Here is a 144,179-nt window from a genome sequence, read left to right on the forward strand (position 1 = left end):
AACCATTGTTTGATAAAGCTGTGTTTGTGAGAGTAACTTGATCATTATCTCCCTGAAAATGTGGTCATTCCTTCCATTTGCAGAGAGCAGGAAGCAGGGCCATATGGGTAGGCAAGTGTAGGCTGAGCAGCATTGTTGGAAAAAGCTAGTCACTCTTGTTGTGACATGGGGTTTGTGATTTCAGCTCTCTTGACATAATATGCTGGAGACAGTTCTCTAGTAACACTTCTTTATTAAAGTAAACAAGACTGAGGGCAGGAAGGCTACATTTATAAGGACAGGGAACTAGCTAGAAGGGGATACATTTTGGAGGGAACAATATCAGGCAATCACAGTGCTGCCTTTTGGAGGAAACCAATAAGACAGAGGATCCAAATACAGCAGCTTAAATGAACCAATAGTAGCTGTACCCTCTGGAACCAAAAGGCAGTTACTTTATCCTAATGCAAATACAGACAATAATAATACAGATATAAAATCCTTTGACTCAATACACAACAACTCTTTTATTTTATGTTTTAGTTATGTTGGTTATATTGCATTTTGTGAATGGAGCATTGAGGAGGGTAGAAAACAGTGGTAGGATGGTGAGAGCAGATGACAGGAAGTGGCAGATAGAAATAAGAAACAGGTCTAGCCTAAAGATGGATGAATCTGTCAACTTCAGTTTCTTATTTTTTCAGTCTTAAGTTGACTTTGCCACATTCCCGCATCAGTTGGCAATATTATTATTATTTTTACGTTCTTATGAAAATTCACCAGCACTTTTAAGTATGTGATATTACTTAATGTGCACCTTTCCCCCCAAGCAGTTTCCCAGTTTTTACACTAATATATGTGCACTCTCAGTGTGGCGGGAGCCTTCAGAATCCTGTCTCTGCACAACAGCAGCCTGGTTTGCACCTAAACATTTTATGGATCAGCAAATAGAGAGGAGAAATAAATGCCCCAAAGAGCTCCTTAGACACACTGCATATCACACGTTGCCAAAAGCATACAGATCACTCTGTGCATGCAGCCACTTCAAAAAGTGGCTGGAGAATCTGAACGCTGACACTGAATTGCCAATGGACTCCGAAGATTTGTTTACCCAGTTTGAGAGCTATCCAGAACTATTAACTGAAATGAGATGAGATTACGCCCACAGTCTCTGTGAACCCAAGTAAGGTGCTTGTTTATCACAACACTTGACTGGCCAGCCAAGTCAGGCTGTGGGGTTACAGCTTTTCTCTCTTCCCCCACCCTTCCCATGTTCTTAGTAGATTGGCATATGTTTGATTGATAACTGCATGCAGCTTTATAGTTATTTTTGGTGCATATACCCAGAAGGCCATCGCTGGCACAGTTCTGCAAAGCGATGAGGGTAAATATTCCAGTGAGATGCAGTTCAGTTGTGTGATCTAAATTAGTTTCATTGTGCTTATCTACAGATGAGGTTGCCCTTTAGCTGATACAAATCCAAGAAACTGCAGTACAGCTCCAGTCCATGGATTTAGTTTATGAAAGAAGAAAGAACTATTCATGTCATTGGAAGGCTTTTGTATTAAATCTCAAAGTTTTCCAAATAATGCTTGATCCTGATTTCCCCCATCCCTTGTGGGCCACATTTGACAGATGGCCAAGGCAGCTCAGCTAGCAAAGACCAGGAAAAAAATAGGTCTAATTTTCCTTGAATATTTGTAAAAAGTCAAAATATTGCAAATAGAGCTAGATTCTGAGTAGTTCTCATGGCATAAATTGCCCACCTTACAATATTTTCCCCACTGTCTAGTGTGGGGTCTGTAGGTCACTAACCCTGGCATTTTCACTGCATCATCACCACACCAAGAGGCAGTAGCACACAGAGCTATGGACATAAACTCCTTTCATATTTAACTAGGAGGGAAACCACAGCAGTCCTTGAGTTTGCAAAACAACAGCATTAACATAGCAAAGTGGGATGATTAGAAAACATTAAGAAGATAAAAAGGGTACTGCTAGATTAGAACACATGTCCACCACCTGGTCCAACTTGTATCTGATGAGTTCCCAGCCATTTCCCCCTGAAGGCAAACCCCTTACCCTGTTTTTCATCTTCAGTATCTGCTTTCAGAGTCATCTTGCCTCTGAGCACAGAGGTCCAATTTCACTGTCATCGGTAATTCCTACTGATAAACCTTTCCCCCCACAAATATGTCGAAATCCATTTTTCAGTAAAAGCGCATCCAGGTAGGTATATTCCTTTTTATTAAAAAAAAACAATTAAACATCATAGCATTTTTGTAGAGCAAACTGAATGAGGCATTTCTTAAGCAAAAGCAGCCAAATGTTTAGCTGAAACAATTAATGAGCACATTTCACATGTCAAAAAGCTGTGCTGTGTGAACAATCTCCTGTGCATTAACACCTTTTTGCGACAGATGAAAAACACACCAAGTGAAAGTAGTCAGTGATGCAAGCACTAATTCCACTACTTTCTTGGTTATTTGCTGGTTATCTTATCCCTGCTCCCTTAACTTAAATAGGGATTCTGCTCTGTGGTTGTTGTTTTAATTGGCTTCAGTGCAATTAGAAAGCGTAGCAGTTTCTATACCTGTAGTTTGGACTCGTTTTTTCCAAAGGACCAAGTCCAAGAAAGAAAATCTGATTCTGAAAAGCTGGAAGAACAGAACAGAAGAAAGTAATTATTTATAGAGTGACCCGGGGTTTTCTCATTACTGACTCTTTCTTAAGAGAGAAAGAAGCAACAATGGCCTTGAACTCTTCCTAGTCTTTATTTATGGGGGAGAAGAATAGGACAGAAATGTCTAGACATACTATCCACCTTGCTAGTGCAGAAAATCTACCATGTAATGCTTCATTTTTGGTTGATCCAATCTCTTCTAGTGTAGGCAGATATGTTTCCGTTGTCCACAGAAGAAGATATCTTTCAAAGCATATATTTTTTGAAGTGCCAGCGACAGAGCTCACATCTTTTATTTTACTCACTCAGCCACATGGCTTTTTATATATAATCCAATAGTCATTACTTTTCCCTGCTATAAAATGGTGGCTACTAGAGTAGTGAAGTATACTTTCTCAAGGATGCTGGGAAATGGAGCTCTGTGAGGGACAAACTGCAGTTTCCAAAATTATTTTGTGGTGGGGTTGCTTTAAATGTATGCTGCACATGTAGCACAAAAATGTAGTTTTTCTCAGTCTTGAATCGTTTGTGGTCACCTCAACATGCTGCTTTCAGTCTAGATGCCGATTGGTATGATTAGCTGAAATCCTTTCTTTGATTAGGTTATCCACATCTTTCCCTCCCTGCACACGCCCCAAATAAATGAAGAAGGAAGTGTTGATTGCAGTAAGGATTTTGGAAGCCATATGGGATTGGTTATTCCAATCAATTTCCTCATTTCTACAACTGGGACAAATATGGAAAACGCTACAGGGAAAGTAGGGGAGAATGTTGAAATTTGTTGTGTATTGTGACATTTCTGGGATATCAAGTTTCTGTTTCCTAAACTGTTTTTACTTCTCTACAGGTATATTTGTTAGATAAAAATCGCCTGGAAGGCAATCATGGATTTCCTGAACTTTACTGAACAGAATTATACATTGGAACAAAATGACACATCACAAAAACTACTTAAGAAAGTAACACCCAAGGTTCTGGTTTCTCTTACACTTTCTGTGCTAGCAGTGATGACAACCATCATCAACTCTCTAGTGATGACTGCCATAATTGTGACCCGAAAGCTCCACCACCCTGCCAATTATTTAATTTGCTCCTTGGCAGTCACCGATTTTCTGGTTGCCATCCTAGTCATGCCCTTCAGCATTGTCTACATTGTCAAAGAGACCTGGATCATGGGCCAGGTGATGTGCGACATTTGGCTCAGCGTTGACATTACCTGCTGCACCTGTTCCATCTTGCATCTCTCGGCCATCGCTTTGGATCGCTACCGAGCAATCACAGATGCTGTGGAGTATGCCAGGAAGCGAACCCCTAAGCGGGCAGGCATCATGATTGCCGTCATGTGGGTCATTTCCGTCTTCATCTCAATGCCGCCATTGTTTTGGCGGCACCAGGCTGCCAGCAGGGATGACGAGTGCATCATTAAGCACGACCATATCGTTTTTACCATCTACTCCACATTTGGAGCCTTTTATATCCCACTGGCGTTGATTCTGATCCTTTACTACAAAATATACAAGGCAGCTAAGACTTTTCACAGGAGGAGCGTGAGTCGCGTTCTCAAAGAGGAGGCGAATGGACAGGGTCTCCTGGAAGGATCTGAGAAAAGCTGCCAGCCAGCTTCCTCAGCATCATGCGCAAAAGGGAAAGCATCTAACCGTTCAGGAGATTCGGACAGAATGCATATCTCCCTGCGAAGCCCCAATTCTGAGTCGAAGAATGAAAAGGGATGGAAGAGACAACGGATTTCTACCACGAGAGAGAGAAAGGCAGCAACTACCCTTGGCTTAATTTTGGGTGCCTTTGTGATCTGCTGGCTCCCCTTCTTTGTGAAGGAGGTGGTTGTTAATACCTGTGAAAGATGTCAGATTTCAGAAGAAATGAATAATTTTCTGACATGGTTGGGATATATCAATTCTCTTGTTAACCCCCTGATTTACACAATCTTTAATGAAGATTTCAAGAAGGCATTCCAGAAACTTATCCAATGCAAGACCTCTCTGTGAAAAGAAAAAGTACTCTGTGGCTGACTGGTTTTTGGGGGGAGTGGGAATGGATTCACAGTTCTGCTCATGGTAGAAGTGTGCCACCCTGTGCTGGAGATTTCATTAGAATCTAGAGGGTTCTGGTGGGCACCCAGAAAATTTCAGGGATATGGTAGGCTGCAAACACAGCTCCAGCACCGATAGGTGCCATGACCACAGCAGTCCTAGAAGTCTAAGCCCAGCCCTGCAGTCTCTCATGTCTTCTCAGTATGAGAGAACCAAGCTGGATCTGGCAGATGTTAGGTGGAAATCTGTACACACACAGAGAGAGAGAAAGCTAGGTCCACCAAACTTTTTCTGGAGTAGATCTCTAATATTTACATATACATGATTTCTAATAACACTAGCTCTGTTCAAGGAAAGCATTGAAACACCTACATATTGACTATCTCTGTTTTGTATCATTACCATCTCACAGTGAATGTTGTCCACACACTAAGATGTAACCTTTGGTCATATTTATTGGAAAGAAACTAACTACATGCATAGGCCTATTCAGATGGGTGGGAACACTTAACTTTTAAGTGAATTGATCATTACATTGTATACTTGGAGCTCATGTGCTCCTGATTGCATGCTGTAACATGCAGCTGGGAGTACAGGAAGCATCCCAAGGAAAGGTGAGCGTCACTTGAAACTAAGATGATGCACAAGTCTTTTCCAATGCAGTTACGTACTCACTAATCTAGTGACTCCTTTGGATATTAAAAACTGAAACTGTTTTACAAAACAAATTCATTTTTCATCTATTAAAAATGGAAGGATTTAGCTTATAAAATACACAACGAAAATGGAAAACAGACTTTTAAATTCAGGGTTTGACCATTCAACTTCCAGCAATTGAAGTGAAGCTTCTCTCATTAAGGAAGTGTGTTCTTTGAGGTATGTAAGATACGATTCAGCCTGGATTATCTCAAATGGAAGTGATGTATTGAACCCAACTCGTAACACGATTTCTTCCCTCTAAGGTACCACTGAACTTCCAAGACTTGTGCTGGTTGTTCCCCTTACCTCAAGGACTCCAGGAACGTGGTCATTTAACATGTTCTCCCTCTCCCAGGGTTGAGTCTCATAATGAAGCACAAGCAGTGACATGTTTCTTGGGGATTTGGTGGGCTTTCAGTGTGTACCAAATAGATCAAATCAGTGCTGCACTACTCAGCTTGTCATGGTCTAACTGAAATATGACCTTGTGGTGCCAGAGTATTACCATTATTCTTTAAATAATTACACTCTCCATTGCTTAACTGAGTCTGCCATCCTGCATATTTATTTAAAATATCAACCAGACATTCCAGAAAGAAGCAAAACAGCAGATAAAGCAAAGGTACAGTGATAAAGTCTCAAAACTGTTAGCTAAAATTCAACAGAAAAGGAACCAACAAAATAATGATACAATGGACAGAGAGGGACTTGCCTCAAAGTAAAGAAAATAGGATAGCATAGGATTCAACCACAAAAATCCGAAAATATTAACAAAATACAACACAGTAATGGCACTCCCTAAGTCAGGCATTGAATTAAATAAAACCATTAAGAATTCTGTTGGAATAAAAAGCTTCAAAAGGCATATAAAGGTCAGACTGTAACAAGTTTCTTCAAGGAAAAAACTTCATAAGCATTTACTGCAACTTTGACTAGAAGTTCACCACAACCACCTAGAAACTACATCAACTCACATATGCATACAAAACGATCTAGCCCACAGAATTAATTGCCTAAAGCAGCTTTGAAAGATGGCAAGACTGTCTTCAGATAGAACCATTTGAATTATTTCCCCAAGACATAAAATGCTTTGCAGAGTCTGTTTTCACAAACTAGAAGCAAAGGCCATTTGAGAACCTTCTAGTAAGAGCCAAAGTTGAGTACTCTGCTCAATGAGAAGTGTGTTTTTTCCCTCGAACAGAGCCTGCCACGAACAGAGCCTGCACTTTTGAGGAGGACTGCAGTCACAGGTATCATTCACAGGACCCAGTGCACAAGCCCACAACACAAATCTCCATAAATGCATGGAGTGCTCTGGATAAATGCAATTGGCAGGTAGCTGAGGTCCCGCCGGTCCTACATTTTGCAGCACACCCAGGACCCTATAAGTAAAGGGGATGAGTTAGAGAGTATTAGGGCAGGAGGTCTGGAAGTTTACATAGAAGATCTGGGGTTCAACCCCATTGTCCAACCCATAAAAACACTCCTGATCACAAGGTACTACAGTCTTGTGCATCAGTTCTAACTGCTGCATTATTTTTGAGAAACGACCAGGAAGGACTCTGCATTTTTTTTAATAAAAAAAAACTCCACAATAAGCCTACTGAGCTGTTTTAAATTCCTCATGAGATGGGGGAATAACTTTTGCAGTGGGATCCTGCTGGATACATGTAGGCTACTGTATGATTTAGAACCCTGGAAAATCAGGAAGAGCAACGGGGACAAGATTACACATTAGTTCTTGCTCTTCATCATCATGTGGGAGATTTAGGAATACCTGAATAGGCATTCTAGGTGCATGCCAACCTGGAAAGTATGGATATCCCACACACCATTTCTCTCTTCTGCACACATCCATCTATGCTGCTTCATTCCTTGACACTGAGTCTACCGAGGTCTGGAGCCTTGTCCATGCTTATGTACCTTTTGCCCTGCGCTTTTCAGGCACAACTCTATGATTTAAAGCTCTATGTCTGAGCACTCTTTTTGCACCCCAGTGCTTTCCCTGTGCCACTCTTTAAAACTGAAGACCAACCAATGTCTGTTCAGGTTTTCAATGGATTGCCACTTGCTCCGATTTGGTGGCAAAGAGCATGTTTCCTCGGGGAAAGGTCCAGGGCAATAAAAGAGTGGTTGCACACATAACTTTAAAGTGTGGGTCTGTACTTGGAAAGCATAAGTGTAGATAAGTCCTGGGACTTGCAATGGCACTCCTTTACCAATCCTTTAGGATGATCACCACCGCCAACACACACTTAAAGCACAGCAAGTGTTTTGCAAATACAGCATTGCAACCTGGGTCATGCTCTGACTTTGCAAGTTAAGCCATCTCCCTTTTTAAAAAAAGATGCTCTGTCTTTAGCTGCCTGTCATTATGCAGTTCTGCATCTTACAACCAGTGGCATTGGGACCTGTTGAAGCAATGCCTACAAAGGACATAATTTAATGTGCCAGCTATAAGATCGGATGGATGACACCAACATGCCACACTACATTGATGTGACATTACTGTGGCCTGCTTGGCACTTCTCATGCGCGGAATATTCAGAGAAAGAAACCAAATACTGCAACCAAAGAAAAAACACTTCAAATTACACTCCCTGAATGGCTTCATTTAGATCTTTGTAAAATAATCACTCTCGGGGACATTCAGCATAATAGTCAGATTCTGCAAAAGCAACTCTTGAGTTTAAGGCCTTGTTTTTGTATAACTCATTAGAGTCTACCACCTGGAAAAAAATATGTGATTCACTCATTGAGGCTTGAGGTCATACTGGAGAGTAACACAACCAGGTAGAATGGGTCATTTTCATGGCCATCTTAGTTATCTACTCTCTTTTTCATGAAGCGTATTTCTGGGATCCATATATCATTTGATTTTGATTGTCCAGAGCAAAGCTACATTCAAACCATATTAGGGGAAAGCACTGCAATTTTGTTGTATGTAAATATTTGTCCAGTGCAAAGTTAAGTCCGAACACTTTGCTAGAACTGCAGCAACTGCCTCTTCTGATGCAGCAGTTGCCGCCCTAGTTCCAATCTATTAAGGTACAAGTCAGGCGGGAGCGGGTGGGATGGAATCGGCTGGCACTTCGCTTATTCCATAGTCCAAATAGTGTCATAAATCTGCTTTTGCAAAAGGACAATAGCCAAAGAAAAGGAACTCGGCGTAAACTGTCAACCGAAGGACGGCACTATCCTTAAGCCACTTTGTCCAAATTGGATGTTCTGATGTGGGACTTGGAGCTGGGAGCTTCTTAACTTGCGAGTCACAGTGCTGACAATTGATTTATATGGTCCATTTCATAGTGGATGCCGAGTGCAGAAGAATTATATTGCCATTATTTGTAAGACCTCGCAGAGCAGAACAAAGGCAGGGGGGAAGGCGTCGCTGTTAGGGAAGAAGTTATTGAAGCTATCACGTTTGCCTGCAATGTCTCCGGTTCAGGAAATGGATCAATATGTAGATAATAAAGAAGAAAATACCTGTTACATTGTGCAGTCAGTGCTTACATGTAATACTTGCCAAATACAGCAGTTGCTGCTGCAGCGAGGAGTCAAAGGTGGGCTCTTTCTACCCTTTAGGCTGGTTCCAACTGGAGCATTCAAAGATACCAACAATTGCAGGATGTAGCTAAGTAGCTTTTTCCAAATATCACCACTTGTAGGCATAGCTGCCAAGTTTTCCCTTTTCTCGCGAGGAAGCCTATTCAGCATAAGGGAAAATCCCTTTAAAAAAGGGATAACTTGGCAGCTATGCTTGTAGGTCAGTATTTACTTGCCAATAATCTCATGCCACATGAGACTCTTTTACCACTTCCAATAACTGTATTGGGTCACGATATGCCATTATGGCTATAAAAAAAAAGGCAGAAGCCTAGGCAATGGAGATATGGTGTCTAAAGTCCTCCATCCTGGCTCAACCAGGGTTCAGCCAGCTGAGCTGAGGCCAGGATAAGTCCTGGAAAAATGAATGTTCTGTGGGGAGAGACTTATCCCTATTCCAGTCCCTATTCAGCTTGTTTTCCCTCTGCCAAGCTCAGGACAGCTCAGCTGGTAGCCCCACTTCTGAATGGAATTTGGAATAGGGGTGGGTTACATTGGTGTAATGTGCCCCAGTATAAATGACACTGGCTTCCTGGATTGCTCTGTAAGTCTACATATCTGCCAAAAGATTTTGCTATCATATCAATTCTAAGCATCAATTTCAAGTGTCCATTCCCGCCCCCGCCCCTTAGGAATGTTTCAACTGGTGGAGATGAAGTAACTTAACCCCCCCCCCAATGTGCCCCTTTGAGTCCTAATTGGTATTGTGGTCCTAACATGGCCAGTTGGGACTGGTTTGGCTACATTCACTCATCATCCTAAGTCTTCTCTTGAATGGGAATCATCCCACAAATACCCCCAAGGAAAATATATCAGATTTACATTTCCAAGATCCAGGACTGGAACCAAAGGAAAGATTAATTTACACTCGAAATAGGGGCATGTTTCCTTGGGGGAAATACTCTCTATATAAGAATTCCCCAGGGAAGATGGGAAGAGGGATTCTTCATCCCTAGATGATGACCATTTCCAGATTGGATATGTATTACTCAATAACCAAAGGTTATAGCCTCGATTCCTATCACTTTGCTCAATAGAATAGGGCATCGGAAAATCTCAAAGTGTATGAAAAGAAACTGTCCTGAACTTTCTTACTTTTTATATATAACCATTTATGATCTCTTAACTCCAGAGCACCTAGACAATGTCAGTGTTGCTACCCTGTCTGCTTTGAAGATGCTCTTTCATTAGCCTTCATTGCCCAACAATCAATTGTACTTCTTTTTAGCTTTTTTTGCATTTAGAAGTCTGAAAAGCTTTTGTTCACCTTTTAGCATTAGTATGAAATACCTACAAAGAGCACATATATAAAGGTCAGAACTTTGGTGAAAGGAAGCAATTTAAAACAGAATCATCTTCTGCTATTCTTTCTTCTGCCCTTTCTTACCCACAGGGTATCTTCTAATTATGCTTAGCCTCACAAAACCTCATGCCCTCTTCAACAAAGTTTATTTCACTAGAGCCTAGTGTACAACAAGTGCTTCCTGCAGTCTCCATTTTGGGTCTAAGTCTTCATTTGTAAATATAGAAAGCCTCTATATGAGCATCCCCTTCTGCTACCCCAAATCACAGCATTAAATTCTTTTTTTTAAAAAAAATGCCCCCGGGTGGGCATGCAGACACCCCAAGAGAGGACATGTGTGAATGTGTGGCTTCTAGTGGAAACAAGCCCTAGTGGAAACTTCAATATTCATACCCAAACACAACTTTAATTTGCCCCAGCAGGTATGAAGGATGTGTATAAATAGACTATGTTATATGTCTCTTTGAAAATAAAAAATGAGTTAGAAACTGAAAGTACAAGTGGGATTGACCTCAGTGTCAGAACAGTTTGGATTTATCAGGATGTTGTGACTGTCTAAAGAAGCAGATGTTAAGAGCCTGTGCTGCAACAAGACTGGGAAACGGAGGGTGGAGGGCAGATTTCCAGCCCTGCTGTTCAGGCTGCTTCCAGCTAATGACAGAGTTCCACACATCATCTGAGACCCAGGGAAAGCAAGCACAACATCCATCTTGCCTCAGATGCATAGATTCTGCATCAGCCACACGGGCAAAACGGTCCACTTCACCAGGAAAGCAGTGACATCACATTCAGGTCTTATTTATATTTCTACAGGGCTGGAGTCCATAACGTGTGACCTGCAAACATGATTCCTGATGATTCATAAAAGATACATTGGTCGACTCTCCCTGGGATACAACAGAACCTGCTGAAAATTACTTATTAACAATCTCGGTTGGAACTGTGTCGTGTTGTTTTTCTAGGCGGAATGCATATGCAGTGTTTGCCCAATTCCTGCTAGCAACATGGTCCACGTCTGTTAATCTATGCCCTGCAATTAATGGGGATAAATTAGTGTCGCAAAAGGCATCTATAAAACCCTAGCACTAAAACCTTTTACATTAGCAAGTATAGCGTAATGCAGGGCTTCCTAAACTGTGGTCTTCTTCATTCAGGTAGTCCACAGTATGTCCGGAAGACAGGAGAGGGTACATCTATCACATTAAATAGTCAAATTGATTTTTACTTATATTTGTATTGCTTCTTTTCTTTTATTGTATTGTATTTTATTAAATGACCTATGGTGTCCCTATGGGATTTATATTGTAATGCAATCAAATACAATATATAAGAAATAAAAAAAATAAAAAAAATGCAATGATGCAGCAGCTAGCACAGCACATTACAATTGCCACCACAGTCAGAAAAATAATTAGGTGGTCTGCCAAGGCCCATAATGTAAGAACACAAGAAGAGCCTGCTGGATCAGGCCAGTGGCCCATCTAGTCCAGCATCCTGTTCTCACAGTGGCCAAGCAGACTCATCAGCCACAGGTCTTGGTTTACGTCTGTCATTCGGCTCTGAATCTATAACTTCTGACTAATGCTGCCTCCATGATTTGAGGGCTATTGGGCAATACATCTTTCGTGGTTCTCACTACCAGACTTCCTCTGGGCCCAATCCACACATTTGCTCAGAAGGAGAGGTGAGCAGAGGCTGCTGCTCCTTGTCACTCACTTACTAAGGAAGGGCAATGACAGCAAGGGGAGGAGCAACAGGGCCATGGGGCTTCCAGGGTTGGCAGTGGACCCCCTTGCCTGGGCCTTGGCTGGTGCCTGACAGTACCAACCCTGACAGCAGACATGCAGACGACCCCCTTTCCCCAGGAATGGCATCCTCAACTGCTAACCCCTTCCTTAATTCCCAGATTCTGCCTTGCTTCAGCTCTCTGTTCTCATTCCATATCCCAAGACATCTCTGGAGGCTATCTTGACATTAGGAAGCATGATGAGACAGAAGCTGTGTGAAATGTTTCTTGACCAAGCCAGAAAGAGCCATTAGGCAATCTGAAGAGAACCGGAGCAGGCAATGTCTTCTTGACTCTTACTATAGTGATCAATCATCCACCTTCTTTTGACAAATATTGAGACACAGCTCCTTACTATTCAACTTGGTTTCTGTAATTATACCAAGTGTTGACCATTCAAGGCTGGAAAGGAGGGGAGTAACTGGCCTCTTTGATGCAGCTTTTTCGACCTCACTTATCATCTTTTAAACCAAGCCAATTAAAATGAAATTTTAACAACTTGGGGTCATAGTAATGAATAGGCTCGCTTTGCGTTGGCACATCTCAGAGCTTTTGGGCTCTCCACAATTTGAACTTGACAGTGGAACCCACAGCAAGCAGGCACCACTTTAGATACAATCATTTCATAGAACAATAGAATCGTAGAGCTGGAAGGGACTCTGAGGGTCATCTGGGATACTGTACAATTTGCACATAAGAGCAAAACAGCTCAAACTTGGAACAATTGCTAGACAATAACATTGTCTCCAAGGTGCAAATACTCAGCTATCCAAGGGTGTCTTATGAAAGCAAGAAGGATCTCTCTCTCTCTCTCTCTCTCTCTCTCTCTCTCACACACACACACACACACACACACACACACTTCTAATTCCCCCACCATATAGTCAAGATGCAATTGTAAGACTATTGAACTGTAACAGCAAGGGAGGGGTTTTGTATTAGTTTCTCATTTGCAATTGAGCTCATCTTGACAGCTGACTTTTGAATTAGACGGATGAGCAAAACAATCCAATTTCAGAACATAAAAAGAGTCACAGACAGGTTGGAACCACAATATAAAGAAACAAGGATTTTTTTTTTCATGAAGTCATTTGGGGTTCCATCCCGTAGATTTTCAAAAGTTTAATGATCACACTAAACTGAGTATCCTAGGAGCGAGGGTGGATTATGACTAGCACGGTCCCATTCAAAGTAGTGTGTGTGTGTGTGTGTGTGTGTGTGTGTGTTTAACTGCACTAAGTAGAAATTAATTACATCAGCAAGCTAGATCCAAGGAAAATGACTAACCAAGTGTATCATCCACGGAGTATGTACAGCAGGCTTTCCCAACCCAGTGCCCTCCATATGTGCCCATCATAAGAAAATAAGAAGAGCCTGCTAGATCAGACCAATGGCCCTCCAGCCAGTTTCCTGCTCTCACAATGGCCAACCGGATGCCTATTAGAAACCTGTAAGCAGGATCTGAGCACAATAGCACTCTCCATATGTCAAGAATGCTTTGGTGGTGTTTCCTGCTTGGCAGGGGGTTGGACTGGATGGCCCTTGTGGTCTCTTCCAACTCTATGATTCTATGATTCTCCCCTCCTGTAGTTTCCAGTAACTAGTATTCAGAGGCATACTGCTTCTGACTGAGGAGGCAGAGCTTAGCCATTGTAGCAAGTAGTCCCTGATAGTCTGATCCTCCGTGAATCAGTCTGATCCTCTTTAATGCCCTCCATGTTGGTGGTCATCATCTCCTCCTTTGAGAGTGAATTCCACAATAGAACTATGTGTTGTGCAAAGAGATGCTGTTTTTTGTCTGTCCTGAGACTCAGCCAGTGTGGCCAGAGGCCAGAGAAATATAAATTGTGGTCCAAAACTTAGAGAAGGTGCCTGCTTGTGGAAAGCTGATGAACACAGTGTGCTGCTCATTTAAACTGGGGATCATCCTGAAAGATTCGAGGTTCCTTCTTCATTCTAAATGTCCTGGAAACATGTTCATTCTTAAAAATTGGTCTACAACTGAGGAGGTATAAATTGCAAGCCCCATGTCCCTTTTCTCCTTCAGCATTTCTGATACAAGCCAGTACTGAGATAAAGTGTGGCTGTAGCTGCCAGTGAATAAAGGGAATGAAGATTTGCTGCCAACTTCAGGAAACGTCAGTGTTTGTTTCCATTGATCCATATCCAAAAGATTGAGGGAAACTTCTCCAGTCGCTCGATCAATGCAACAATAATAGTCAAATCGAACTGTGAGATGAGCAGCCTCAAGAAAAATTGCAGAATGTCCATCATAATTGGTCCAAATTCATCCAATTCTTCCCCTCATTATCCAACCATCTCAAGCTACAAGATCACTGTCCCATCTGAAACGTGGGTCTCCAACAGCTTGCTATTTTTTTAAGGGAATATCTAAAATATATTCTTTATTAGAATCATAAGTTTAGATTTTGGCGAATATCCTTAAAAATAGCTCAAAAACTTCAAATTTTTGGAGATTTTTTTAAAAAAAACAACCCAATATCTTTTTCCAGCTCAGATGCCATTAGTGAATATGTGAGTATTGCTTTTAAAAAAAAATTGCTCCAACTCACATAACTTTACACAAATGTATATTAAGCTGCATTTGCCATTCTGTTGCCTTTTCAGCCAGTCTGGTGATCTCCTTCTGGATGGAGCGCTTCAAAATCCCTTCTGGGAGTTAGCACCGTAAATCATAGAATCACAGAATTGGAAGGGATCCTATCATCTTGTCCAATCTGCTGCAATGCAGAAATATGCAGCTACCCTATATGCAGAAATATGCAGCTACCTGCAATCTTGGCATTATCAGCACCATGCTCCAGCCAACTGGTACCATCTACATCTCACATCTCTCCATTGTGAGAACTGTCCAGTTTATTCCTGCTTTTTGCTTTCTACTCCTACTCCTGCTTTCTACCAGTCCAGAAAAGGGCATATCCTCATCCTCCGACTGCTGCGGGCCTAAGAATGGCCTTGGAGCCCTGTAGTTCAGGTACCAGCCCCAATTCAGCAGCAAACTCTGAAGTATTTCATGGTGTGTTCTGATCCCTGCACTGAGTCTCGCTGCAGGTCTTTCCACCCTTAGCATCTATTCCAATGCTACCTTTCCTCTTGGCCACTGTGTTAAGGCACTATGGCTAGCAGCAGCAACAAAAGCTATGCCTCATTCTAAGTTACAGCTGCTCACTTTTCTTTACTGGAGATAAAGTTGCTGAAATCCACTCCCCCACCCCACAAATATTGCATATGAAAGGAATAAAATACAACCCCCCCTTTTTTTGCACTTCACTGCATATAAATAGAGAAACACTTCCCTGAACCCTCCCTTCCATTTACTCAGCTCCTTGCTCTTGCTGTTTCCACCCACTGCAAAGATACACACAATAGATGAAGCAGGAAAAGTGGTTAAAATAGAAACAGGCGTCATTTATTCCGTATAATCAGCCAGAAGAAAACCGACAGGGATGGGGGAGGTGAGCATAGGACTGTAGAGGCCACGAGAATATGGTATAAGATACAGCCCCAGAATTGTAGATGATCCAGCCTAAAAGATGGAGGGGGGGATCAAATTAAGGACTATTTGTCCTTAAATTACTTGTAGTAAAACAAAAAGAAAGAAAGCAAACTGAACTGTAACTAGAGTAGCTCAGATGGGAGAAACATACTAGTCACTTGCCCTTGCTGATGTTAGTTAGGACTACGTAAAGGTTCAAACATCTGTTCTTATGTTGCAAGTCTCATTTGTTTCTAATAAGATAAGATAAGATTCTAATAAGATGCTGCATGCATCCTATTTTTTCCACTCCGTTAATCAGGGGTGTTGTAACGGACTTCCAGGGATATTCTCTGTGGCTTCCAGCAAAAAAATGGGCACTAGGGTGATGACTTTTTTTACAACCTCATTTCCCTGTATCATAATTTGATGAACTTTCATTAAAGATTAGATAAAATCTTACTTTCAAAGCACAAAAAGATTTTAAAAAATTTATTTATCAGTTTTTTGACCATTTTTGAAGTCACTGTAAGCAGATATAAAATTGAACCCATCTTCTTATGATAGGAATCCAAATGAAGACACTGAATCCCAGAGCCTCAGCTTACATTAACTCCAGTACCATCTCAACCACCAAAAGGGGCTTTCTTCTTATTTTTCTTCCCACACTGCCCTAGTATATAAATGGTCCCTCCTCCAAATATTAACTCTCATTTCACCAGAGTACTGTTTCCATATTCTTAACCACAACAAAGAGGATTGAAGCAGGAGTTCCCAACCATTCTTGGTTCATGGGCATCTTTTGTGGGCACCATGAAATACCCATTTCACGGAAGAAAAACCTGGTGATGCTCTCTCTCTCTCTCTCTCTCTCTCAAACACACACACACACACACACACACACACACACATACACACACCCTCAGTAATAAACAGAACACTGACACAGACCTCAAAACAAATAAAACACAGACAAAAACCTCCCTCAACCAGAACAAAGATCCATCATTTAAAAAAAAGACTTTAGAATTGGGATGGCCAGGGCTCAGTGTGTGTTAAAGGAGGTGTTTATGGGCACTGTGATGCTTACAGACACCCCATTGGGAACCCCAGGACTCAAGACTCAAGATTCACACGCTGATCACTGGACAAATAGGGCACGGTGTGCAGAAATTACTTTACAAGAGGTCACAAGGTTCAGGTCAAAGCCTATGTGCATTGCCAGTTCTTGGCAAGGTATCATAAAGTATATCTGAACATATTTGCATCACTGTTCTCTCCTCACAGAACATCATACAATCAGCGCAAGAAGCCAATATGTAGGATGGACATTTCTCCAATGCTTTTTTTTTTAATGATACTTTATTGAAAAAAAATCCAAATATAAAGCAGTAAAGTGATACAAAAGAAGAAAAGGGGGAAATAACAAAAACACAACTGTGTAAAGGGGAGGGGGACATTATATGAATATATACAAATATACCCTAACCCATACATTCTTTTATGAATTTGATATTATTATCCTAATACTAACAGAAATATTATTAGTCTACTACATTTTGTATAAAATCCATCCAAATATTGTCGTATTTATCCAAGCAGAGTCTACGTCTGTAAGCAGTCTGTTCGTAGGTTGCAAGTGTTATCATATTATCCATCCACTGATTAAAGGAGATCATATCTTTACTCTTCCAGTTCATCAATATCAGCCTCTTGGCTACCATTAGAGTGCATGAAATCCATTTTGTTGTCCAGTTGTTAACTTCTATACAGGGTGACTCTTCTCTCAGGCCAGAGCAGTGACCCCAAAGGATAGCAGTGGTCAGTAAGTGCATCAACCAATCTCTTTGGTTGTCCAGAATAGAGCTACAAGCCTTCAGACAGCTCTGTGAACACGTTACCAATTTAAAACACAGCTAGGTTGTTCTTCTTCCCATTTTGGATCCAAGCCAGTTTGGTGAAAGATGCATCAAAAATGCAGTATTTTATAGGAAGCTCTGGGTTAGATACAGATTGTGTCTCACATTGTGTGTACACTGCTTCCCAAACTGGAGAGCAGTGGATGCGGAGTAAACAGAGTGTGTACACAGCCAGATATAGCAGCAGCAAAGGTTAGAGCCAGACTGAGCTCTCCTGTATTGGAGAAGGCTTTGCAGATCCAGGTAGACACAACGTTTCCCCAATATGGAGTGTCTCTTTAAAGGGTCCACACATGTCTTCTGGGTGGGCTCTCAGTTACATCAGGCAAGTGAGCATGAACCCTGGGGCAGGACTCAGATCTTAATCTCTGGTTGACAGTTCAGTGGGTGGATGATGCCTCTAGGGTTCATGTGTGGAGAGACCACTTCCTCTCCCAGCCTGTTCCTCCAGAGACTAGGCTCTTTAGGTCCTTTGTGACCAACCCGTCCTAGTCCTGCTGTGGGTGATACATTTGTTAGTTTTCAAATAATGAAGACCTTTATCCTGAAGTATGGCTCCGTCGTTTTATGGAATATTAATTGTAAAACTGTAAGAATGGTTTTGTTGTTTTTAAAGCCTATTTTTTGTGTTTTACATATTACTACTATACACTGCTTTAAGAGCTTCTGGCCGTGAAGTGCTTTATACCTCCATAAAACAAACAAGTAAATAAGCAGAATCAAATCCTTTCGGTGCTGAGCGTTTTGGTACCCTGCTGAAATATTATGAAGGTGGTGCTGTTTTAAGCACAGAGAATCACCTATATATTAGAAGAGTTGCTGTATTGCTCTGTAGCAGTAGCAGCATAAAAACTACAGGGACACTTTAGGATTGAAAAGCGGCAAAAATAGGCAGGTGGAATAAGGCTACTAATCATCCCCCCAATGCTCAGATGATGTGCAGTATTCATACTCTAGCAACCCATAGATATTTGGGGGTTTCTGTTGTCTAATTCAGCCTTTGTTAGCATGCTTCCTAATTCGATACACGTTCACTCAGAGTGAATTGCCATTGTGTTCAGTTGGCTTTAGGTAAGTATTCATGAGACTGCAGCCTTTGTTTATCCTCGTGTGTATATTTGCATCGTAAGTCACTGTTGGAGGGTAGGCTGTTGTCACCGAACACTTGCCAAAAACTGAGGCAGACTCTCCCCGCCTCTCCATTAGCAGCCTCGTGTGTGCAATCTACACCTCCATTGTTCCCTGGTTCCCTGCTAACAAAGACTCTGGCCAGAAATCCAATGGTAACTGCCAGCTGAAGCAACGGGCAGGCACCTATGGCTGGTAATGCTGCGTTATGCGCTTAGAGCATCCCAGAGGTTAGTCAGTCTCTACAGGTCTTAAGCTTGCTGACAGAGCAGCCTGGTCTCGTTCCCAGGCCAGCAGTTCCCCCTAGTGGCTAATCAGAACATGCATTCCTTCTTGAACCAAAATAATCACAACTGACAGACCTTTGCTCGCCAAGAAGCTAAAGTACTTTTTCAGTTTGTTAAGGGTTTCTGGGAGTTGTCACTTTTTGAGGAGAAAACTGCAGTGCTCAGAATCCTTTTCAGGAAAGAATGTGTTTCAAACACACTTTCAAGGTAAAAGGTAAAGGTAAAGGACCCCTGGACAGTTAAGTCCAGTCAAAGGCGACTATGGGGTTTCGCCGCTCATCTCGCTTTCAAGCCGAGGGAGCCGGCGTTTGTCTACAGACAGCTTTCCGGGTCATGTGGCCAGCATGACTAAACCGCTTCTGGTGCAATGGAACACCGTGACAAAAGCCAGAGTGCACAGAAACACCGTTTACCTTCCCGCCACAGCAGTACCTATTTATCTACTTGCATTGGTGTGCTTTCAAACTGCTAGGTTGGCAGGAGCTGGGACAGAGCAACAGGAGCTCACCCCATCTCACGGATTTGAAACGTCGACCTTTCAATCAGCAAGTCCAAGAGGTTCAGTGGTTTAGACCACAGCACCAGCTGTAAAATTAGAAGCAATTATATTTTATGATCTGAAAGCCTCATGAATTACTTCTTCCTTTTCTTGCAGTTTGTCTTACTTGGACTTGCCTCTTATCATCACTGAAATGAATTTGTTTGCTCATCTTTTGGAGATTGTCTAGATATGCAGTATTGTTTTGGGATAATCAGCCACTTTAAACAAACCAATAAAAGTAACGGAACCAAACTGAAATCCTGGAGAGCTGCTGGGCTAAATGGACCAATGGTTTGACTTATTTTAAGCAGTTTCCAAAGCTGGTGTGAAATAACTAAAGAACAGCAACCGGATGATTTAACAGAAGGGCAATATGCAATGGCAGGAAGTCTTCTGTGTGACTGTTAACTAAACACTAGTTTCTTTATAGAGCAGTGAGAGTGATCTCTGAATTGATTCGCTTTACCCTTTGTATTGGGGAGCTTATTTTAACTGCTCTGATTCATTGTTCCCGAGATATTTTTAAAGCAGCGTACATTTGTTATATCCTGAAAAGGGGGTGTTCGGCCTTTGTGAAAACAAAATGAGAGGCCAAGGGCTCAATAAAGCCAATGTAGCACAGCTGTGTTTAATAACGTAGATTTCACCACAGGGATGACTAAACACAAGAAACGTTATTTGTCTTCAGCCAAAAACACTCAATACGAACAGTCCAGTTTTCAGAAACTGCTTCCGCCTTCCTTAGATTTTAGTTTTATTAATTCACCATTTGCTTTGTCAGGTTGGCTGATTTAGGAAAGGGCCTTATGCCTAATATTGTTCAGTTGGGATGATTAATGTATACAAAAATGATTTTATTGGATTTATTATCTTTATGTCCTTCTAGAAAGTGAAAACTTGGGGGAAATTTCACACATAAATCTAGAAAACCAGGACATTCCATTCATAAACCACATTATCTAGGGAAGTAATAGTACCACTGTATTCTGCTCTGGTCAGACCTCACCCGGAGTACTGTGTCCAGTTCTGGGCACCACAGTTCAAGAAGGATACTGACAAACTGGAACGTGTCCAGAGGAGGGCAACCAAAATGGCCAAAGGCCTGGAAACAATGCTTTATGAGGAACTGCTTAGGGAGCTGGGTATGTTTAGCCTGGAGAAGAGAAGGTTAAGGGGTGATATGATAGCCATGTTCAAATATATGAAAGGATGTCATATGGAGGAGGGAGAAAGATTGTTTTCTGCTGCTCCAGAGAAGCGGACACGGAGCAATGGATTCAAACTTCAAGAAAGAAGATTCCACCTAAACCAGGCATCCCCAAACTGCGGCCCTCCAGATTTTTGGCCTACAACTCCCATGATCCCTAGCTAACAGGACCAGTGGTCAGGGAAGATGGGAATTGTAGTCCAAAACATCTGGAGGGCCGAAGTTTGGGGATGCCTGACCTAAACATTAGGAAGAACTTCCTGACAGTAAGAGCTGTTCGGCAGTGGAATTTGCTACCAAGGAGTCTCCTTCTTTGGCGTCTCCTTCTTTGGAGGTCTTTAAGCGGAGGCTTGACAGCCATATGTCAAGAATGCTTTGGTGGTGTTTCCTGCTTGGCAGGGGGTTGGACTGGATGGCCCTTGTGGTCTCTTCCAACTCTATGATTCTATGATGATGATGATGATCATCATCATCATCATCAATTCTATACTGCCCTTCATCCAAGGATCACAGGGTGGTTTATATTATAAAAATATGAAAATGCATAACATAACAACAAGCAAAACATACCCCACAGCACAGTTTAAAAGGCCATAGATTGTTTACATAGGCAAAGGGAGAAGAGGAATGTTTTAGCCTGGTGCCTAAAGATATGTTACAAAGGTGCCAGGGTAGCATTCCTGAGGAACACAAGCTGGGAACCACCACAGAAAAGACCCATGCTTGTGTTGCCACCCTCCAGACCTTTCATGGAGGGAGCACACGAAGAAGGGCCTCAGGTGATGACTGCAGGGTGTGGGTGGGTTCATATGGGGAGAGGTGCTCCTTGAGGTACTGCCAACTTGAGCTGTATAAGGCTTTATAGGTTGAAAGCAGAACTTTGAATTGGGCCCAGAGGCTAATTGGCAGCCATGGCAGTCAGGCCAGCATTTGTGTCATATGTTCGAATCATCTTGCCCTGGTGAGCAAAGGGCCCGCTGCATTCTGCGCCAGCTGAAGTTTGTGGACCGTCTTAAGAAGCAGCCCCACGTATAATGTGTTGCAGTCATGCAGCCTAGAGCATAGCTGCCAAGTTTTCCCTTTTCTCGCGAGGAAGCCTATTCAGCATAAGGGAATTTCCTTTAAAAAAAGGGAGAACTTGGCAGCTATGGCCTAGACGAGGCAGCAGCGTAGCTAGCCACTCAGGTGCCCGGTGCGGCAGCAGGGGGCAGGGCAAGCCGCCCATGGGGCAGGGCAAGCCAAGGCAGGGCTCAGCTGTAGGGTGGCTGAGGCAGTGGGCAGACGCAGGGCCCGCACTGCTCGAAAAAGCAGTGTGGAGCTTGCAGGCAGTTCGCCTGCCCCTCAGGAGGGACGCGTGGCTCAGGCACACTGCAGGCCCCGCGGTATAGCACCCAGTGCCCCCCCCGCCTCACCTAGCTACCAGTGGCATAGGAAGGGGGTGTGGTGGGTGTGGGAGTTATTTTTCACACAAAAAGTGTTGTGAGCCCAATTTTTATTTATTATATAAACACATATTTTTGCCATTTTGTCACCCCCCCTCAGTGATGACACCCGGTACAGACCGCACCCACCGCATCCCCTTCCTATGCCACTGCGTAGAGGCTACCACAACACAGACCGCAGAAGTCAGGCTATCCCTGTCCAGAAAGGGGCAGAGCTGAGCCACCAGCCAAAGCTGTTCGTTCCATGTGAACTGGGCCACGATATTTTCTGCCAAACATAACACTCGGGGGGGGGGGGTCGGCAGTGGATATGAGCAATCTGTTTGTGCTACAAACCTTTACTCTGGAAATATCACAAGATACTTGCAGAAGTATAGTAAGTTCAAGACCTAGTCTACCCACCTGGTTTACCTACCCAATGGCAAATAGACTATGTAGCACTGTATTCCACCAACATTTCTCCACCTACCAAATCTATTCTAAAGAAATTCTATTACCGGGCTCAAACCACAAGGATGAGTTGCTGATGATAGAATCTTAATTTTATATAGGCAACTCGCAATATTCATGCAATTAGCTTGCACGTTTAATGTGCTTGGCAAAAACAACATTTTTTTAAAGGTAGCAAAAAGGGGATGGGTGGGGGGCTTTGGAAATCCTACCTGCCATTGCACCCAATATGCTTTGACTATATGCAGTTTTGGCTTTATGTGCTATCCCCATAATGTAACCACCGCATAAATTCAGTGTTCCCTGAATTACCATAAAACAATAACAACTATTGGTGTCTTTGAATGCAGCATGGATTGTTACTGCAGCACCAGCCAATGGCTGGCACCTGTGATGTACAGTTAATTATGGATTCATAATTATAGAAAATGATTCTTATTTATAAATATGTGTCATGTGTGTCATCTATATACATGTACACACACTGACCACCTTTTTAATACTTCCTTGAGTCAATGATCAATGAAACTGAACTCTATGCAATTACTTCTAAAACCAAGTTAATATGTAAGATGCACAAACATTAGTCATTCAGTGCTGTGCACAAGCTTTTTTATCAATCAGATAAAACAACCATGGGGATAAGTGAGGAAGCTGGGAGGCAGGGAAGTATTTGTTCTGCCATGGAAAATTTAAGACTAAGTTGTGTTTTTTTAATCAGTATATAAAGTGAGCCAGGCTGCATGCTTCACTACCTTTGAGACATTTTAGCCCCAAAGGTAAATTGCTGAGAAAGTTTATTAGCAGCTAAAAAGAGAGCTGCAGTATGAAAGGGCTATTTCAAACTATTGCATTGATTGCTGCAGTAATAGTGTAATATACTACGGCATAGCTACAATAAGCTAGAAAGACTGTGTCTGCAATAATAATTTGGATTTACTTCCCTGAAATGACCCCAGCATAACTCTTTTTCTTTGTTTTGTGTTAAAGGATGGTGGATGGACTTGTTAGCGTTATAAGCAAGTGAGTTGCATCAGCAGGAGCTGGCTGAGGAACTTACACATAGAGTCATACCAAGGCTTAAACAAATGCTTGGTTTAATGGAGAAAGTAAAAATGACAACAATTAAACTAGTCTTACACAAAACACCCACCCAACCAAACCACCCACCAAGAGCACACTGGGAAATCGCCCAGCACAGAGGCAACACTCAACACCCCTGATATACCCTGCATCATCAGCTTCACAGCAACACCTGTCGAGCTGCTCCACAGCTGCAGAGCCCCAGTCACTAGATCTTTCCTGACTCTTAAAGGTACAGTGGAACAATAATGACACTTTTACACAATCATTCAACAGGACTTGGGTTGAAGAAAATGGTTTCAAACTGTTTTTTGACATTCTGTTTAACAATGAACCAATCTATGCAAGAAATACATTTTTTGGACACTACTATAAAAATACAGGATGGACATATAGACACCACCTTATACAGAAAACCAACTGACCGACAAACATATCTACATGATTCTAGCCATAGCTGCCAAGTTATCCCTTTTTTACAGGGATTTTCCCTTATGCTGAATAGGCTTCCTCGCGAGAAAAGGGGAAACTTGGCAGCTATGATTCTAGCTACCATCCCAAACATACCAAACAATCCATCGTATACAGCCAGGCCCTACGTTACAACCGCATCTGTTCCAACTCTACAGACAGAGAATCTCACCTAAGAGATCTACAGCAAACCTTTTTAGAACTAAAATATCCACCTGATGAAGTTAAACAACAGATCAACAGAGCCAGACTGATACCTAGAGAGAACCTGCTGCAAGACAGACCCAAAAAAGAAAATAACAGAACACCACTAGTCATCACATACAGCTCCCAAGTTAAAACAGTACAACACATCATCAGAGATCTACAGCCTCTCCTGGACAATGACAGCTCCCTTTCTCAAGCTCTGGGAGGAAGACCTTTCATTGCCTACAGACAGCCACCCAATCTTAAACAACTCCTCACCCACAATAATACAACCACCAGACTTAACATGGACACTGGTATCAGAGCCTGCAATAAACCCAGATGCCAACTTTGCTGCCACATACACCTGGACAACATCATTACTGGCCCCAACAACATCCAACATACCATCTCAGGACTATTTAATTGCTCATCTTCTAACATTGTGTATGCCATCAAATGCCAACAGTGCCCTTCAGCTCTCTATATTGGACAAACAGGCCAAACCCTACGCCAAAGGATAAATGGACATAAATCTGATATCAGGAACCAGAAGACAGAAAAACCAGTAGGAGAACATTTCAATCTCCCAGGACATTCTATACAAGATCTCAAAGTAGCTGTCTTACTACAAAAGAATTTCAGAAATAGACTGGAAAGAGAAGTTGCTGAATTACAACTTATCACCAAGCTCAAAACCATGGAGGGACCTGGTTTGAACAGAGATATCGGGTTCTTATCTCATTATACATGATAAGCGATCTTCAGCCATCTCAACCCTTGCTTTTTCATGCAAAACCATTTGCAGTCGTTTTCGGTCATCAACAGCTATCAGTCAGTCAATCACCCACTTCCACCACCCTTCTGAGTGATCCCCCCTCCCCTCCCCACCCCCACCCCCTCCCCACCCCTTCTCTATATAAGTGCCTGGGGGCTCCTATTTCACTGTATCTGAAGAAGTGTGCATGCACATGAAAGCTCATACCAAAATAAAAACTTAGTTGGTCTTTAAGGTGCTACTGAAGGAATTTTTTTATTTTGTTTTAATTGTTGTAACCTGCCTTGGGGCCTTGGGGTGAAGGGCTGTCAAATAATGATGATAATGGCACCTGATGAAATGTGCAGGCAACAGGTGCAAAAGGAAGTAGCAGGGCACCTCCAGAAAAAGCACTTTTCTTTTCACATGGTCATATGGAACATTCTTTACCTATTTAGATTGGCATTCAGCTAATGCCAACTGCAAAATACATTTTAAAAACTCAGGCAATCAAAATCAGGGCACATTAATCAACAGAACCAAGGCCATATAACTTCAAAATAATGAGGTGGCCTGAGGGTGTCAGATGCTCTGTATTCCAGGACAAGATCTCTGTGTGGCATAAGTACGCAGTATATATATCTCCTTAGTGATTTGGCAACTCTTAATGGGTTCATTTGAATGTCACTGTTTGCTACATCGTTGTTGGTTATTTAAACGAAGATCTCAAATAAATATCTCATATTTTAAACGTATATTAGAGAATGTGATTGTGATGGCTTTCCAGCACTGCTAGACGAACGAGGTCTCTAGTCCTTATTACCGCTGAATGTCATGTCACATTTAAACGTGGAAGGAAGCCATCAGCCTGTCTCTCCAAATGTCAAGAGTCTCTCAGTTGCCCAAATGGCGACCTTCCCCTGCCCTGCTTCCTTCATTAAAAGATGACCCAAGTATGTTCTCTCCATCTGTTTCAACTTCCAAGCCAACAAGACAGCTATTACTTGCCTAAAAATAGCCACCAGTTAAAATAATAAAGCTTATGCATAGCATTTCATATTGAAGGAAATTTGATATAGAAATAACTAATAAGAAATACAGTATGGACATGGCTAGGGAATAGAAATGGAAAAAGTATGAAGAAGCTCATTCAAGTTCTATGTATAAATAACCATTATTGATCAAGCATCCCTAACTAGCAAAATGAATTTCAATAGGGACACATGTAAGGTTGTACATGTAGTCAGGGACAACCAGCAGCACCAATATAAGGTGGGGGGCACCTAGCTTGCCAGTAGTGAGTGTGAAAATGATTTAGGGGACTTAGTAGACCACATGAGTCAACAGTGTGATGCAGCAGCAGCAGCAAAAAAAAAAAAAAAAAGCTATTCTGCCTTGGTGAGACAACACCTGGAATATTGTGTCCAGTTCTGGGCAGCACAGTTTAAGAAGGATGTTGACAAGCTGGAATGTGTGCAAAGGAGGGTGACCAAGATTATCCAAGGTCTGGAAACCAAGCCTTTTGAGGGACAGTTGAGGGAGTTGGATATGTTTAACCTGGGAAAGAGGAGAGTGAAAGAAGGTATGATAGCCGTCTTCAGATATCTAAAGGGCAGCATAGCCATAGTCAGGGGTGGTGAGAATTGTGGTCCAAAACATCTTGAAGGCACCCCTGTTCTGGACCATCTTTCCAAATCCCTTGCACCCTTCCCTTTGGAAACCCGTTGGGTTCAAGATGCTAAAAAAACAGAAGAATAGGGCAAATGATGCTTCACTCCCTTGTTCATTTAGTTTCTGTTTATATATATATACTGTTTATATATACACACACACTCATATATATATATATATATATATATATATATATATATATATATTCTATTTTAAAATCGCTTTTGAGATGGGATGACTAAAGTATGATACTTTGAAAATGGCTAACGATTTAAAAATGCACTTTGAGACTTGTATTTTGTTTTATTTTCAGCTCATTTCTTGAACTGAATTTGCCTTTTTAGCTGGCTGATACATTCAGCTTTTTTTTCCTCTGGGTAGTCATTGTCAAGTTAGAAGCCACCAGCATATATGTAAATCTAGCACGCACACACACGCACGCACACACGCACACACACCCCATCCAGTTTTGTTCCAGTGTGGCTCACGTACACTAAAGCTGCAACTCGCTTATTAAGGCTGCATTCCTAAACATACGTATCTGGGAGCAACTTCCATGGAATTCAATGGAACTGATGCGTCATCTACCGGTACTTTGGAGAGCATTTCCCAAAGTTTTGCAGAGACTACCTGAAATTTTATCCACCTGAATAGTTTTGTTTGGAAAGGGATGAATTCCCCTGAGCTCTGGAAGAGAACAGGATAAAAATGTAATCAATAAATGTAATAATAGCAACCTAGCTCTTTAAGTTGTACAAGAGCTTCTAGACACTGAAGATAATTTTGTTCACTCTGCATTTTTAAGCATTTTAATTCATACATCCCAGACTAAGGCTGTGTATACACTCCTGTTTATTCTGCATCTTATGTTCCCCCACTACTGGTTTGGAAAGTGGTGGAAACATGACAGTTAACCACAATCCATATATATCCTGTATCCTGTCTTTTAAAAAAAAAATGAAATACTACATGCTGCTGCATTTTCTCCCAAACCAGTTTTGATATGAATGGAAAAAAGAACAACCTAGCTGCATTTAAGCCAATATTGTCTACAGCCTAATACACAAATCTTTTTATACCGGTACTTTACAAATATAATCTTTTTATGTTTTGTACATCTCTGAATTTTAAGAAGAAGAAGAAGAAGAAGAAGAAGAAGAAGAAGAAGAAGAAGAAGAAGAAGAAGAAGAAGAAGAAGAAGAAGAAGAAGAAGAAATTTTAATTTATACCCCGCCCTCCCCAGTCAAAACTGGGCTCAGGGCAGCTAACACCAATAAAATTACAATAAAACATAAAAAGCAATTAATTAAAATACAGAGTAAAATACAATATTAAAATTTAAAATGCAGCCTCGTTTTAAGTAGTCCATAAATCCAAGCCATGAGGGAGGAAAACACAGTGGTCAGACTAAGTCCAGCCCAAAGGCCAGGCGGAACAGCTCTGTCTAGCAGGCCCTGCGGAAAGATGACAAATTCTGCAGGGCCCTGGTCTCCTGTGAGTGTTCCACCAAGTTGGGGCCAATACTGAAAAGGCCCTGGCCCTAGTAGAGGCCAATCTAGCCACCTTATGACTCGGGATCTCCAGAGTATTGTTGTTTGTGGACCTTAAGGTCCTCCATGGGGCATACCAGGAGAGGCGGTTCCGTAGGTACGAGGGTCCCAAGCCGCATAGTTTTACAGTAGTTCTTGGCTCACTAAATGTACCAAGATGTATAAAATATGTATAAAATAAGTATTTTAGGATAAAATCTTTTCAGAAATGCATGTGTTGATATAAGATGCATATTTAAGTACTATTTTTAAAAATAGTATTTATTTTTAAAAAATTGCAGGTTGATGCAAAAGTAAAATGGCATGAACAGATGCAAAACTTACACAAACTGGAAATAGATTGATCTGCCCATGTTTAACAGGAATGGTCACAGAAAGAAAACCCAGGAACTAAATTTCATATATATTCTGGCGTATATTCTGGCGTATAAGACGACTGGGTGTATAAGACTACCCCCAACTTTTCCAGTTAAAATATGGAGTTTGGGATATACTCGCCGTATAAGAAATACGACCCGGCGTATAAGACGACCCCCGACTATTGAGAAGATTTCCCTGGGTTAAAAAGTAGTCTTATACACAGGAATATACTGTACATATTAAACGGAAGCAAGCTAATAAATTTCAGCACTTTTCAGAGCAGTTTGCAGGAGCTCATGACAGATGGAAAGTTTCAAAATAGGCATGTGCAATTTTGAACAAATACTTTAAAGAAGGGGTCTGTGGTTGACAGAGAAATACTAAAGATACTAAATACTAAACATCAAAACCTATCTTCAGTTACATTGCTATGGAGAATCTTTCTTGTTAAAATAAGGTTCTTCGACATCATACAGGCACTTAATTCTCCAGCAGAAGTTGGAATGCTTTTTATTTTCACTACATAGGGTTATTGGCTCGTTTCACAGGAGTCCCCGCTGTTTGCTATTGCAAAGCCAAAATAGAAGGAACCAGGCAGAGATACAGAGATATAGATGGGAAATTATTTGTGCTGTGCCACTGACATACTGAGGCATTGACAACAAGTTCTAGAACTGCTTCCTATCAAAGGAGGATGGAGCCAATACTGTAGTCATTTGCGTGACGAGGATGCCCAAAATCCCCCCAAATAACTCACACCAGGACACTTAATTTTGGTTTGGGTTTTTGACATTATTTTGGCCACAACTTTATTTAATTACAATTATTTAGTTGAGTGTTGGCTTAGGCTTTTGGTTAAACCATCTGACCCCCGCTTTGGGACAGGACCAATTTCCATCTGCCCGTAGGAGCAGGACCATTTCCATCTGACCACTTGGGTCAGGACCATCACCATCTGTCCAATTTGGACAGGACCAGCTCCGACTTCCCCACGTGTAAAGGGAAGTCAAGTAAACACCCAATGGGAGAGGAGGTAGCTGTGCCCAGACATTCCCCCCTCTTGTCCAGGAGTGTTCCCCGAGGCTCAGTCTCTGTAAAGAGGCCCCCCAGCCCCGCCATTTGGCGGGGATGTAAGGACGAGAGACAAAGCCCCAGGATTCCTTTAACAGAATACTTCTATATGGAGCAATGTTAAGAATAGGGTCGGCATGTAGATGCCACAGCCCTCCTCCAACAAATTAATTAGCCAAAAGCCTAACCGCCAACCTAACAAGTTGTGACGATTTGCTTAGCAGTAGGCAAAAACCAAATGGCAAGGCCAATCAGCCAGATGGCAAAATTCCTACTGGGCCCCTGAATACAGGCAACCCCTAGAAAGGCAAAGCAATGTCAGGCTAACACCTTAAAACAAGCGGCGGGTGGGAGGGAGATTCAAAACCAGCATGAGTGACCAAATTCAAAAGATGCCAGGAATAAATAGGGGGCCCATTAGCCAATCAGAATTACGCATTCATTCATGCACGCCCCCTAAGCACACTGTCTTGCAGATCCCCAGCATCCACCCAAACCAGGAGGATTTCTACATCCCTTCCGCAACCCGCATTATCTTTGAATAGATCAGCGTTTCTCAACCACCGTTCCGCGGCACACTAGTGTGCCGCGAGACACTGGCTGGTGTGCCGCGACGTGCGGCGACGAGAAGGGCAATTTGCATTGTCACGTGCCTGGCGGCCGCCAATACACATGACTGACCCGCCGGACGGCTTGTGAAGCCTTATTACAGGAGATTGCAACCAACACAGCAATTGGCAAGTGTTTCTTACAGTCATAATTATAGTCAATATAGGGCGGCACAGAGTTAATTTTTTTAACTTTTTTAATGGTGGTGTGCCTCGTGATTTTTTTCACGGAACAAGTGTGCCGTGGCCCAAAAAAGGTTGAGAAACACTGGATTAGATAATGCGCTTTGTCGTTATAGAATGAAATATTGTCTCCAATTATTATGGGTTGGAACTAAGACTCCAGCCTTAAGCTTCTTGTGCTTTTTTACATTTTCTTATGTTGTGTGTCAGCCTGTTCAGCAATAAATAGTGTCTTGTTTTGGGCATACAAAGTGAGTAACCTTGCTTTATACTAAAAGAAGAAGAAGGTAACAGTGGCAACAAGAATGGATATCTGCATTTATATGGACAGGCATACCAGAAGTACCACAGCAGTCACCAAAGAGGAAGATTACCCCAGAAGCAGAGCTTATGAGAATCTCTGAAAATTCTGAACTTGAACATTTGGGGGCATTCAGAAAAACTGCTGAGACCCCAGTAATGGACAGAAACCCCAGAAGCTAGAGAGGCCTACACCCAATGCATTTTTCTGGGGGGACGCAGGGGGACACAAACCCCTAAACATTTTGTGAATCTAAGTTTGGCCTCATTGGGGAACAGTATTTCAATTGAGTAGGAAAATGAGAGTAACCCCTACACATTTATTTATTTAGAAAAAACCACTGCCTACACCTGAGGAGAAGTGTTATTCGTTATTTGTCCTTTAAAGGACTTCATGTGAGTTGTGATTTAAGTGGGGATGGAATGTAGTAATTAGGAATTATAGTTAAATAGTGGGAGGAATTCAATGCCACACTCTTGTGATCATTCCATGATTAGACCAATCATTTCAACTTGCCAAATGGAGCAATCCCCCCACCTCCTCCCCAGTGCACATTTTTTGGGCTTCTTCTGACCCCCAAGCCAATTTGGGGTGCTGCAGGGAGTGTATGGAGGAAGGATGGAGAAGCCTTCTTGTGCAAGCAGAAGTCCTTGTGTAGAGGATTGGCTGACAGGACTCAATAGGTGAAAACGCCGCCCTATGTCCTCGACTATTATTGGTTGGAGCGAAGTCTCCACCCTAGAAAATGCGATCTAGAGAACTCGAAAGCTTGTACAATACTTTGTAATATTTTAGTTGGCCTAACGGGACGGGAGCCACTTATACTGAAACCTATGTCCTTGATTACTGAACACCTTTACAAACACATTCACATTTCTTGCCATCCTCTAAATAGCAGAGGTTTCTGGTGATTTGATTCCTTTTGAGTGTGTTTTGAGGGATTGAGTGTGTTTAATGAGTTCCAGAAAGAATAGAATCAAGGTTGATGTGTTGCATATGTTGTTACACCAAAACATTTCTAGCCAACGATTAGAATATATTTAGTTATACCTTAGCCCATTCTAAAGACTTGAAGCAGGTAAAATGCATTAATCTACCAAGTGCTAACACCCTAAAATCTAACTCCCTAAAACCACCCTGACTAGAAAGAACATACAATGTTTTCAGAATATGACCCAGGTTCAGTGAGGTTCTGTATGTGGGAAGCCAAATTTTATAGCTGTCGGAAAACCACCTAGAACTCCTCTACATACCCTAGAGTAAAACCAGAGCTATGCAAGATTAGCTGACAGTAACATTTGCTTCTGTGATCAGAGAACCAGTGAGCATTGGGGCTGGATCTACCCTGACTGTTGTAACGTTATTAGAACAGTACTAGATATACCAATCTAAAACATCACAAGGCATACTGCTAAAAGTTCCTCCTTAACATTCCTCTGTAACAACACAGTTGCCCTTACTGCTGGTTCCTGGTTGCTCTGCAGTGCGCTCTTAATAACACATTATTAAGGTTACAAGCAATACATTAAGATAAACATTCCTTAACCCTTCCTTAGCGTTCTAGATTCAGGTAGGTAGCCGTGTTGGTCTGACACAGTCAAAATAAATTTAAAAATTGTCCAGTGGCACCTTAGAGTATATGAAGAAGTGTGCATGCACACAGACGTTTATACCCAGAACAAACTTAGTTGGTCTCTAAGGTGCTATTGGACAATTTTTTAATTTTTTTAAATTTTCTTCCTTAGCGTTATAAACAATTAGTGTAGATCCACCCTGGGAGTGATATTTGGACTCCCTGTGTCAGGATAGGGAGCCTTTGGCCTGCCAGCTGTTGTTGGACTACAATTCCCATTATCCCTAACCATTGTGACAGAGCCTGATGGGAGTTGGAGTGCAATAACATCTGAAGGGCCACTAGTCATGACAGTTATGTTGTACCTCCAATGTTAGAGGCAGTATACCAGTTGCTGAGAATAACAATTGGAGAGACTGCTATTGCATTCTATTTCTGCTCTTTTTAATGCCACAGGTTTTCCATCCCTCCTTATATGAATAGTCCCAGATAACAAACAAACAAAAAATGTTCAAGGGGAAGCACTGGCATGATCACATGGTCCATTTGGGGGTTTTAACACATGCAGAATCTATCCTGTTTCTGTCAGCCATGAGATAGAGACAAAAGTGATATGTATGCCTCTCCTAGCCAAGAACTTGAAAGGATCTGAGATGGGAATTCATTCCAAGATAAGATGTTTCAGCTCTCGAAACCAAGAGGTACCAGGCAGTTATTCATCTGGGTAGAACACTTTCAAGCTAAATGAACAAATACCAACCCTGAATACAAAGCCTTGCATGTTAGCTTTATATGTGCAAGACTTACTTTATTAGATGATATTTTGGAAGACTGACATCCAATGACCGAAGAGTAACTATTAGCAGTGCCAGCTCTTCCCACAAACCTGAGAAGATTAGCTACAGGTATCAGGAACAGTGGTGGCTCCTGACTGCGCCAAAGTTGGGTAATTGTATGCATTCAGTTTTGAATACTTAGCTTTGCTGATTTTAGAGGAGAAGACTTGATTAATATGCATGGGTAATTTGTTTGCTTGGCATTAGAGAACACCAGTCAAACAAGAACCTTCTGTCTGTTGTTGATTAGAAATCAGATCCAAAAGAGGCAACACGTAGACCGACAAGGGCAAAATGTATGTCTTTATAAACTGCAGCGAAGCAATAGTCAGCTGCACAATCTATGTAACTAAATTCATCCAGTGAGACAGTGATCCGGATAATTGCACTGTTTCGACGTAGCCTTCTTCAGTATACAACTACAGTTTATGCTGGTCATTGGCCTTGATATAATTATATATATATATATATTCTTCGTCATTGTATTTATTCTTTGTAGTTGTATACTGAAGAAGACTATGTCGAAACAGTGCGACTATCCGGATCACTGTCTCACTGGATGAATTTAGTTACAGAGATTGCGCAGCTGACTATTGCTTCGCTGCAGTTTATAAAGACATACATTTTGCCCTTTACTTGCCGGTCTACGTGTTGCCTCTTTTAATAATAATAATAATAATAATAATAATAATAATAATAATAATTTATTATTTATACCCCGCCTGTGAGGGACAGGGGATATCGCGAAGTCCCTCCCCTCCTGAGTTCAAGCCAATCCCCGAGCACAGGGGGAAGCAGAGAGAGTTCCGATTCCAGTGGGGAAGCAGGAAGTCGTGTCCGAGGCTCAGGCAAGGTAGAGGAGCCAGGGTCCCAGGTGGGACAGGAAGGGGCGAATAAGGGCGGGAGACCCATCCCCCCAACTCCGGAATTACGCAGAAAGAGGAGGGGAAAGAGGATGGGTCTGCCAAAGCTTTTGTGTTGGAGAAAGACGCGCCAAAAGCCATTAGGAGGTTCTGAAACCGACTGACCACATCACTCCGTGTAAATAGCAATGACTTAAGCACTGTAAATACGCAGCACCAATAAAAGAATAAAATGCAGAGCTGCGTAGCGTCGTTACTCTGAAGTAGTCCGCTCCGGCCACTGTGACACCGCCCATCTGGCCGGGTTCCCCCAGCCACTCTGGGCGGCTTCCAACAAAACAGAAATTCTAAAATACAAAAATCCATCAAACATTAAAATACAGAAATCCATCAAACATTAAAAGCTTCCCTAAACAGGGCTGCCTTGAGATGCCTTCTAAAGGTCTGGTAATTGTTGTTCTCTTTGACCTCTAGTGCAACACAGGGGTTCATTTAATTAGTTGATTAGAAAGCAAACAGGAAGTGACATGTCTCAACAGAAAGAAAAAGAGTTTTTGGAAATAGGTTTGGTACTTTTTGTTCAATGGGAGAGGATGCTTAACTCTTTCCCTAATGGTCACTTCTCCACTTCAAGAAGCAGCAACTATGGTGCTGAAGAAGAAAAAGCAAGAGTCTGCTGGATCAGGCCAATGGCCCATCTGGTCTAGCATCTTATTCTGACAATGGCCAACTAGATCTGGCAATATGAAGGCACTGTGGGTGAGCAGTTCCCATGTCCAAGAAATTGGTCAACTGCTGCCCTCAAGGGAGTTTCAATCTGCCTGAAAGAGCAGAGTCACAGTCTGAGGCTGCTTCTGTCCAGGTCTGTCACTGGCAGCTCAGGTATTATTATTATTATTATTATTATTATTATTATTATTATTATTATTATTATTATTACATTTATATATTGCCCTTCATCTGAGGATCTCAGGGCCATTTACAATATAAAAACACAAAAAAATACATTACAAAATGCTACTGGCCACCCCAATCTCTGCTGAGATTCCGGGGGTCTTCTTAGTGCTTAACCAGGATAGGGTCCCTAAACTAAGGCCTGGGGGCCAGATCCGGACCAATTGCCTTCTAAATCTGGCCCGCGGATGGTCCGGGAATCAGCGTGTTTTTACATGAGTAGAATGTGTCCTTTTATTTAAAATGCATCTCTGGGTTATTTGTGGGGCATAGGAATTCGTTCATATTTTTTTTCAAAATATAGTCCGGCCCCCCACAAGGTCTGAGGGACAGTGCTGAAAAAGTTTGCTGACCCCTGGACTATATGGTTTGTTTTACACATACAACCTGGGCTATGATGGAGGGAGGGCAGAACATTACACCCCAACAGGGTTGCTCTTTGCACCCCCCATAGCTTCAGCAAACTTGGATCCAAAGCAACAGGCAGACATGCCCCCGGTCTCTTGGTACAGCCTCTCCTCGCTAGCATGCATGGAGTTCTGCCCGCTTCCACCTTCTCCTCCCCAGCAACACTTGCAGAAAACAACTGCTCCGTTTAAAAGGGGCACATTTCTTCCTGCGGTGACATCACACCCACTGTTACCCTGGCAAGCTCCTCCTCCCAGTTTACATCACCAAACAATGAAATCCTAAGCCTTGCATTTGTCTCTGCTCACTATCCCTCATCAGAGGAGGGGGTCAAACTCCTATGCTGCCTACAGGTTGTGTCAATGGCCCATTACTTTCCTTTCTACTACAGGATGGTTCTTCTCCCCAGGCCAAGAAACATATTCAGCTGTCTTGCACCTGGGTTCCCTCACTGCAAGAAGCGAAGTTACAGGGAATCAGGCAGAGGGCCTTCTCGGTAGCTGCGCCCACCCCGTGGAATACACTCCCATCAGATGTCAAGGAAATAAAGAACTATATGACATTTAAAAGACATCTGAAGGCAGCCCTATTTAGGGAAGTTTTTAATGACTGATGTTTTAATGTATTTTTAACCTTCTGTTGGAAGCCGCCCAGAGTGGCTGGGGAAACCCAGCCAGATGGGTGGAGTAGAAATAATCTATTATTATTATTATTATTATTACATTTACTAACACTAGACATTAGTGGTACCCATACGTTTTAGAGGATCTTTGCTTGCTGCAAACCCATAACAATAATAAAAACAAAGCAATACCTTTAAGCAGAGGTTGGATGACCGTCTATCATGGATGCTTTAGTAAGATATTCCTGTATTGCAGGGGGTTGGATTGGATAACCTTCAGGGTTACGACCCAACATGACAATTCTATGATTCTATAACAGTTTAAAAAGCCACATGAAGAAAGGCCTCTGATTTAGACTAGCCTACCAGAAGATGTGGAATATTGATGTGTGTTTTAATCTGTGTTTATCACTGATTTTAAATGTTTTGAATATTTTAAGTAGTTGTTATTGATACAGTAACTTTATTCTTTTTGTAAACCACTTTGAGGCTTCTCACAATGAAATGGCGCATAAATTTTGTGAAATAAATAATTTACACCACATTTGAAGCGCATGAGAACTGTAGTTCTCTCTCTCTCTCTCTCTCTCTCACACACACACACACACACACACACACAGAGAGAGAGAGAGAGAGATTTTCCAACACCCTTAACAAACTACAACTCCCAATATTTGAGTTTTTTTGGCGGGGGCAACATATGCTTTACATGCATGGGGTATGTACGCAGCCTAGGTTTCAGAGTGTGGGGAACAAAATACTGTAGGCAGGTAAATTTCCAGGATTAGCAAACAGATTGTAATCTCAAAGCATTACAAACTGACTTTTCCGCACAGCCCCTCCTTAGAAATCTCTGAAGAAGTTGGCAATGCTTGAATTTCCTTGGTATTATGAGCCTAACCTAGCAGGGAGATTTTTAATAATTGCTCTGTGCTATTACTGCCTGTCCCTTGTTTATCACTCAGCAGCACTTAATGGTGATTTCTTTTCATTCCGTTTTTACAACACTTGTCTGTCAGAGCACTCTGTACTTTCATGGCATTAAGCAAGCCAGTACTTCCCATGCCCACTTCCAGCCTGGAGCAGAAACGACGGGCATCTCTGCACTCCAAATCTACTGCATATAGGTTTTATATCAACTTAACCAGTTTCATTTCTCCCCCAGGATCCTGGAGATTGTAGGGCTAATAATTCTGTTAGTGGCACAGTGATTGGAATTACAGAGTCAACTACCTGAAGGCAGAACTTAAGAACTCATTTGGTTCTCTTTTCTCTCCCCAACCCCCATCCCCCCCCCAAAAAAAAAACCACAATGGGGCAAAGGGAAACCTGGCCTTTGATGCTACAAACCACAAACTTGGATTTGCCTATAGCTTTGAATGGGCGACTATTGCTTCCACCTTGGAGGGAGAAAAAGAGGGAGATACAAACACTGTGTCCAGAGTCAGCCTGAATGGTGAGTTCTGTTTGTGAGTCTTCATTTTCTAAGTCTGGGTTAGAGATCCCTTGCTTCTTCTTTTTTTCCTCCCAGGTTCCCTGGCGAGAGGAAATCACCACTAAGCCAGTTTAAGTCTGCGTTGGATAAGCCCTAAAGGTTTACAGGTGCTTCATGGGAATTAGGTCAGTAGCTTTGCTGGAAGAGGGAACGAGAGCGGGTGTGGATTCATCCAAGCAGTGCTATGGTCCTGGAGCCAGGTATTAGCTCCCCGGTTAAGAGACCGCAGAGGCCTCACTCTGGCAAGGTATGGGGTACATCTCGTTTTGTTATATTCAGCATTTCAAAATGTGATTGAGCGTGCGGACGAAAAGCTGATCTTATGAATAGATATTGGTGCTCTTATTGTGGGAGAGCCAAATGTTATGCTGTTGTGTAACCAGTGATCATTGCCTAGATATCTGAGATCGAATGTGGCCTACGCTTTTGCAGGGTATACTTTGATCCGCAAAGAGGGAGTAAAGATACAGTGTCATGTCTGTGACTAGGCCAGGGCCTTGGGTTCTTCAGCCCTGATGAAATTGTCAGGTTGTGTTTTGTCTGCAAGCTTTCTTTATATGAGATGCTTTTGATGAACTACTTTGCTGCAAGGCAAGTTCTGCATACCGTAAGTGTTAGGTCCATAATGGAGTATCCCTGGGAGGAAACAGGAAGGGTGGGTGTCAACCCCCACCCACCCACCCCCCCAAAAAAAACATAGGATGAAAGATGGCAGCATATTTGCATGTGCTAGGTCAGAGGTCAGCAAACTTTTTCAGCAGTCCACTGCCCCTCAGACCTTGTGGGGGGGGGCAGACTATATTTTGAGGAGGGGGGGAATGAACGGATTTCTATGCCCCACAAATAACCCAGAGATGCATTTTAAATAAAAAGACACATTCTACTCATGTAAAAACACGCTGATTCCCGGACCGTCCGTGGGCCAGATTTAGAAGGCAATTGGTCCAGATCCGTGCCTTAGTTTGCCTACCCATGTGCTAGTTGATATGTGTAGATGCAAATTCAAAGAGACCTACAATAATTTAAACCGAAGTACAATAAAAATCTGATAGTTGGGGGACATTCTGAACTGCTGGGCCTGCTCCGGCTCCTATCCCGGTGCTGAATATTGATGTGCAACTTCAAGGCCCCTGCTCTCCATTAGGGCTCTTTTAATTCGGACTTGGACTGTCCTTTTAATTCAAAGTGAGACACGTGGCTGCTCTTGGCTGTGGTCCATGTGAGAATCTTGGCACCTGTAATGCACTGCTAAGGAGGAATCCAAAGTTTCTGAGGAAAGCCCAGCTGAGAAGTATGGGGGTGGAGAAAAGATTGGTTATCAAGAAGGTGAACAAATGCAAAGAAGCCCTGTTAAATAAATCATCTTTTAAATCAACCTTTGTTCATTTGAAATGTAGCTGTCCATGCAATTACAGCAGCATGAGAGACTGCAGAAGAAAATTCTGAGGGCAAACTACACAAGCAGGTAAGCTTTTTTCCTGATTCCTCTCCTTCAGATTTTGTTGTGTGTGTTTTTTTAAAATGATTGCTGGATTTTGGCTCGAGGTTCCTGCCTTATCACTTTCACGTAACTCTGAGAGCTAGAAACTTGTGTGTAATATATACACAAATGATAAGAACCACAGGAATCCATCGGATTCCACAGGCTGAAATTTTATTTATTTATTTTGAGTTTCTCAAATTTGATTGCACTATGTTTATTAAAAAGTGTGTGCCCCTTTTCTTTCACTATAAATTATCTATGAAAATAAGGAATAAGCACACATTATGCTGACTGTGCATAGATCATGGGGAGTGGGATCATGCTCACTGGCTCCCTAGCCTATGTGCACCTGTAAATGAGCTTGCTTGCATTATAAGGCCCTGTCTATTCTGTTCCTGATCGCACGTGGGCTCTTGCACAGGTTATGATGAACATTTTTAGAGGGCAGAGGTGGGACCCATGGGGTGATCCTGCTCCCACCTTTACATTCAACAAAACATAGGAAGACCCTATAGATAGTACTTGTCAAGCAAGTGGGCTTGTAAGTATGGTGGCTATATTTAGCTAGAACTGCTAGTGTTTGTGGCTGGAGCTTTTTTATATATATTTTAAAAAGCAGGTATTCATTTTATTAAATAATATGACTAGGGAGCCAGGAATCAGCTGTTCAGTGGTAATTAGAATGACAAGAATAATACGTGCAGGGAATCAGAATGCCACCTAGTCCAATCTCCTGTCTTAGTCCAATCTTCCACTCATTAACCACCATCTCTTTACATATTAACTACATCATCTAGATTATAGTATAGCAAAGCATGGGTTGAGCAAAGTACACAATTATTACAAAGCACTGGAACCGCAGCATCATTACTAAGCTGCCCTGCTGCTCCTCTGGAGTGGGGAACAGGTTCAGCAAAATTTAACCTAGCTTATTAGTCAACAATTATTTGTGGTTACCACCTATCCCTTGCCTTTGGACAGTGGGAGGACTCAGGCAGAGAGGTTAGTCTTTCACTTAGCACTGGGCTTTGTAAAGAGGTTTTGCCCTTACCTCAAACAGAATAAGAGCTCATCTCTCCTCTGAGATCTCCCACATGAGCCCAATGAGAATATTGCTCCATTTCTGGCTGTCCCCCCAACTCCTTCTAATAGAAGTGTAGTCGATAAGAAAAAGAGAAAGAGTCTTCTCCGCTGTGGCATCTGGATTATGAAGTATTTGTGCTAGGGAGCTTCATCCGGCTGCGTCCCTCATTGCCTGCTTTTAAGAGGCCACTGAAAAATGTGTTATTTGAGTATGTGTATTTCTTTGATTTTCCTATGATTGTTTCCCCCCTGCTGTTTTTATTCTTGCTGGTTAATTTTTTATTCCATTTTGTTTTGTTTTGTTACGATGTGTTAAGATAAAACAAGATAAGCTGCTTTCAAGTAGGCATTTTGCCTCGAAAGGAGGAGTGTGCATTTTACTATAAATAAACCTGCAAGCAGCATGCATGAGAGACTCCTGCTATTTCTTACCTTTTCCAAGCAACAGTTCAAAGGCCTCTTTTCTCAAGCCCTCTTCAATTTACTGTATAGGAACTCCGGGAAAAGGGAGGGGGGGGGTTTCTGCTATACGCTGGATGGAGCGATGGTTGCCATTCATTTCTTCTGGCAACCATATTTGTGGAATCCTGCCTATGAATTCTATGCTTTCTTCCACCATACTTCATCATATGCCTAATATTTGTTTTCTCACACTGGGCTCACACTGCTGGCTCCGCTGAATAAGCTGCGCACTATCCCTGATTTCTGTGTGTTATCTATAGTTATCTGCAGGGGGGAAGCCAACATGCATAGGGTTCCCCCTTAAAGACATCCATGACTAGCATGTGGACATCAGGAGTACAGCTGAGAGGTGCCATGTGGCATTGAAAGGAGGATTAGTGGCATGGCCCCACCACTGCCCCTTGGACACACAAATAAGGAGGGAACTAAGCTGTCACTGTAAGAGATGCTGTGGTCCTCACCAACCCTGTGATAGCCTTGGCTAGTTGGTGATTCAGTCAAGATGTGTTTGTGCTGTACAAGAGGCCTGAACCAAGTGTGAGTTGCTATGTGCAAATGAGAGGGAATGACAAACAATAAAAAAAAATCATTAATGAGTAGCTTGTGTCTTTTATTCTAGTACTGTAATGTGCAATGTCTACGTTGTATTTTCAAAGAAAAACTTTGCTAAAGTGCTATGAATAATCAGGGCATCAGTTTGTCTCTCAGAGAAAAATAATCCAGATTAATCAGTATCTTCTTCTCTGACCCACCCCCCAAATCAAAACCTGGAATTGCCTCTGTATTTCTATAATTGTCCTGGTTCCTTTTATGAGCACCTTCTTTAGCTCATTTCACTGGACTAGTTTTCCTTAACAAGGCTCTTTTTCCTCCCATGAGCATCTTTAACAACAGAGTAATTTATTTATTTATTTTATCCCTTGTGACAGAAATGATGTCTCCTCTTCGGCCGAGGGAATGCAAACTGACCAGAAAAGAGGCAGAGAGCTATGGATTCTGTCTGCGCCTTGAGAAATATAAAACAGGGCACCTGATCCGGAACGTGGCAAAGGGGAGTCCAGCTGAGAAGGCTGGCCTGAAAGATGGAGACAGAGTCCTGAGGGTCAATGGGATTTTTGTAGACAAAGAAGAGCATGCAACGGTATAGAACAATTTCATTTGGGGGCCCTTTCTGCTGCCAGAGAAACAGGAAATATTGGTACATCATGCAGCCTGATCCTGGACGCATCAATTTAAAATCTTTACCTTTTCAAAAAGCTCAGGGTGCCCTATATTGATTTAAACCGATAAAATAACCCATAACCACCACCACCTTCATCATGTGCAGCAGCAAGAAAATTATTCACCAATTGCCCATCTCCTCTGCTAAAATTCTGGCAGTTCCGAAAGGCATTTCTAAATCATAGAATCGTAGGGTTGGAAGGTAACCCAAGGGTCATCTAGTCCAACCCCCTGCAATGCAGGTGGCCCATATGGGTATCGAACCTGAAACCTTGGCATTTATCAGCACCATGCTCTAACCGGCTGAGCTAACTATGATGAGGGACATAACTCCTTAACCCAGGGGTGCCTAACCTGCAGGTTGGTGGACAGATCTGGCCCCCTCCAACAATTTTTCTGCCCACCTAAGATCCTACCAGTTTTGGTGACAGCAACAAAAAGAAAAAAAGTAGATACAGCACCAGGGTGGGCAGAACTCAGTGCCCTGATAGGAGTGCAAGTCGCACAGTCATTGGGTTCATCATTTGAGTGGACAGGGGGGTGATAAATCCCCTTCCTCGGCTGATCTGTGTGGATAACAGGAGGATGGGGGACTCTGTATCTTTCTATGTATGCATGTGGAAGTGTGTGTGAGGGAGTATGAGAGTACGGGATAGCTCCACCAACTTTTAGTCACACACCCACGTGGACATGTGGCCTCTGAGGGATTAGCCAAGGGTGAATGTGGCCCTCAGGACTTACCCCCGGGGCCATGACTAAAAAGGCCATGTTTCTAGCCATAGGCAACCTCTCTTTTCATAAAACATGCAGCAGGGCCTTTTAATATTGAGAGCAGCCTTAACTGGCAAGCAGTTTATACAGACCAAACTGCTCCCTGTGGCGTGTTTGTCCCATCCCATTACATTTAATAAGATTTACTCCTGGGTAACCCATGTGCATAGGGCAGAAACCTTTGGGCATATGTAACTCGCAGGTCTCCACTTACAGCACTACAGTTTCCTAGAGAGGAATTGACTATTCAACCCATTTGTATCAGTAGTGTAGATATATCATTAGAGATTTGCTACACCAAACGTTTTCTGCTTTCCCCCCTCCAGCATGGGCACCAAGAGGTAACTTTATGGGATTCCTGGATTGTGACTACTGTATTTTTCCCCAATATGTATTGCACGTATCCTTTGTCAGTAAGTCTCCTCTTGTACAAGGCAACAGGAAATACCTAGGTGAGCTATTTTACTGCTACCTGTGATTACTACTGAAACTCTCATTCTGCCCCTTACAGGTGGCTGATTTAGTTAGGAAAAGTGTGGACTCTGTAGCATTCCTTGTTTTGGATGAAAAATCTTATGAAGATGCACATAAGGAGGGGGTCAATTTTGAAGAGTTGGGTCAAACATTACCAGGCCAGCAGCAAGCAGAACACCCTTCAGTTGTGACAAATGGAGGACCTGGCCCAGTTACACAACCCCGCCTCTGCTATCTGGTGAAAGAAAAAAACAGCTATGGCTTCTCTCTGAAGACAACGGAAGGTGAGAACAGTAAGCATAGACAATGCACATGTAGCATTATATAATATTCATTGTATGCATTCCGGAGGTGGCGGTGGGCATGGTAGTTCAATACAATTCCTTTATGTTGCTTTCATTTAAAGCGCATGTTCCCAAACCCTTTGTTGAAGACCATTATTTGGATTGTGAGTTTTCATGGTAATGAAATGAAAAGGTATTTGAATTAATCTAAAGCTCTGTTGAAGTGCCAGAAGGTACAGCACAAACCTTCAGGAAATATAAAGGCTTTGGTTGAAAACATTTCAGCTGCAGGGACGGGCTAGCACCAACATTTCCCCTCTACAGCTGATGCACACATCACACAGCATCTGAATGGTTTTCCATTGAAATGAGATGTGGGGCAGCAGAGTGTAACATTTTAGGGGGTGAAATTTAATTTTGGCAAATTTCTTCAGTGAGGGGTCTTAAAATTATGTTTTTGGGTGTGAGAAATACAAATCTTTTTTGTGATTGGACAACATTTAGCAAAGGTAAATGATGAAAATGCAGATAAGCTGCTTTGGGAAAACAAAAGATTTTAAATTTTACCTTCTGAAAATCTCAGGTAACGTGGAATAATAATAACAAATAATAATAATAATATAATATGACTGCAAGTTCTTGGCAATGGAAGTGTCTTCTACAATAACAGCAAGAGAACTGATGTGGATGCAGTATATCTGATTTTTGGCGCAACTCTCCAAGGGTATTAAGAAAGATCTCTAGGTATTTTTACTGTGTTTCATGCTGGCAGTCACTGGAATGTTTTGTAACTGCCCAAGAAAGACTTGTTTCTTTAAAGACAAGGAAGCACTTACATTTGGCAATACAATCATAATCCAGGTGCTAATAAACAATGGGAAAACAAGTAGTGTCTAATAAGCAACTATTTTTGCTGGTGGCAATCATCAACCAACATAAACAAGTATACTAATCCTCCCCAAGACAGTATTGAACATGGCTTAAAGAAAGGTTGGGCTTCAGAGGATGAATGACTTCCCTCTTGAATTCCAGGGGCATAGAAAGCAGACATGGTTATTTCCAGTTGGATCACATGACTACTGCCTTTTCATACTGTATGTTCATTGAACAAAACATCTCAAGTCTACACAGCTCCTATTGTTATGCCATTGCTGAGTAACATAGAACATGGCGAGTTATTTAGATCTGTCCTGGTTCTGTCTATTCCAGGTCAGAAGGGATTGTTCATTATAGATTTGTCCCCACAAGGACCAGCTGCATTAGCCGGAGTGCAGCCCAATGACCGCCTGATCGAAATCAATGGAGAGAATGTGGAAAACGACACTCATGAGGAAGTAGTTGAGAAGGTATCTCCAAGCCTAAACTTCAAGACCTCAGTATCCACTAGAGATGTGAAGGCCCAGAAAAATTCAGGAAAAAAACCATTTTCCCCGTTTTTTTCCTGAAGCCTTTTTTGTTTTTCCCTGACAAAATTTAAAAAAAAATTGAGGGGAAAAAACTAAATACTGTGGAGAGGAAATACGAATAATTGTTACTTCTAGATTTTAAAAAATTTGTTTTGTGGAGTGTTTCCCCCCCCCCCCACATAAACTAGTAAACAGTTCAGGAAATTGTTGCTCCATTTGTTACAAATACAAATAAATATTATTTTAAAAGTAAATTCTGTTTGTAATAATTGTTTGGATGCACTATACTTTTAATATGCTAGTTGTGATCATTTTATGCCCATTAAAATTGTCCATAGTTATATTTTATGTTTCTAAAGTAACAGAATGACTTTCAGTCTGGAAAAGAAGTGCTAATGTAGCATTTTTTTTTTCAATTTTTCCGAAAATGTCCGTTTCCCCCCGGGAAAAAACAGGAAAACCCGGGGGGGGGGGGTTCCGAGTTTCTAAATTTCTGGAAATTTTAGATCTCTAGTCTCCACCCTGTTCCTAAATCTTTGGTTACGTTTTCCACCACAGATCTAAGATTGTGGTCCTGAATGAATGCTGGCAACTATTTTCCCAGCGTTAACTCATCATAGTAATAGTATGTATTTGTCTGCTTAAGCATAGGAACGTAAGCTGCCAAAGTCAGACTGTTGCTCCATATTACTTGGTATTATCTACTGGTATATTCACTGGGAGTTGCTCTTCAGGCTTTCAGGCCTGTCCTACCTGGAGATGCCACAGATTGAACCTGGGACCTTCAGCATGCAAAGCAGATGCTCTACCACTGAGTTTCATTAATCATGACAGGTGATTGACAGGTGATTGACAGGTGGGTTGCCCTGGCCATCTGTTAAAGTTGGTCCCAGGACAAAAACGGTCCCCCACCTCTGTAGGTGGCGCTGTGGACCACTGAGCCTCCTGGGCTTGCCAATTGGAAGGTCAGCGGTTCAAATCCCTGCAACAGAGTGAGCTCCCGTTGCTCTGTCCCAGCTCCTGCCAAAAGAACACCAGTGCCGCTGTGCCGGGAAGGTAAATGGCGTTTCCATGCACTCTGGCTTCTGTCATAGTGTCCTGTTGTGCCAGTAGCGGTTTAGCCACAACCCGGAAAGCTGTCTGTGGACAAACGCCGGCTCCCTTGGCCTGAAAGCAAGATGAGCGCCACAATCTCATAGTCGCCTTTGACTGGACTTGACCGTCCAGGGGTACTTTACCTATACCTATACCCATGTGCCTTCCATGTGAGTAATGTGTGAACAGGGCTTTTAGGCAAGGCTTATTGCATAGCCTCTAAAGTATTTAACAGCTAAAACTTATTTCTAATAGTTTCCCCAGCCCAGCCCACTCACAGGGCTGAGTGACTGGTGTCTATCTATCTGCCGTCATACCTTCCACTCAAGTTGCATAAGTAGTAGATTTAGTGCTGAAAAATATATGCTAGTGTCAAGTACTCAGATCCAAAGTGAATAAATACCGGTAGTTAAGCCATGTCTGAATATGGAAGAGCAATCGAACATGCACTCCACACACTGTAGGCTTCATAAATGCCGTTCAGAACAATTTAAGCCTCACTTGTGAAAATGCCATCAGAAAAGATGTTTTGTGCTGACTAGGGATTTACAAGGTCACCTCATCCACATCAGCACTTTGCATATAAAAAGCTCCTCAGCCCTGTCCCACTGTTTGACATGGCTGAAGTACTACCTCTGATCACTGTATGTCTTTGTTCCCAGGTGAGGAGGTCTGGAAATCGACTTGTTTTTCTGGTGTCAAATAAAGAAACCGATCAGTATTACAAGAGGCAGAACATGCAGCTGAGGAGAGAAATGGCAAGTTTGAAATTATTACCCCACAAACCCCGAAGGCTGGAGCTTGCAAAAGGAAAAAATGGTTATGGATTCTACCTGAGAATGGAACAGAATGGTAAAGGTATGATCTATCTATCTATCTATCTTATTACATTTAAGAAACACCTTTTCCCATACAAGTGTGATGAATATGTGCAAAAATTATAAAAGTCATTAAAAATCTCATTTCTGCCATGGCTCTCCATTTGTGGAAAACACCTTTATATACCAGGCAAAAACATTCTTCTTCAACCAGGCCTTTGACTGACTAGCATCCTATATCCTTTTAAATGTGCTCGTAGGGAGGGAGTGGAGCCGTTATTTGCTTGTTGTTTTCTTGTTTTTATTATGTATTTTGTGTTTTTTTTCTCTTGTAATTTTATGCTGCTAACCGCCCTGAGACCTACAGATGAAGGGTGGTATACAAATTTAATAAATATATAAACAATCACATTCACTCAATAAAAGGTAATTTAGCAGCAGCAGCAAAAATAACTGCTAGACATGCCCCCATGGCTGTGTGAACAGGTGTGCTGTACGCTGTCATCTTAAAAATGGCAGGTGGGGAAAGAGAACAGCATTATTTATTTGGTCTAATCCAGCCTGGATCATCTAATGTTCTTAATAGAAAATGATTTCCCTGAGTTCATAATCAAACAGAATTCGGATCTGAGAAATCTGGAGCCTATTCAATTTCTCTCTTTCGCCTGGAAAATGCTGCAGTGCCATTTGGCTGCTAGTATAACTCGCACTTCTTGAGAAGGCAGCATTCTGTGAGGTAGTCAAACAACATTAAAAGACCTAAGCCACAGGTATGGTCTTAAACGAAAACCCACTAAGGCACTTTACCGAGTATCAGGCCTTTCTTATTTTTGTGTACAGGTCACTTAATTAAGGACATTGATTCTGGCAGCCCTGCGGCCGAAGTTGGTCTCAAGGACAACGACATCCTGGTGGCTGTCAATGGAGAGTCGGTTGAAGCACTGGACCACGAGGCTGTCGTGGAGAAGATCAGGAAGTCTGGTGAAAAAACTGTGCTGCAGGTGGTGGATGACGAAACCGACGCCATGTACAAAATGGTAACAGACATGGTAGAGCACAAGCATGAGTAACTTGGAAGTCACATGAGCAAAACAATGGGGGTAACCAGATGGCTGCAGCTAGCTGTAGTTACATAGTGCAAGCATAGAAATTAGTAACATATGCAGAGAATGCCAACCATTCTTTTTATAAGCAAGTTTCTAGGTTAGAAGGATTAGCCTGAAAGTCTGGTGGAGATTCAGAAGCCACAGGTGGGAGCTGAGAAGGCTTGGCAGGGCGTGGAACTTCCTACATTGCTATACTTTCCCTCCCCTTGTGGCAAAATGACCCATACCAAATATACCAGATCCTCTTTTCCTGGTAGGGACCCAGGTGGCACTGTGGTTAAACCACTGAGCCTAGGGCTTGCTGATCAGAAGGTCGGCGGTTCGAATCCCTGCAACGGGGTGAGCTCCCGTTGCTTGGTCCCAGCTCCTGCCAACCTAGCAGTTCGAAAGCACGTCAAAATGCAAGTAGATAAATAGGAACCGCTACAGCGGGAAGGTAAACGGCGTTTCCATGTGCTGCTATGGTTTGCCAGAAGCGGCTTTGTCATGCTGGCCACATGACCTGGAAGCTATACGCCGGCTCCCTCGGCCAATAATGCGAGATGTGTGCGCAACCCCAGAGTCGGTCACGACTGGACCTAATGGTCAGGGGTCCCTTTACCTTTTCCTGGTGCAGAATTCTGTATGCAAACTTTCAATTTTTAAAAAATGCATGGAATATTGCCAGCTGAACATATAGGCTGAACAAGTAGGTATAGATGTATTTATTTTACTTTGCTTATGTTATAAATTGGTGGAGGCTATTTGGTTTTTTTGTGGGGGGGGGATAGATATAAAGTATTTAATGACATGACTCAAAGCTGAGTAAAATGTTCACTCATTCTTCAACGGTTGGAGGGTCAAAATGTCATAGAACCAGTTTATTCCACCCACACGAGTTCCTGCATCATTCTCTGTGGTGTGCTTATAAATTGATAGGATATAAGGAAAGGAGGAAGGGAGGGACTGACTGTGTCATCTGCTATTACGGAAGAGAGAAGCAAGAAATTTGCAAATATTGCTCATTATATCCCAAAATGTGTGAGGGATGTTTTATTGTCACGCAATGTTTGGTAGCAATGTGTATTTTGCAATAAATGATTTTTCTCTCTCTTTTGGTTACTAAGGCTAAGATATCCCCATGCCTCTACTATCACACAACACCGGTGCAATCTCCATGTGAGGCTGAAGTGCCAACATGTCATACGACGAAAGAGAATCGCAAGCCCAGACTCTGCTATCTGGTCAAGGGTCCCAGTGGCTTTGGCTTCCGTTTGAACGCCATCAAAGGTTTGCCTGGCAAGTTCATCAAAGAGGTATTAATTCAATCCATATGCTGGTGAAATAAACACGATGCCAAATCTGAGCAGCAGTTGCCCAACCCTCCTGCTCCGGAGGTGCACAATGCAGGGACCACTTTCAGACATCTTCATCAATCACTCTAGCCTTGCCCCAGGCTTGCACATTTCCCACCCCACTTTTTGCTGCTGCGTGACCACAAGACTCATGCACAATATTAAGAGTTGAAAGGGGGCCCATGAAAGAAGTTTTAAAAAATTATTTAAATTTATATAATTACAGTTACAGTATAGCAAAAAAAAAGTCACCCTTTCAGTGCATATATTACATCATGCTTAGGTTAGACATAAACGGCAATTCTCTCTTATGATGCAAATTCTGATAAAGAATAGAAGGAATCAAAGTGTTATAAACGATTTTTTCTTACATTCCATAACTGTTTAGATCAGATTCAATTACTCAGTACTGTTAAGCCCCAGATTTCCCCACCACCACTGATCTATTGACGGCATTCTACGATATCCATTTTTCATGCCATGGTGAGCAGCTTTGCACAGTATCTAGATGTTTCACGAATTGCCACCAAAAATCGACAGCCAATTATTTCCTTGGTATTCACTTGAATTCCCTCCAAATCTTGCGATGTCTTATTCTCATCGTTTTTTAACTTCACATCAAACCTTCTCTCGGGACTTTATCCATTTCCGTGCTACTTCTTTTGTGCCACCTGATAGCTAAGAATGTGACCATTGATTTTGTTTTCAAACTCCCGTGCTCTAAATCCGGATGTGAAAATAAATAAAAGTAAAAACCGCTGTCTGAAGCATCACTACAGCTGTGCTTAAAAGAGGGTGGGTGGCGCTTCAGAGAGAGGTTTGGCAAAGTGCTCTCTGAAGAGCCCCCACAGCTAAAAATCACTGTGGTCATATTTAAAGGAAGGTTGGGGTGAGCTGGGGGGTAGGCTAGGGGTGGGTAAGGTGTAAAGGGAGTAGGGGTTGGCCAGGTATGGGGGAAGGTATTGCCAAAGAGGTTGGGCAGGTAGGTGAGGCTGGTGAGCACAGCAAGCAATGGCAGCACCCCCTGGGAAGGAAATACCATCTCACTATTTTCAACTATTGCATTTCATTAATTGTATCTTCACAATGTACAAAGCTTCCTAGCCTGCAGTAACTTAGTGGTCAGAACTACCCCTTACCATACTCTGCCCACCCACTCTCAAGCAATAAAATGTCTGCCTTTTTAATACGATATAATTTCAGGTAAAGGAGGGTGGCCCGGCAGAAAGAGCAGGGCTGCAAATCGATGACATCTTAATAGAAGTCAATGGTGCAAACGTGGAGAACGAAGATTATGACGATGTCGTGGCAAGAATCCATGATGGTGGAAACAAGCTGAAACTAGTAGTATGTGGAGAAGAAGCTTATCAGTACTTCAAGGCCCAGAATATGCCCATCACTGCCCCCATGGCAGATCCACCAGACAGCAGTAATGACCCTCCTGCTTACACAGAGATACAAACCCCAGAGCGAGACGGACCATTGCCAGAACCACGAGAGAGGGTGAGTTACCTTATTTATAAAGGCTGAGGAAAGGGATCTGCTCAAGGTTGCAGTCCTAAGTTTGCTTATTTGGAGAAAACCCTAAATTAAATCACTGGTATTCAGTTCCAAGTTTATATGGCTAGGTTGCAAATAAGTGGTCCTATGATTTGGCCAGAACAACTATGGACCTGGCATGGCTGGGCTTATGCTCAGACTATGCTTAAATCACAGAATGACTACTGCTAATAATGCTCAGTTATTGCGGTTTCTTCTGACCTGGTTTGCATGTAACTAAGTCAAACCATGGCTTAGTGTGAACAAGCAAATGTGCTAGTTCAGGGGTCCCCAAACTACGGCCCGAGGGCCACATACAGCCTGCGAGGCTCTTTTATGCGGCCCCCAGTGACCCCCGCTGCGACCCTCGGAAAAGCGACTGAAATAGCTTATGCGCACATGCATTATTTCCAGTGTACTTCCAGGTCAGAGGAGACTTCTGCACATGCGCACAAGCTATTTCCAGCGCTTTCCAGGTCGGGAGGGTGCCAGAAATAGCGTTTGCGCATGGCCGCGCTCCCCCACCCTCCGGCCCAAAGCTGGGTAAGTTTGGGGACCCCTGTGCTAGTTCCTGGCCGGTGGGGGCGGGATTATGCCCTCAGCACTCTTCCCCCAGCCCTGCTACTGCTACGCTCCTTAGAGCTAAGCTATGGTTTGGCTGAGTGTTACATCTGAACCAATTTTTTCTGGGTTTCCTGCTCTTTTGCTTGTAACATTTGCTTGTTCGTGCAAACTGGGCCTGCTCTAGAATAGATCAGACTGCTGCTGGGAGTGTTTCTTACTTGTTTACTGTTTTTTTTTCCTCTCTCTCTAGGCTAACTCATCATCCTCTTCACTCTCAGTTGCTTCTGAAGATGATGATACCAAATTGTAATGCCAGGGGTCAAGTACCTTCCCATGGTAGTGCCCAAAAGGGAATAGTAGTCTGAAGCAGTTACAAATATTACTGCTCAGAAAATGTTGGCTACTCTCCTGTGCATGCTTACTTGTAACAAAGGCCCATTGAACAAACAAACATGTACGTATAGGATTGGGCTGCTAGATAACATTGCTTTCAGGTGAGGAAGGGATTCTACTGGATTCCTACCTCATTATTGTTAAGCTGCAGGCTTTTTCCATGTGGACCAGGACTGCATGCATTAAAAATGTTACTGTGTTGATTGCAGCCAAAGCTTCCTAATGGAAAATGGTGAGTGAATATCTACCATGCATATGTACACTTACTATATCCCAATTAAATCAATAATCATTCTTATTAACATTTATTGCTCGTATAATTTGAACCATTAACCAAAGCAAATATTAACGTGTAGTCATTTTAGTACAAACTAACTTTAGGCTTTGTTGCCCAACATTTGAACACTTTGAAAACACTGCAGTGTATCAGTTATGCACTGGGATATCTACCAGTACATTGGTTGCTTTCACAGTGTTAATTCCATTTTAAGTTTTAAAATAAATTGTTTCACGGTAGTCTGATCTGTGTCTGCAGCGTATCTGATCAGAATGTGAAAGATTCCGTTCCTGGAACCTACCATTTGACCAGAACCCTCACCCAACTTTTGCCTCTTTCTGATAGCAGATGAGGTCAAACAAGGTGCCTTAACAAAAAGGTGAACCAGCTTTAGTCTACAAAATGTATACACATGAAGATACATGGCTAAGGTTTTTATTTCATTTTTTATACTTGCTATCCTTTTTTTATTTCCTACATATAGTAGATCCCTTGACCTCCTCTAGCAACCCTCACCCAAATCTTCTACAATTCCAAACCTTCATCCATGCATTCTGCCCCCTTGCTGCATCAGGTGGTCTTTCACCTTTCTCTTCAGCCCACGGCCCTCTCTATTATGTGCTGTACGGAGGAGGCAAAAGAAGAAGCTGCTGCTCAGTTTCCAATCACAGTCTGATTGGTGGAGGGTTCCCTGTTCTCTTCCATAAACAGAAGCTGCTGTCCCAATAGTCAAATCAATCAGTACTAAGTCTGGCAACTGTTTCCCCATCAGAAGGCATGGCAGAGAAAAAGTTCATAGATCATTCTTGCTGGGGGTGGGGGGGGGGGAACAGGGTGGAGCTGCAGGCTTTTAGCTGCATTGCTTCTTTTCAGGCGTTTCCTCTGCCCCTTCTTCAGTCTGTTCATGCATATTAGAAGAGAGCTTTTGAATCTACTTAACTACAACATGACCATTTTTAATCCATGTCTCACTGAGCTGCCTTACCTTTGCCCTGAGTATCCACTTCCTAGCCATATGGAGGGTTTCTCTGATACACCTAATTCTGGAATCAAGAGGTAGGTTTCATCAGCAGTATGTTAGGTTACAGTGGGATCCACAAGGAAAACAAACATCATATATGTAATATACATAGGAATATTTTCTATCAAATTTCTGCATGTTATCATTTCTCCTTACAATATGGAATGGAAATGGATAAGGATTGAGCTAAGATTCAATGAAACAGCAAAGGGGTTGAGATATACCTTCTTTGACAAGGGCTACACAGCCCACCAATGATACAGTGACATGCCAGTGCTAGACAAGGTAGGAACAAAACCCTGGTGAGCAACATTCAGTTTGATTGGTCACAAGCTGCCCAGAGCTGCTTTTGAAATATCCAGACCCTTGTTAATTCACCACTCTTCATTCCATCTTCGGAGAAGTAACTCATTTCCAAAGTCTGTAGGGTTATCACAAAATTATTATGAATTGTTATAAAAGCTGGTTTATTTAGATGTTCAGTTCCAGTATCACTACTTCCAGATTAAGACATTTAAGCAGACATCTTGCCAATCACACTTACTAAACATCACAGAATTGTTTCTTCCCATTCTGCTTTTGAGAGAGCTGCCCTTTCACTCCTTGTGATTTATTTCCAATCAAGAACATGCTTATAGCACAAGGGTTGTTTCTTGGGGCTATTTCTTGCCTCTCCTTTTGCCGACACTGATATATTTGGTTCTTGTCAAAGAACTGATAATCCATCGCAAAAAAAGATGGCAATATGCCAAATACTTTGCTTTCGTCCATCACACAATGAAGAACCAAGGTGGATTCAGAGTGCCATGTGCTTTTCAGGAGCCTGCTTATGCGCCAGGTAGAGGAAGAGGATGCTGGAGAGAGCACTGACCAGAAATATAACATCAAACCAGCGGTGGTAGAAGTTGAACTGTAATTCTCCTAGAACTTCCGTAATGATGGTGCGATACTCTGGAGGCATACTCATTCGAATCAGAAGCACTGAAGACACAAAATACATCCCCTACAGAAGAGAGAAAGGGAACATCAGGCATCCCCATTTCCAGCTGCTTACATAGCTAAGAGTGAGCAAGAAGTAGCTTTTCACCATTTGGGGCTATAACCACTCACCATTATTTGTGCCAATAACAGAACAATAACATTAGAAGACTTGCTGCTTGAGATAGCATAGAAAAACTGGAAGACAAAACAGAGAAAACCATCTACATATAGATATATAATCCAATTAAGTACAACATTCTAATTAAATTTCAAGGGACAGTGGAAATGGCTATTCTGCTGCATAATGTCATGGCTTTCTAACCATCAAAATGGTCCGTACAACTGCTTAGCTATCCAAGAGAAGCAGTTCCAATTCCAACAGTTACTTATATACCCATGTTAAAGACACACTGGGAGCATTCTCTTGCCCTCACCAGCAAAGAATGTGGCTCAGGGTGGGAAAGTTGCTCAGCATGACAACACAAGTCATGAGGTTGGTGGAACTACATGCTGCTAAGGGGAAGGAGGGGGTCCAACCTTGTGGTGCTGCTTTTAGTGTTTGCGTGTGTTTTGAGTGTTGTGTGCTTCTGCCCCAAAGTTCTTAAGAGATAAGTTCTGATGAACTCACACTTTTCTGCTTATACTCGTGTATAATAAGAATATGTACAGGCCTACCTTTGTGAGTGTAATCAATAAACCCCTGATAGAGGTGACAATAATTATTCCAACAAGGATAAAGGAAATATGCTGAGACCAGAATTTTACCTGCAATAACACAAAAAGGAAACAGTTAAACTCACAGAGATGTTCATATCTACAGTATGGATTTAGTAGGCTGCTTATTTTCAGATACTGTTTATGCATTCAGTGTCCTCCAGAGAAATTCAAGCAAGAATATTTTCATACAAACCTATAGCAGATAAACCGAGAGTTCTTACCAGGTTGGTGTACACAACACTGGATTTAGATTTCTTTTTAGCATGACTAAAGGTTTATAGGTGTTTAATCTAGGCCAATGCATTCTCTAGTATCTAAGATAGGAGTACTGCCATCTTCTGGGCAAACAGAAGACTGGAACTTAAATTTTAAAGATGCATAGTTCTATTGAAAACCCAGTGATACATATGAATTTTCTTAAGTTTTAGAATCACTCACTTTAGTACCTACAGAGATTTTTAGAAGTAGTTATCACATTGAATTAATATCCAGCTCAGAACAGAGTAGAATAAAATAAGAATAAAAGAACACTGAAGAAAGAAGGTGGATTTTAACTGTCCTCACATCAAACTGGATCCCCAAATAGTTCACAGTTATCTCAATTCCTCGTGTGACAGGGTCCGTCTTTCCAACTCTGTCAAATACAATATTGATTGTTGCCTGATGATGAGAAAGAAAGAGGCATCATATTACTTAAGCTACCTTCACTAAAAACATCACACATACACCGCTGCTTTCACGGGAAATTGCCCAGCATGGTAAATAGGCTACAAAGCATGGATGTGCGTGCACATGCACACACAGGTACACACATACACACACAAAGAGACAGGAAATACTGCCTAGTGATACTATGTAGTTATAAGATGGACATCCCACTTTGGCCTTAAAACCAGTCTTACTGAAATTCAATGAGAGGTCAATTTTAAAAAGTGCCTGAACTCTAGTTGCTGAATAATATTTACATATTAAGATTACAAGATGCAGAAATCTCTCCTTCGAAACACAGCCTTTGCAAAATATAAACTGCCATTCCAATGGCACAGATACATACCATAAAAATTTTCCAGACACAGTAAATTGAGAAAAAGTAGCCCAGGAAGTTGAAGTATTTCCCTTGGAATGTTTTAGAGTATTCTATCCTCTCCTGCAAAGAAGAAAATGTTCAGGTTCAGGAGGCATCGAGATGTACTCTAAAACCAGCACATCATATCTCATGGGTTTCCTATCATAAAATAAAACAATTTCCATCTCATACAGACCATGTGACAGAGATAAAGCAAGCAGGCCCCTTTACAGATGAAGAATCTGTGAAGTGCTCCCAGAGCCACATTTGCATAGGCCCTGGAGTGTATAAATTCAAGTGACACAACAGAATAAACCCAGATCTCCAGGCTTCCAGGAATGCCCTTAATGTCACAACAGCATGCAAGCTCTCCCTTTCAATAAGTTTCAGTAAGGCATACATATTGAACACTTGAAGCCTTGATTAATAAAGGGAAGCACACCTTTTAGGCACCAGGCAAAACTCTGTCTCTTCCACTAAGCCATGGGCCTTGAATTATCTGCAGAAATATCTACTAAAGTAGGTGGGATGTGCCATGAATGTGTTTTTGGCTTTTACTCTGCTTTAGTTTTATGTTACTTTTTAAAAGTTACTTTGAGTTAGAATTTTTTTAAAGTGATCAAGAAGTGCTAATAGCAATAAAATGAACAAACTTATGAGGATAACCATTGCAACATAAAATTGTGATTTACTCTAGTGGACATGATCCCAGAGAAGGCTAATGGCTACTTATCAGAGTGTTATAAAGCTACATCTCCTGTATCGTGTTCACTTGCTGGTAGATTTCTAGAGTCTTTTTTTCCCCTTTCTCCTGCCCAGGAATCCCTTTCACCCATCCATCAGGCATGAGAACAGCCCCCTTTGCCTGCACCTTGGTAGCATGCAGGTCAGCAGTTTCCAAGAAAAGCTGCTGACTCAGCTCCTCCAAAGCATCTACCTCCTGCTGGATAACTGCCAGATCTGGTAAATGACAGTTGTCAAGGACAAAATCATGCAAAATACCATCCAAAAACAATACATATTTCAACGTTCCTTTTCATTCCTGAGCCAACACATGAAAAAAAAGCCTTGACATTTTCTTAAATGGCAGGTCCTTTACTACCGTATCTAACTCCTGGGCTACAAATCAGAAACTGTACACTGCTGCCACCTGCAGGATTACAACTGATGGTGCACGTTGTATACTAACATATATATCTAGCAATACAGTCATACCTCGTTTTAAGTATGCTTCTGTTTTAGTACTTTCAGTTTAAGTACTCCGCGGACTCGGAAGTGTTTACTTCTGGGTTCCGCTGCGTGCACATGCGCAGAAGCGATCTGCGCGATTTGCGTGTGCGCAGAAGCGCTCTATCGGCGCTGCGCGCTGTCGCCGCTCGGATTAAGTACTTTTCGGGGAGGGAATGGCACCCCGGAAACAATTAAGTACTTAAACCGAGGTACCACTGTACTAATGCCAGAACTACATGCTTCCGGGGCAACTTATCGGTCCCCTGAAAATCAAGTTGCTGTGCATTTTCTGCCTCATGTCACTGTGTATATCCAGCAGACAGGAAAAAGCACAACTGTCATTGCAGTCAGGCAAGGAGGCACATAGAAGGGAAGATAACAATGCATGGTATCAAGGCTACATAACGAAATCCATGCCGTTCCTTATCTCCCATCAGCACATGCCAACATCTATGATAATTTCTCACTTATGTAGAAGTGGGCATGAGCATAATTGCCCCCACTAGATCAGGCCCTGGTGCTTAGCACTTGCAGGCTTGAGTTGTTCTCTCTGAGATATGCTCATCTCAAAGAGTGAAAGGTAAGGGATTCTGCATAGCCTGTAATCTGCACAATAGTAAATGGGATCCTTATATTTCCCCCTTTTCCTTTTATCTTAACTCAGCTCCATTATGGTTTCCCCCTTTCCCATTCCCCAAAGTAGAACTAAGGAAATAAAGGATACTTTCGCTGCCTGGTGAAGATGATGCCACACTTTTTATCATCCCCCAGAAACCAGTGGGCTTGTTGTTAACTTCCCCTCTCTGGAACATGTTTCTGTGAACCATCGCTATCCTGATTGGGAGGAAAAGTCAAGTGCTAAAAAAGAGAGACACAAACTAGAACCAAAAACAGATCATCACATTTCAAAGTTTAGATTTTTCAAAATCTGGAATTCAAAACGTTGCTGTCAACGTAACAGACGAACTTTTGAAAGAATGTTTATTAACACAATTCAGGAAAGTGGTAATCGTGCATTTCCTAAGCAATATCAGTAGCTGTCTCCCATGTCATTAGGTGAGAGTCAGGAGGCCTTCACAATTAGGTACTACTGATAAAAGAACTTATTTTATTTTGCTCCTAGGTAATAAAGATAATACAAAGCTTTTTTGCGGACTTTAGCCATTAAAGTAACGGCATTAGTTCACAAAGTTTATGTTTATTTTACTTATGGCATCCTTTATAGGCTATCGGTGCTAACCCTTTCAAAGCAGCTCATATCATCCTGAAACAATTCATCATAATATAACATAAAAACTTCTTTACTGAAAACATGGTCAGTATTATTTATGTAGTTGGTAGTTCTACCCATGAAAATCAAAACTTGGGTGCCTCGTGGAGCACATGAAACAGGCACAACATAGAGGCCACTTCAATTGACTCCCCTTTCTGTGGCATCTAATTCACATGTATTGGCACAACACAAGGGTGGTGGCAGCTCCACTCAAGGCACTCTTGGAAGAAATTGATACAAGTCATTTCAGCATGGTTTGGGGACCAAAGTAGCCACAATGGAAGATCTTTGTGGAATCATCACCTCTCTTGTATATGGCAAGCAGCGACCAATGATGTTCATTCTGCAATTGCTTAAAACTAACTTTTTCTCCCAGGCTTTCAATATCTACCTCCTGTGACCTTGTGATATCTGCCATGGGTTGTTTTATATTGATTTTTTTAGAGCTCTTATATTTTTGCTTTATCACCATTTTAATAAGTTGTATTTTTATTAACCTGATTTTTTTTATAAAAAAAAAAGCTAGTATAAGAATATTTTAAACAAATGCATTTCATCCAGTTCATCAGTTTTGTAACTATTTTAGCTCTTTTATTCTCTGATCCTCTAAACCAGGGATGTCCAACAGGTCGATCAGGATCGACTGGTCAATCCCCGGGAGGCTGCAGTCGATCGCTGTTGATCGTGGGCTCCTTTTCCTTTGCTTTTGTCTAAGAGCACCCGGTCCCACCCCCTCTCCCCTCCCTGCATTTTATCCTGTTCCGTGGAACGAAGAACAGAGTTTTTCAACAATATTTTTGTGAGCAAGTGATCCCCTTGCCCCTGAAAGTTAGGTGAAGTTTTTACCCTGCACCCCTCTCTAAAAAAGCTCAACAACTTTGACCTGAACCCCAATAAAATGGGGATAGATCACCTCCAGTTTATAACTCTGTGAGTAGATCGCAGTCTCCTGGAAGTTGGCCAGCCCTGCTCTAAACAACAGACATCATCCATCCATTGGCAAGTTTCTGTGATGAAGTTACTTCAAAAGAAGTAAAAGGATTTCCTGCTGTAGTCGCTCTCACCTTTTCTTCTTGCTGATGATCATGTCCATGGTTTGGAGGAGACGACGCTCCAGAGCTAGAATGTCTGCATCTGTCACATTCCTGTAACAGACACCCATACAAACCTATTGATATGGTTCTGACCTCCAGCAACAGTAATGGCCAACCCAAAGCTTCCCCAATTCTGAGCCACCCTTCTTAACCCATTCCAGTGGAGCATAGCGAGGAACAAATACTCATATTCTAGATAGGGCCAATAATAAGACTGCACATATAATGCTAGAATCAGCATCCTACAGAGGGGATGGGGGTGGAACTACCAACCCGGAGGAGGCATTTCTGAAAACTTGGTGCTGAAGGAAACAAAAATCAGGAAACACCATTTACCTGAGAAAATAAGACATGTAAGTGTATGGGCAATTGACTGCACCAAACCCCGAAAGTAGAGCCATGAGGGTCACCCCAATCACTCCCACTCGACTGATGAGTTGTTCTATGGATAGAATTCCTAACAGAAAAGAAAATATTAAGTTAATTCTGTCACTATGTTCTCAAGAATACAGAAAAGCACTATAGTTACATTTGCACAAATCATTTTGCTCTAAAATTCCTAGCCGAACTTCAGTTATTTAGCATCTACTGGCATAATTTCAAAGAGATGTGAGTACTCTTCTGTAAGGATGCTAGAAAAAATGTTGTGCCATCTCATACACCCCTTGCAATAAGCAAAGGAATACAGGAATACTCAATTTCTGAAGGACACGCCATGTGCTGAAAGATTCTTTCTAGAAATAATAAATTTTATAGGTCAGGATTTCCTTGGGACTTGCTATTTTTACAAAAAGAGTATGTGATTGCAGGTGACATAAAAAGGCATCCAAGGCCGCAGTCCTAACGCCACTTACCTGAAAGTAAGCCCCACTGAATTCAACAGGTCTTACTTTTGAGTAAACATAGTTAGAACTGCAGTCTAAGAAAGAAACCTATGAGTAAATATGCACTGGACTGTGTGGTATGAGCATCTGATCTATCAAGTGTCAACAAAAACCACTCATTAATTCAGATATCCTGACTTTTCCCCACAATACCATTAAACATGAGGGTCCCTTTTGTCAGCACAGCAAAGCACAGCACAGCTCAAGCATAAATAGTCAGGTTTGCTGTGTACAGATACTGCACAGTGATTCATTTCAGGGAGCTCATAAGCAACAGACAATGAAATGAAATGTTATATGAAACTCACCATGTTTTGGACTGAGAATAGGAAATGGATCCCCCAGTTTCCAGAAGAAATACATGAATGTTAGCCAGACAACACAGGCAAAAAGCAGTCTGTGTCTGTGCACTAAAATTAATAACAAAGAAAGTCAAAAATTATTAAGGTCATTATCTATTTGGAATGACAAGTGTTACTTTGGCTGGCAACCTAAAGCGCTTAGGCCACTATAGCGTTTCAAGGTACATGCAAACTTACACAATCGGATGTTGCTCACAACAAAGTAGCCAATGTAAAAGGGAACCATGAATACAAGGACAAGCAAAATCACACAGAGGTTCAACTTCCAGTGAAAATACCGAGAGCTGAAAAATAAGAGAAGGGCTGTTCACTACCAGATCATCACCACAGAGGAATTTTTAAAATCATTCTTAATCATTTATAGCTTGACAGGACCAGAATGAAACAAATGAGCCCATCAATGGCATTAAAGTGAGTCCTGTCTGAAACATTCTAACATTAGCTGCTATGCTTACCTGCTGTTTAGGACCCCTAGTATCTCAAAAATGATAAGTTCAAACATGGTGCAGGAAAACGCAAAGGTGACAGAGAAGACAACCTGTACAACATACTGCCGCACCTGTAATAAAGCCAGTAAAGCAGAAACAGAAGTCACTTCCACAAGCAAAGTATTTGACAATCATTTCTGAGTTGAAAGAATATGTCAGTCTTTAAGATTTAAACATACAATGGGATACCCATACCTAAGTACTCAAATGAGCCTTTATGGATAGGTTAACAGATAATTATTTCGCCTTCTGTAACTCTTTTCTCTGACATCTGATTAAATGCAGAAAACCTTTTTTAAATTGTAAGCAAATTAACTCTAAACTGTGCTTTATGACAACTGATCTAACAAACGTAACAGTAAGGAGTCCTAAAGTCCACTCCAATGCATAACTATTCACAACTATGTCTCAATGAGGTTTGTACTCAAGTGAATGTGCTTAGGCTTATGGCCTTAGCAGAGCAGGTGTGCAGAGCCTTTGGCCCTCCAGTTCTTGCTGAACTACAACTCCCATCATCCTAAGCCACTGTCCATGCCTGCTGAGGTTGATGGGAGTTGTTATTTGTTAACATCTGGATCAGGGGTAGACAACCTAAGGCCCGTGGGCCGGATGCAGTCCAATCGCCTTCTAAATCCGGCCCGAGGATGGTCTGGGAATCAGCATGTTTTTACATGAGTAGAATGTGTCCTTTTATTTAAAATGCATCTCTGGTTATTCGTGGGGCGTAGGAATTCATTCATTCCCCCGATAGAGAGAGAGAGAGAGAGAGAGAGAGAGAGAGAGAGAGAGAGAGAGAGAGAGAGAGAGAGAGATAGTCCGGCCCCCCCACATGCTTTGAGGGATGGTGAACCAGCCCACGGCTGAAAAAGGTTGCCGACTCCTGATCTGGATGGTCAAAAGCAGTCTGTGTCTGTGCACTAAAGAGAGCTAGCCAATATGCAAACCTACTCAGAAGCAAGCATGGACCATAGCTGTGTAGATCATCTGCTTTGAATATGGAACATCTACTTTCAATCCCCAGCCTCTCCAAGTTTCCTGACTGCAATCTTGGAGAGCTGCTGCAAGTCAGTGAAGACAATGCTGAGCTGGATGGACTTGGTATAAGGTGGCTTCCTAAGTACTGTAAGCCCCTGAGTTTAAGAGGGCTTCTTCTCAGGTAAGCAGGTGTAAGATGCTATAACAATCTGAGGGAGAGATTCCCAGCAGAGAAACTGCCAGCCAGGGCAGAAGGTCTTTTTCTTATTTTTCCTGTCATGGTCAGTTTCTGTAAGGTTTCCCTCGCTGACCACTATAGGAGAGAATAAATCCAGGGCTGGCAGAATTTTGAAGCCAGTTTGGGGACATTTCAGGAAAACAAGGGTGCTTAGGATCCTGTAGATCAGGCATCTCCAAACTGCGGCCTCCAGATGTTTTGGCCTACAACTCCCATGATCCCTAGCTAACAGGACCAGTGGTCAGGGATGATGGGAATTGTAGTCTAAAACATCTGGAGGGCCGAAGTTTGGGGATGCCTGCTGTAGATCCACTGACATCTGCTTCAGGATTGTTTCCTAAATTATTTGAACTCAACTTTTTATCTTCCCATATTGGCAGCTTCACTTTCAGGTCACAATAAAGTTACAGTTGATGGTCCCCACCTCATAATCTTTGAAGAGCCGACGCATGAAGAACAGCCATCCAAATCCAAAGAATAGCACCTGCAGAGGGACAGAAGGGCAGTTAACGGTTTCCAATTTTTCAGTTTCAAAATTCTGAAATCTTAAAATTTCTTAGTACATGCAAGTATATTGCTGCTTTCAAAGTAAGATACTTGATACACTAAAATAAAAGCTGCTTTTAACTGTGGTGTAACTAGATTGGGATGTGTTTCTTCCTAGAAAAAAAACCCCCAGTATTGACAAAAAAAAGAGGTTTCTAAAATATGAAGCCATGCAGTGTTAGAAACTGATATATGAAAGCTAGGAGCTAAATGGCACTATAAACCTAGGTTATGGGTGCTACAACGGAATGTCTAGGCATGTTTTTTTATAACAAGAATACAAAGCTGAAAATGAATGAACTACAGCTAAAATATCATGTTCATTTTTCACATGGTCTAGTTCTTCCCCCGCCCACCCCCGTAATACGAGGGTCTAGTCTTGAGAGTAGCTGGATATGGAGAGGCAGAAAAAGGTTCTCCTTTCCTTCCACTCTGCAGTTTTAATCTGAAATCTCAGGCACAGTACTGCACCCAGAGATCAGAAACTGCTCACGCTAAGGAAATTCCCTGTCACAAAATGCACCTTGAACAATGGGAGTTTCAAACACTGAAGCCATGGCACATGAGAAGATAGTAGCAATAATTCATCTATTTGTTCTGGCACATTAAAAACAGAAAGGAGTGGGAGTCAATATACTTTTTATCCAAGGTTTTGAACTTCTGGAAGTATGTGTCATTAGAACACTGACAATGCAATCCTATTGTATTTGCTTCACACATTTATATGTCACCTTTCAAGACAAATCTCTTCCAAGGTGGCTTGCATAACACCACCATAAAACAATTTTTAAAATACATATATTATCCAATTCCAAAACTAAAGCATAGCAGCAGTTTAAAAGTCCAGCACACAACTTAAGAAAATGCTGATGAATGTCTATGTTTCAACATCCTTTGAAAAACTAACAAAAGTGTGGCCATAAGTACTTGAGTTTTGAACTATTTGTAAATGTTTATTTTAAAGTTCTGCAATCCACCCTAACACATCAGGACACCCAAGATATGAAATATAAACATGGCCATCCATACAAAGGAATTTCCTGTGCTCATGACCCACATGTGTTTTTGTGTATATGGGTAGGTTACAATGTGGTTTTACTTTTTCTTATGTTTTTAAATTGCAACTCACTTAAATGCCTTTTGGTGTAACAAGCAAGTAGGCGGTTTAATTAATAATAATCCAGCAAACAAAGTATGCCAGGAACCCCACAAGCAATCTGAAGAGCCATGGATAAAAATGGACCCCATAAGCCACTTTTGAAGTGCAGCATCCCCACTCCTTTAAGAAACATGGGAAACAAGTTGAAAGATTGCAGCTAGCAGGGAGGGAGAGACAGAGAGAGAGAGATTGACACATTATAAAGTGGGAGGGCCCTAGTCCACCTCCCACTCTATTTTGGCATAGCTGGCAGAGGCCTAGTCTACAGATGCTGCACAATGAGCTGGCAGAACAGGTGCACCACTTCAGAGTACAGGTAAATGTCATTGCTCCTGGAGCTTCCTGCAGGTGAAAAACCTGGAAAGAGAAAACTATGCAGGCAGAGAAATCATAATCTCTTCTGTGCCACCGGGTTAGTCTCTCTTTTTCTTTTTTTAGCATATTGAAGCACTGGAAATGTGCGTCCCTCCCCCCCCACCCACTTTCAAAAATGGTACAGTCCATCCTCCTCCACCTGCTGCCGGAAGTGGTGCCGTCCACCTTCCTATCGCCTCGTTCTGCCTAGCTTAAGTGGGATGAGACTAGGAAGTTCCAACTCCTTTTTCGGGGAGGGGGGTAACATAGCTGTGGCTGCGGAAGGGGGGGTGAGGGAAGGACCGGGGGCCTCGTTACCTGAGACACGACCATGATGCTGGAATCGATCAGGAAGCTCATAGTGGAGAGAAAACCCTCCCGAAGGGGAGAGATGCGTCTCTCACAGACACTCAACGTCTCCCCCTCCCCAATTCCCAACGGCCACTTCTCCCCTTACTCAGTAGGGCTCTCGAGCTTCACCTCAGAGCTGATCGGCTTGGCCCCGCCCCCTTTCCGCTGCCTCATTACCGGGCGCCAGGGCCGGGCAGATCGGGGAGGCGGGGCCACGGAGAGTCATAGGAGATAGAGATAGGAAATGAGAAGAATAGCTCATCGCCTTTTCTGGAGATGGAACTTCCCGGTTTCTTTAGGTGGCTTCCCCACCCACCTAAAATAAAACTAAATTAGATCTAACCTGCTGGGGGAAGGCATGAACTGCCTATGCTGCTGTTGCTGCTGCTGCTGCTGCCGCCGCCGCCGCCTTCGGAAAAGCAAAACACGCTTCTGCCCAATAGCAAATATTACAGAAAAGGTTTTTTTAAAATAAAGAAAAATAGCATTCCGTTGTTTTCTATGGGTAACTCTCATTTGCAACCCAGGAGAAGAAAGACAAACTAGGGTCTAACTATATAGAGACATTATATGTATATGTATATGTATATGTATATACAGTACATGTAGTTTATGGCCGGGAGGGTCAAAAGGGGGCCATAGAGATAGGAACTAGAGTCGCTCACATAACCTGCATTTCCGGGTATTAAACTTGCGCGAGGCTTTGGGGCATCTGGAGGACGGAGCTGAAGAAGCGGGCGGGGAAGAGGCGAGGCATGCAAAGGTTGAGAGGAGGGCGACGCAGGGGCGTGGCAGGATTTTTGCTGGGCGGGGAGCAGAACCTCAGCTATCTATATTTAGGGGTGGGGCAGCTGCCCCCCCGTCTCACCCCCTTGGCTACGCCCGTAGGGCGACAGCGGCTCCCTTTCAACTGGGAGGGCTCGGTAGTGTCTGGTTCGCTGGAGGCGCCTTAAGGGACGGCACTCGGCGGGCTTCTCCAGCAACTAGGGTACCGGCTAACAAAAGGGACTCTGCAAATCTAGAGGGGATAGCAGCCTCATCGAGTCCGTCAAAACCACACACACACACACACACACACACGAGAGATGTTTGGAACTATGAAGATTTCTGTAGGTGTTTTAAGGTCCTACACAATTATCTGCCGGTTGTTTTTGACTCCTGTGTAATCTCATTTTATGCAGCTTGCTTGCTTGCTGTTTTTTTAATGCATCTGTTCCTATCTGTAAAGAAAATGTGTTGTCGAGCAATTTATTTGGAGATTTTATTCAAGGTGTCCCTGGGTGATCATTAAGTAAAGGCTGGATTGAACAAAATCCCGATTTATACAGGATGAAGGCAGCAGGGGAGAGCCCTTGAATGCAAAGCTTTCCTGGTTTCTACATTTGGCTGTCGGCTTTCGCAAACCAGAAATCGAATACCCGGGTGAAGTGGAAACCTCTTGTACTGGGCTTTATGTGCACATTGGCTAGCATGAGAAGTGGGTGTATTTATATGTGACAGGGTGCAGGTGGGAAGTCAAGGTGGGCGAGGGAGTCTGTACTGCACAGATCAGGCTTGAAAAGAGGTAAATCTGCCAGCTCTTCATGTGATTTGTTTAAAAGTCTCGCAGCGTGATTATCTGCCTAAATCATTTAAGTTGCACTATGCTCCCTTTTCAGCCTCAATTTCACATCTGTATTTGCAATTGGATAGATGCATTATCTTAAATCAGATGGGGAACCTCCAGCCTGCAGACCAAATTTCAGGTGTGGGGCTGGTAGAGATGCAGCTGCTAATGTGCAGTTGGGAGCCTTAAAGTGCACTCCTGGTTGTGTATTGGGAAAGGGGGTTTGCTGTCACTGCTGATCTGTGGTGAGGGTAAACCTACTGGGATTGGCTGCGCTTCTGAGTTCCTTAGGAAGGCTGCCTGTTGAAAGCAGGGCTAAAGTCATTTTATAGGCTGTAGCTTCAAGGCTCACTTAGCTTGGATTTTCTTTTCTAGTGCGACTTGCCACACCACAGAGGAATAATTTATCACCCGAGTGTCAAAGTGGTAGCCTGGATTTGGGAGAACCTAGGACCTGGCCTGCTGGCTGGATCTAGTTCACCACCCCTGTCTCTCTTAATAGGTTTTTGTAAAGATGAATGGGGTTTTCAGAGTGGGCTGTCGAAACCTCACAGAATTGGATCAAGTTAATTGCTCTTTGCCTTTACACAAAAGAAGAAAGCAGTGTCTGAAAAGGGGGAAAGTACTTGAGAAACAGGACTAAATATGAGGCTTTGAAATTAAAGATTGACTACACTGTCAAACTTTTTCAAGTGCATTTCCTTGTTTTTCTTTGAAAATAGAGGCTTGCAACCATTGTGAAGTTGTTTATAGCATAGATGTCATCAATCCTAACAGAATTTTGCTGGCCCTTTTAATATCTAGTCTAGATTGCATTCTGGTTTTGGAGGTGTCTTGGTAATAATTCTTGAAATCTTCGTTTCTGTCATAAACATTGTTTGCTCTCTCAGCAGTGTTCCATGTGCATGCATTCTATTGCAATAGAATGCTTGCACGTGATGGAACACTACTAAAGACCCAAGAATTAGAGCATTTCCCAAGGGAAAATCCAGTCGGAGGAGAAGGTTGCTGTAATCTGTTCATCTGAATGTCACCATGGAATTTTACTAGGCAAATGCTCTGCCCCAAATAAACCCAAATATAAATTATAAACTAAGATATTGACAACTCTTTTGTCCCAGGCATACAACTCTTCAACTCTTCCCTTCACGATCCAACCAGTTAAACCAGCAAGCTTAACCATAGCTTTCCATTACATCCCAACTGGGAAACTGGTTACAACAAGGCAGGATATTAAACAAACTTCCAGCTGTTATTAGGCCTCGATACAATTGTTTCGATACGAACTAATCAATAACACTGAAACATCGAAAAAATAGACAAAATCTGTGTCTTTAAATTTTTAAACATTTAAATAATGATTCTAAAAACACTTTTCAAAATTGCACTTCTATAGTTGTAAAAACAAAAACTTAATACAAATGCTGAGTGACCTAAACAGATTGCACAGAAGTAATCACAAGTTTTCTGACTTACCATGTTCGTGAATATACAATACTGCTGTGAAAATACAAAATGTTTTGTGGAGAAATATGAATGTTCTTTTTTCAGTATCGCTTTACCAGTGAAAATAAAAGCATTTTATTATTGGGAACCAATTGATAATCCTTTATTAGTGGCCCTTATCACCTAAAATCTAGAACACTTAAGATGATATAAAGTGATTTCTCTTGTCCTGTTGGGTCCTATGGATCTGAACAGGTTTAACTGATAGAATCTGTGTGCACCAAAAACTTTCATCATCAAGCCCCCTTCCCTACCCTCTATGGAGCAGAGTTGCTGAAGAGACCAGCATTTTCATTTATGTGCCTGTTTTATCAAACAAAGAAGAGCTCACATTGGGATTATTCTCTGTCATGACTCTGAAAGGCAGCTTTGTCTGTGAACAGCAACATTGCTGCTTTTCCGGCATCAAATATGGTCTATTTTTAAATGTAAAACTGCATGTTCAGTAAGAAAGTGAATGATGGGAGTCTGGGATTGTTGTACAGACCTTGTATAAACTCACTCTATAGCCTGTGAAATTCACCTGCTGCACACAGCAATGTAATAGAGAACTAATGTGGTCTAGTGAATGGGACATTGGGATTTGACCTAAGGAGCCTAAGTTCAGTAGCCCTGCTTGAACATCAAATCACTTGATTACAATTCTCTGTTTGCTTTCTGTGAACTTGGAATAATAACGATCGATATCATGTTCTGGAGAGGAGTGAGATAAAGGCTATAAAGAAATTTGAGTATTACAGTGCTATAGAAATGACTCATTTGCCTAATTTTGGAGTTCATATTCACTTTGTTTACTGGGAACACCTAATATAGCAATCATTTTATTGCACCCACGATTAGAGCTGGTTCTATAATGAAGCAGAATAAGGCACTGCCTCAGGCAGTGATCCACCTCCAGCCCTGTTCTGCTTTAGGGTATGGTATGGATGTCTTCAGAAAAAACTAACAGGTCAAGGAGGAGGTATGAGGTAGTAATAATGGTGATGGGAATTTGCCTCAGTGGGCGCAGTGTGCTGCACCCATCCTGGATCCACTGTTAACCAAAACACAGATAGCTTTGATATAATCCTCAGTGGACAAGTCGTTCATCCTCCACTGTCTGAAAGAAAAACTTTCTAGTGCCTAGAATCATAATAATTTAACAATTGTCCAAATTCCCATTCTCAGACCTTTGCCTGTTTAGCTCAATTGTAACCCAGCCACACTACTGCTGTAAGTTAAAACTGCAATGTAGGAAGCTGAATTTTTAGTGCATTTCAGAGTTGTCCAGGGTCATTTGTTAGAGTTTCCCACCCTCCCCCAATACAAATGAGCAATAATCGTACACTATTCCATTTTTGTTTCTTCACAAATGAAATCAACATTGTGGCAACATGACAGTGAATAGGGAAGCTACACTACAAGAAAGTAACAGAATTTGGAGAAGAACTTAAAAGTACACTTAATATATTGTTAGCATACACGAAAAATCTGGAAAACTACCAGAGTTGCCTTCATTTTGTGTGTATTGTGGGGAGGGGGGGGTTAATTTGATGGCGTCTCCCTCTAGCAAACACCAGTGAGAGCGTGTTGCTTGTTGTTACTTCCATGGGGTCCACACCCCATATTCTCTTCCCACCTGCTTGAGAGACTAATGGGGAGGATGAACCGAGACAGCTGTTGCAGGCTAGCTGTGCTTTCGAGATTTTCAGACACACATGCCAAAATAATGTGGACAGCCTTAGGTATGTGGCGTGTTTCCTTGCAGGTTGGGGAGTTGCCATCAGGCTGTGAAACACAAATGTAATTTGGATAGCTGAATGCGATATCACTGTTGTGTCCAAATAGCGTACCCTTTCACACCAAAAACACATTGCTTCTTCTGCAGTGTGATTGTTAATCCCCCCTGCCTGTTGCTTTCTCGAGACAGGTCCTGGGAAAGGTGGCACAAACAACTGGATCATCAATGGGTCCTCAAACTGCCTAGCCTTTCCAAGTGTTGTGCCAGTGATAAAAGCTACAACACAGCCATTAAAGGATCTGTTGTACCTTCAGCTCCTAGATGCCGAAGAGACACACAACCTATTCTCAAGTAGATTTAGGCCCCATCCAGACTGCTGTTTTATTGCAGGCGTTTGTGGAGGTGCATTCATACTACATTTGAAGTGGATTTGTACTTGCTCATCCACACATCATCCTGCTTTAACAGTTGTTCTGCGATGCTCCCCCCAAAGGACACGGATACGTTCTGACGAGCTATGGATCACACGTGACAGAATAGCAATGAATATTATAAATGTGGGGGAATGGGAACGTGTGGAAGCTAATAGGCCAAAAATTTATCTGAATTAGCCATTTGCAATATAAAGTCTGGAAGCACCCTAAGACTTACCTTTTCACAGCCACAAGAAAGCACTCCACCAGATTGTTCAGCCCCATTTTTAAGGACATATTAAAATAAAATATATATATTTCTGAACCATATGCATTTTCAAACACACATGCAGATTTAAGGACAAATGTGTCTTCCTCACAGACGTGCAGATATCATTAGCAGCACTTTGCCTAAATTCAGAGGCGTAGGAAGCAGGGTGCAGGGGCTGTGGTCCGCCCTGGGTGTCATCCCTGAGGGGGTGACATAATGGCACACCGCAGGGGGGGGCGGCACTTACCTCAGGGCCTAGCCTGCAGCGCGTCTCTCTTGGGAGTAGGGCTTGCGTCCGCCAGGCAGACTCTGTGGGCAACTCGCCACGCCGCCCCCCTGGGCAGATTGCTGCGGCACCCCTGCGGGTGGCTTGCCACGCCCCTGACGCCCTTGCCTAAATTAATATACAGTAGATTCTTCAGGTTAATAAGTAAATAGCTTTGCTCAGTGCAGCAAACTATGTTGGGACAATGCTGCAAGTCTTCCAGTGCCCATTGCCAATTGCATATTGTCATGATGAATCAAGACAACAGTCATTTTAGGAATACTTTCACAAAGTATGCCAGTATGCTTTTTCTAACAGTAGGTCCTTGTGCTCATGACAAACCTCTTTTGACATTCTGTTTTCAAAAGTGCATTGTCAACCGGCAAACAAAACTGCTAAAAGAGAGAGAGGGGGGGAGAAAGAAGACTGTGGTTACCATGCCCCCCTGGATGATTATCATAGAAAATTATTAAAATAACAATACTTTGAAGGCTTTGACTAGTATAAACATATTACTGTAATGAATCAGATTAGAGGTCCAATTTGTATAGTATCTTCTTGAGAGATGTAAACAGTTGATGGTTCTGGTGATTATGGCTGACTCTTAGTCTAAATCTTGTTTCCTTGCCATTTGAACACAATGCTTTGAATCCAACTCCCTGGAGCAATAGAAAGCAAATTGGCACTGTTGTATTTGAAGAGGTCTAACACAGCTGTATTTCCCACAAGGGTAGAGAGCAGCATGTAGTTTAGCTCAGGACACTTCATAATGTTTTCTGCCACTATGGGTTGAGTTCAATCTTTATTCACAATTTTCACCAAAACAATTTGCAAAAGACAAATTACAAAAAAAAGAACTCAATCAAAACCATATAAAAACATTACCGGTATAAGTTATTAAAAAGGAAGAACACATAAAACACACATAGAATGATATCATTTTCTATCATTCTTAAAAACTTTTTGTCTCTTTAACTTAGGCACCAACATAGTGGGTTGCTTATTAAATGAGTTACAATTTGCCAATAAGCCATCCGCTTTCTCATGTTCTGACCAAAATTATTTCCCTTTTGGGGATGGAACTAGTCACATGGAGCTCTTTTTATTTTGTATATCATATCATTATTCTTCCTGCTTTTGATCTCTGTACGAACCAGCCCTAACATTTGTCTTCTTAATTATCATGGCAAATCATTTTTATATCATTTGCAATAAATTAGAATGTCACCTGCCTTACTTACTTTCTGAGTCACTCTTAGAAGCAAGATTCTGGACTAGATGGACGCTTGGTCTGATCCAAATGACTTCTTGTTAGAATCTCATATTTCTAAAATGTGTTTCACATTCAGTCTTTCATTTAAACAAAAATCCAAAACCCAACAGATTTATTCTGATTTCCCCCCCTCCCCTGTTACTAAAGACTTCAACACCATTTTAATAACATAATGCTATAACAGGATTGGAGCAGTCATTTAAACAAAGTACAGAAGTGTAAGACTGCAAAGGATGCCGCCACCCCAATAGCAGACAATTGAAACTGTAAAGGGAGCTCTCTATAGGGGAACAAAATACATTGGAATTTGGTTAGGATTAAAAGCCTGATCCCAAACCATGGGAATGAATGCAGAAAAAAATCCCTGACTTCAGTTGACCTCTGAATTAGATGCTAACAGTCCTCAAATCTTATGAAAATTTCTATGGGGCCCATTCTGGGTGTTGGCAGTTTATGCTAAAGGGATTTTCTGAACTGGATTACACCTCCCATTGCAGCAAGCCCTTTGCATTGTTTCAAACTGGAGAGAATTTGCTGAGCTACTGAGGACTGAAAAAGCAGCGCCAATGAAAATGCATACCTGCACATTTCTGTTATTAGTCTCCATCCTCTTAAAAATATTTTACTTGCAACACACAATATATGCAAGTTGTATTTTGCCCAAGCCTACAAAGGATTTGTCATAGTTCTCAGGCTAGTTAGAATGTGGTGGACATTTTCAACACTAGAGATGTGCACCCTGTTTAACAAAACAGACGTTTTAACAAGTGAAATCCAGTTGCTGGTTTTGACCCAGTAGGTGCCTCCATTAATTGTAGAGGAGCCGTGTTTTGTGTGCGACTAGCCCCTGGAGCTCCAAGACCCCCTGAAAATTGGCTCTAGAGAGTTGAGCGGACCCTCCAAAAGAGACAGAAAGTAGTGAGAGACTGCAAGGGGAATTGGCCAAAATTACCCCCACCCTTCCTTTAGTGGCTGTATCTGCTGGCTCTAAAGCCTGTCCATGATCACAAAGGCACTAATTGAACTCCACCCAAAGCCTTTGAATTTCTTTGATGATACAGGTGTGTTTTAATGCCAAATACACTTATTTCCTTGCTACAGTACTCCAACTGAGCTATTCAGGAGCATCTGGTAGGTCACTGTTGATGACCCAGCAGTAAACTTTGGTCTGCTCCAACAAGGCCCTTGTCTTATATTCTTATCACTTCACTGTGGTTTAGAATAGAGACATGTGTCTATCTAAGATACATCCAACCAGCTTCATTCTGCAGTGGTCCTACATAGGTTCAGATTGCAAGAACCAGAATAACCAGGGCAATAAGAGTAGACTATGCAGTCTGCACAGTAGGACGTATGCTACCAGCACTTCAACGATAGCACATATATACTGAGGGGAAAGCACAGTAATGTATTTTTTGGGATGCAACTTTCATGCCACAATAAATGCCTTTATTCACCACTGGCTAGAAATCTTGTTAGACAGCGATAGGGAACCTGTGTTGCTCTGGGTTTCATAAGACTTCAATTCCCATCAGCCCCAGCTAGCATAGGCAATGGTAATGGGTGATGGGGGTTGTAGTCCAACTAACATCTTGAGGGCCACAGGTTTCCCAACTCTGTTGTTATGGATACGTACATTTAGCCACCAGCTAAATTATAACACAAAAAAGGCATTACCATCAAACAACACAATCCCGATCCATTAAAAGACTGGTATTTTGCCACTGAGCCCAATAAGATGTGCAGCTAGAGTATTGCTAGAGGCAGTACTATAATATACAATACATAACAATGTTATACAACTCCATATCTGTTACCTTTGTGGTGTATGAGAAACCTATATACTATGATATACAACTGGAGCAACACCAAAATTATAGCTCAGTTGCTCTATGGTATTCCAGTCTGGCTGCCAGGGTTTACCCAGTTGGGAGAACACGTGCAGGCAGCTTTCCTCTTCAAGATTTTTACTGTCCCACGCTGTGTACCCTATGCAGCCTTGTGTCTAGAGGGAGGTCAACACAAGGTAGAGACTGTCGCCTGAGCGAGATTTCTTCTATGTTGGTTAAACATCTGCCTTACATCAGATAAAGATCCTCTCCTCAGTGAAGTTTTGTTAGACCTCTTTCTTTCCCCAGGGCTACAATAGTTTAACAAGAAGTTACAGCAACTCGGGCTGTCAGTGGAGCTTTTGCAATCAATGTCCCTACCATCTGCCAAGGCTATAATAAAAACTAGGTTGTGGGATATTGAACGCCAGAAACTAACAGTAGCAGCAGAGAAAACATGTCCCCATCTTTATTTTCAACTTTCTTGGGCACATGAAACTAACCACAATTACCTTGAATTTCTGCTTAACCCTCAAGAAAGAAGAGCATTTTCGCTAGCCAGGTTTAATTCAAATCCATCAAACCTCCTTTGGGGAAGGTTCTCAGGCAGGGTGGAAGGAGAAGGAACTTGCCCATGTGAAGACCACCTGGTGGAAACCCTTACACACATCCTTCTTAATTGTAAACTACTGTATATTCCGGCGTATAAGACGACCCCCGACTTTTGAGATGATTTTCCTGGGTTTAAAAGTAGTCTTATACGCAGGAATATACAGAATTTGCTGATCTCCATCAGCAATTTCTAGATCAACTCTGCATCCCCAAATGGAAACAAGAGTTGGAGGTCGTACGTTTTCTATTACTGGGGAATGATCAGGAGCTCACCAAGTTAGTGGCTAAAAATCTCTATTTGGTTTTTTGTCGTCAAAATACACTGCAGACGTCTGATCTCCCTGGAGACCTAGAGATGCGACGATAGACTGCTCTGCCTTTCTTTTAGCAAATGTTTTGTGCTACCGGGGAAGTGGTAATTCTGTATTGATTTGTTTTGGATGTTTGTATGTGATGCCAATAAAAGGTTTGATGATAATGATGATTTAACTAAGAAATTCAAGGCTCTCCAGGATCAGGAATCTACAAGGACCTGCATGGCTCCTTTTTTAAAGCAGAAGAGTAGGGTTTGAGTGCCACACTAAGGCTGTGAAGAACTTCACAACTACAGCAAGGAGCTGTAGCACTTATTTGGAGGGAGAAAAGCACCTTTGCCACTTTGTAAAGTTGACTAAGGTAAGACAGACGATTTCCCCCTCAAAAATGCAAGGGAATGTCTTCCTATAAAGCAATCAAAAAATTTCCCCCGCTTGGCAGGGGCAAGAGATGATTAGCCCCCTGAAAGCAGAAGGGAATTCCCCCACCACCACCACCACTAGTATAAGAAAGGTAACTAAAACAAATCAGTGGCAGAGTCCAGGTCATGTAACACCTGTTCTCCACTGCTTAGGACTTTGAAAGTGCCAACAATCAGCTGAAAACACAAGGCTTTCGGCACAGCTGCACCTTTACCTGCCCCTTTACTTGATGGTGATTTACGATGTCAGGTATAGGTGGGTGAGCCATGGCTTGACCTAAGTGGTTTCACGGGTTATAGGAGGAGGACAAATCAGGCCTATGAGCTAGAGGTTCCACACCACTGCTCTAAGATGATGTGCTCCTCTGTCCTAGAGGCCACATTTATGAAGAGAAACCAGTATTTGCTTGTAAGTTGCTTTGGGTTGCCTGGGACAAGATAAAACAACTTAACATAATTAATTAATTAATTAATATAATATGTGACCCAGGTCCTTGACATGTCCCTCAGAACTAGTTTTTAAAAAATACAGCAGCATGACACAACCACATAAATTGCTCCTAGGAGGCACTGTTGTATCTGAGGAGTCATAACTTCTTTGCAACAACGGGTTGGGATGTATTGCAGGGACAAAACATTAAGTGTGTGAACTGGACCAGGGGATACAAGTATAGGTAAACCACATTTATCTCCACAGGCAAACACTGCAGCTTTTGTTCTTTCACAGGGGGATAAATGGATCTCATTTAACAATACTAATTGCCGGTATCCCTTTTTGTGAGGAAAATAACTTGCGCTCAAGGCTCAACAAGGAAGGAAGAACAAAAACTGTTGTGGCCAAAGCAAACACCGAACAAAGAAATACCCAGGTTAACAGTTTATCAATATCTTATGATAACCAAATGAAGAAACAGGCTTCCCGCATCCCTGGAGAAAAGAGAAGCATAAAAACAGGTTGTGATCGCAGTCGTTACATCTGTCTTCGTTGCTTTAGGAAGGCTTTCCCCCTTGGATGTCAGTGCTGTATATAGTGCGTTTGTATGTGAGGCATTTGTATGTGAAGGAAGAGGGATTCTTTGGTTCAATGGGTCACCGTAGGACAGCTAGCTCCATGTGTAGGACAAACAGGACTGACAAGGCAGTTAGCGTTGATAGCACCTTTCTAGCCAAAAACACTGATAAGAAATAATATTAAAATGACTGGTTTAGCACTTTGTTTGGAGACATCTGAGATATATATGTATTTCTGTGGCTTCTTCAGAGCCACTCGAGCCAGTACCCTCATACAGTCAGATCATCTGACCTGGCGCGACTACTGGCTTTGCTTAGCCTGCTGAGGGGTCTTGTGTCAGCTGTAAGATCAGCGGATGGTAAAGGCAAGTCGTCTCCCAGCGGCTCTGGCTCTTGTTCCTCCTCCATACGCTTGTCACCTTCTCCTTTCTCTGGGGCTTTCTCAGTCACCAGTTCCACCCTCTGTCCCTGGGCTGCCGCCTCAGCCACTTCCTGTTCCGGCTCCTCTCCTCCTCCGACTTTCTCCTCCTCCTGTTCATCCGCATGAGCGTATGAAGGCAGGTGCTCCCCCAAGGCCCTGGAAAGGTCTTTCAGGCGCTCCATGCCGATCTTCTCCTCAAAGTCGTTGAATGAGGGGGGAACTGGGGTGGTTTCTACTCCCACTTCGGTCAAAGGGAAGTAGTGGAACGTCGGCTTCTCCTCTTCCTCCAGCAACTTGTAGCCTTTGACCTTCTGGATAGATGAAACTGTGATAGAATGAAGGGGCTTCTCTGGGGCCTCCTGAGGCTGTTGCTGCACTGGCCTCCTGAAAGCACCCAGGATCTTCTTAAAGCCTAAGTGACTGATCTCCACAAGATTGAGGAAGAGAGAGACTGATGCCACAACCAGCATGAACACAATAAAAACAGTCTTTTCGGTAGGCCTGGAGACAAAACAGTCCACGAGGTTGGGGCAAGGCCACCTGCCACAGCGGTATAGCGGAAGAATTCGGAAGCCATACAAGAAGTACTGGCCCACTATGAACCCTACCTCAAAAAGGGTTTTGAAAAAGATGTGGCAAATATAGGTTCTCAGAAGCGTTCCCTCGAGGTGGAACCTCTTGGTCCCCTTGGAGCTTGCTTCTCTCGTGGCTATAGGGCTCTTCCGGTCTGGATCAAGGGGTGAGTTTTCTTCGTCTTCCCCAGCTTGCTGAGCCCTCTCTGCTTCTTCCCGCTCTTTCCTTTTCTCTTCCATCCTTACAAGGTGTGCAGTATGGCCCAAATAAACCAGCGAGGGAGTGGAGACAAAGATGATCTGCAGGACCCACAGTCGGATGTGGGAGATGGGGAAGGCCTCGTCATAGCACACATTTTCACAACCTGGCTGCTGGGTGTTGCACACGAAATCTGACTGTTCGTCTCCCCATACAAATTCTGCAGCAGTCCCAAGGATTAGGATCCGAAAAATGAAGAGGACAGTCAGCCAGACTCTCCCAATGACCGTGGATTGTTCATTCACCTCTTCTAAAATGTTCCCCAAGAAACTCCAGTCACCCATTTCTGGCTGTTTAAGAGGAAGACAATGATTAAGTTGCATTATATAAAGAAGGGTTTTAATATATTCAGCACATGTTGCATTTCAAAAGAAGGCAGGATATCTCAGTCAATAAAAACCTGAAACTCTTAATCTCGGTGTCGTGGTTTCAAGCCCCATGTTGGGCAAAAAGATTCTGAATTGCAAGGGGTTGCATTAGATGTTAGATGACCCTTGTCGTGCCTTCCAACTCAACAATTCTATGATTCCTGCTGACTTTTAAAACATTCCATGATTTCCCCAATGATCTGCATGGAGAGGGGGTAACAACAATTCCAGATTTAGTTGTTTGAGGTTTGCTGATTTAGGGCACAGGCCATATCCCACTGAAGTCAACAGCATTTGCTTTATTGACTTTGGTGGTTCTGGATTATACACACTGAGTGATGGCCAACTTAGTCTTGTTCAGAGTAAAGCCACTGAGATCAGCGGACTCAGGTGCATTGCTTTGAATGGGTCTACTCTAAGTATGACTAACAGTTGATACTGCTTTTAAAATCCCTATTAGGCTTATACCAGTGAACAGAACAGGTCACCAGAGCAGCTGGTACAAAATCATGCATTGCCATTGAAAAATTCTCTGAAATTCCCTAACTTCCCTAAAAGTTGGTTACAAAATTGTTCCTGCTAATGGGTTAATTTACAATGGTATGCCACAAGTTACAAACAGTCCACCATTTTCATGCTGCTTCTGTAGGGTGTTGGGATCTTGCTGAAAGCATTGATATGCCAGTGATAATGGCGCACATGATCAAGGGGAAACTTTGCTCCAGGATTGGAAGCCACTGTCACCTGGCCCTAAGAGCTTCTTATTGATCACCAAAGGGGTTTATGAACCTATGTTAATCATAGCTGTGTATTGCTGTGTATCAGTTTGCAATGACAGCACAGTGAAGCCACAGTGCTTCACAGGATAAGAATACAAACACACACTTAAACCTTTTATAAGATTCACTGTGTTGTATCCAATAGTCAGAGAAGACCCATTAAAATTGATGGGCATGACTATTTTAGGTTCATTAAATTAAGTTGGATTACATCCCACTAACTGAAAGATGAAAGATCCATTTCTCACAATATATATATATTATTATTCAAAGAGATAATTATATGACTTTTTATAGACATCTGAAGGCAGCATGGTTTCAGGAAACTTGTAATGTTTGATGTTTTATTGTCTTCCGTTATATTTTGTTGGAAGCCACCCAGTCAGATGGGCAGGGTACGAGAAATTTATTGTTGTTATTATTATCATTACTACTACTACTACTACCACTACCACTAAAATTGTGATGAACTTTCCCATATCAAATGGGTAGCATATAAACCATCATTTTATAGCAGAAAAGATCTGAATAGCCAGGGAGATTTTAATTTCTATTTGGCAATCAGTATTCTGTCTTTCTGATATGCATTATAAACTATGGCTTTAAACATCTTGTTTAGCATTTCTCTATAATAGCTGCTTCTACCTCACAAGACTCATTCACAATGCAAGTTAATTTTTCACTTCAGAATCATTTAAACTTAGCATAAATCAACTGATATTTTTGGCATAATTTTTGGGATAATCTGTAATAATTCCACCTGGCATCAAAGTGTCTCATCTTGGCTAACCAACATATCCACACACCATAACTCAGACATCTGTAGCACAGGGAAACAAAGGCACGCTAAATTTTCTATAAGATAATTTAGATGAAACCTCAAAAAGTACTCTGTAACAGGACCACAACATTCAGAAATATTCCTTCTTCCTCCTCCTCTTTTAAGAGCTTCCGCAACAATGAATTTTCTGAACACATTTTCTGCCTCCTGTGTTCTGTTAAAAACTTTAAATACCTTGAGGAAAACCCAAGTATTTTTGTTGCGAAAAAATCTTATGCTGACAAGATTAACTCTAATTTCTAGGGCTTAATCCAGTCTCCAGGAATGCAAATTGTTCACCCAAGAACCAAGGCAATTTACATCGTTCTTCAGTAGCATCCTTTTAGTAACAGTGAATATAAAAAATGGAGACCGAGTTTGAAAAGGCCTACTGAGAGTTAATGGGATTTGTAAATACAACTTGTGTCTGTCCAAATGGCCCGTTCCAAGTCAGGACATCTTTGCAGTTTTCTATGCCCTCCCCAGCCAATGTGGTACAGAGGGATGCACATGTGAAACAAGATGCTATGGCTATTTTACCAATAAAAAACCACTCCATATAGATAGGTGCATGTTGGTAAAATGGCCAAGAGATCAGGATTCGTATAGGCATCTCTCTTGAGCACCATACAGTGGGAGAAAGACACCCCCCAAAAGACATGGAAGCTGGCCCTTGGATGCTGACTGCCTCACATTCCAACCGCTGCGACATCAGCTACCTAGAAGTCAAAAGAAAATCCATATAAATCAATGCCATCAAGAAGGCAACTTGCCACAGTGAAAGGTTCCGCCGAAGAACTGGGCTCCTCTTGTTGCTTGGCGTTCAGCAGCAAAAAAGGTGAACTTTAGCTTCTCCCTGCTCTAAAAGCCCCAACCTTGTCGCACGACTGAGCAGATATGACTGGATCAGCACTGATGGGTGGGCTTTAGCTGCCCTGCAGTCTGTAAGCTCCAAGCCAGACATCTTTAGAAAGTCAATGACATTCGGTGACATGGAGAACAAAAGAGGGGAAAGACCAAAAAGGGAGAGGGAGGGCACATCATAAAAAAAAAGTTTGTGAGTGCTGAATAGGAGCAAAGTGAACAAGCACTGATAGCATAGCACAGGCCAAGGTGCAGTTTGCAGAGTCCAACATTAGCCTACAGTGATATATCCATTTGAGTGCTGGGGAAGTTATCCCCATCTTAAACCTCATCTGCTCATTGCGAAGAAGTGTGCATGCACATATGCTCAATGTGAAGAAGGTATCTGAAGAAGTGTGCATGCACACGAAAGCTCATACCAAAATATAAACTTAGTTGGTCTTTAAGGTGCTACTGAAGGAATTTTTTTATTTTGCTTCGACTCAGACCAACACGGCTACCTACCTGTAACTGCTCAATGTGGTTACTATGGGTCAAAGCCGATGGACTAGACTGCAGCTATGATCACAGAAACAGCCATGGGCTTCCTATATTCATGCTCATCCCCCCCTCTTTTGTTTCCACATACAGTACATGATTGGGTGGAGGAATTTGCTAGTATGACCCAGCTAGGAAGCAGCTGTATTGTTTTGTAGTATTAGGGGCTGTTGCCCCTGCTTGCTCCCCTTGCTCCCCTTGTTGAAACCTCACTGCAGGTGCATTTAATGGAACCCCCCCCTGTGTTAAGCAGCTCACCTAGGCCACCAGCCACCAGCACTGCTTCCTTCTTTGCCTAGCTGCCATTCCTCACACTGCAGTTGGCATGGCCATCTAATGGAAGCCACACAAACGGCAGAGCGTGATGACGATCTTACATTTTTATGTCTATAGGAAGATAGTTTTCATGCATGTGTGCTGAAAACACTGTGTGTTAGTGACTGTGCATTAGCCACTCAACAGGAAGGGCACAGAAGTACAGTGGTACCTCTACTTACAAATAACTCTACTTACGAATGTTTCTACTTACGAATGGAGCTCCGTCCGCCATCTTGGATGCGGTTTAGATAGGATTTTTTCTACTTACAAATTTTTAGATAGGGTTGCTTCTACTTACGAATTTTTTCTCCCAATGCATTCCTATGGGATTCAACTTACATTTTTTTTCGACTTACAAATGTGTGTTCGGAACGCATTAAATTCGTAAGTAGAGGTACCACTGTAGCTGCTACCCTTTTGCAGGGTGCGTTTAGCAAGACTGCATGCCCACACCTGTGTGTGTTGATCTTCTAGCTGCCATGCAATAAAGACAGCCCATAGATGCATAGGCTCCCCCTCACGTTCAAGTGATTTTCTGCTGTTTTCCCTAGGCTATCATTCGGCTACCTCTGTGGCTATGTAACTGCCCCATCACTGTCCCAGGCAGGCAAGCTAAGAGTAAGTCAAAGGATACTTTGACAGCAGACAAAAAAGTCAAAGCTGCATTTCTTTCACAAGTGAAATGCCCTTTTCCCATGTTCAGAAAAAAAGGAAACTTGTTTTTCCTAGGGGGGATTTCTGCAGGTACTCAGAGGCACACAGTTTGAAGTGCAGAGAGAGAGAGAGAGAGGGAGAGAGAGAGAGAGAGAGAGAGAGGGAGAGAGAGATTTTCTGGGGGGGACGCGGGGATACGCGTATCCCAAAACATTTTGTGAATCTTTGTACTTTTGTCCATTTACTGTATTTATTTTTCCTGAATTGAACTATAAAATGGTGATGTTCTTGAGTCAAAATGAAAATAACCCTAAACATTTTAAAGAAAAAAAGCAGTGTGTGTGTGTGTGTGTGTGTGTGTGTGTGTGTGTGTGTGTTTGTTTGTAAAAGAAGACAAATCCAAGTCAGCTTGAACCTTGGGCCACCACTCATTTTGGAAATAAAGCATCACACTTTTTCTTGCGGCAACACAGAGAAACCAAGCTGCCTTTGCAACCCAGACCTTTCCTGGGAGCCCAGTGTGTGGAATGGCAGAGAGGGGAATGAGTGGCACTTTTTTGTTTCAAGAGGATTTCCTACACAATGGTGTCAGGGTAAGGTAGGGCCCTTTTTTTTAGCAGAGCAGTTCATGCATGAGGGCACGTTCCTGTCAGATAGCTAGGACACAGCCGCAGTTTGTGGGACTGGACGACCCCTGCAACAAAGTTATCATCTCTTGATCTGCTTAGCTCAAAATCAGCTTTCATGTTTCCTGCTAATGTGCTGAACATAGCAAACCTACAGGCCATCCGCTAAACGCTAAGGCCAGACACTGAGAAGTCCCCTACAAGAAAAACTGTGCTACATTACTAGAAACCCCCAGTTGGCTCATGTGGTTGGAAAACTTGAGTTTCTAAGTCACTTTAACAAAGTTAGTGTAAGGACTACAGCACACAAATATCCAATGTTACCCGTACCTCTTGACTTCTCCATATGGCTGTGTAAGTTTCCAGAGGACCTTCCAACACTGAGTGCCATAGGTGTGTGTGTGGCTGCGAACTGAACTGGTTAGTTCAAATGTATCAATGAAATTCAGCTGTACCCACCATCTCTGTTTCTTGGTCCTTGCTGCAGCTACCAGATCACAATGTGGTGAGGGCTCTAGAAGCCACAACTAAGATTACCCCCCTATTGGGGTCCAGATCAGGGGTCCTACAGGTGTTGTTGGATGATAACCACCATCATCTCTGACCAGCGGCTGTGTTGTTTGGTGATGGGAGTTGGAGTCCACATCTGGAGGGCCAGATGTTCCTTACAGACTGAGACCATATAGAACATTTTGTAAAAAGTCGGTCTTTAATATAATGGTAGTAAACAAGGCACAACAACATGGCAACCTACTTGGAGGGGGGGCGGAGCCTCCTCTTGTACTCAAATGAAGTAGCACAAATTGTGCTTAACTTTTTAAGGGTTCGCCTGACTCAGTGTGGTTTTGTAGTTTGTTCCCAAAAATGCTCAACAGCTTGAGCCTTGCACCATCGCCACGGGCATGAACAATTCAGCTAAGGTTTCCTCTTATCGAGATATCGGCTTTTTCTCGACACTTTTTATAACTGAGCTTATATTAGTTTATATTAGCCATCCATCTTATGTTATTTTAACCATGGACACACGTTCCTGAAGGAGAACTTCGTAAGATTTACACACTTTTAAAGTTCCTTTAAAACTAGTCACACCAATAAAATATTTTTCTTTGTATATACTGTGTATCAGTGTTTCTCCCTTTGGATCCTGGCTAAGGATAGAGAGTATCATTTTGATTTTATTTTATTTTATTTAGCAAATTATCTGTATTGTAAATCGCTAAAGGGTTTTGTGGTGAAGGTAATGGTGAGTCATTCTGTGGCAGCCATTGGCTCAGCTGCTCTTATCTCGTCACAAACAATTTCTGGTTCCCATTGCCTGAACTGCCCTGATCTCTAGGGCTGCCTGCATGTCGTGCAGTATATTCAACTAACTGTTCCTCAGAGTAGATCCATTGAAAGGAATAGGTCCATTAATTTCAATGGGTATACTCATGAGTAAAAGTGAGTTAATGTCAGCCCCATACATTTAAGGTGCACATACACACGCCCAAGAATCCTAGGAACTGGAGGTTTTTAAGGGTGCTGGGAATGTGAGAGGTAAACTATTGTTCTCAGGATTTGCCGGGAGAGGGATGAAAAGTTTTTTTTAATGTATGGTATGTATGCATTCTAGGATTAGGGCAGGCCGTATGAGAGGGCCTAAGGAAGGAGTTCGGGATAGGAAGAAAGGGGAATGAGTCTGAAAGGGCTGCTGGCCAGGGGAAGCAACCAGGGGTGCTTAGGAAAGGAGGGGTGGCACTTGAGCCTTGTCCACCAAAATGAGGAGAGAAGAACACTAAAGGAATGAGTTTGACCATGAAAAGGAACCTGAGGAAGAGAAAGTAGAGATAACGGACTGCATATTGCTTTGAAGTTGCTAGCTGTTTGACTGCAGGCCTTTGGTTAACCCCACAAGGGGGTGCTGTATTCTCACATTAGTATGGTTTATTTAGGATTGATATAGTAACTTTAGGATGTAACCTGAGCCTATCCCCTTCATCCTGGTTTAGGTGGTTATTAAAGTACCTTCTCCTTTCCTAGGAGGAGTATCTTAAGGACACATGCAGTGGTGGTGATGGTGATGAAAATTTTGATTTCTATACTGCCCTTCATCCAAGATTACAGGGTGGTTTACAATATAAAAACACAAAATGCATACCATAATAACAAGCAATAATCCCCACATGCACAGTATTATTGGTGCTTTCCCCCACTATTTACTGTGTACTGAATTCCATTGTGTGATTGTAGCTTTTTAATGAGGTGAATGACGAACTTTCTTGAACAGGGTTTTTTCCCCTGTTACACAGCAAACATAAACGCTTACATGCATTGCAATGCACTGATTTATGATCTCTATCCACTAGAGTTGTGATCTCACAAGTACATTCTTGTGAACACAGAACAGTGTGGTGTAGTGGTTAGAGTACAGGACTAAGACCTGGGAAACCAGGGTTCAAGTGCTTACTGGGTGACCTTGGCCCAGTCACTGTTACTCAGCCTAATGCCCCTCGCAGGGTTGTAGTGAGGATAAAATGGGGAGAGGGAGAACCGTATATACCACCTTGGAGCAATGAAAAAAAATATTTAATGAAATGAATTGGACACAGTAAATTAACAGTGAACTGACCCTAAACTTTCTACTCCATAGATTTTAATGAACGCTTTATTTTTGTTTTTTACTGGTACCTTCAGAATTTAAGAAAGAAGCTCACCAGCGGAATTAGAGCATAACTCTGCAGAAGGATGTCGCTGTCACTACAAAAGGTCTGGATGGACCAATGGTCTGAGCTGGTAACAGACAGACCCTTCTTGTGGTTCCACCACTGGATGTAGCCCATTTTGCCGTTACATGAGATTGTCCCTTTCTGCAATTCCCAGCTGTAGCCCTAGAGATGTGGTTGCCACCCCTATTGCTGAGCTTCCAAGCATCAACTCAAGATGCAACTTTCCACCCAGGTAAATATTGATGTGTTCCAGGCCATGTGTTATCATTATGCCTGCTGCTGTAAGGATGCAGTGATTGGATGATAAGAATATTGCTGGTTTGAATGACTGTTTAGAGTTTTGATGACGTCAATTCATGGTTTGCTTCGAGTACATTGCAAACCACCCTGGGATCTTCACTCACGATGGGTGGTTTGAAAACAGAATGAATTAATTGATCGGGAATTTAAATCATAGCATTAAAAATGTAAAGTGTTATTCCAGTGGTAGATCCCAAGTGAACCAAATGGCCTGTAGCATAGGAAAGGCTATGTCCCTTCAACAACAACAACAACAACAACAACAACAACGCTATAGTCCCCAAGATCCATGCTTTTTCTTCCATAGTGCAAAGCCTGGATACATTTTTGAAGATAGTGTTTTGATTGAGTTCACATTCGATTCTGTCACACCCATTAGTGTTACACCCTTAAATTCACTCAGATAACATAGGAGAGAAAGAAGCCAAAGAAGGCCCACTTGGCTAGCAGTTGTGAACTGAACACATATTGTTTCCACCTAGTCAAAGGTGATATGCATTTAAAGCACCCATGACTTCCCCCAAAGAATCCTAGACACTGTAGTTTGTGAAGGATGCTGGGAACTGTAGCTCTGTGGGGGCTAAACTACAGTTCTGAGGATTCTTTGAAGAAAACCATTTGCTTTAAATGTATAGGATGTACACCTCAGTCGTCATCTTCTTCCTCAGATTCTGGGGTTTGCAATATAGCCTTATGATGGTGGCATGAACTCCCTGCCACAGCCAGGACTCCACATGTGAGATCCTAGCTTGGCTCCCAAGAGAAAGATTTGGAGCTGTCTCCGTTTTCCTGGTCCTGACAGAATGAAGTAGGTACCTTGCTGTGAACCTTGAAACTGGCGTCCACTTTTTTTTCACCACGATGTTTTGTTCCCAGAAAACCGGCTGACTCCCTCCAGGGAGGACATCCGTGGGGGCAGTTCCTGTTTCCCTGCCCTTCCAGGCACTAGCCTTCCTGAGCCTGATACAATTGTTTCTCTGGGCACGGTGCAAAATATGCCAGCAAAGAACGGAAGCCTCTCATGCTCCAGCAATTTATTTTTTTAAAGAAAAGGTTCTCGGGCTTGGAAGCAGTTGAGCCTGTAAGTTCTGTTTTCCTAACATGGGATCCAGGCCATTTGCAAGCAATTAATTTTCCAGAACAAATGGCCAGACAGTCTCTGAATCATGGAAGGAGGACTTTCCATGGGAATGTTGCTAGCTGTGTGGTGGGTCAAAAAAGGTGCAAGCAACACAGCTCTTTACTGCTCAGTGGTAGTCTTGTGTTGCCCATACTTGGAGATGCAGGCTACAGTGACTGCAACCCCATTGACTGGAAAAGTAAAGGAATCTAACATATTGGATTTCACAGCTGCATTTCGTGACTCAGCTCCCATGTCTTCAACTCTGACAAATTCACACTTATAAAGGGGCCTGTGGACTGCGACTCAGATCACTCACTGTAATTAACAGGAATTCAGGGAAGGTAAAGCAGATGTACTAACTGAAAAAAATAAACAGCAAAGGGACTAGGCAATGCACTGAGAAACACAAAGTGAAGAAATTATCAATGGGATTAACAGAAAACCCCACAAGGAAACCAGGAGGCGTTTTGATTGTCGAATAACCTCCCTGCCAAGAGATCAGAATCAATGTGAAATAAAGACCGGATATAATCTAACCTCCCTATAAGCTTTGTACAAGCAAATTAGGGTGGAATCTACACACATACAAAAAAAATGCTGTGGAAATGCTTTTTTAAAAAATGTTTTGAAAAATATGGTGAATTTTGCATAGCTCACTGTTGCCATCTAGCGTCACATTTGCATATTGCAATTTGCAATATATTTAAAACATTTTATTTGCAGCTGTATAGCTGAGTCCCAGGATGAACGTTCAATAAAAAATAAGTCATCTGGAGGCACTCAGAGTCTCTTTATCATTGTGTTGTACGATGGTCACTTCTGTGCTGAAAACTAGTAACACCAGGGTTGCTCAGGAAAGACTTCATTTGGTACCGGATACTTAACTGTCTTCCTCAAAGACAAGATGACACAACATAGCATCTCTGTGCTATTTTTAAAAAGGAAGGCTAGGTGGACTCTTGAGGTGTTGGTGTGATACAAAAAACCTTTGGTGCCATTTTTGCATGACTTTCTCTTGCATTGGTATCAATTCCTGGATAATGCTTGTCTTCACATCCTCAGAAGGGTGCTGAATACTTTGTCCATGCCCTCAGGATATAGACAGAAGTGTGACAGTACTTGGGTCCTTATGTGGAAAGTCTCCATCAGCAACTAATCCCCAAAGATTAACACCTTGCAGTTCAGTTGTTATCATTTCTTTTTTAGAAAGAAAAACCTACATTCCAGTTCTCAAAGGTGCTGCACTAAAGAGGAGGGGAACACTCTATAAATAACTCCTACCTATCTCTTATAGAAAAGAAAGGGCTGAACTAGAAGGTGTATTAGCTCTAGACCTGTGCTCTTGGTGGTTTTTAAAAAAACAACTGCTGCTGCTGCTGCTGCAAATTGGGGAAGGGCAGTAGCTCAGTGATCGATTCTCTGCTTGGATGCAGAAAGCCATCCCTAGCATCTCCAGGGAGGGATGGGAATGATTCCCTGCTTGAAATCTCAGAGAGCTGCTGCCTGTCAGTATAGACAATATAGACAGTATAGACAGTACCAAGCTAGATGGTCCAATGGTTTAACTCAGCTTCCTTTGTTACTATGTCAGGGTGAAACACCTGATCTGTATCAGGGCCCAAGCTCAAGGAGGCAGTGGGTCTTTAACATAATAGACCACCAAAAGAGAAAAAGAAGGGCAAACTTTAAAACAAAAAGTATTTAAAATGCTGTACTGTATTGCTTATTTTTTAATTCGTGTCCTTCATATGCCACCTCGTAACATAAAGGTTTTTGGGCAGCTTACAATAAATAAGTTTTAAGACACTGAATCATGGGAATAAAACCATAAAAAGGTAGGGGAAATCTCAAGAAAAGGGTGAATTTTTCTTTAAGACTCTTGAGGCCAGTGGGCTGAGAATTCCACCTGAACAGATACAAACAACAAAATGACTAACTGAACCAATATGACCAATAAAAGCCATGATCATGAAAAGAGCATAGGCATTCAAGGGGTGGGAGATGGGCACTCGGTTTCAGATTCTAGTGATAATTGCAGCTTTTGTGCTAGGAATGATAAGCCCCTCAGGGTTACCAGCGATGAAAGGGTTTTCCTTTGTCCTTTGCCATCAAGAACCAGGAAGCCGGCGTATGAACAGCTGAGATCTGTAAGGACCTGCCGAATCCCGGGTGGCCAAACTGTGTGAACACAGCAGGCCTGGCCGTGTGCTGGCTCGTAGTGATAACATTGTGTGCTGAAATTGGCACGAAGTCTTTGGAAACCGTTTCGTGGGGACCTGCTGCTTACAAGCCACTGCTCTGGTTCTCTATCAGCCAAAGGACTCAAGTGCCCCGTGTCCCTGACAATTTTGCGCCACACCCAAAGTGTTTATTGCATCATTGTGTTTTGCTTCCCCCACCCCCATCCTGCTCCAAGGCAGGCCACCCTTAATAAATAATATTAATTTTTTTTTTAAAAAAAGCTGCCAGCAGACAAACAAGCTTGTATCTAAGATCCTGGGGCAAGACCCTTTTGCTGAGCCTGAGGGCTCACCCACACTTAACTTTCCCTCGTATTTTAGAGGTTCCGGTTTCCGCCGGCAGGAATGGCGGACCTGTTTTCCATCCCTCTGACCTTCGTAAGGAATTTGGCGGTTGCTAGGGGAGTAAATGGCAACCCCCTACCCTCTCCGGGGGTTACGGAGAGGGGCCGCTGGCCCGCGATGCCCCCAGACCCACTCCGACTGTTTATGGAGTGGGGGGAGCTTGGGCTGAAAAGCACTTACGAGGGCCAGGACTCCCGGACGCTAATCTGCATGGCGGGGATTTCCATGGTTAAAGAAGATAATTAGGCTTAAATCTATGGACATACTTCAGAAGGAGGGGAAGAAGCGCTGTTTACTGCTGAGAAATCTATGCTGCTGAGGGAGAGGAGTTAAAGGCTGTATATCATCTGGAAGAAGGATTGATGGGGACGGAGCGATAAGGGAATGGAGTTTTATTTTTCTTCATATGAGTTACTTCGTACCTTCCCAGACGCGATGTCCTGGCTTGTTTGGAGTGAAAGAGAAGCAAAAGACTGTGTGAGTTGAACTTTATAAACTGTTGTTACTGAGCATATTTTTTAAAGATGTGGAGTTGCCGATGAGAAAAGCCCCCCCCCCTAGTCGGACGGAAGGAGTCCTGGACGCGTTCGGAGGATTTATGAGCTGTGACGCACTTTGAATTGGAGCAGCGACCTGAAGCTAAGTTCAGCTATAGGGCAAGGAGATCCATTAATTTACCAAGAGTTTATGGTTTGATGTTTGGGTCTTCTGCCTGGAAAAGCTGTAAATTTTATAAAGATCGTTAATCTTTATGGCTATGAGAGAAAACGAAAGTGATTTGAGCTTTTTAAGATGGCGCTGCTTCGACGCAACAGGGAGCTCCAGACTAAGAAGATTTATGGGGAGGCTGGACTGATTAACCCACACAGGAGAAAGAACATTTGTGAAACCTCGTTTGATATTTATCTCAGCAGCTGGGAAACAATCGGTTGAAAGTGGAAAACATCTATGTGACTGTAAGGGGAAGATCTGGATTATTATGAACTTGGAGGACGATTTGAACTTTAGAAAAAAGACGGCAGTGGACGGTTGCGAGGAATCCCCAATTTCTTGAAGCATGGGAACCCAAATAAAAAATTCTTTAGACGATTTGGCATAACATTCGGTTTGATTGATATATATATGTGTATAATTTGAAATAATGAATGTGATATAATTGGTTTTAATTGGAAAATTAATAAAATATATTTAAAAAAAAAAACTTTCCCTCGTATTTTAATTGTATTGTTTACTCTTTAATTCCCCCACGGTCCAAGAGCTTTTCTTGTTGCTCTGCAACTGTGCCTTGTTATAATCCGATCTTACCCACTGAATTGATTGGTTAAGCAAAACATCTGATAAGATCCAATTCCGTGAGTAAGGTCAAAATTTAGCAAGGCACATCTACGGAACAACAAGAAAAGCTCTCAGAGCTAGGGGAATTATTAATAGGTAAACAGTATGATCAACCCTACTTATATATTTACCTCCTTCTTAGAATCCCACCAGACAATTAGCGATGGGAATAAACAGTAGATGTCCATCTGATTGCTGGCAATCTCTCTCCAGCCTTGAGTTTGGAGGAGAGGACATCTTCCAGCTAGTGGGAGGTGGTCCAGAAACAGTTAGACACCTGTTTGTAGATTGAATTTAGGGGGAAACAGATACAGAAATGCAGATAATGTCTAGAACTGTCAGTGGGCTAAAGATGAAACATATTGGGTGCTCTTTGCAAATTGGCAGCCTGCTGTTGGAGTGCTGATTTGTTTCCACCATGTTCTGCTTGTATGCTTGTAAATCAATATTAGAAAAACACCACCAGTGCTTTTTCAACAAAGGAAGCAAAGCCTGTAGGACTACCATGAAAACTTTTCATCGCCGAGAGAAGTGAAGAACATGGAACAATACTTAGATATTTTAGGTGATTTCAAATATGATCTGCTTTTTCTCTTAAATTGCTTTGAATTTCGGGAGGACGCCAGGCATTATTCTTTTTAATTAATCTGTAAAATTAGGCTTATATTCAAATTCATCTTTTTGACTCTTGGTTCCTCGTTTGTAATTAGTGTTTCTGATTTGCCCTTATCTTTTCTTGCCTCTTGACTGTGGTTTACCCCTCTTACATCCAGTGCTATCTATTTTTTTTAGAAAAAGAAGTTCCAGAACTCACCATGAACACCACCTCGTTCTCTTAGAATGGCAATGGCGCCCACCTGAGAGGCGCCAGAACTCACCTGAGAGGTGCTGGAACCGAGTTCCTGTGAGTTCCCCCTGAAAAAGCCCTGCTTACGTCTGCCCTGTTTGCTGTGATTTGTATTACTTTTGCTTCCTTTATTTCTTTGTTCTGCTAACAGTTGCCTCTCTCCTTCCTGCTTCCTTCATTCTCCTGTCCATTTCCATCTTCTTCTTGACCCATCCACCCAGTGGCACCATTCCCCTGAATCTATGCAGACAAGAGAACATTCCTGTAATTTCTCCCAGATGCTTGGTGCTCAGTAAAGCCTGTTGCAAAGCATTAGCAACAAAAGACTTCAGGAATTTGAAATGCTTTGGGCTTTCCATTTTCAGGCCAAGCAGCTGAAGAGACCAGGAATTCCCTCTCTCTTCTCTCTCTCTTCTCTCTCTCTTCTCTCTCTCTCTCTCTCTCTCTCTCTCTCTCTCACACACACACACACACACACACACACACAGTGTTCTGTTCTCCTTTTACAAAGATCTTAAAATCAGCTTTGCCTTCATGGTTCCAGTTCCAGCAAATGTGCTATCATATATTCTACTGGGTCAATGCAACCTGATCTGCCACCTATATCTGGGAGGATGATTAACAACTAAGCATATTGGGAGCCATCCCTTTTTACAGCCCTCATGCATTTTTGGAATGACAAGCAATGTAAAAAGGCTTACAAAGTCCTCTGATCAGTTTACTGAACGTCCATTGGAATCCATGTGCTCCCTTATATAAATCCAGTCATGTTGTATTTAGATCTACGTGTCTATTCTAAATTAACTTTGGCTGCAATCCTATACACAGCTACCTGAAAGTAAGTTCCAGTGAATTTACTTCAGAGTAGGCCTTACTTAAGAGCACAGGATTGTACTGTTAGGACTTTTTTTCCCCTGCAAGCTCATTCATCCAAGATTTAGACTACTAGCTGTGTTGCAAATTTGATATGATTTAAGAGGTGATATTTGCAATAGGATTTGTGTGTGTTTAATCAGAGTTTGCCACTGGGTTTTAATGGCATTGGAACCATAAAAGTTGCATTTTGATTTTTTTTTTAGAGAGAAAAAACTTGGTTTGAAAAGAACAGAAGGCCATTGCCCACAGAGCAAATGTTCAACGGGGCTTGCTCCCAGAAAAGTGTGTAAAACATTGCAGTTTAAGTGCATTATGAGGAACGGTTGAGGGAATTGGGTCTGTTTAGTCTGGGAAAGAGGAGAGTGAGAGGAGATATGATAGCCTTCTTCAAATATCTCAAGGGCTGTCACATGGAAGATGGAGCAAGCTTATTTTCTCTTGCTCTGGATGGTAGGAACCAATCCAATGGATTCAAGTTACAAGAAAGGAGATTCCAATGAAACATCAGAAAGAACTTCCTGACATTAAGAGCTGTTTGACAGTGGGACAGTCTCCCTTGGGAGGTTGTGAAGTGGACTCTCCTTCCTTGGGATGTTTTAAGCAGAGGTTGGATGGCCATCTGTCATGGGTGCTTTAGTTGAGATACCTGCCTTGCAGGGGGGGTTAGACTAGATGACCCTCAGGATCCCTTCTAGCTCTACAGGGGGGGTGATTGTTTTATGGCTAATAGTACGAAGATATTTACAGTAGTAGAACACGAAGGGTAATGTGAAAGTAACAAAGTCAAACCCTCCCAGTTGATGTGAATACAGTTAGTGGGAGACAAGAAGCTCTCAACACACACACACACACACACACACACACACACACACACACACACACACTGAAACGAAATGCCTAGGGAAGTTGTCTGTGTCCATCACTGGAAGTTAAAAAGAGGATATAAAGACAATGATACTTTATCCTGTGGTACAAGAAGATGGATCAGATTGCTCCCAACCACCCACACGGATCATTCCCTTTCCAGGCTAGGATGGAAGCTTCAGTTCCACCTCTAAAGCTGTTGCATTCTCAAGAGACTGGGTCAGAAGATTCCACTGGGGATGGCATTTTATCAGAACCTCTGGGAGGTGAACCAGCAAGCGATAAGGAAGTGTTAAAAGTCAACAAGGAGGTGTTGTTGATGAGGACTAAGCTGGGCACATGCTCCCTGCCAGCCTGGGGATATTCTGCAGCTCAATGATATTTTGCAAGGGACTTCTCCGGGGAGCAGTTCCAACCTCTCCTTTCTGTGGTCTCAGTCCCAATTATTATCGTAGGAAAGATAATGGCAGGATGAAGATTTCATGGTAGTTGTTTTCCAGAAGTCAAACAAACAGGATGTTTTGAGGATTTCTCTGCAGAAGCTTCCTGCCCTGGTGGGGAGAACGTAGCTCTGTGGTAGTAGTGGACACATGCCGGGCATGCAGAAGATCCCAGAGTCAATCTTTGGCACTAGTTAGAGACATGGGTGTTTTTGTTTTTCCATTTTTGCCAGCTCCAGCCCAAGAGAATCCACTTTTTCAGTTTCTATGTAATAGTTTCCACATGCGAGAAGCCCCGTCAGGCCTTCCCGTGGATACGAGGAGACTCACAGAAATCTCTTTTGAGGTACTTGCACATTTTGCCCCAGAACGTTCCTTCTAGGAGTGCAAGAGACGTGGGGTTGGTTGGCTTTTTAATGAAAGCTCAGAGTCCTGGGCACTTGCCATGGCACTCACAGCAAGATCCATGCTAGGGTCCATTGCTAGGAAGCAATGGTTGCGTGAAATCCAAGGTTTTGCTCCAACTTCCTGGCATAAGAGGGAGTCAACTAGCTCTAGCTGAAGACTGGAAGCAGAAGACTGCTCTCTTCAGCCAAAAGAATAGATCTGTTTAGAGCAGCTGTGGGGGAACCTTTGGCCCACCAGATATTGCTGAACTTTAATTCTCATCATCCTTGGCCATTGGCCATGCTTGTTGGGGCTGGTGGGAGTTACAGTTCAGCAGCATCTGCAGGCCCAGAGGTTCCCCACACCTGTTCCATTCAAGCATTCATATTCAACTATTCTTAAATTGCATCCATGGAGGGGCAAATGACTGACCTTTCTGCATTGAGCGGGAAGGACTTGCACAGGATTGCAAGCAGTGGAGGCTGTTCCATTAAGGCGAATGGATCACAATCTCTCCAACCTCAGTCTGCCCTTAGCCAGCCACCCCCTGCTTGCCTTCTTGCTTGCATCTAGACTAAGGGTGGCACTGCCTGTCATCCTCCTCCTCCTCAGTGTTGCCCTCCTTCTTCAGCAGGAAGGATGGGGACTATGCTAGAATTACTTGGCTCAGCCAGTCACTGGCCGTGGCTCCACCTACCGCTGGTCTCCCTGCCTTCTGCTCTACCTGGTTGAGTTAGAATCATAGAATCATAGAGCTGGAAGAGACCACAAGGGCCATCCAGTCCAACCCCCTGCCAAGCAGGAGAAGCCATCAAAGCATTCTTGACATATGGCTGTCAAGGCTCCGTTTAAAGACTACCAAAGAAGGAGACTCCACCACACTCCTTGGCAGCAAATTCCACTGCCAAACAGCTCTTACTGTCAGGAAGTTAGTTCTTCCTAATATTTAGGTGAAATCTTCTTTCTTGTAGCTTGAATCCACTGCTCCGTGTCCGCTTCTCTGGAGCAGCAGAAAACAACCTTTCTTCCTCCTCTATATGACATCCTTTTATATATTTGAACATGGCTATCATATCACCCCTTCTCCACCCCTTCACCACCTTCTCTTCTCCATGCTAAACATACCCAGCTCCCTAAGCCATTCCTCATAAGGCATCGTTTCCAGGCCTTTGACCATTTTGGTTGCCCTCTTCTAGACACGTTCCAGCTTGTCTGTATCCTTCTTGAACTGTGGTGCCCAGAACTGGACACAGTACTCCAGGTGAGGTTTGACCAGAGCAGAATACAATGGTACTATTACTTCCCTTGATCTAGATGCTGTACTCCTATTGATGCAGCCCAGAATTGCATTGGCTTTTTTAGCTGCTGCATCACACTGCTGACTCATGTCAAGTTTGTGGTCTACCAAGACTCCTAGATCCTTTTCACATGTACTGCTCTCAAGCCAGGTGTCTCCCATCCTGTTTTTGAGCCTTTCATTTTTTTTTGCCCAAGTGTAGTACTGGTACTACTACTACTACTACTACTACTAATAATAATAATAATAATAATAATAATAATTTATACCCCGCCCATCTGGCTGGGTTTCCCCAGCCACTCTGGGGGCTTCCAACAGAAAAATGAAATAAAATAATCTATTAAACATTAAAAGCCTCCCTAAACAGGGCTGCCTACAGATGTCTTCTAAAAATCTGGTAGCTGTTTTACTTTACATTTCTCCCTGTTAAAATTCATCTTGTTTGCTTTGACCCAGTTGTCTAATCTGTTAAGGTCATTTTGAAGTGTGATCCTGTCCTCTGGGATATTAGCCACCCCTTCCAATTTGGTATCATCTGCAAACTTGTTTTGTTTTTAGAATTTGAATGCCACATTTCAGTGTCCAAATGTCCCCAAACCACTCACATCAAAAGCACAGAACAACACAACAACACAATTCATTCATTCATTCTGGCCTTAATCCAAGCGAGAGTTAGGCGTTCTTAAAGCCCATGCAACTGAGGTTGCTTCCAGTCAACCTACTTATGGTGCACTCATCCTGATTTGTTTGCAGGAGGTTCAACAATGTTGGCTTTTTGAAATTGAGCATTTCTTCTGAATTGTCCGCAGGGAGATTAAATGACATTTTGTCAAACAAATGCTCCCCATACATACCTTCCAGTGCATTTTCTTGTCACTTACCTTATTGTAAAACGGCCGGATTTTGAGAAGTGTGTTTATTGTTCGAGATCAACTTCAATTGTACAATTTGAATTTGCTGGGGATGACTGAATCATACCTGAAAATGGCCTGGAAGTATCCTTAATGTGCTTAGGCAAGTACATAACTTGGTGTTGGATTTATACCACTATCTGCACCCCCCCCCAAAAAAATCCAACTCCTGTGTACAGTATCAGTATCAACAGTATCAATCAGTATCACAATCTCCCCAGTATCAACAACAGGGGAGATTGTGGGGAAAGTGGGATTTGCCTGTTGGAAACTATTAAACAAAAAGTGTTAACAGATTGGGTAGGGTGGATAAAACTGTGACTTTCACAGATTAGGAGGGCGAGGAAAAGCTCAGAGCCTGCCTCGAGGCATGATTTGGTGTATCCGCCTATTTGAGAGTGATGCATCAGTCCTGCATGTGATCCTCATATGGGCTAAGCAAAGCTTTTTGGAAAATTATTTTGTAAAGCAAAATAATTGTAAAGCAAAAATTAATTAAATGGTTTTTCCAAAATCAAAGGGAACCGAAGGACTGGTTAGCACAATGCACCCAGTATTTGCAAGCTTTGTTACAATGCCAAGTATACCACGGGATGTTACAACAGAAATGGCAGTTAACATAAATTAGACATGGTTTAAGAGGCAGGCGGAAATTTTCTTCAGAGGAGCTTGAAAAGTGATGCCTCAAACCTGTTTCCAAAGGCCTGTATTTGTCTCCCCCCTACACGTAGCTGTCAAGTTCTCCCTTTTTTAAGGGAAATTCCCTTATGCTGAATAGGCTTCCTCGTGAGAAAAGGGAAAACTTGACAGCTATGCCCCTACATCCAAAACGGAAAGAGGGCAGACATGGAGGAAAATTGATTCTTAAATTATGGGTTGTGTTGAAAATAAAAATAAATGAGGAATTATAATTTGACTAGCATTTGGCAATCGTTCCTTGAGCTTTCAGATGAAGGACCTAGGAGTATGTTGATATATGATGGCCATGAGCCCAATTAAGCACTTTTAAATCCGACTAATTTCCGTGAGAGCATGCGCTTACACCTAGAGGTGTAGTAGTCTGGGGTCAATGGGCTGGGGTTTGTTTGATGACCTCTTACTATTCCTGCAGCAGGGCTCCTCTCTTCCAGAGCCATCCAGTCAGCATGAAATGTAGGCTTTTCAGCAACTGAGGAGAAACCCTCTCACCCCTTGTGCTGACTGGAGCCAATCAAAGCGAAAGCAGACGAGTCAGCCATGGAGGATTGGATCCTTGGTAAACTCTGCAAAAGGTGTGTGGGAAGAACACCAAGAAGGAATTGTTCTGTAAGGGTCCTAAGCTAAGCATTTGGGAACACGGGGTGTTTCTGTTTCAGGAGAAGGGTGTGCAAGCTCTGTTATATGCCATGGAGTTTTGAGGGGAAATGCAACTTAAGTCACTCCGAATAAAATATTGCAGCACTCCAATTAATTGGCCTATTTATGTGTACAGAAAATAGTAGATCTACCTGAAAGCCCTCTCATGGAGAACTGCTTTGATGGTTGCAATGCACCCCTAGTTATTATTATTGTATAATTATAGGATTATTGTGTAATCTTAGAAGGAGACGAGGCAGTAAGGGGATGTAGCTGCGATGGGGCATGGTAGTGCTATTTAAATAAATAGGAATAAAAAGTTCTTAAGTCAACCAGACTCTGTTTGTGTGTGTGTGTGTGTGTGTGTGTGTGTGTGTGTGTGCGTGCGTGTGCGTGTGTGCATGCGTCTTGGAAATGGCTCCATTCTTTGGCCATAATAAGCATCTCATGCATATTTCCTGATTATTTTATTGGACCTATCAGTTAGGGGAGGGCTCTCAATGTGCCCTGTCAACTTGTCCTCAAATTGGTAAAACTGCTGAGCACTTTCATGGTAAGCAGTACTGTGTGTCTTGGGTGTGGGTGTGTCATGGAATAGCGTGCTAAATGTTGGCTCTTTAAGTTGTTTCTTCATTAACTATATAACCTGCAAAACTTTTTAGCACGTCTCTTCTTCCATTAAAAACTCATGAATGCTACTTTGCACTTGCAGAATTGAGCTGGAATTCATATTCATTCAGAAGTTCACAAGCAAGAATTCTGTATATCTTCTTGAAAGTCATCATACCCTTGGCTAAAAAAATAATAAAAGAAATAAATAGAAAAGAAAAATTAACCTTGCCTGTTTTTCCTGCTTTCAGAAAAGGAACTTCATTAGTCATGTGTTCTAGACATATTCTGGGAGTGATATCAAACACACATTCTTACCAATGTTATTTTCTGCTGGTTTGAAAAGAAGCAAAGCAGAGTGATGACTTCAAACTTTACATTTAACATCATTATTTTATTATTTTATTTTCTAAAAAGACAATCAATGATGCAGGCAAATAATTAAATTCTAAACCATATTTTTGCTGAGATATTGAGCTTGCAAAATGGGCTGGGGGTCAGTTAGCACATATATTGACCTTCAAGCCATGTGTTGCTAAGGCATCTCAGAAAAGTTCTCTTCTTTAAGCTCTGCATATCTTCAGTTCCCATATGGAAGACGGACATGTTATGCTTGCATTGTTGACAGCATAATGTATAACAAGTTGCAGGGTTCCCACGGTAAGAGGTGGTGATTGCTGAACAATAGGAGTGCAATAAAGAATGGTCCTTCTAATCAATATCCTGCCCAGACACTGAGTCAAGTAGCAGTCCTGGCCTATCTAAAACATCTGTAGCGTTTGCTAGTTTTTCATTTGTTTAGTGATAACATTCCTTTTCCCAAGGCAATAAAACTCAGGGACTATCACCTCTGTGTGCTTTTCTCTCTACAGCTTGTTTCAGCTGATTCTGTCCCAGCATCTACTGAGAGATCACAGTAATTTGCTCTCCGACACTTTGAGCTGAATGTGATGCGATTTACAATATTAGCTATCTTCAGACCTTTACCAAAACGGATCAGGTGAAGTGGTAGAGAGGAATGTACTAGCCCTACCACCCAGTAGCTGATGGTGTGGTGGCATGCTGCCACTCACCTGACTTCCAGCTGGCCATGTCACTGTCCTTATGGGGAGGCAGAGGGGAAGTAGTGAGGTTGGCATGGTGCAAACATGGCCTGGTGCTCCTGCCCATCTGTTTGTGCCGGGCCAGTCTTCCCACTGTCTCACTCGTCTACCTCCTAGTAAGAAGCAGCAATGTGAAGGGCTGAATATCAGGCAAAGGAATGTCATTCCACTCTGCTCCATTATCACTCCCATTGCTCTCAATTACTGGAGGAAAAGCAAGGAGCCGTGTGCGTTCATTCATTGATGCATTCGGATTTCTGGGAAACCAGGGTTCTAAAACATGCAAGGAAGTTCTATGAGCAAAAAAGGTTCCCCACTTTGCATAGTTGCCCTCCACAAGTTGAGGGTGATGAGAATGACAATGAGGGGGGCAGAGCTAACTTCGTCATCCCCACTGCCCATCCCCAAGTGTTTTCATAACTTCTAATAGTAACACTTGACTTGGGATTTGGTTACACAATTGAACCGGTCTGAGTAAGATTGTCTAGATGTACCTATCTATCATCATGATTATCTGAGCCTGCTGAACTTTTAAATAAGTAAGTAAGTAAGTAAATAAATAAATAAATAAATAAATAAATAAATAAATAAATAGCTAGCTATAACCTGCTTTTCACCACCTGGCTCCTAAAGCAGCTTACAACAGTTGTGCTTCTCAGTTATGTGAAGATGGCTTCTGGCTGCCCCAATTTTGAGATCAACCGCAGCTTGATGGTGCAAGTGAAATTCTGCCTAGGCTAGCTATTGGTGTAAACATTCCTTTTTAGTTTGTGATTATATGTCAAAGCTTGAGCCAGGCTTAATCCCAGGTGGGACTGTGGTCTTCCTTCCACTACCCCACTCACTCTGAGCTGATGCACTTTGATAGCATCACGCACTGTCTGAGGACAGGATCACACTTCAGAATGACCTTAACAGATTAGACAACTGGGCCAAAGCAAACAAGATGAATTTTAACAAGGAGAAATGTAAAGTACTACACTTGGGCAAAAAAAATGAAAGGCACAAATATAGGATGGGAGACACCTGGCTTGAGAGCAGTACATGTGAAAAGGATCTAGGAGTCTTGGTTGACCACAAACTTGACATGAGTCAGCAGTGTGATGCAGCAGCTAAAAAAGCCAATGCAATTCTGGGCTGCATCAATAGGAGTATAGCATCTAGATCAAGGGAAGTAATAGTACCACTGTATTCTGCTCTGGTCAGACCTCACCTGGAGTACTGTGTCCAGTTCTGGGCACCACAGTTCAAGAAGGATATTGACAAGCTGGAACGTGTCCAGAAGAGGGCAACCAAAATGGTCAAAGGCCTGGAAACGATGCCTTATGAGGAACGGCTTAGGGAGCTGGGTATGTTTAGCCTGGAGAAGAGAAGGTTAAGGGGTGATATGATAGCCATGTTCAAATATATAAAAGGATGTCATATAGAGGAGGGAGAAAGATTGTTTTCTGCTGCTCCAGAGAAGCGGACACGGAGCAACGGATGCAAACTACAAGAAAGAAAATTCCACCTAAACATTAGGAAGAACTTCCTGACAGTAAGAGCTGTTCGGCAGTGGAATTTGCTGCCAAGGAGTGTGGTGGAGTCTCCTTCTTTGGAGGTCTTTAAGCAGAGGCTTGACAGCCATCTGTCAGGAATGCTTTGATGGTGTTTCCTGCTTGGCAGGGGGTTGGACTGGATGACCCTTGTGGTCTCTTCCAACTCTATGATTCTATGATTCTAAATGTTGATTTCAAGGGCTGTAGGGGTCATGAGAACAGGCTCCTGCTATCCTCGTCCTGCAAAGGTTGATGTTCAAGGCCACTGCTTTGATGCATGCCACTACCATGCTGAAATTATCTGCTGCTAAAAAAGGCAAGAACGCAGACATGAAAAATCTAATGAATTTTATCCTTAGCAAAATGTTTCCATGAGACTGCAGAAACTCGTTACAGAGGGCATTGCAAACTACTTGGTTTACAATAGAAAGCGAAGAAAGACAACATTCATTTAAATGACTTGACAAAATGCTGCGTTTCTGTTTGGTCAGATCCTGCTCGCATCACCCTGCCTGAAGGATTGAGGACAAAAATGACCATATGTCATTTTTGATGGGGGTGGGAGAGAGCAGCTGTGCCAAGTGGTTTTTGGCAACTTGGTCTACACCAGCTTCTTTTCAAGCTGCAGGAAATCTGCACAAATCGGGCAGCTTGTGCAAAGCACTTTCTGTCTCTCTGCACAGTATTGTTTCATACTCAATGGATTGTAACATTGGCACGGTGATCTTCTGCTCTCATTGATCTATAATCCAAAGCTGTGGCATGTCAATCACTTCCAAATACACAATAAAAGGATGCCCCACAGAATTAGAATGTTAGGAGTTGAATCCTGGAAAATGCACCTGTTTTGTAGGTTTGACTTTCTGTTGCATCCAGACCTTGGTGTTTCTTTCTGCTTTCCTTCTTGAGGAGACAGCATATATATATATATATATATATATATATATATATATATATATATATGGAATATATATGGATAATTGCTACATTTGCTACATTATTATATCAATACAGATAGGTGTACAGGTAGACACCACAAAATGATTGTAACTATTTGTACATTTCTGTAAATATATTTAAGATTTTATAAATATAAATAATAAATATAAAGAAATCCTCCTCTTAAGTTGTAACCCAGAGAGGAACTGGCTTGCTAACAGCCTCCCTTAAGTATTGTGTGATAATGGCTGGCACACGCACACGCGCACACACACACATACCACGCATTTTACATGAACACATTTATGAGAACCATTAAATATATATATGTCCCAAGTAGGAAAATTACCTACACTTTCCCTAGAACACCGATCCAGTTACAGCAGGTGTACATGTCAAGCTCATTGGTCCCATTTCCCCCCCAGAAATATTTTTTCCTGGCTCTGCTGAAACATCTTCAAGACATATCAAGGCCTGTGGTGAAAAGCAAATAGAGATACTTTTCATCACATGGGGTAAAGTATTAACATGATGCAAGCTCCAAGGAGCTGAGTTAAAAGGGCTGTAGGAGGTGAGAAGGGATGGCAGGATTCTGATGTGTCAGAATATCTAATTACGCACATTACCCAATCAGCTGTTACATGACATTTGGTTTTCACTCGGTTCACTTTCCTCTGCACCTTTTGTGCGGGAGGAAAATAGGATCCATGACCCACATGTGAGTAATTAACCCCCCAAAATTGGGAGGATGCCTGGATTCAAAACACAGGGCTTAACACACTCTCCGGCGGGAGAGAGGCCCCAGCAAAGTTTAAAATGGTCACAGAGCTAAGCAGTAGTGTAACGTGGGAATATACCAGTAGGGGAAAAGGGAATATACCCTTTTCATATCCCATTTAGTGTGCTTGCAGCACTTGCCCCCCTCTCTACCCCTCTGGCAATGAACAGACCACACACTGTTAAGTAAGTTTAAAAGCTTTACTTACTCAATCCAAAGGTCTGATTCATGTCTTATTCCTTGCAGCAGCAAGGAGAACACAGCTAGAATACTCTTGGGTACAAAATACAGTAAGATAGTTTCAAACATGCAGTCTGAGCTCGGAGCAAGCTGAATCAGGCCAGTAGCCCATCGAGCCCAGCATTCTGTTCTCACAGTGGCCAGCCAGGAGACGAGCAAGCAAGAGCACAGCACAAAAGCACTCTCTCCTCCTGGGGTTTCCAGCAACTGATACTCAGAAGCATTATTGGCACAAAGTGTGCAGGCAGGGCACAGCCATCATCCTCTTCTAAAGCCTTCCAAGTTGGTGGCCATGACAGCTTCCTGTGGGAGCCAGCTCCAGAGTTTTAATTATGTGTTGCATGAAGAAATCCTGAATCTTCCAACATTCAGCTTTCAACGTTCAGTCAAAGGCACAAAGAAGGGTCTGGGGGCAAGAAGTGAGAAATGGGGCTGTTGAGTCACCTGGGACTTCAAGGATGGCTAGCAAAGTAAGCAGGTCAACCAACCAAGCCATTCAAGAACACTGAAACAAAGTGCCCATCCCATCCCAATGAGTTTGCATAGCAGCTGTCTAGTCAGCTGATTTGTGAACTTTCGTATCACAACTTTGCATCTTTGCTTCGCTTGATTGGATGGTACTAAAATATAGGCACTGCATGTCTGTCTTGAAGCCCCAGGAACACATTACTCATTTGAGGGCACTTGGAGCGTGGCGATCTTTCTCATCAGTAGTGGGGCTTGTGCCCGTTGGGACTGGCAGGGTCAAAGCATGTGCATGTGGAGGGAATCCCTTGCTGACAAGCATGCTCAACCTGCAGTCATTGTATGGCAAAGCTAGCTCGACAATGTGGTGTGTCAAGGGCAGGTTGGATGCCCTATGTGTGAGCAACACAAGAAAAGAGAGAGACATCAAGAATGCACTAACATTTCCAAAATCCATTCACTGCAAGGAGTGGGCAGATACCAGATCACGTGGATGGGAAGGGGCTGGTGCCTCTGTTCTAGTCACTACGGCACTTAGGGACATCTAGTGGGCCCAAAACTAAGAGAGTTTGCTGATGTTGATGTCAGAGATACAAAGCACACACCTTCATGAATCTTCTTAAGTGAATGCCAATAATGCCAGGAACTGCTTTATGGCAGCAAAGGCTTATATTTTTCTTATGCACACAGACAATTCCATTCACTTCCAATTGTCCCTCATCATTTAAACTTAATAATATTAATCTAGTGGAAGCTCTTGTTGCTCCTGGCACTCCTGGCTCTGGATGTGATGTTCATTTATGTAGCAAATGGGCAGGCTGGCAGGTAGTCTCAAAAAAGACTCCTGCACCAGATGTTCCAGAAGCTCCAGAAGCAAGCCCTGTAAGGTTTAGCATTCCAAAGTGCCGATGGCTTCTCAGCAGGCAGCTTTGTGGAGACAGCCATTTCCAAGACGCCCGTGATATACTCTGATTAGTAACAATTTCTTGAGGGCACAGCACTTTGGAGCAGTCTACTCGCTGTCACAATAGACAAAACGCTTGTTTACAAACAGGAGGTTCCCTTTTACACAAATCTGTCAACTTGCCAATGCAAAAAAAGAAGTTCACTTGTGGAAGTTTTTGTTCAGTGATTTTTTTTTAATTAAGGGGGCGGGGATCATCTACAAATGAGGCTTTTCCATAAAGAGGGTTTAGGCACAATAAAAACATATACATCTTATTCATGTGTTCCACATCTAAACCCGTTAATATTTTCTCTGGATACCTTTATGCAACACACCATTGCAAGTTGTGCAAGACATATCTAGCAATAAAATCTGCTCTTGTCTAGGGTATCCCAGATCAATCATATAGCGAATAAATGGATGGGTAGAAGGTAGATTGGGATCAACTGGTAGATCTCCAAGTGATCAGCAAGCATATCGGCTCCCAGTTGTTTAGCAAAAGGTGGCAGGACTGTGGGCTCTCTTCTGATAGTGAAAACAAATTCCTGGGCTGAGCACATTCTCAACACATCCTGTTCCTTAATTCTAGGAAAGTGTATCTGGCTATGGTTGGTACATCTTGAGGTTTGAGTAAAAATCACCCTAAATTCAAGATGCCTAAAGTCTGCCCATCCCTGCTCTGAAGGTACTCCTTAGAGTCTCTTCTAAAGATCTTAAAATGGCCTTGGCCAAACTGGTGCCCTCCAGATGTTCTTGACTACAACTCCTGCCAGCCCCAGCTAGCCAGCACAGTTGGACTGGCTAGGGGCGATAAGAATCATAGTCCAAAACATCTGGAGGTCATCAGGTTGTCCAAGTTTGTCTTAAGATGTGGGGAGGCTGGCAAAGCTGATGGTATCAGGTATTCGGGTTCCAAGCCTAGGCTTAACATAGAATAACTCAAGTGGGGAAACATTGCAGGGACAGTAAGTACAGTGGTACCTCAGGTTACAGATGCTTCAGGTTACAGACTACGCTAATCCAGAAACAGTACCTCGGGTTAAGAACTTTATCTCAGGATGAGAACAGAAACCGTGCGGCAGCAGCAGGAGGCCCCATTAGCTAAAGTGGTACCTCAGGTTAAGAACAGTTTCAGGTTAAGAACAGACCTCCAGAACGAATTAAGTTATTAACCCGAGGTACCACTGTATTAGGGAGAATTGGACACTTAGATCTAGAGGCAACAGGTTGGCTGCTATGAAGTCATCACATTGGCATAAGGACTTCTCCCTGCACAACAGGACTTCTTCTTCTTCTCCTCTCCCTTTGCTCTCCAACATACCCCCAACCTTTTGGGGGGTGGTTCCCCCAACCCCCTGGAGCAGGAGAGGGAGAAGAAGTCCAGTTCCACAGGCAGAAGTCCATGCGCTAATGGAACAACTTTGTTGGATACAAGCCAATCCTTTCATAACCATAAACTCTAAAAAGCATACCCAAGCTTAACGATCAAATCTTACTTGCACTTTTAAGCTGCTGCTTCACTTCCATATCAGTCTACGATCTCGCGCTTTGAAAAAAAAAATGACATAAGCAAGATTGATTTGGTCCAGTGAATTAAGTCTTTTAAACAAACAGTACGTCCATCTTTTCAGTCCAATTGACAACTCTATCCCAGACCCCAGGGGAGGAAACCAATAAACATTTAGTTACTTTGCTATTGTTTTCCTAAAACAATTTGACTTCCTTTGCGATAGCCCCAGATTCCTTCATTAAAAATAGAGATGCCGGGAGGCAGAGGAAGTGCTCGGCTAGAGCCAAGTCACTGCTTACAATAAAGCCTTCTTGGGACCACATTTATATCCCAATCCACCACGATGACTCTATAGGAGCCCGACAGCTGCTGGGGCATGTCACACAGCACTCAGAAGCTAGGAGACCCTACAGCCTGCTTCCTTCAGGTTTTTTGGGAACCTCCTGCCAGCTGCCTGATAAGAAGACGTGCTGCTCTGACAATCTTCTGAGATTTGTTTATCCAATCTGAAGAGTCCTCCATCAGACAAGGATCCCTCCTGGATATACAAGCAGAGAAGGTATGTTCCTGCAAGTCCAAAAATCAACCCCAAAGCTAAATTATTGCGGTAGTAGAAACCTCTTCATCCGTCTATTTTTGTGCCCCTACCCGTGTCTATCAAGAATCTGATAAAATGAGGGGGAGAGAATATATTTTGTAGGTTCTTTTTTTCTTACACTGAAATTCTTTTGTTTAATCAGGTTTGAGCAGATTTTATTGATTGAAGATGATGTGCTGCACAAATCACACATCATCCCAAATCACACTTTCTGCTCTGGGATGGTGGGGAGAAAGGAATTCTTCCCTGACTTGGTAGTAAGTCACAATGCATTTAGTGAAGTTTACATTCACTAAATTGCAGCTTTAACTGAATGAATGTTGGTGGATAACAGGGGGGGGGGGAAGCATAAAGAATGTGCAAGTACTGACATTTTTAGCAATAGCTAATACAAAGTTCACATCAGGGAAGTCCTTTCTTTAGGAAAGATAATTTCCTTTGGTTTGCCACTTTGCAAACTAGATTTTCTGTTTCTTACCCATTATGCAAATAGGATGGTCACATTTCCCCTTTTACTAGTTGTACCTCTGAGTGGACTGATTGCCTTGATTTCTTGTGGCTGTGGGAGAGGAAGGCTGATAAGGTATATAAGTGGAGAATAATATGAAGATAACGACCACGAATCTAAAGTTATAGGATTTAATCTCCAGAAGTGATCTATGCAAAGGAATGCTTCTATTATCTCTATTAGAATCAAATTCCTCAGACAGTTACTGGAGTATAAGCATAAAATGAAATTAAAATGCTGCTTAAGGTTCAATGCACATAAGTGGACAATCTGTGACAGTTGACGTGCAGCAGTAGTTAGCATTCTTTCAAGATTTGATGGCTGATGTGCAAAAGCTGTTGTCACTTGACAGCATCTGAAATGCAGCAGCCGACATTAAATCAGTGTTAAATATGACACTGGACATGCTGTGGCAATCAATAGATGATAGCATAGGTCATATGCAGCAGAATATAGAAACTTTATTTTCATGGTATTCATTAATTAAATCGAGCATACTCCTGAAAATTGAATGGTGATCTCATATTTCATTTCTGAATTTCAGATGTCACCATTTCAGGTCAAATTAAAATTTTGAGTATTTCCCAGATTTTGACATTTGTTAAGTCAGAGCTGAGAGCTGTGAAGGAAAGGCAATCAAAATTCACATTAAAAAAAAGAAAAATCTCTGTACAGTTGAATAACTGGAGGCAGTTGGAGGATGGATGGCAGTTAACGGATTGAGGTTGAATCCTGACAAGACAGAAGTACTGTTGGTGGGAGACAGGAGGCAGGCAGGTGTGGAGGACTCCCTGGTCCTGATTGGGGTAAATGTACCCCTGAAGGACCAGGTGAGCAGCCTGGGAGTCATTTTGAATCACAGCTGTCCATGGAGGCACAGGTTAATTCTGTGTCCAGGGCAGCTGTCTATCAGCTCCATCTGGTACGCAGCCTGAGACCCTACCTGCTGGCGAACTGTCTCACCAGAGTGGTACATGCTCTGGTTATCTCCCGCTTGAATTACTGCAATGCGCTCGACGTGGGGCTACCTTTGAAGGTGACCCGGAAACTGCAACTAATCCAGAATGCGGCAGCTAGACTGGTGACTGGGAGCGGCTGCCGGGACCACATAACACCGGTCCTGAGAGATCTACAGTGGCTCCCAGTACGTTTCCGAGCACAATTCAAAGTGTTTGTGTTGACCTTTAAAGCCCTAAATGGCCTTGGTCTTGTATACCTGAAGGAGCGTCTCCACTCCCACCGTTCAGCCCGGACACTAAGATCTAGCGCCAAGGGCCTTCTGGCGGTTCCCTCATTGTGAGGTTACAGGGAACCAGACAGAGGGCCTTCTCAGTAGCAGCACCCGCCCTGTGGAATGCCCTTCCATGAGATGTCAAGGAAATAAGCAGCTATCCTAATTATAAAAGACATCTGAAGGCAGCCCTGTTTAGGGAAGCTTTTAATATTTAATGCTGTATTGTTTTAATATTCAACTGGGAGCCACCGAGTGGCTGGGGAGACTCAGCCAGATGGGCGGGGTATAAATAATAAATTATTATTAATTTTAATGCTTTCAGACTCGTAGTCTTTGTGTTTACATCTGTCTTACAGAGCTTGTCCTTAAACTGTAATCCTTTCATGCTAAAATACATTTTCGAGTGGGTTTATTTTCTTTTTAAAAAATAAAAATCTGTACTTCTTCCTGGCTTCTAACCTCAGCTGAATGGATGAAGAAACAAGAAAGAATTATGCATGCAAGCACATGGAAAGGCAAGCCCTTTGTGCACAATATTATCACCTTAATTTGTTCGTTTTAGCAAGACTCCCCACTTCTCAGTTCTCTCAGCTGTTCAGGTCAGCTAAGCTATCCAGTGGGAAATCCCTTGGAGAAGTTAAGGCTGATCCTGAACTACCCAGTCTGAGGGTTAGAGAAGGCCAGAGATAGTTTGTGTTTTCCAAATGGGGATAACCTCATAGCTACTGCAGTCCTCAGCAATGAACAAAGTTCATTTTCAGTATGTAGAGACAGCATGTTATCGAGCCTATCCAAACTGAGTGAATGGTAGTCAAATGATCACAAAGTGATGCATGTCAGGGGGGATATAAATCTCTCACTCTCTCTCTGATTTACACAATTTTCACATAAAATTCCATCACATACCGTATTGGCCCATATATGAGCCTCACTTTCTCCAAATTCCAATCGTGAAAAGTTTAAGTGTGGCTTATATTTGTGACCTTATTCCACCGGCAAAGCGGTGTGGCTCTCCCCCGCCCGCCCGCCCGCCCGCCCGCCCAAAGAGCAACCCGGGAGCGCGGGGCAACTGCGCTGCCCACCCACCACTCCCAAGCCTCCCCCAAACCGCTGAATTTTTATAAAGGTGCAGCTTATTTGCAGGTGCAGCTTATATTCAGGCCAATACGGTAATATTTTTTCTTTTGTTTTATCAACTTCCCATCCCATTTTTAAAACCTCTACCTTTTTGCTGCACCTTATCTTCCTTCTTTTATATCATAACCATAATACAATACTCTCTCATTCTTTCTGTTGTTCATAGTTCAAATGCTCACAAATTCACCCTATTGTAATATTTCTTTAAATAGTCTGGGAAAGGTTTCCATTCTTCCATAAAGCAGTTCTCTTATTTTAAGCTCTTAACTTTGCCGATTCAGCATAGCCCATCACTTTGCTTACTTCTTCATCTTTCCATTTCTGTGCATAAGGAATACTAGCTGGAAATAAATCTTAATTTTAGGTAGGTGCTCATCGGTTCTGAACTGGCGGTGACTGACTAGGAACCAGACCTTGAAGTCATAGAGAAAAGCTCAATGGCAATGTTAACTTTGTGTGCACAAACTGGGAAAAAGGCAAATTCTGTATATTGGAAAATAGATATTGTAGATATTGTCTTCCTTTAACAGTAGAATATAAGAAGTTGCCTTACACTAAGACTGATCATTGGCCCATATAGTTCAGTTAGGTAAAAGGGAATGGAAAGGACCCCTGGATGGTTAAGTCCAGTCAAAGGCGACTATGGGGTTGCGGCGCTTTCAGGGCAAGGGAGCCAGCATTCGTCCACAGACAGCTTTCCAGGTCATGTGTCCAGCATGACTAAACCACTTCTGGTGCAACAGAACACCATAGCGGAATCCAGAGTGTATGGAAATGCCATTTACCCTCCTGCTGCAGCATTACCTATTTATCTATTTGCACTTTGAGGTGCTTTTGAACTGCTAGGTTGGCAGTAGCTGGGACAGAGCAACGGGAGCTCACCCCTTCACACAAATTGGAACTGCCGACCTTCTGATCAGCAAGCCCAAGAGGCTCAGTGGTTTAGACCACAGCGCCACCCACTCCCCTTCTAGCTCAGCACTGTCCATAGACCAGTTAGCGATGGCTTTCCATGGTTTCGGCCTTTCCTGGAGATGCCAGGGATTGAACCTTGAACCTTACACATGCAAAACATGTGACCCACCACTGAGCTATGGCTCTTCCCCAAAGGAGATGGGTAGTGAATACCCTTTCTTCACACTTTCCCTTCCCTTAGTTCACTGCACCAGCCACTTTCTTCCATTCATAGCTTACTCTTCAGAAAGGTAGAAATATGGAGCAACAGACATCCCTCTCCTGCATGATATATTTTCTGTGAAAAGGAAGACAGCCCTGTTTTATTTGTGAATGAAGCAACTGCATGAATAGCAACACTGGCACACCTGTAGTTCGGTCCTCATTCTCAACCTCCTCATCTTTCCATCTCTAATATGGGCGTAATAATACTTGCCTGCCTTACAGAGCTGTTGTAGGGAATGCTAAAGTAACGTATAGAAGGAAGAGTTTTGAGCACTAATGGAAAGTGCAATGTATTTCTTGTTGTGCGGTATTATCAGTCTGTCACAAATGGCAGCACGTAAGGGAAGTTCCAATTATGTCTTTTCAAAAATCCTGAGAGCTCTCTTTGTATAATAATCCTGTTTTCAGAGGTTCCAGAGACCTCCCTTTTGAACAAATAGTAAGAAACAGTATGAAGTTTCTTGGTCAATCTACGCTAAACCGCTTTGAGGTGGTTGTTGTTGTTTTTACAATCAAGCAGTGTATAATTTTTTAATGAAATATATAAATAATACACTAATTGGCAGTAGCTCTTTAGGGTTTCAGGTACAAAACTCTCCCAGCCTTTCCTGGCAATGCCAGGGATTGAACCTGATGCTTTCTGCATGTAAGATGCTCTACCACTGCCATTCTCCAAGATATATATGTGTTCTCTACATTACAGAGCCTGGCCAGCATATTCATCTCTCCCTTCCCTCCATCTCCCCCTGCCCTCCCCATAGCTCTTTCTATATTTAGGCCTTGGAATGTTTTTCTACAGTTGCTTCCCCAGTTCCCTGACTTTTTTGCAGACTTCATCTTCTCCCACCTACTCTCTTCTGAGGTTCTTCTTTTTCAGTTCAGTTCCTTCCCTTCTTCAGCTCAGCCCCATCTGGCCCCTAGGCTTACTGTCTACTCCTTAGCCCATCTGCCTCCTGAAAACTCTGCACATTCAGCTTTCCAGACTGCAATCTCCCCGCCTAGGCCCTCCTGCCCTGCCCTAGGATGGACGAGAGCTTTCTCCAGCCAAACTGAAGCTGCAAGCTATTACTGTGAACTTTCCCCAAGACGGATAGAATGTTTGTACATATTACGTGACATCACCACAGTTTAGGCAATCTGTACCTGACTTGTCTCCTCCTTGCTGTCATCACATCATCATAAAATCCATTACAGTTTTGGGCTTTCTCTCTCCCTCTAGCAATGACTGAATGGTCTGGGCCAGTCCATCAAACTAAATGTGTAGAATAATGCAATGGATATCCATGCATTGCTTTGTTGCTCTGTCTTTATCTGCAAGTCAAAAAGAGCTCATACTCTTGCATTATACATGGTCTTTTGAATAAACATGTGTCATGACTCCACAGGTTCTTCTCTGAGCCTAAAAATCAAATGCATATTTAAGTATTATTTGCATTTGTAAAAGACATCCTCCTTGAGACAATGCATTTCTTTCCTTGCCGCAAAGAGACAAACTGCACGTTCCATATAAATGTTTGTTAACAATAGATATGGAGTAGAGGAGAGCTTCACAAGAAAGTTAGCTTTCTCTAGCCAAATTGAAGCTGATCAAAAAGTGGAGAGGGTGCTTAACTCTTTTATAACCCACTGTTTTCCCCATTCCAAACTGTTCCCCATTAGCCTCTGCAATGGGGTCCCCAAGTATAAACACAGACTTGGAGTTTTGGGAGTAAAAGATGCTTGGGGAGAGATTTGGAGCAGGAAACTGACAGGTAGGGAAAGGGTAATATTCCCCATTCCAAATCACACAAACAAACCACAGCAAGAGAAAGATATTCCAATCTTTTTCTGCATATTGGCTAAAGATACTTTTTCACCATTCTATGACACAGGCACCCTTTACACACACACACACACACACACACACACACACACACACACACACACACCTTTTAAGCACATAGCATCACATTGACTGATTTGTGTAAGGTGTGTAAGAACCTGAGTGCAATTTCATAATGTCAGACATAGTTGAAGTGAAGATCGTTAAAAAAAATTCAGTGTTGCAATTCCAAGAGAAGGCAGCGCACAGGTTCAAAGTTGAGGAGTGCCAATTGAGATGCATGGCTAATGTAGCTACAACTGGCTGTTTCACACTATTGCTTTCTTCCCCCAACCTCCCCCTTTCACTGTTTTGCATTCAATAATACACCAATGTATTATGTTGTGAGCCACTTTATGCATATCTCACTGTTGGAAGCTACCATATAAATACCTTCTTTATCTATGATTGTGGATGAGGAGGCCAATCTGGCTTGTATCACTGATACCTGGGTGGATGAAGAGGGTGGAGCTGGTCTCACCCAGCTGTGCCCACCTGTGTACATGGTATAGCATCAGGCCAGACTTGAGGGTCAGAGAGGGGAAGTTGCTGTGGTCTATAGAAATTCTCTGTCTCTCCAGGCTCTCTATCCTGTCAGGTTTGGGGGAGGGTTGGGAGAGTGTGTGGTTCACTCTTCCTAGCACACACCAAGCCTAGCACACACACCCTAAGTAAAACCTGTTTACTACAGGTAACATCCCTCAGTAGCCACTATCATCTGTAGCAAAGCTCTTGCTCTCTTCTGAAGTTTTGATATTGATGCTGGGTCACTCTCTACGTTCTTCTCAACAGGCTGTTTGTGTTGCAAACACGGTCCGGAACCCGCTCCTTCTATTTTTAACTTTTGACCCATGCACAAATGTTGCTTTATGTACATGCATATTTCCTCTGCTCCCCCACCCCGCCAACCAGGCTTTCTGGAAAGTATTCTTGTCAGAATAAGGGAATCTCAGAACATTAGGAATTATGCTTTGATTGGTTGTGCTTTCCAGAATCAACAAAGGACAGCCTGCCTCCACCCCTCCACCCTAACCCTTTCCCTTCTTGAGCGGGTAAAACTGCCTTCAGAGAGCTCTGGTTGCAGAAGGGGCATCACTGTTTCTGAATTTCAAGGAAAGCTTGATAGTGACCTGTTATTTGAAGAGCGCTTGGTGTGCAGCACTTGTCTCTCCTGACAAGTGAGAAGAGCAACAGTCAGCATCGCAGGCCTGCAGAGACAAGGGGAAGACCTCGGAGGAAAGCGGACAAGGGGTGGAGGGAACCTATAAAATGACTCCTTTTTCTAGAACGGTGACTAGGGTAGGGGTGAGAAAGACAAAGGGTGAGGAGGGAAGTGGGTATACATAGGAAGGAGATACAAAGGGGGTGTGAGAAACCACAGGTGGAGGAAAGGAGGAAAGAGAAAGTGGTGGGAAGATGCTTAAAAAGTCCAAGGACTCCATTCCATACGAAGTAACAGAACGAAGAGTTGTTTAAAGACAAGAGGCCATTCAGGTGAGTAAAATGGTCAATGTGACAAACTGCGGGAAGCTCAGGGAGTAAGAATTTGGAACTGGCTTTCTTTAAATTTAAAACAAGCAATAGTAAGAACCATCAGAAATCTGGAAGCATAATGAAATGAGGCAGCCGCCTTCTCTCCGTTTACAGAAAAAGGATGACATGTGCTAAGTTATTTAGATTGGTCCAGATTTTATATTCTTTTGGAGTATTTTTCTTTGTTTAATAGTGTCCATCTAATGTGAGAAAGCTCATGTCCTTATGAATGTTGTCCTTGTTAGTTTTTATTATCTTCTAAACAGTAACCTGTTTGTGCTTTCCTATAACACTGAGCTTTTTCATATAACACTGATATCTAATAACCACAGAAAGCTTTAATGCCTAAAAAGAGTTTGATTTAAACGGATTCTTGTTGCTGAGAAGGCTATCTGATAACTGCAGAAACCTATAACCACTAGAGATGAGCTTTGCTGTCACATGGCTGGATTCTTCTTGCTAGATATAGTTGGAAGCTTTACGTTGTTTCTTTTTTGTATGTGCACATTTTGGAGAATATTTGCTCTTCATTACTTGCATAGTAAAATTGACAGCACTATCTTATACATACTCTACTCAGAAGCAGTTCCGTTGCATTCACTAGAGCTTACTCCCAGGTAAGTGTGCTTCTAAACAGCCTGATCTAAATAAGAATATTTTAGGGGCGGCTTCCAGGTCTGTTCTGACTTAACAGAGGCAGCCTCCAAGACAGTGGGAGATTGTTGGCGAAGGAAAAACAAGGATGCTTGAGAGTAATTATCCTTGCAAATTCACCACCGGGAAAGGAAAAGATCTATGATGGAGACTTAGAGTTGACTCATCCCCATCCTTTATTATTTATGAAGTGAATAAAATTATTACGAATGTAATTGAAATTAATAAGAAATAAATAAAATCATCAAACCATCAAATCTAGCATGCGGGGGGGGGGGCACTTTAGCTAAATTATATAATTCGGTATTTGAACTATTGGTATTAATAATTGCATTATAAATTGGTTTTTTTAAAAATGAGGCTATTAATGGACTGTAATTGAAAACTAATAACAATATTATATAAAAAGAATTTCTTTTGGTGGTAGTGATGAAGTTTGCACATACACTAATTTTTGGGAGGGGAACCAAAAAAGTCACATGATTTGGAAGTAGAAGACAGGAGAAGAGCTTCCTTCTAATTGCCATAACCTCTAGAAACCAGACTCTTCCGAGGCATTTTGACTTGAGACTATGTGTGTCCTACTTTATTTAATGGGACTTAGAAGAACATGTGCATAGAATTAGAGATCAAGGGCTACCTATGGTTAGAGACAGATGAGTGGTCTTGCTAACAGAAGTTTCTTCTTTACTTAAGTTATAAGAATGCTGGAGTTGGCCTCATCACAGTCAGGGTGTTATGGGAAGATGAATGGACCAGAGAAACCAAATGTTCTTGGACCAAGCTGATTGGGGGGGGGCATTGTTAGACCACCAAGTACAATTGCATTGTTATTCTTTTGAAGTGGTTATTACTAGAGGCAAGCCGTGCAAAACCAGCCAACTTGCCCATGATCTGAATTCAGCTGAAACAGCTCTTTTGATTTCCCACTTTTTAATTTCTTTTTTGTTTGGAATTACTCTATTATTTCTGCCAAAAAATTACCATATGATGATTATGTAGTGCATGTCCCATGTGAAACTAGATATCTGGTGTGTGTGTGTGTGTGTGTGTGTGTGTTATATTATCCCACTCCTATTTAATGTATATATGTGTAGATATTTGCATGTCAGTCCATGAATGTTAGGTCTCTGGAAAAATCGAGGCCCTCTTTACCCTCAGCCGTTCAGTCAGGGAAAATAAAAAGTACCATTCCATCAGGATTGATCCCCAAATGCTACCACCACAAACTTGTGCTTTCACTTGGAATGTGTACAATTTCATTCCAATTAACAGACCACAAGTACTAGACTTGTTCTGTGAATTACATTAGGTATAGTTACAGTAGTGGTACGCTCACGATTGCTGTATGGCATTGAGTATTTGAATTCTTTCCCCTCAGCCCTTGTACAAAACCCTAACCAGCACATGGAAGGTGTTTGTTTGTTTGTTTGCTTGCTTGCTTGCTTCTTGCTTCCTTGTTTATTAGTACATTTATACCCCACCTTCCCTCCATTGAGCTCAAGGTGGCCTGCATACTTCTCCTCCTCATTTTCTCTTCACAACAACCCTGTGAGGTAGGTTAGGCTGAGATTGAGTGACTGGCCCAAGCTCACCCAGTGAGTTTCATGGATGAGTGGGGATTCAAACCCTGGTCCCCCAGGTCCCAGTCCAGCACTCTAAACACTACACCACACTGGCTCTCAACTGCACATGCTTGATCAGGCTATTTCATGCTTGGTACTCAACATTTTACATTGCAGCAGAGGCTGCAGCAGCAGCAGAGTATGTTTGCCTGTCCAAATATGGTGGTGGTGGTGGTGGTGATGCAGCCCATCTGGCAGGGTTGCCCCAGTCACTTGAGGCAGCTTCCAACAAATTAAAACACAGTAAGACATCAAACGTTTTAAACTTCCCTATACAGGGCTGCTTTCAGATGTCTTTGGAAAATCAGATAGTTGTTTATTTCCTTGGTTATGGTTCTAGCACAAATAATACGACATGGCTCCTCTTTGTAGCAGTCCGTATATTAGCAAAGCTCCATCAATTCTGGTTGATGCTCTCTATATAAAACCAATCAGACACCAAATTGAACAGTCTCAGCTGCCCCTGGGTCTCCTCTCCGGATTTTCCTATGGTGAGACAATTCCTAAGGGTTCAGAGTTCAGAATGGTGAGAGTCTGAACCCACAGTCTCTTGGGAACTATGCAAAGTATTCTCACTGTTGCAAGCAAGTTATGCATTATTTTTATCACATACATTTCATTTTATCCCTGTACTTTGCCCTTGGGAATGTCAGTACGCGGTTGGAAGGAATCAGAAACATACCAGCATAGGCAATCATTCCTCTCCCAGCTCCTTTCTCTTTGGCCTGTAGGTTGATTTCACATACCCTCCTCTGCTGTCCTTGTCTCCTTTGTGCCATCACGACGCTTGAAAGAAATAGAACGGATGAGCAGTTACATGCGCAGTGGGGGTCAAGAACAGACCAAAAGATCTCATCAGAGAATCAAAACACACACAAAAAGAAAAAGCAGTACGTAAATTGATTTCCCCTCCTTTTCAAAGGAGACTTTAAAAAATAAAAAGCCCCGATATTTAAATACTGAATATTTAAATATTTAAATCTACTGAAAAACAAAACTGCTCAAAAATGTGTTTGATTAATTTGCTCCCATAAAAATTAAAAAATTCAGCCCCTCGCATTTCTGTCAGTAGACAAACTGTTGTTTCCCCTTTCTAGCTAATTTGTATGGAGGTTAGAATGTGGACATATTGTCACATGTCAGTAAGAAACATCTGTCCATTTGTCTACTAGACCAGGTATGGGAGAAAGGAAGACCAGGATCTGTTGGTAGATTACTGGATAATTTGCAATGTAAGGATTTCCTGTCTCCCAGTCACAAGTTACAATACTTTACCTACCCCAACCTAAATTAGGTACCGTAGTTAGAATCCCTGATCTGTAGTTAACTAGATTTGTGCTTACGTATATACAGGCCATTGCACTCATAGGTAATTTACCTGGCCTCTTGAGCCACTGTTTTGCACCCAAACCATGAGCTCCAATTGATGAATCTTGAGGTTCTAGTAAAAATAATAATAAACACCATTGATTCAGCTGCAAGCCAGCGAACACATGGTGCCTTAAAAACTCACACAGAAGTTATGGCAGAAGCTTTTGTGAACTAAAGCCCACTGTGATGCATGGAGTGTTATCTGCAGTTAGATATTCTCTCTCACACACACATACATACACACATGTACATGAAAAGAGACTAGAAGGGGGTAGAGTAAAAAGTGGAGCGAAGCACCGTGGAATTCAAGAAATACAGCTTGTGATGCATCTGTGCAAAATTCAGATGTTCCACGTAATGCTGAGAAAGCTGTATGATGTCCTTATTTAGACCAGTACCATGCTAAGTTTTTGCTATGAGGCATTTAATCATGTTGTTCCCTGTCATTTTTTACCCTGCGTCTCCTTAAATGCACAGATAAAAGCAATCTCCCTTTTACTGACTGCACCACAATACAGCCTGAAAAATGAAGCTGTAGTCTTCTCTTTCCACCGCACTCAAACTATGTCAATACAGTATTTCTTAATCTTCCTAGGTTCATCCGTATTATTTGGCTGTCCTCGCTGGTGTATCCAACACCTCCCAATTTAGTACCAGACGTAAGATTTACATGCTTTGTTACATGCCAGTTCAGTCAGCTTTGAACTCACTGATAAAGATACGAAGTAAAACGCCCATCTGCGCAGCAGCGTTCAGCACACTCACACCCAAGGTATGATAAGGCCACTTAGTATTTTCCTTTGCTTTGCAGTCCTTCAACTCAGTATATTCACAGCATTCACAAACATGGAGGGACGCTTTTGGAGTATACTTTCCAATTCAATTGTCTTACAATAATCTGTGTGGTTTCAGAGGGCAATGTGTAGCAAAACAACAGAGACTCTTATGGCCAGAATGATAATGAGCCAGAAGACTCTGAAATTTCAGAGCATCTCAGAGACAACTAGTGTCTTTTCCCCCCTCTCCCTTTACCTTTGTAGTGTGAGTTCTGGATTAATTATTATTAAGTATCTCGTTTATTTGGTACAGTTATAAAAAAGCAGCAACATAATGTTGAATGCTGCGTTGATTTTAGATTGCCCTGCTGTAAGTCATCCCTGGGATTCCCTTTTTATTTTAATTGAAATGTATTTGAGAGATTTATGTCCCACTTTGGGGCAGAAGCTCTCAAGGCACTTACAAAAACAATTTCACACTGGAGAAACCTTTGCTTGATACTTTAAAGTTCAAAGGCGCACTAGGCAAAGTTGCCTTGGGAGAAATTTCTAGCATGGGCCCCAATGCAGCAAAAGCCCTTTCAGTGGTAGTTATCCACTTAACTTCCAAATATGAAGTTATTCTTCCATGAGGTTCATCCCACAGTGTGGCCATAATGCAGCCTTTTTCAACCTTGGGTCCCCATATGTTGTTGGACTACAAGTCCTATCATCCCTGACCGCTGGTCCTGCTAGCTAGGGATGATGGGAGTTGTAGTCCAACAACATATGGGGACCAAAGGGTGAGAATGGTTGTCATAATGTTTAAAAGCTCAACACTGCATAGGTGGGGCCATTTGTGAAAGTCCTTCATATATGATCGTAGCTGAACCAGAATCAGGAACCAACACAATTGGCCCCGATTACACGGTGCCATACTGTTAAATGTTACAACCACACCATGGGATGAAGCTATGGAAAAACTATTCCAAAGCCACTGCTATGACATCTAAATGGCACCAAAAACAAACAGCATCCATGTTTTCCTTTTGAACAGACATCCTTGTTAAAAAATATCCATACTAGATGGGCTTAGCTTCAAGCTTAGCTTTTGTGCAGTGAATATTATAATATCTTATTTTCACCCATCACAACTTCAGCACCCACCACAAGAAGCATTTTACAGAGAAGGTCCTGAAGGCAAACTCAAATAGGCCCTTTTCCCCATTGCAAGGGGATTTCATTTCCTAGTAGAGATCTATGTGGAAAGGGTCCAACGTACACTGAGATCAAACCTCAAAAGTCAAGTTTCCCAAACTTATATTGGCCATACAGATTTTCATTCAAATTTGCACCAGCCAACAGACTTCCATGTACCATATGGTAGGGAAACGGCCATGCATTAAAAAAAATATACATTTAACCAACTAACCCTCTTCTGCAGAGCTAACAGTCTTTGGTCACTTTCCTTGTGGGAAAACATAGTGCTAGCTGTTGAGGTCTGCTATTTATATCCCTGCAGATCCAATTTTAGCTAGGCCTCCAAGGTGTGTGTGTGTGTGTGTGTGTGTGTGTGTGTTTTAAGTGAAGGATTCTTGGCTTCCCCGCAGCAAATAACAGAATTTCATACAAAGAGAGTCCTCTGAAGCAGAAGCTTACATGGGTGAAATGGCCTGCCCACCTCGTAACAGGGAGTTCTTTAAACTGCTTCACTATTCTTTGCTTGTCAAGAACGCTGCTTTGTCTGGAGCAAAGAGTAATGGAGTACGGTGTCTCTGTCTTCCCTCTCATTCAGCGCATGTGATACCGCAAGCGAAAGGAAGTTATGGCCATGAAAACAAGGAAGGGAAAACTTCCCTCCTCTGAAAGAAGGTAACAAAAGGTTATTATAGCTGGGTGATCTCAAAGAAAGAGTGCCATAGGGATGTCGACCGCAACATCCAGATGTGTAGACACCCGCTCTCAAATGAACAGCATTCACTCACTCAAAGTTGTGTTCTGCTGCCCAACTTACAATGAGACTGTTTTGAGGAAAGGAAATAGATATGTAAGTAGAGGTGTGGTGAATGGAAACACTGGAGAGTTTGGCTACTAGGTTAAATGAGGTCATCGCACAGAGTAGACAGGCATGGGTTTATGACCAAAGACTTAGGCACGAGTGATCCCATGCAAGGTGGCTGACTGAGAGTACTTGTGATATGCTTACAGAGGTGCTTTGATGTATTAAAAAAAAGGAGAACTGCAAGCTTTAGGCTGCACTCCACTGTCTACTTTCTTTGGGAATACTTCCCCTACCCCCCACCCTGGATTCAATGTGACTTATTTCTAAGTAGATGTGTTTAGGATTATTATATTGTTAATTTCTTTGCTAGATTAAACAACTAAAATAACATAGTGGGGCAAAATATGAATTGGTGATGCTGAGACCAAGTGACACATTTTTCAACTTTCCAGAAGTACTTTGACTTAGTCATCCTACTTCAATATACTATAATGAAGTGGTATAATGCTTTATCTACAAAAAAAGTTGCCTTTATCTGCTTGCACAGTTGCTTTTGTGGCAGTTTTGGAGCCTTTCAAATGCCACTCTATCTACAAAGGCAGTACTATTTAATGGGAATTATTTCTCTTCCATTGCATTTGCATTTTTTAAAATGGTGTTTGAAATACACTCGGAGTCGAGAATGAATTTCATGCTCTTTATTCAGCTAGTAGTAGCAAAGGAGAAGAAGAGAAGAAGAATGGCTCTTTTCCCAAAACGTCTGCTTATATACATTATTTACACAATGGGCCTTGCGTGATTGGCTACTTCAGGGCTGCACCTGTGGGCCAATCAGGTTGCAGATTTACTTCTGCCAGCAGCCTGATTGGCTGCTTCTGCAGGCCAATCTGGTTGCGGATTCACTTCTGCCAGCAGCCTGATTGACTGCTCCTGCAGGCCAATCAGGTTGCTGATTCACTTCCACCTGGAGCTGGATTGGGTGGCTCCTGTGAACCAATCAGACTGCTGCATTTTGGATCCTATTCTAGGATTCAGCTCAGTACATAACAGTGGTATATGTTATAACATTGTACACCACCCTGGTATGAGATGATATGGAAGTACAGAAATACTTTTATGCATAAATAAGATTATATCAGTAAGACTCTCTCTCTCTCTCTCTTCTCTCTCTCTCTCTCTCTCTCTCTCTCTCTCTCTCTCTCTCTCTCTCTCTCTCTCTCTCTCTCAGAGGCCAGTCTCTGAGCCAAAATGGGTGACTGGAGCTTTTTAGGAGAATTCCTCGAGGAAGTCCACAAGCATTCCACAGTGGTGGGGAAAGTCTGGCTGACCGTTCTCTTTATCTTTCGGATGCTTGTCCTGGGCACAGCCGCAGAGTCTTCATGGGGAGATGAACAGTCCGACTTCATGTGTGACACCCGGCAACCGGGTTGTGAGAACGTCTGCTATGACAAAGCTTTCCCCATCTCCCACATCAGGTACTGGGTCCTTCAGATCATCTTTGTTTCCACCCCTTCCCTGCTGTACATGGGACATGCAATGCACACCGTGCGCATGGAGGAAAAGAGGAAGCTAAAGGAGGCCAAAGAAGCGTCAGCAGCAATTCAGAGCAAGGGAGATTCTTTCCACCAGCAGGAGTACCAACCACCTGAGAAGGCGGAGCTGTCCTGCTGGGATGAGCCAAGTGGAAGGATCATTCTTCAAGGCACTTTGTTGAACACCTACGTCTGCAGCATTTTAATCCGTACCACCATGGAGGTAGCATTCATCATTGGGCAGTATATGCTGTATGGAATCTTCCTTGAGACGCTCTATATCTGTCAACGGAAGCCCTGCCCCCACCCAGTCAACTGCTACGTCTCTCGGCCGACTGAGAAGAACATCTTTATCATTTTCATGCTGGCCGTAGCAGCAGTCTCCCTGTTCTTAAGCCTGGCTGAACTATATCACTTGGGATGGAAGAAAGCCAAGCAGAAGTTCTCCTATTCTTACAAACGCAGCCCCAGCCTAGTCGCCGGCAAACTGGAAACAGACCCCCAAGCGAAGATGACCCAGAGCTGTACCCCTCCTCCAGATTTTAATCAGTGTTTAGCCAACCCTGGTGGAAAATTTATCAGTCCCTTCAGCAACAAAATGGCCTCTCAGCAGAACACTGCCAATTTTGCAACGGAGAGGGTTCACAACCAAGACGACGCAGACAGGGAAGCTCCATTTATCCAAGTTAACTATTCTCAGACTTCTGAGGTCGCCAATAGCACCACACCCACAATGGTTCCAAATGGCTACTTCCACGACAAACGTAGGCTCAGCAAAACCAGCCGCGCCAGCAGTAAGGCTCGCTCTGATGACCTCTCTGTGTGAATTGTCTCTGATGACCTGTGGGGGCAACAGGAAGGGAAGACTCTCTGATGTGAGAAAAACTTGCAGTGTAGATTTTGAAACCCTGACAGTCTGGGATCCAATCAGCCAGTTCAGCTCATTAAGTGAATGGCCTGGCATATTGCAAAAACTTTATTTCAAAGCTTATTTGATTATTTGAGTTTGTTGACATACAGTCAGAAAGGAGATCTATTTCAAAACAAATACTAAAATAAGCTTTGGTTACTAGAGAAAGGACGGAAGCTGATGTATACTTTGAGTGGATATCACTCTACACTTAAACCAGTATAATCATTCTGATTTTTCCAAAGAATGCAGGAGTGATAATAATAAAAACAATAATTTTATTATTTATACCCCGCCCATCTGGCTGGGTTTCCCCAGCCACTCTGGGCGGCTCCCAACAAAACACTAAAAACAGAATAAAACTTTAAACAGGGCTGCCTTCAGATGTCTTCTAAAAGTCAGATAGTTGTTTATTTCCTTGACATCTGATGGGAGGGCGTTCCACAGGGCGGGCGCCACTACCGAGAAGGTGACATCTTTAGTGGAAGTCCCAAGCTCTTTCATAAACCCCTATATCACTATAAATCCCTGGATTTTTTGATTGGATTTATGATCATTTCAATTTGCAGTGGCTTCAGTTGCTATTTTGGACAAATCGTTAAACTAGCAGACCTCTGCTACTTAATAGGGAGGTGCCATTGATTGTGACATCCATTTCTCTCCTCTCAAATAAAACAGAGACACTGACTTGCTGAGCTAAACCTTGACTTCCCAGATGAGGCTGGTTTCTTATATGCAGCACTGACCTGATGACTATGAGCTTCTGTTCCTCCACTTCTCCACTTCTCTTCTAGCATCATTTTCAGACATTTTGCAAGCACGCCATGGGGCAGCTTCCCTTTTCCTGGAAAAGTGACAAATAAAGTGGTCTTTCCTTCTCATCTTTCCACTGGACCCCCACATACTATTCCAGCTTGCCCTACTTATGCCAAGTAAATGTGCAATGAATTCTACTTGAATTTTTGATATGTCTGTATATAACTACTTTCGAATTTGAATAGCCTCCTAGATAAAGACTAGTAGCTCTGTATGGCAGTAACTGAATAGACTTATTAGAGTTGTTTCAACAGAAATATTTACTCAATGGAAACAATATTTCCCATGGAAAATAATACTTCAATGAGAAACATGAAGAAATAATGCTTTATTTCTAATAATGAGAAATAATACTTTAATGAGGAGCAACCCGGTGTGGGGAAGCACATTCATATTTTGTAGTTTTAAAAATTTTGTACTCTTTTTAATCCATTCTTAATTTTAAATTTAGCGGTGATGTGTGTGTTTGTTTGTTTTTTAAAAAAATGATCAGGCAAGATTACACCATAGCTGCCAAGTTTTCACTTTTCTCGCGAGGAAGCCTATTCAGCATAAGGGAAAATCCCTGTAAAAAAGGGATAACTTGGCAGCTATGGATTACACTCGGGATCAAAAGTAGAGAATGCAAGGGTTAAGAGGACCATTCTAACTAGAATGGCCTCTTGTATGCACAAAGGAGAGGAAATATTTCACCAAGAAACAGGAGCCAAGGGGATGTGAATTCGCGTAAAATTTGTGTACGTTAATTTATAGAAAGATGCAAATTTAGAACGGATTCCTTTAATTGGGAGTAGTACACTTTGGGTTCATCCACACTTCTGATTGTCCCATGCCTAGGAAGCACAGGTCCAAGAGGTTTTCTCATGCTATCTAGACACTGGTCCAAGCAATTTTCCATTTGCCCTGCCACCTTCCTTGAGAAAAACCCGCTCTTCACCACTGAATTGGAGCAAACGTCAATCTGCAGAAAACCCAATTGATGTTTGCTCCAATTCAGTGGTAAAGAGTGGGTTTCCTTGGGGAAAAGTGGCAGGACAAACAGAAGTGTGGACCAGAGCTACATCTCACCTTAGTGGGGAAGTCTGTGTGCCTGCTCGGTCTTCTGTTCAAATGTTAACTATCACAGCTACCTTCAAGGCGACTGCTCTTCCTTCTTTTAGTTTTTTAGCTTTAAACTGGACTTGGATCCAGTGGTGGTGGTGGTGGGTCAACATTGAAAATGGTAGGGTGGAAGGCAGGGAGCCCCTCAGTAGGTGGAGCCAGAGCCAAGGACAGGCAGGGTCAACTAATTCTAGTATTGTCCCCATGCTCCTCCCTGCTGAGTTATACAAGGGCAACACTGAGCCTAAGAAGGAGGAAGCTGACAGGAAGGATCGCCCCCTGGACAGGATATATGAAGGCTACGCCCATTTGCCCTAATGAACCAACCTCCACTGCTTGGACCAGACAGCCCTTCAAACAGAAGGTTGTCCTCTGGCAGACCTTCACACAGATGCCACCAGAATTTCAACATCATTTCTAGAGAGCTCTAAACCATTTCTGTACTCAGTTAGCTGAGCAGGGAGCACTGGCAGAAGCAGATGAGAACTAGGAAAGCCACATAGTTTTGGCAGCTGGAGAAGGAGGGCAAGGGAATCGTAAGGCACCCATCTTACAGGTGCAGCGGTCAGGAATCGGACCCAAGCAATTTCTAGAGCCTCTAGCACTGATGAAAATCTAATCAGAGCTACAGGAAATTAACTTCTCATGAGTTAATTAGAATGATATGTTTCCTTATAGCTTCTCCTGGGTTTCCTGGAGTGGTTGGGTCTGGTCTTCATGCTCCATGTGTGACCAGGACCAGTTTGATACACTTGGGACGCCAAAGGCCCCCGAGGAGCCTCACAAGACCTGTAACATGATTCACTCATGCAAAACCTTCACTGTCTTGCAAGTTCACATCAACTTTGCCATCACGTGACCTCTTAAGAGTGGGAATATTATCTAGTGACGGAGTGTCAAGCATGGTGACACTTACCGTATTCTTAAAATAAAAAAATTCCTTCAGTAGCACCTTAAAGACCAACTAAGTTTTTATTTTGGTATGAGCTTTCGTGTGCATGCACACTTCTTCAGATCTGAAGAAGTGTGCATGCACACGAAAGCTCATACCAAAATAAAAACTTAGTTGGTCTTTAAGGTGCTACTGAAGGATTTTTTTTTTTTGCTTCGACTCAGACCAACACGGCTACCTACCTGTAACATATTCTTAAAGAAACTAGAAAAATACTCAGTTCCAACCCACACCACCACCTTACAGTTTAGACTAGATGCTCAAGATAGCAAACACCACTAACCTTGTAGACTGCTCAGATGACACCCAGGAACAGGGGGATAAGTTTGTTTATCACAAAACTCAGAGAAGGGAATTTTTGTCATCCTCTTTCAGGAGGATCTAGTTCCCAAATAGTAATGTGTTCTGCTGCCCTTTCAAAAACATGTGTTTACTGAATTAATGTTGCACCCCACCAACTTATATTGGGCAAAGAGAACAAGGGCAATGATGTATTTGTGATAGAAGGGTGGATGAGAATCAAAATCCCATGCTTAATTAATATTTGCTTCCCTTATGGCCCCTGATTTCTCCATATTTCAAGAAGGAGGGTGGGAAGATGCATGTTCTCTTTTAAAGAAGTTTCAAAACTATGCTTTGTTTTGTCCTAATAAAGTTTGGACTATAACTTCTCTGATTTGTGTCTGCTCTCAACAAAGCCAAGGTGGGGAAATTTAAAACACTACATAATAAAGCTTTACACAGTGGTTGAATTGTGGCCCCATATTCTGACCTTCAAAAATTGCAACTACTAGAAGGGCCTTGTATTTGGTAGGAGGAAATTCCAGCAAGTTAGCCTGGTTAGTTTTCTGCATTAACTCAGCAATTTATTATGGTAAAAATCCCTATGTCCAGAGACCATGTCGTCAAACCTTTCTTCCATTTTGCTAAACAGCTCTGGCATTTCATAGCATACAAGCAGAAATGAATTGGAAAACCTAGCAGTATAATTATAAGGTATATCCCAAGCACAGGCTCATTGACATATCAGGCTAGACCCAAAGATAGACAGCAGAAGACAACCATGGGTCTTTCCTGTCCTTTATTATATCCACCCAAAAGCCTCACCATCGGGTTGCGGGAACATCCTGAACAGCATGGGCTGTGGTGGAAGTGACTGCTAAGGAAGGGTGACTTTTTCCACTCATGTGAGATTTTTAACCATTATCTCCTCTCACTGCAGTCCTCTAGTCTAGTGTATCAGGAAAGTCCCCCAAATTGGCTTTTTGCAAGGTGAAAGGTTGAGAAAGTGACAGGAAAGTCCTTTGCTTGAGTGGTCTGCTCACCCAACTTTGGATTCAACAGAAGATATTGAAAGATATGCAGATTCGATACTGGAAGTATTTGTGTTCCTGCGTGAGTCGCACTCCTGTTTGTAACACTCAGGCAGACACTCCCTAAAACATGTGTGCCTTCCCCACTGGAACACCCTAGCATGGACGTCAGACAGAAAGTTGTGGTGCAAATGTGCAGCCCATGCTAGTCCTACAGCATCTTTGACTCCAGCCCCTGTGCACGGGGATTTTGTGAAGATCAAGTGTGCTGCACAAACACATCTGCTATCAACAACCATTTTAAAAAGGTATAGGCAGAGCCAGACCTCATCCTGATGCTTGGAATATGCTAGTTCTGTAAAGTTTACACCCTGTTGCTTTGATCGGTGGCCTGTCTTCACAAGGGACAAAGGATCTTCAGTTGTCTTAGTTCAAGACAGCACCACTGAACGCAACATAGTAAAACCCTTTGCCCACAAGCAACATCACTGGTTTGGTTTTGTTTTTAAAGCGCAATGCTTCTTTCAAGAATCAGACTGCAGTCTGATTCTTCCCTCTCTCTTTCTTCACTCTGCACTTTTGTTAGTGATGTTCCCTTTCTCCCTTTCCCAAGCTAAGTACTGTGAATCTTACATATGTCCAAAATGTCTCCAGGGGTGCAATGCTAACATAGGGAGGAAGCTCTGTTGAGCATAGGGAGATTTATAGAATTGGACTATAAACCAAGACAATCTGGGGACAATCAGCTCACCAACAAAGTGCCTATTAACCCAGTGCCTAAAAATCCACATATAGCACTCCTAATGGAGAATCTGTGGTCCTCTAGGTATCTGCTCCCATCATCCCTGGCCATTAGCCACACTTACTGTTGTTGATGGGAATTGCAGTCCAGCAACAACTTGTGGGCCACAGGTACCTCCCCCTTGGCCTAGAATTGGTTGCAATACCCTAGGCCTTTATGAGACTTGTACAGCTATTCCTTTTCAAAAATGGAAATGATGCAGAGGATATACATATCTCCACTCTGGGATGTGACTTGGAGATGACCTGGTACACAGAGGTGGAGCCAATCCAGTACACCCAATAGGGCGACCACACCACTCTGAACTCGCCACTGCCTTTCCCTCCACTCGTTAAGCAGCACTGATGCACAACACTGGGAAGCAAGGTGAGCCCCGACACCTCAACTGCTGTGCTGACCATTCTGCTTCACATGAAGAATTCAAGGACAGACACTGACATTTGGGAGCTGGTACTCCCAGCACTGTAACTCCTTCCAGAGAGGCTCTGCCCAGTGTCCAGTCCAACTTCAGATTATTCCAGACGGTTGGCTAGGGATGGAAGGCTCTGTAAATGTTGGTTCTCTCAGTTTCTCACATTTCTCATTATTTCTGCACCAGTTTGTGGGTTTCCGTTTTTAAAATCCTCTTCAAAATTCTTCAAATCCTTAGTGCACATATTTTTCCCCCCCTAATAATCACATTTTTGTATGCAGTTTTGACCGGTGCACTCCTTTTTGCAAGCATTTTCTCATGATGGAATGCATTTTTGTATGTTATTTTTACAAAGATGTTCATTTTAGGCACAATTTGACCCAATATAAAGCATATTTTAAAACATTAGTTGGTTGGAGAACTGCATTGCAAAATTCAGATAAGTGTGACTTTTGAAGAATGGCTCTGTTTCAGTTCTCATATTATTTCAAAAAGCAAAGCAAAATTCAAACCCAATCCATTGCTACCGGGCTGCATTCTCTTCATTTAAGGTGGCAGCAGAGAGATCTATGAGATCTGAGGGAAGGGGGGAATCCAGGGTTCGTGTTCACTCTCGCAGAGCGAAAGAAAGAACTGGACCTTCTTTCTGCTTCCCTACTTCCAGCCACTTACTGAAGCCTGGATAAGGAACCTACATAATAATATTACTGGGGAAAGCGCATAGCATGGCTTTGTTTTTGATGGAGAATGAAGATTTGTTTGTGGGGCCACCTTAAACCTTCTTAAATCTTTTATTAGAAGCAACTTGGAATTGGCTGTTTGATTTGTGGGCTGAACTGGGGGTCCTGCCCATGTGTTGACCTACTTTGCCATGGATTTTCCTATGCTCCTTCTAATGTGGAATGCCACCCCACTCTGAACTATTTTGTAGCACTGATTCTAAAGCTGTCTGATGATCAGCTGTTGAGACCCAAATGCCATTGCTGAGCCTGAGCTACGCAAGTACGGAATTCAGAATTGAAGCCAAGAGCTTCAAAGAGAAACAGAAACGATTCGAGAAGAGGAGGGGGGGATGCACACTCATCACAAACCCATGAAATCAATGGTAACTACACAGGTACAAAGGTTCTCTGTAATTCCTTCAAATAGCCTAGCATTTCTCTGCATCAAATGAAATACTATGTGGGAGAGAAATAATTTGAACTCCCCATGTATTTTTCTTTCTACAAAAGTAGCTACAGAAATGTGTTAGTGAATTTGGATCTGGGGGAGCCATGACAGTTCTATAATAATAATAATAATAATAATAATAATAATAATAATAATAATAATAATACCTTTATTGTCAATGTACAACCTGTGTACAATGAAATTAACCGAGCCTCTCCCCCCCAAAACACTCAATCTCATTGCACTCTGTGTGCTTGTCGCACAACATACCAACCCCTATAGTTGCACTATATTATTTTTCCATTCAGCAGCCTAACAGCCCACGGATAGAAACTGTTTTTTAGCCTGTTGGTAAGACTGATTGATAACCTAAATCCACACTCTCCCCTGCAGAAAACAACCACCACTGCACTTGGCACTGCACTTTGTTACAGTGGTACCTCTACTTACAAATAACTCTACTTATGAATTTTTCCACTTACAAATGGAGCTCCGTCCGCCATCTTGGATGCGGTTTAGATAGGATTTTTTCTACTTACGAATTTTTAGATAGGGTTGCTTTGACTTACGAATTTTTTCTCCCAATGCATTCCTATGGGATTCGACTTACAATTTTTTTCGACTTACACATGTGTGTTCGGAACGCATTAAATTCGTAAGTAGAGGTACCACTGTACTTGAAAACAGTTTCCCTGGTTCTGTGGTTTATTCAAAATGTGGTTGCTCCTCACCTGGTTAGCGAACAAGGTGTTGTAGAGGTGAATTCTTACCACACATCTATTCAAAGTCCCCGTTAGCTGACACTCATCTCCTTCCAGACCCTCAAAGCCATTGTTTACATTCAAAATTTCCTACATCTCTGTGGAAAGATCTATGAAACAGACGAGTACTTTGCGGTAGAAGAACCTCCAGGGCTGTGCAAACTGGCCATGCTAAATTAGTACATACATTTGAATGATACCATACCAGATATCAGCAGTGTCGGAGGAAGGGGGCGGTCCTCCCTGGGTGTGTCATCCCTGAGTGGGTGACATCGCCCCCCGCCCCCTGGGACACTCACCGCTCGCTGCGGGCTGCTAGCCCCACCCCCTGGTGCGCAGCATGTGTGCCGCTCCGCGTGCCGGAGCAGCTAGCTCCACCTCTGGGTATCAGTGGTTTGTTTTCTCTGTAATTTAGATTGGAATCTTATAAGAACGCAGGAGATGCTCTGCTGCATCAGGTCAAAGGCCCTTCTAGTCCAACATCCTGTTCTCACAGTGGTCAATGAGATGCCTATGGGACACCTGCCATCAGAACCTGAGCACCACAACACTTTCCACACCACCAGTTCCCAGCAAGTGGTGTTCAGAAGTGCACTGCCTCTGACAGTGAGACATCAGCAGTCATGGCTAGTAGCTGTGGATAGTCTTATGAATTTGTCTAATCCTCTTCTAAAGCCATCTTATCTGGTGGTTGTCACTGCCCCTTGTGGAAATGAACTCCATAGTTCAACTGTGTGATTTAGTTCAAATTTGTATAAGTACCTGGAAAGTACTGAATAGAGGAAAGAAATTGATTAGAACTGAAGAAGGTGGGTTGGACTGGGGAGAGAAAGGGGGGAAAGGGGACCTTCTGGAACTCAGAAGATGGACATTTAAAGGTCGCCTTCCTGTGGGGGGGGGATTGGGGGCACCCCCTTCTTTGTGCCACTTCTTCCTGAAGAAGGAAGACGTCTGTCTCTCTGAGGCAGAGACACCTTCAGGAAAATTAAGCTTATAATACTTTCTACTGCTAGTTCTGGGGTGGTTGCCTAACCAAGCATTTACCTCCCTCCTGACCAGGGCACTTCCAGCGTTACCTAAGAACAGGGTCATTTTGGCACAATTTGTTTCACCATTTGAGGCAAAATGGGAAGTGCCACCTTGCCCTGCTGCTGCCACCGCCTGCATCACTGATTTCCAGTAAGATCTCGCCAATGTTAGTGCCACTTCTCCACCCCATGGAGGGCAAGAGTGTCTTGGGACTTCTGCCGCCTGAGGCATGGGCGTCACCTCACCTAATGGCTGGGTCGGCCCTGCCCAAGAACATTGTCAGGAGGGAGACCAACCTGCTGCCAGTGTGGTGTAGTGGTTAAGAGTGGTAGACTTGTAATCTGGGGAACCGGGTTCGCGTCTCCACTCCTTTACATGCAGCTGCTGGGTGACCTTGGGCTAGTCACACTTCTTTGAAGTCTCTCAGCCCCACTCACCTCACAGAGTGTTTGTTGTGGGGGAGGAAGGGAAAGGAGAATGTTAGCCGCTTTGAGTTGAGACTCCTTCGGGTAGTGCGGGTTCTCCTTCATGGAGAGCATGTGTTGCGGTGGGGGCCTAGCAAAACTACCCCAGAGTTGCAGGGGAGGGGCTATGAGTTGGCCACCGTTCTGATTGGACCCAGGCTGTTGTTGGGGGGGGAAGCATGTTTCAATTTCAGAAGGACAGCCAGGGGTATAAAAGGCAGGCACGTGGTTTATTCCTCCTCTTTGGCAGCGTACTTTGGATCACCCGCCCTCCCTCCCTATGTTTAGGCCTCTGTGTTGAGCTTGCTGTGCCTATCATGGGGTCATCTGCTTGGCCAGGGGCCCGGTAGGAATTTTTCCATTTGGCTTATTGGCTGGTGCCATGTGGTTTTTGCCTACTGCATAGCAAATGGTCACAACTTGTAAGATTGGCGGTTAGGCATTGGTTATTTGGTTTGCTGTATGAGGGTATATGTTGACTGTGTTAGCCCCTCAAGTTAATGCCTGTGTGTAGGGAAAATTCCGTTCAGGAATACAGGGGCTCAATATGCAATGTCCGTAACCCCCGGTCGGGGGCCAGGGCCGCGTGAGAGCCCCTGGGAGCCTGAAGGGAGAGGGGAGGGCTAGCACACCTGGCTCCCTGTCTCTCCCTGTAGGGTTTCCCCTTGCTGACTTAAGGTTAGTTCTGTCCTTAGGGGACAGTTGGTGAACCAATGCCTACGCAACCACTCACATATTTTGTATTTTAAGAAAGTTGTGGCCAAATTTGTGCCAAAAACCCAAAACAAAAATTCTGTCTTTGGTGTGAATTATTTGAGGGGTGGTTTGGGGACCTCGACACGCAATGATAAAATGGGATATCAAATCCAAACTACTACTACTACTACTACTCTTCTTCTTCTTCTTCTTCTTCTTCTTCTTCTTCTTCTTCTTCTTCTTCTTCTGCCAATCGCAGTCTGCTTGGCAGAAAAACACAGTTGACTTTGTCTGATGATCATGTATTGTAAAGGTGATGACATCCAAAAATTCAACAATTCCTGATAACTTCAGAAAAACCCATTTCAAGCCTAACTGATAACCCTCAGTGGGCAGGAACACAGCAAGAGAAAGAGAGACAGAGAGAGGGAAAGAAGTTAAGAGGGTATTTGTGAGCTACAAATAGAACGAGAAGTTATAAACCTTTCCAAAAAAAGGAGATTTATAATGGAAACTTTGACAAACATAACTATTCTGGCTGTCTTGGCCAGGCACTGTTGTAATCTGCAGCATCTTTCAAATCAGTTGGAGCCACATCTGCTAAAAATATGTTCAGAAGTGGGGAAATAGATATTGTTAAGAGAGAGACAGGTGCTGTTGGGAAACAAAACTCAAAATGGGTCACACCCTTGGTTTAATTTAAGGCATTACCATGGCCATTCATAAATCCAGTGTATTCCTACAGCCCTTTGGAAGGAACCTATGCATTCCAGTGGTGATCTGCACTGCAATCCTATACCTGTCTATATTCGGAAATCTCACTGAGTTGAATGGGGCATTCTCCCAGGAAAGTATTATAGGATTGCAACCTCTTTTTTCTTCTTTAGTATCTTGCCTTCAAAAAGTCATGCCTACTCTTACCCAATCTTTTGCTCTTTTCTTCAAGATTCTGCTAGGCTGCAAATTGATATAATCTCTTTGAAATGCTCTTGCCTTAGGAACTCCCAGAGCCTCTGCACCTCAGCTACCCGGCATATTCACACAATTCCACCCATGACCCCCCAGGGATTACTGAGCTTCTGAAAATAACACACATGCAACAGCTGGGAAGACCAGCAATGTCTTGAATGTGCATACCATGATCCCTAAGACAAGGCTAAAGCCCTCTTTATACATTGCTGGATCCCCACCCATGTCCAGTACTGGGGTGGCAATGGAAACAGAAAGCAGTTCAGAAGGGGATGAGAAACATGGTCCACATAGGAGTACTAAACTTTATTGACATCAATTGCTTGTTGGGTGTATCAGCAGTGGGAATCTACTACCTTTCAAGCCTTTAAAATGACTGAAGGCTTTTCAACACCATTACACATTGGAACAAACATATGACAGCAAATAAATGCTTAAGATTGAACATACAGGCATGGAGGTTACATTCCTGGGTACCGGGCGTATATGTGAAATTGCATATACTGTAGTGGGGAACACCACAGAAAAAGCCTGTAAAAGCTCTGGAAACCCTTGAAACCCCCTTTTAAAAACCAGCAGCACTCACCAGACTATCATGAATGGTGGCTCTCAGTCTTCCTCGTCACTGAAGGACAATGTGCAAACAAGAAGAAATGGGGTAGATCGGCACCTCAAAGTTCCTGGCTGTGATTCAGAAGTAGACAAGTAGACTGGTACTCCAAAGTGTTTTGGATTACTAGATGTTTTCCCACACTTTTCAAGCCATTTCCCCACATTCCTCATCTTTTTGCAGTTTAAATTGATTTAATTATTTCCCAATGCCCACATGTATGCGGTGTCATAGAATCATAGAGTTGGGAGAGACCACAAGTCATGCGCAAGTCACACGAGTGTAAGTGGAGAGACGCCTATTTTGTTATACAAACTTCCCCAGCTACCTGAGAAATGGATGAGAAACAATGGGATTTTGTAATAGTCTTTGTAATAGTTCCTTCACGTACAAATTTCCCAGGTCTGAAGGTACATGAGGCCAACATTCTTGCTGAAGCTAAGCAGGCTCTGGCTCTGGTGAGTGTCTGGATGGGTGACCATTGAAGAACTACCAAGGGCCCCTTCCGGACATCCTTTTTATTGTGCGTTCATGATTATTTGTGATCCCACTTTCAATACTGTCTGAACCTGCCAAAGTTTTAGGGTGGTCACATTGCTAAGTTTCTGATCAGTCCATATTCATTAACTTCCTGCTGAAAGCCCATAGGTTTTAATATCACAACTACCCCATTTCATTTTTGTCTCACTTTTGTTGCGCTATATCCCCTCCAGGTAGAAATAATGTGGCAGCATTGGGGAAGCATTGTAGAACAACCTAAAGCAGAATAAGTCCACCACTAATACAGTCTTATTGTGTCAAGAGCATGTTGCGGAAACATCTGTGATAAAAGACCAGTCTGGAGGGCTCCCCAGTTTCTTTCCCTTTGGCATAATACCTCTGGCAGCCACCTGAAGGCAACTGCCTAAATAACAGCTTCTTAATGGAGCAGAGCAGGTGGAAATGCTCAGCCTTTACTGAAGTCACAATAAAACAGTTCACAATTAAAATGTCATAGGGCTTCAAAACATTTTTTTATCAATTATACCGACCCATTCAAGGCAATATTTATGAAAATGCACCTCTTCCGATTAAATGCTGGATCTTCTCCATATACACACAATATTTGAGAAACTTGCCTAGTTCAGAATGTGCGCACACACTCTCTGCACTGCTTTCCCATCATCAACCAGATCAATTTCTCTGTCTGTCTGTCTGTCTGTCTGTCTGTCTCTCTCTCTCTCTCTCTCTCACACACACACACACATATGCACACATTTCATACGTGGCCCCCATATGCACCTCTGACTGCTTATAGGTCTATTGCCACTACAATGTGCCAAATTATTAGCACCCTCCTACTGCGTGGTAGCTATCTACCATCACTCATTTTCCCTCATTCTCATGTGCAGGTTTTGAAAGGAACCTGGGGGTGGAGCTGCTCTGCATTGATAAAATATTATTTACAAGGAACTGTCAGCTGCTAAATGTTTTTTTATGATTGCCTGTTGACACGAAGGAAGATTACTTTCCTTATCTAGTTCTTTCCCCGTGACACCCTCTCCCCCCAGCCCTCTGGGTGCAGAGACTGTCTCTGGGACATTCGGTTTAAACCCAGGAACATTTTGTTACACTGCAGAGTTTGCCTACTGCTTAAATGCATAGACCATGAATTATCCAGCTTGGTTGGATGAGAAATCTTGCTTTGTTTTCTGCCACTTAAAAGGAGAAGGAACTGTTTTCCAATCTTGGTTTCTACCCAACAGAAGAGTTTTTATTGAGCAGTGCAATCCATTTCCAAATCCCACTATTGCTCTCTAGTGGACAAAAAGATTTTGAACACTTTATGCAAACCCACATTATGATTTCATATTAGATCAGGCATCCCCAAACTGCGGCCCTCCAGATGTTTTGGCCTACAACTCCCATGATCCCTAGCTAACAGGACCAGTGGTCAGGGATGATGGGAATTGTAGTCCAAAACATCTGGAGAGCCGAAGTTTGGGGATGCCTGTATTAGATACTGCTTCTCTTACCTCCTCCTTTCCTTGACACCAGCAGCAGGGCTTTGGGGAAAAGGTGAGAGAATGGACAAAGACATAGAATGCATGAAGTGAAAATACATCCGTCCCCAGAAGCCTCTGGTTTGTGGGGAATGTCCTCGGCACAGTGACAGGACCAGCTAAGTTAAAAGCTAAGTTAAAAGATGCCTATGGGAAGCCCACAAGCAGTATCTCAGCACAGCAGCTCTCTCACCTCCCTGTGGTTTCCAGCAATTCAGAAGTATACTGTATTTGCCAGGTGTGTGTGCCTATGCCAGTATAATCAAATGAGATGCCAGCATTGTTCCTTTATGGGTGAAATTGATGGGCATGCATGTATATTGCAGAAACTCTTGCTTCTGGTGATCCCAGCATCTGGAATAGGTCTTGCGACTCACCACCCTCTCAGTGGCATCCCATACAGGTTGACCCATACATCTCAGTTGGAGCCACTGAGAATAAGTCAGTTCTGATCTGCGCAAGAACTTTAAGAATGGAAAGCAGGGACTTTGGAAGTTGCTCATCAACAGTTAGCACCTGGACAGCTGGTTGATCATAGTCTTCCACACTGTGGTGAAATGTCCTGTTTTCCTATTTAAAGAAATACTTTCTAAATCTACATTTATAGTATAAATGTATAGTATAAATACAAAGCACATACAAATGTTTTGCGAATCCATTATGCATTCCCCCCACTCCCCCCCATGGGAAAAGAGTTTATGCAAGTAAATTCCACTGAACAAATTTGGACTTGCATACATGGGATGCGACTGAAAGTGTTCAGAACTTCCCAGAGGCAAGGAATGGCAGCTAACTGGGCAAAGCAGAATAAAGTGTCCTACGCATTCACTAATAATTTGAAAACTGGACACACTGCAAAACCCAGCAAGATGGGAGAGCATAAATAAGACGAATAAAACAAGATCGCCCGTATGAGTTCAAGTGAACGGTCCTGGGGAGAGATGCGAGACATCTCACAGATCACACTGCCACTCATGTTTGCTGCAGAGAGACCAACCAGAGGGCGGATTAAGCCCGAAGGCAAAGATGTCCTTCCCCCTTCGCCGGCTGCAACATGCTTACAAGCCTGGCCGTGGGAACGCCCACGTCATACACGTGACCGGCTGGGGAAAAGCGCCCCGACGCCCGCTGGGAGATGTAGTCTTCTGGTGGCTCCTGGCCGGGGCAGGCGCCCTGCTGAAGAAACCGCATTTCCCAGGGTCCTCCTGGGGGTGGCGCCGAGTCTCCTGCCCACGAGCGTCTGTGCACGCGGGCGGCGTTGCTGAACTGGGGGAGGAGGGAGGAGGTCTCTGTTCCGCGAGCCTCGGCGTTTCCTCGCGCCAGCCCTGGAAGAGGAAGGCGGGCTTCCCGTGAGGCAACAGTAGCAACAGCAACTTTTGCTTTCGCAACTCTGCCGGCAGCTGCGCAAGCGGCGAGCTGCCTAACTCCGCTCCCCGCCCTCGGACTCGGTCAGCATGAGTTTCTGGGCTCGCGTGGGCATCTTAGGCACCCTGGCGTACTGCGTAGCGAGCAAGAGGAGAGCCCTGGCCGAGCCCAGGAGGAGCAAAGCGCCGCGCGGCGGCGACGACCCGCTGGAGCTGAAGCTGGTGCAGGTTCTTTTCCGGCACGGCGCCCGCACTCCGCTGAGACCCATCCCCGATGTGGAGCAGGTGAGGGGGCCCCGGGGCTGCGGGGAAAGGGACGGAGCTGGCAGAGCAGGGCTCGCCGTCCGCACTCGGCCACCACCCGGTCACCTTGGGCCAGGCAGTGCCTGCCGTCCAGCCCAACCTGCCTCCCAGGGTCGTCGTCGGGATGAAATAGGGAGAGGGGAAACCATCTGTGCCGCCTTGAACCCCATGCAGAAATAATGCACTCAATACATACATGCCTCTTCCCTTTCCCTCTGGCCCTTCCCAAAAACAAGGGCCATGGGGGGCATTCAGCAATATACCCCTCCCTGGGTTGACTCGACCCCTCTTGGCTTCTTGCCCCTGCCATAGGTGCCAACTCCTAGGTCCCCCCAATAAAATATTATTTGCTCCCAATAAAATATTTGACGTGGCTGTCCCCCAAGTTGATGGGCATTGTGATTCAAATAGTGTGTGTGTCTGCAGTGCCTTGTGATCAATTATATGGGGGTGGGGTCACCTGCCTCCCATATTTTATTTGTCAGCACCCCAGCACACACACACTTCCGCTGCCTATTCACTTGCGCACACGCACAAACATGCACCCATCCACACAACCACCCATGTGAGAAGCACAAGGTGGGGACCCCTTTTGCTCTCCTCGCCGTTTGCTGGCTAGGAAGATCTACAGACCACTGATCTGTTGTCTACACTGGAGCTTCAGGCAGGAGCTTTCCCCAGTCCTACCTGAGAACGCCCAAGGTTGACCTTGGGACTTCCTGCATGCACAGCTGATGCTTTGCAACTTTCCTGTTCCTAAGAGCGCAGGTAGGCAATGACAAAAGGAGGGCCAGGAGGCTGTGCAAGTGTGCAAGTGAGTGGAGCCCCCTGGTACCTCCCCCTCTGATGCTGCCCCTGGATCTGGGCAACACAGGCAAGCCTCACACTGGTGGGAAACAGCTAGTTGGGGATGCCTGGTTGTGATAGTAGTAAAAGGAGGGGGGATTAAAGGAACATGGTATCCTTGAGTGTTCAAACCATCTCTGCTACATTGTCTCACTGATCTTTGTAACAACCCTGCTAGGTATGTTTTTTAAAAATGTATTACCAGTGCTGTAAATGGGCATGAAATGCAGCAGCTTGCCAAATAATTATCAGGCATGTTCATGCAGAAATTCTAGTGGAGCAGAAGATGCCCTGGGCTTGGAAATTCCTGGTGCTAACAGCAATCAATTCCTATCAGCTGAGCTAAAAAGCCATTTGGCACGTTAGGAGCAGGTTGGAGGAAGCAGAAGTGGTCCGAGGAGCAGCAGAGGTTGCTGAGCTTACTAGCTCAGGGCTGTCAGTGTGGGTATATTCACGAGGCAGCAGGTGAAGCATAGGTGGGAAATTTGGCTTTGTTCAGTGCCAGTAGCCACCAAGCGGAACACAGGCCAAAGTACAGAAGGTACAGCAATAATACACCTTTATACCGCCAACCCACAATGTGATAAAGTGGCTATTTGCCCCAGAATGCCTTGGCATTCTCTAAAATTTAGGGAACATGGAAACAAACGTGGGAATTATGTTAAAATGTGGGCTGCTGCAGAGCTAAGGGAATGAGTTCCATGTGAGGTCAACTCTATTGTGGTCACTTGCTTAATACCTGCCATTCATACTGGTGGGGTGTGCTAACTTGGGCTGCTCTGCACCCTATCAACAACGAGATGCTTCCTTCATTACCAGCTGGGTGTTACAGCCTCAAATTGTGAGTGCTGGAAGGTGTAAATGCAACTGTATGCCAGAGATGGGGAGTATGCAGTCCTCCAGACATTGCTGGACAACAATTCCCATCATCATCCCTGACCACTGGCCGTGCTGAAGGAAGTTGGAATACAACCCCTGCAATATTCAAAATTGTATGTTATGTGCCTATTGATTAGTGAGAATAGAGACTCATTTATAGTGCTACTTCTCTATAGCCTTGTTTTGTGCATCTCCTCCTATCTTGAATGTTACCAACCCATAGGCTAACTATCCAAGTACTATAAATAATTTGATTGGGGTGCTTGCCTCTTGCCCTTTTAACTTCAGGAGATGCATGCATAAACATGCATTTGCATTAGTGCAGGATAGCAGTGAACATCAATCAGCCTGTATAGTCAGATTTGGAAATTTTTCACTCTGCTTCAACCAGATCAAAGTTTGTCTGTGTCACTTTCTTGCATAAACAGACAAGGCATTGCAACTTCTACTTACCCACTTTGTGAACCACTTACCCAACATCTGCATTTCCTCTTGATTTTGTAGTTGGAATAGAATTAACGGTTGTGTTTATTTTTCCTTATGCGCCATGTTCCTCTCTTGGCTCTACCTGGCAACTTGTGATAACTTCTGGTGATGAACAGATTTGACAGATTTACTACCTAGATCAGTAGGAAGTGCAGTTGTGAAGAAATTGAGATTGCTCTTTTTTAAGTTCCTAAACTCATACACTTTAAAGTGGAATTTCCGGGGAAGTGGCCAAGAACTATTGATGGCAGATATGCTTCTTAGGATGAATACAGAGAAACCCTGATATTTAAAACATTCCAGATATGTGCAAACCTCATTTGTATTTTCTGTGTTGCAGTGTTTCCAAAGGCAAGTGCTTGGAATAAGGCAGGGATTGGGAGCCCCCCATCCAGCCTACCAGTTTCTCCTCTAAGGACCAGCTGTTTAATAACTTAAGAGCCCTGCTGGATGAAGCCCATCTAGTCTAGCACTCTGTTCTCACAGTGGCCAGCCAGATGCCCATGGGAGTCCCATAAGCAGAACCTGAGTGCAACAGTGCTCTAACCACAAATAACTGGTCTTCAGAGGTATTTTGTTTCGGACAGTGGAGATAGAACATAGCCTCCATAGCTGGTGGCCATTGATAGCCTTATCCTCCACAAATCAGGTGAGCAGGGTGGGAACACCTGCCATAGGTGATGCTATAATTGAGGCATTGAGCAAAGACCATGACTTGGTTCTCTGTATTTGTAACCCTGGCTAGAAGAATTGCAAGCAATCCTCTGTTGACTTTTTAACCAACAAAAGAGCGGAATAGAGTATTTTAGCCCTGGCAGTTCTGCAGAGATCCATTTTCGCAAGACTTCCTTATGTTGGCGTCCGTAAGGCATGTGCAGCACATTTCATTAGGGCTTACCCAGTAAATTAACTTGAAACACAGTTCTTATGAAGGGAGAGCAAGCACAAGGCAGGAGAACAATAGACAAAGACACACAAAATGGGAGGGGATAAAAAGAAGGGATGGCGACACAGGTGAGCACACGGAGACTCCAGTCCACATGCCCACCCCCCACATCCCATAGTCAATGCATTGCATTATGGCTTCTGAGCATTCCAAAGCAAACCCCAAACTCCCCACAGGCTGACCCCACTCCTGCTCCTCCACAAAGTCAAAATTTGAGAATGACACACAAGAACAAGCTATTTGCTGCTGCTGCTGCTGCTCCTCCTCCTCTTGTCACACACACAAAAAGGGGCCAGCCAAGAAGGCCTTGCCATGCTCTGACTGCTTCTCCAAACACAGGAGTAGGAGCCCTCCCTACTGCTATTGTAAAAACATTGCTGAGGCTGCAGCCACTTTTTCAAGACATTAGAGCAGGCATCCCCAAACTTCGGCCCTCCAGATGTTTTGGACTACAATTCCCATCTTCCCGACCACTGGTCCTGTTAGCTAGGGATCATGGGAGTTGTAGGCCAAAACATCTGGAGGGCCGCAGTTTGGGGATGCCTGCATTAGAGCATGCATGGGCACACTCAGAAAGTATGCCTACATTGATGTTTTTGTACGTTTCAAAATCCTGGAGTAAGAAGATTGTGAAATGTGTCACTGCCTGCTCCTTTTGCAGCAGCACAGCCTGAGCGTTGAATGAGATGTTTTAGCAGCAAGCTTGCTGAGTTTGTCGTGTGTCTAAGCCCACTGAAATGAATTTGATTTTCCACAGTAGTGGGTTGTCAGCCTCTTCTAGCTACTTGAAGGTCCCAGTTGCCTACTCAAATGCTTTTTCTTTTCCTTCATCCTTGTTTTTGGAACAGGTGGCATGGGACCCTGCTCTTTTGGAGACCCCTGCCGAAACAAAGTTTGACTACACAGTAACAAATCTCGCTGGTGGGCCAAGGCCTTATTCTCCTTTCGAAGAAAGCTACAAAAAAACAGTGCTGAAGGTGACTCAACATGTATTCCTTTGGAAATGTTGCATCTCCATTTATTTTTTCAGCCATTCAACAGAGCTTTTCTCTTCCCAGGGCGGAGTGAATGCAGGCCAGCTGACGAAAGTAGGAATGCAGCAGATGTTTGCGCTGGGAAAACGGCTAAGGAGACGTTACATTGAGGAGACCCATTTCCTCTCGCCAGCATTCAAACCTTCTGAGGTCTTGTGAGTCTCCGAACACTCCAATTTCCTTCCTAACAGCTTTCTTGCTCCTTCCTGCTGATTGTTCTGCTCCCTCCCAGCCACATGGCATATAAGCCTTAGCAAAGTTTCATCCAAAGTCCTCGCTTGCTTTCTCCCACACAGCACTGTGTTCAGTTTGATGCAAAGAATCTCCAGCTAGAGCAGATTAGCAGGCATCAAGTAACATAGCAGCACTTGGTACTGCCATATTGGTGGCCGACAGAGTGCTGAAACCCCTCAAGTCCCACCCCGTGTCAGTTTGTACAGGGAGCAGCCCACTGTGCCCCTATTTCATTGGCTGCCTTCTGTCTTTCAGTGTCCGTTCCACTAACATTGTTCGGAATCTGGAGTCCACGCGGTGTTTGCTAGCTGGGCTGTTTCAACAGCAGAAAGAAGGTCAGCAATGAAGGGGAGCTCCTTGCTCCTCTGTTCGCAGTCCTGCCTTGGAGTCTCTCTCCTAACAGAGATCCTTGCCCTTTACACCACTGTTCTCTTTCTAGGTCTTCTGTTTATCACTGTCTATTATACCATACCCTAGTGCAGTGTTTCTTAAACATGGGTCCCCAGCTGTTGGACTACAACTCCCATCATCCCTATCTAGCAGGACTGATGGCCAGAGATGATGGGAGTTGTAGTCTAACAGCTGGGGACCTGAGCTTGAGAAACACTGCCCTAGTGGATTCTGATAGGCTACACTTGCACTCTAAATGAGGAATTTCACGTTTAGAAGGAACTGGTGACTACTCAGAAAAGGAGTGCTATGTTGGCTCCCTTGCTGCAACTCCCAGGGTAGAGGATGTAGTTTGCAAGGTTCGTGGTGTTGGTGGGCTTTTATCTGTACAGTCATGCAACTGGGTGCAGCTGTTTGGAACGTTTTCAGTAGGTGAGCTCACCGTGGCACCTGCATCTGGCCCAGGAGCTAGTAGCATATTGCAGAGCTGGCCTCAGAAGGGCCCAGACCCTTGGTGCTCCCACAACACTGCCCTAAGGCAAGTAGACCTCTTGCTGCATGCCTGCTTCACAAGCCTTTGTGAATGCATGCAGGTATCATCTACATGCCTCCCTTTACCCAGGCAGGGCAAATATCAGTCATGAGTTTCTGATACAGCAGAGATCTTGACCCCCCCATAGTCAGCACACCTTGCATCACGCCCATTGCACCATGGACACCCTACTACCCTTGAGAACTAAAGGAGATGGAAAATTCAGCAGCCAGGTTGCTCACCGGAGCAAGATGGTCTGAGCATATTACACTGAGCCTGGTCTGACTGCACTGGCTACCAATTAGTTTCCAGGCCCAATACAAAGTGCTGGTTTTGACCTATAAAGCCTTAAAACAGCTCAGGATCACAATACCTCAAGGACCGCCTCTTTCCATATGAACCTACCCAGTCCCTCCTTCTGAGGCCCTCCTTTGTGTGCCTCCTCGAGAGGTCCAGAGGGTGGCAACACAAGAACAGGCCTTCTCTGCAGTGGCTCCCCATCTGTGGAATGCTCTCCCCAGGGAATTTCACCTGGCGCCTTCATTATACACCTTTAGGCACCAGGCAAAAATGTTTCCTTTTTAACCAGGCCTTTGATTGACATTCTATGCCCTTTTAAAATGTTTTATTTGGGGGGGGTATTGGGTTGTTGTTTTTTATTTTGATTATGTATTTTGTGGTTTTGTATTTTGACTTTATTCTGTGAACCACCCTGAGACCTCCGGATATAGGGCGGAATATAAATAATAAATAAATGCAAAATTTACAGAACAAATAAAGAGACAAAGCAGGCAGAAAGAATGAGAAGGAAAGTGGGGGGGGGCAGAGAGGGAAATTGGCTACTTCCATCTTCCTCCCAACTCCCATGATCGGAGTTGTGGTTCAAAACATATAGGGGGACCAGATTGGGGAAGGCTGACCCAGCTATAGGCAACTGGACAGCCATTGTGGACTAGATGGGCCCTTGGCTAATCCAGCTGGCTCTTTTCATGTTCCTAAGGAGAAGGTTCGGAATGATGCTACTGTACTAACTGGCAGCCAGAACAAAACCAAATGGGAAGGCAAAGGCCATACTGCCTGTGGCATGCACCTTGAGGGTTGAGCCTCTATTCAAAACCTTTAGTTGCCCAGCTTTAGAGAAAGAACTTGGGTCCTCTTGATGTTGCTGGACTAACACTCCCACCATTACTAGCCATTGCCCTTACTGGCTGGCGCGGGTGGGAGCTAGAATTCCCAAGCACATCCAGAGGGCCACAGATAACCGACCCTGCTCTCAAAGATTCTATATGCTGCTCTGAGCAGGCACCATACTTATATGTGGAGCTGCACAGAGACCAGGAAGAAGAATCGAACAAACAAGTTAAATCTCAAAAGGTTTAATACTAGGATTAAGTAAATTGCAATGTTCTGCTACCAAAACATTTGTGCATAAACCACTGTTTCTTGCAGAAACTCTGATTGTGTTAAACCTGATTATTGGGAAATGATTAGGAAGGGAAGAATGCTGCACTTACTTGTGGTTTTGTAAACCCCAATGTTTATAACGGTGGCTGTTACAAACTGTTTTGATTAAGATAATGGCATGCTGTGGTGCAAATTAATTTACAAGTAAGAGAATCATGTGGTGTAAGTCGTTCTGTGTAAGAGCAGAATATATCACCAACAAGTATCTGAAGGCATGTGTTAATAAGTGTGCTTTGCTGAGCATTTAGCACAGTGGGCTCTTGCCTTATTAGTTTGCAGGCATGATTTAATGTTTGCTTGAAGCACAAATGTAATTGGGAGCATAGACTTGTATGCTCCCAAGTGCAGGGGAAGTTCCCTAACGAGCTTTGCACAAACGAGGGTCGAGATGGGTAGGCGGTTGTCCTAGGATTATAAATGATTTTAAATCAGTACAAGATGTGTTTGAATTAAT

General features: G+C 42.9%; 6 protein-coding genes and 1 long non-coding RNA gene across 18 annotated transcripts in view; 5 read left to right on the top strand and 2 right to left on the bottom strand.

Moving 5' to 3' along the window:
- The first annotated feature begins 3,352 nt into the window (after positions 1-3,352).
- Positions 3,353-8,897, top strand: HTR1F (5-hydroxytryptamine receptor 1F). Its single transcript, XM_088668005.1, has one exon. The coding sequence runs from the start codon at positions 3,547-3,549 to the stop codon at positions 4,666-4,668; it is 1,122 nt and encodes a 373-aa protein (XP_088524131.1). The 5' UTR covers positions 3,353-3,546; the 3' UTR covers positions 4,669-8,897.
- Positions 8,898-33,125: 24,228 nt separating this feature from the next.
- On the top strand, positions 33,126-52,118 carry PDZK1 (PDZ domain containing 1). 7 transcript variants are annotated; one of them, XM_088667999.1, is made up of 12 exons: positions 33,126-33,337; positions 37,448-37,530; positions 37,606-37,816; positions 38,967-39,034; positions 41,527-41,738; positions 43,101-43,347; positions 44,557-44,693; positions 46,511-46,706; positions 47,507-47,703; positions 48,879-49,067; positions 50,310-50,609; positions 51,460-52,118. In XM_088667999.1, exons 5-12 carry the CDS (start codon positions 41,529-41,531, stop codon positions 51,517-51,519), a joined length of 1,536 nt encoding a protein of 511 aa, XP_088524125.1. In that variant the 5' UTR covers positions 33,126-33,337; positions 37,448-37,530; positions 37,606-37,816; positions 38,967-39,034; positions 41,527-41,528; the 3' UTR covers positions 51,520-52,118. The 7 variants fall into 7 exon arrangements, with proteins under 7 accessions (XP_088524125.1, XP_088524128.1, XP_088524126.1 ...); XM_088668002.1 differs by lacking the exon at positions 37,606-37,816; XM_088668000.1 differs by lacking the exon at positions 37,448-37,530.
- A 1,232-nt stretch (positions 52,119-53,350) lies between these two features.
- On the bottom strand, positions 53,351-64,771 carry GPHRB (golgi pH regulator B). Its single transcript, XM_035115797.3, has 14 exons — positions 64,586-64,771; positions 62,633-62,692; positions 60,963-61,066; positions 60,685-60,791; positions 60,454-60,555; positions 59,598-59,718; positions 59,232-59,312; positions 57,619-57,728; positions 56,536-56,624; positions 55,653-55,745; positions 55,163-55,258; positions 54,557-54,646; positions 54,011-54,076; positions 53,351-53,903 (listed from the first exon to the last, which is right to left on the bottom strand). Exons 1-14 carry the CDS (start codon positions 64,625-64,627, stop codon positions 53,697-53,699), a joined length of 1,368 nt encoding a protein of 455 aa, XP_034971688.1. The 5' UTR covers positions 64,628-64,771; the 3' UTR covers positions 53,351-53,696.
- Positions 64,154-97,918, top strand: LOC148685966 (uncharacterized). Of its 2 annotated transcripts, XR_015949626.1 has the most exons (6): positions 64,164-64,229; positions 84,752-85,015; positions 90,919-91,030; positions 94,737-94,801; positions 96,860-97,019; positions 97,796-97,909. It is a non-coding gene; the product is annotated as an uncharacterized LOC148685966 (long non-coding RNA). The 2 variants fall into 2 exon arrangements; XR_015949627.1 differs by lacking the exon at positions 94,737-94,801 and having other exon boundaries at positions 64,154-64,229; positions 97,796-97,918.
- GJA8 (gap junction protein alpha 8) lies at positions 75,715-77,396 on the bottom strand. Its single transcript, XM_035115425.3, has one exon. The coding sequence runs from the start codon at positions 77,394-77,396 to the stop codon at positions 76,131-76,133; it is 1,266 nt and encodes a 421-aa protein (XP_034971316.1). The 3' UTR covers positions 75,715-76,130.
- A 7,571-nt stretch (positions 97,919-105,489) lies between the features above and the next one.
- GJA5 (gap junction protein alpha 5) lies at positions 105,490-125,646 on the top strand. 5 transcript variants are annotated; one of them, XM_088668008.1, is made up of 3 exons: positions 105,490-105,770; positions 117,507-117,683; positions 120,897-125,646. In XM_088668008.1, exon 3 carries the CDS (start codon positions 120,917-120,919, stop codon positions 122,024-122,026), a length of 1,110 nt encoding a protein of 369 aa, XP_088524134.1. In that variant the 5' UTR covers positions 105,490-105,770; positions 117,507-117,683; positions 120,897-120,916; the 3' UTR covers positions 122,027-125,646. The 5 variants fall into 5 exon arrangements, with proteins under 5 accessions (XP_088524134.1, XP_088524132.1, XP_034972075.1 ...); XM_088668006.1 differs by lacking the exon at positions 117,507-117,683 and adding an exon at positions 119,462-119,538 and having other exon boundaries at positions 105,491-105,770; XM_088668007.1 differs by lacking the exon at positions 105,490-105,770 and adding an exon at positions 112,714-113,222.
- Positions 125,647-136,342: 10,696 nt separating this feature from the next.
- The window catches only part of ACP6 (acid phosphatase 6, lysophosphatidic), a 13,754-nt gene continuing 5,917 nt past the window's right edge, over positions 136,343-144,179 (top strand). The window contains exons 1-4 of the mRNA XM_035114594.3: positions 136,343-136,896; positions 140,920-141,048; positions 141,130-141,260; positions 141,595-141,674. Coding sequence (XP_034970485.1) covers positions 136,702-136,896; positions 140,920-141,048; positions 141,130-141,260; positions 141,595-141,674 — 535 coding nt within the window. The 5' untranslated portion in view covers positions 136,343-136,701. The remainder of the gene's footprint in view (positions 136,897-140,919; positions 141,049-141,129; positions 141,261-141,594; positions 141,675-144,179) is intronic.

Source organism: Zootoca vivipara, chromosome 4 (genome assembly GCF_965207765.1).
Source record: "Zootoca vivipara chromosome 4, rZooViv2.hap1.1, whole genome shotgun sequence".
Classification (NCBI taxonomy): Eukaryota; Metazoa; Chordata; class Lepidosauria; order Squamata; family Lacertidae; genus Zootoca; species Zootoca vivipara.

Bases quoted from the DNA above. Each gene is read 5' to 3' on its own strand.
- GPHRB (XM_035115797.3), bottom strand. From the start codon at position 64,627: ATGAGCTTCCTGATCGATTCCAGCATCATGGTCGTGTCTCAG. The intron at 60,792-60,962 runs GTAAGCATAGCA...CTTATTTTTCAG, and splicing joins CTAGGGGTCCTAAACAGCAG to CTCTCGGTATTTTCACTGGA. The intron at 56,625-57,618 runs GTATCCTTTATT...GTCATTTACCAG, and splicing joins ATCTTCACCAGGCAGCGAAA to ATCTGGCAGTTATCCAGCAG.
- GJA5 (XM_088668008.1), top strand. From the start codon at position 120,917: ATGGGTGACTGGAGCTTTTTAGGAGAATTCCTCGAGGAAGTCCACAAG.
- GJA8 (XM_035115425.3), bottom strand. From the start codon at position 77,396: ATGGGTGACTGGAGTTTCTTGGGGAACATTTTAGAAGAGGTGAATGAA.
- HTR1F (XM_088668005.1), top strand. From the start codon at position 3,547: ATGGATTTCCTGAACTTTACTGAACAGAATTATACATTGGAACAAAAT.
- PDZK1 (XM_035115794.3), top strand. The intron at 41,739-43,100 runs GTATAGAACAAT...TGCCCCTTACAG, and splicing joins ACAAAGAAGAGCATGCAACG to GTGGCTGATTTAGTTAGGAA. The intron at 46,707-47,506 runs GTATGATCTATC...TTTTGTGTACAG, and splicing joins AATGGAACAGAATGGTAAAG to GTCACTTAATTAAGGACATT.